The 144,179-nt window shown below is 34.4% G+C and overlaps 11 protein-coding genes, 1 long non-coding RNA gene and 1 pseudogene across 20 annotated transcripts; 4 read left to right on the plus strand and 9 right to left on the minus strand.

Annotated features, from left to right (window-relative positions):
- Positions 1–1,775: 1,775 nt before the first annotated feature.
- LOC107933998 (uncharacterized) lies at positions 1,776–9,605 on the minus strand. Of its 5 annotated transcripts, XR_005930365.1 has the most exons (6): positions 8,765–9,605; positions 6,698–7,962; positions 6,479–6,551; positions 5,758–5,944; positions 3,858–3,896; positions 1,776–2,005 (listed from the first exon to the last, which is right to left on the minus strand). XR_005930365.1 is itself a non-coding variant. In XM_016866323.2 (5 exons), the coding sequence occupies exons 1-4, from the start codon at positions 8,855–8,857 to the stop codon at positions 5,789–5,791; spliced, it is 1,587 nt and encodes a 528-aa protein (XP_016721812.1). In that variant the 5' UTR covers positions 8,858–9,605; the 3' UTR covers positions 5,416–5,587; positions 5,758–5,788. The 5 variants fall into 5 exon arrangements, 4 of the variants coding, with proteins under 4 accessions (XP_016721812.1, XP_040973557.1, XP_016721811.1 ...); XM_016866323.2 differs by lacking the exons at positions 1,776–2,005; positions 3,858–3,896 and adding an exon at positions 5,416–5,587; XM_041117623.1 differs by lacking the exons at positions 1,776–2,005; positions 3,858–3,896 and adding an exon at positions 5,416–5,587 and having other exon boundaries at positions 8,338–9,605.
- Positions 9,606–9,869: 264 nt separating this feature from the next.
- LOC107933996 (transmembrane 9 superfamily member 12) lies at positions 9,870–12,421 on the minus strand. Of its 3 annotated transcripts, none has more exons than XM_016866321.2 (2): positions 12,206–12,421; positions 9,870–11,921 (listed from the first exon to the last, which is right to left on the minus strand). In XM_016866321.2, the coding sequence occupies exon 2, from the start codon at positions 11,913–11,915 to the stop codon at positions 9,948–9,950; it is 1,968 nt and encodes a 655-aa protein (XP_016721810.1). In that variant the 5' UTR covers positions 11,916–11,921; positions 12,206–12,421; the 3' UTR covers positions 9,870–9,947. The 3 variants fall into 3 exon arrangements, with proteins under 3 accessions (XP_016721810.1, XP_016721809.1, XP_016721808.1); XM_016866320.2 differs by having other exon boundaries at positions 9,870–11,953; XM_016866319.2 differs by having other exon boundaries at positions 9,870–11,985; positions 12,206–12,420.
- Positions 12,422–12,520: 99 nt separating this feature from the next.
- Positions 12,521–15,247, minus strand: LOC107933999 (adenine DNA glycosylase). Its single transcript, XM_016866325.2, has 6 exons — positions 14,730–15,247; positions 14,552–14,611; positions 13,902–14,119; positions 13,260–13,801; positions 13,067–13,173; positions 12,521–12,747 (listed from the first exon to the last, which is right to left on the minus strand). Exons 1-6 carry the CDS (start codon positions 15,195–15,197, stop codon positions 12,664–12,666), a joined length of 1,479 nt encoding a protein of 492 aa, XP_016721814.1. The 5' UTR covers positions 15,198–15,247; the 3' UTR covers positions 12,521–12,663.
- Positions 15,248–19,294: 4,047 nt separating this feature from the next.
- On the plus strand, positions 19,295–22,354 carry LOC107934016 (glyoxylate/succinic semialdehyde reductase 1). The gene is made up of 8 exons (XM_016866348.2): positions 19,295–19,686; positions 19,880–19,990; positions 20,084–20,185; positions 20,382–20,483; positions 20,851–20,966; positions 21,197–21,275; positions 21,347–21,517; positions 22,115–22,354. Exons 1-8 carry the CDS (start codon positions 19,582–19,584, stop codon positions 22,202–22,204), a joined length of 876 nt encoding a protein of 291 aa, XP_016721837.1. The 5' UTR covers positions 19,295–19,581; the 3' UTR covers positions 22,205–22,354.
- Positions 22,355–28,188: 5,834 nt separating this feature from the next.
- Positions 28,189–30,320, plus strand: LOC107933976 (uncharacterized). Of its 2 annotated transcripts, none has more exons than XM_016866302.2 (3): positions 28,189–28,421; positions 28,529–28,609; positions 30,108–30,320. In XM_016866302.2, exons 1-3 carry the CDS (start codon positions 28,308–28,310, stop codon positions 30,117–30,119), a joined length of 207 nt encoding a protein of 68 aa, XP_016721791.1. In that variant the 5' UTR covers positions 28,189–28,307; the 3' UTR covers positions 30,120–30,320. The 2 variants fall into 2 exon arrangements, with proteins under 2 accessions (XP_016721791.1, XP_016721790.1); XM_016866301.2 differs by lacking the exon at positions 30,108–30,320 and adding an exon at positions 28,688–28,900 and having other exon boundaries at positions 28,225–28,421.
- Positions 30,321–40,599: 10,279 nt separating this feature from the next.
- LOC107933990 (receptor-like protein EIX2) lies at positions 40,600–43,077 on the minus strand (annotated as a pseudogene).
- Positions 43,078–48,963: 5,886 nt separating this feature from the next.
- On the minus strand, positions 48,964–49,308 carry LOC107933987 (receptor-like protein 37). Its single transcript, XM_016866310.1, has one exon. The coding sequence runs from the start codon at positions 49,306–49,308 to the stop codon at positions 48,964–48,966; it is 345 nt and encodes a 114-aa protein (XP_016721799.1).
- An 8,500-nt stretch (positions 49,309–57,808) lies between these two features.
- LOC107933986 (uncharacterized) lies at positions 57,809–58,600 on the minus strand. Its single transcript, XM_016866309.1, has one exon. The coding sequence runs from the start codon at positions 58,598–58,600 to the stop codon at positions 57,809–57,811; it is 792 nt and encodes a 263-aa protein (XP_016721798.1).
- A 6,091-nt stretch (positions 58,601–64,691) lies between these two features.
- Positions 64,692–65,987, minus strand: LOC107933984 (receptor-like protein EIX2). The gene has a single exon (XM_016866307.1). It carries the CDS (start codon positions 65,985–65,987, stop codon positions 64,692–64,694), a length of 1,296 nt encoding a protein of 431 aa, XP_016721796.1.
- A 499-nt stretch (positions 65,988–66,486) lies between these two features.
- On the minus strand, positions 66,487–67,576 carry LOC107933983 (receptor-like protein EIX2). Its single transcript, XM_041118177.1, has 2 exons — positions 67,216–67,576; positions 66,487–67,136 (listed from the first exon to the last, which is right to left on the minus strand). Exons 1-2 carry the CDS (start codon positions 67,574–67,576, stop codon positions 66,487–66,489), a joined length of 1,011 nt encoding a protein of 336 aa, XP_040974111.1.
- Positions 67,577–93,774: 26,198 nt separating this feature from the next.
- On the minus strand, positions 93,775–96,981 carry LOC107933974 (GPN-loop GTPase 3). 2 transcript variants are annotated; one of them, XM_016866295.2, is made up of 10 exons: positions 96,845–96,981; positions 96,156–96,389; positions 95,886–95,994; positions 95,705–95,786; positions 95,455–95,540; positions 95,150–95,253; positions 94,905–95,035; positions 94,701–94,794; positions 94,349–94,404; positions 93,775–94,059 (listed from the first exon to the last, which is right to left on the minus strand). In XM_016866295.2, the coding sequence occupies exons 2-10, from the start codon at positions 96,198–96,200 to the stop codon at positions 93,954–93,956; spliced, it is 813 nt and encodes a 270-aa protein (XP_016721784.1). In that variant the 5' UTR covers positions 96,201–96,389; positions 96,845–96,981; the 3' UTR covers positions 93,775–93,953. The 2 variants fall into 2 exon arrangements, with proteins under 2 accessions (XP_016721784.1, XP_016721785.1); XM_016866296.2 differs by having other exon boundaries at positions 96,156–96,259; positions 96,845–96,969.
- An 8,116-nt stretch (positions 96,982–105,097) lies between these two features.
- LOC121232147 (uncharacterized) lies at positions 105,098–106,316 on the plus strand. Its single transcript, XR_005930366.1, has 4 exons — positions 105,098–105,625; positions 105,727–105,927; positions 105,999–106,107; positions 106,235–106,316. It is a non-coding gene; the product is annotated as an uncharacterized lncRNA (long non-coding RNA).
- A 6,157-nt stretch (positions 106,317–112,473) lies between these two features.
- LOC107934017 (formin-like protein 1) lies at positions 112,474–116,263 on the plus strand. The gene is made up of 4 exons (XM_041117624.1): positions 112,474–114,482; positions 114,564–114,760; positions 114,837–115,081; positions 115,162–116,263. Exons 1-4 carry the CDS (start codon positions 112,660–112,662, stop codon positions 115,996–115,998), a joined length of 3,102 nt encoding a protein of 1,033 aa, XP_040973558.1. The 5' UTR covers positions 112,474–112,659; the 3' UTR covers positions 115,999–116,263.
- Positions 116,264–144,179: the final 27,916 nt, after the last annotated feature.

A 144,179-nucleotide genomic window follows, 5' to 3' on the forward strand; every position in this document is an offset into this window, starting at 1 on the left:
ACATTTAAAAATTAATTAATTACTAATGTAGTAATCCACATATATGCCACATCAACAAAATTAATCATGTTAACTATTCCATCTATTTTAGGGTGATTTAATAAACAACGCAAGTTTAAGGGCAAAAAGAGGTGAATAAATAGAAAGCTAAAATGACTTTTTTGTAAAGTTAGAGGGCCAAATAAGTCATTATGTTTTTTTATTCAAATTGCCGGTACAATAAGTACACACGTATTTACAATTTGATCCATGTGTTTTAAATAACTATATATCAAATTTATACCGACATTTAACACCCAAACTAATGACTGAACCGACGAAAAGACCCTATGGATGCAATTAATCCGAAAAAAAATTTACTAGAAAAGGGTAAAGAATTGAACCTTGGAAAGCTGGAAACTGAGGGATTCTTGCAGCTACCAGTGAGAGATAAAGGCACCAAAATGATAAAGAAACAAATAAGAAAACAAATATGCTGCAGTTGCTCCTTTTTCTCATCATTTTCTTTCGCTTTTTAATATGATCTTTTTACAGATTCTTTTTTCATTAACAATTTTAAAAACCATTTTATAGCAACAAAAACATTTTACTTTTCCTCTGTCAATGTGAACTTGAAATGGTAAGCCAATTCGAATTTTCAGCTTTTCTTTCTTTTTTTGAATATCCAAAAGTCTTAGCTTAGAACTCCAACTTGCAAGGCTTTATTTCCCAGGAACTTCTATTTTGAGTAGGTTAAATTTTGCTTTTAGTTCTTGTGTTTTGTGAAAGTTGTGAATCCCTATACTTTAATTTAATCAATTTTAGTTTTTATACTTTTTCAAAATGATTAATTTTTATATTAATCCAAATAATAATAGTTAAATTCGTTTGAGTAAATTTAATTTCTAATGATGCAACATGCACTATGCATACAATTAGGGGAGATATCAATTCGATTTAGTCGGGTTTTTTAGATTTTATGAATCGTACATCATAATTCTCAATTCAGTTGGGTCAATTCTCGATTTTCAATATTAATTTTTAGTTTTAGATTTTTAGAGTTATTTTGATCAAATGTGCTTTGTTTTATGCTTTTAAATATTATTTGACTAATTTTTTTAAAAAAATATAAATATTTCTGAATTTTCTTTTTAAGAAATTATAAATTATTTTCAATATTTTAAATATAAAATATTTATTTCTATATAATAAAAAATTTAAAAATAATTATATATTAAATAAAAAATAAAATTTGATTTGATTTGATTTCAGGTAACTTCGATTTTTAAACTTGTATTCCATAAATCATTTAAACACCTTAGTTCAGATCGATTTTAGATTTTTCTTGCTTAGGCCTACATACAATTGTAGATTTAGTCTATATTCTCCAATTTGATCATTTTAAGTCTTTATACTTTTCAAATTTAAAAATTTCAATTTGAATGCAATCGATTGTGCCAAAGCTTCATTTGCAACCGAGAACCGATTTCTAAATATTATTGTACATTAATTACCTAAAGTAAAATTATATTGTATGTTAAATATATTAAATTTTAATTGTTATTTGAAAATTTTCTATTATAGTATTTAATTTGATAAGTTAATATATTTTAATTATATTAAATAATTCAAATAAAAATAATATTTTACGGTAATTATTGTAATTAAAAATATAATATTTAAAAATTAAGTAATTATTAAAAAAGACAGATGGTAAATATTTGGTCTTACTACTCCATTAAACATATAAAACTGATAATTAATGACAAACAGAGGGAAGAAATAATAATGAAAAATGCTTGTAATGGGGAGATTTTATTTTGATGCATAAAGCAGCTCTTCATAATTTTTTTTTCTTTCAAAATTCAAGTTATATTTCCGCCGGCTACGGTGGTTTAGTTTGGTTTTGGAGGGGACCGACGCCTTATATGCACTGTTGTATTTGGTTGTGGCGGTGGTGTACCAGGTATCTGATCCTTCTTCTGCTGCAGCCTACGACAGACCGAGCTTTGAGCAACCAAATTTTCTGTCGTAAAGTAGCATTTGAAATCAAATTAGTATTATATGCAAATTTGGGTTAATTACATTAAACATCTTCAAACAAAAGTCCGGATTTTAATTTGTTATTTAAATTTCAAAATTATTTTGAGTATTAAATCTCATCTCAACCTAATAATTAAAACGTATGTGTATTTACTAAGCCGACAGTTTGGAATATGCTTATATTATAAAAAGACCCTCATAAATTTTATTAACACCGTATTTTTTTCTAACATGTCGAATTTAAATTGTTTTTGTCGTAAGTATTCATTTGATTATAAATTAGTCCCGTGTTTTAAACATTTAAGTTAAATTTAAATTAACATTTAATGTCTAGATTATTGATATTTATATTAACAAAGAAGAAGAAAAAAAACTCGATTGGTACAATACAAATTAGAGGTATAAATAAGATATAGGTGCTACAAGTTACTTGAGCTTAACTGTTTAAACTGAAAAAGCTCAAATTCGACTTGGAAAATATGAAGCCAAGTTCGAGCTGCTTGAGTCAAATTTGAGCTTAGTAATACTTAGTTCGAACTGTTACCAAGCCTTATTAAACTTTTCATCTTCAATATACATTTTGAAAATTTTATATTATTAAATTACGTTAGTCATTAATATATATTATTAACCTTAAGCTTAATTATCGAGTCAATCTCGAGTTTAAATTACGTATAAACTTAATCGAGCTTCCCAAAATTAATTATATCTTGACCTAAGTTCAAGCTTAAAAATAAATATTCGATTGAGTTTAAACCAAATTTCAAACTCTAAATTTTGAATCAAACTCAAACTTATTGGTATTCGAACTCAGCTCAAGTTGAGAACTAAAATTCAAAGTCTCAATCGCAGTTTAAGAAAGTTGAATACAGCCCTACAATTAATCCTAAAATTTAAAAAAAAAAAAACTAAAAATAAAGTAAAAAAGAATTTCAACCTTGAAAAGCCGAAAATTGGTAGATAAAAGCACCAAAACGTGAAATAAACTATCCTAAAATAGTAATTTTAATTTCTTTTGTCAATTCAGTCACTCTATTTAATAAATTTATTCGAATCAGTTACTGCTGTTAAAAATTCTGTTAATTCACTAATAAATTGTTGACAAGACCCATTTGCCTATTGTGTGACTGACACGTGACATTTTTTTACTTTTGACTAAAGCTAGGGATCTCTCTATAATTAGTTCAAAATATTTTTTTTTAGTTTATCTGTAACATGAAGATTTCAATGATGGCATCATCAACATTTGAATCCTCTTTAAAAGGAAAAAATCCAATGATAGTGATAACGAACCAAGACCATGACCTCACTCATTTCAATGAATCAACCAACCACCGATAAACTAATGACCTAAACGATTCGATGACTAATCCAATTTAAGAAAAACATTGATAAACAGCTCAAGTCATACTATCTATATGCTAAGTATAGGCGCATGGCCATATCTAAGGGATAGGGCCTTGGCCACCTTTTTAAAAGGACAATACAACTTTAGTCCTTCCAATTATAAAATATTCAATTTAAACCTTATGTATATAAAATTTTTACTTTCAACCCTCAAAACTTTTAAAATTTTATTTTAACCCTCAAGATTGAATTTTTAGTTCACCCTTGTATATGCATTTACAATTTAATTTATTTATTTTAAATGTACTCTGTGTCATATTTAAATTGACATTTAATGCCCAAACTATTAGTTAAGTTAATGAAAAGATCTAGATAAATACGATAGTGATACATTCAAAATTCAATATTAATATTTATAGATAAATTTAAATTTTAGACTGAGAAGAAAAAGAAAAACCAAAATTAGTAGAAAGGGAAAAGAATTGAACCTTGGAAAGCTGAAAACTGAGGGATTTCTTCATATAGAACTGATAGATAAAAGCACCAAGACATTAAAATAAGTAATAAGAAAGCAGATATGCAGCAGCCACTCCTCTTTCCCATAATTTCCTCTTTTTCATTTCTAACTTCAAAAAGAAACCATTTATAGAAAAGCAATATCATTTTACTTTTTCCCACTTTGTTTTATGTCAACTTCAAATGGTCAAACAACTTCACCTTTGAATATTATCAACTCAGCACCATTAATACCAAACTCGGTTTTCCTTCCATCTAACTTCTATTCTGAATACAATATAAATTCTTTTTTTTTCCGGTAAATGTACCTCAAAAAAATAATTTAATCAAGTGAACAACTAAAAACTGTCATTATTTTTCTGTCAATTTTACATAATTTCAATTAAAATAATAACAAAGTTAACTATCATATTTATACATTCTATTAATTTAATCATGATTTAACAAATACACAATATTTTTTTAAACATATAAATGTTGAAGTTAAAGTTGTTGAATTTTTAGAATCAAGATCAAGTTAACAATATATATAAACATCAAGGACTAAATTTGTTATTATTACTTATTTTTTTTGAGAAAGACTAATTTACTTAATTTCAAAATTAAGATCAAAAAGGGTTTTTTATTTTTATTTTAATTTTCCCAATAAATTATTAATATGAAACTAGGTTTTTTTTTTTTAAAAAAAATCCAGATGGGTGCAAGTACAATGACAAATATATTATATCTGAAACGTTACCAACAAAATTAATCATTACCCTACATCTAACACTAATTACTTATACCAAAATAACTCTAAATAAGACCCACACATTTAAGCCAAAACATAGTGCACAAAAGATTTACAAAATATGATAAATATTAAAAGTTTGTAACCTCAACTTTTGCCCAAATTAAGACCCATATATGCATTTCATGTAATTAACGTCTGGTCTTCGATCTTTTATTAGAACCTCGACTTGAATTAGTCAGTCAGGTTTGCTGACTTTTTGTTTTTGGTTGCTTTGGTGTGAAGGTTGTGACAATGGCAAAACTTGCACCATTTTACACATGTTTACGTCATCATGAGCTTAGCTCATCAGTATAATACAGCCTCGTACAAATACTTCAAACCCTACAAGGCTAAAATTCTCAAATAACTGATATCTGAACCGAACTGGCCCAGCTGATTCAACAGGGAACTGGTTGGTCTAATGGTTCAATGTGGTATATAAAACCGGACCACCAAACCAGTTGAAACTGAACCATGTTGTTGAAACCAGATCAGACTCGCCGGTTCAACTAGGAACCGATTGGTCTAATGGTTCAACCAGACTGCTTGAAACCAGTTCAACTGGGAACCAATTGGTCTAACGGTTCAACATGGTATATACCACATAAAGCTAGAAATCAGAAGAATTGGAAAGAAATGGATAAAAACTGGGAACCGAGAACCGGTTTCTGGATCCTAAAGTAGTTGAACTATCGCGGGCTTTGATTTTACTGCTGTAAAGTTACCAAATCCATATACAAGATGCTAACATGAAACACTTCATAAAACTGACCTTTAATATGAACAAAACTCTTACAAGGCAAAGGGCATGATAATTTTAGATGGTTCTGTATTACGATAGCTGATAACATTGAACAGATCCCAACTGCTAACCTATTCCAAAATACTGTTTATACTTTCAATTTCCTGTTGGGGAATCCAGAGATTTACCTGCATGTCAACGACACTGCATAACCTCGTAGAACTACTTAAGCACATCTAAATGTATCATAAAACATTTACCTTCTACTTGTTACACATATCAGACATTGAGCCACCTACCAGCTCTGTAAAAGATAATCGCAGCAAAGACAGACATATTCACAACAAAAAGACATTACCTTGCTTGTTCTGATGTAATTAGTACCCCTATTACCCTTTCGAGATCTCTTTGGCCACGATATTCTTCCATTTGTCCTTAAGGTCGACTGGAATACGGGTTGAGTGGAAAACAGGACGACCATGCTCCAAAATTTTCCTCCAGGGGATGTTTTTGTTTACTTGCGATGAGAACTTATGGACCAACTCCTGAAGTCAAGAAAATCAATTCTTGAAATCCTGTCAGAAACATGCATGCCTAAACACTAGTGTGAAGCCTGCAATCTAGCAAAAGTAACTATGAATCGGACCACTTCAGGAGGCAAGGCACCTTTTCCCGGGCATGTGCCAGTAAAGGCAAAAAGCACAAGAAAGGCATGCCTCACCTCTTCAAGATATATTGCACCAAGTCTGTTTCAATTGCTCAAATAAAGAAGAGGAGAGAGCAAGTAAAAATCTTTTTGTTAGCATAAAACCACTACTAAGAAAAATATACAGGTGTGCATGTGTATGTCTGAAGCTGAGAACTTAAATATTCTTAATTTAAGGGGATCTTTGTCAGATCAGGAACTGAGGAAAGGCATCCTTTTAATAAGTTGGCAAAGGATGCAGGGAAACTTTTAGAAAATAACATACACATCTATTGAAAGGAAACATGGATGCATGCTAACCAATTTAAGTTAATACCTGTTAGCAAATACAGAATTTGAGAAAGGGAGGAATGTAGTGTCCCTAAATTCATACCTTCAACATATCTTCCTCTTCAGCTGTCCAGTGTAGTCTCCTACGTTTCTCGGTACCCAGTACTGGGAGCAAGCTGCAATTTAGATGAAAAAGTAAGGTAATTTCAGAGCAAAAGAAGTTAACAAAGCCAAAACCCAAAGTATGATAGTAGCCACGTGCAAGATGAATCTTTTAGAATGTTTCTTTCCTTGAACGAAATATAAAACCAGAGCAACTTACGGTCGCTTGGTTGACTTTGCGCCTTCCTCAGATATTTTTACAGCTACAGTGTTTCTCTCTTGGTTCACATTCATATTCTTTGCACTGGTACTTGGTTGAAGTGATGACTTTTCTGATGAAACAACCTTCAGAGGTTGTGCCTTGTTTGCTCTTTGTTTGTCACGCTTTTGATGTGTGACGAGTGTCTCGGTATCTAAATTGGGTGATACAAATTCAAAGCTTTCAATTACAGGCACTTTTGAACTAGATGGTCGTAATTGCTGTCGGTCGTCACCAATTTCAGCATTTCCATTATCAGAAGAAATTTCTATATCTTCCTCCATCCTTTCTCTGTTCCCAACATTTTCAAACCCATTAGCCATAGGGAGGTTTTGTTCATCAGATTTTTCTTTCCTTATGGATGCAACACCCTGTGTTTCTTCTACAGTTCTTACACCGCTTGAACTGGATGGTCGCTTTTGCTGTTGGCCCTCACCAATGTCATCGCCTCCACTATCAGAAGAATCTTCTTCAACTTCCTCCATCATTTCTCCGTTCCGAACATTTTCAAACCCATGAGCTCTAGAGATGTTTTGCTCATTGGATTGTTCTTTCCTTATGACATCAACACCTCGTGTTTCATCCTGACTATGATGTCTAGTCTCTTTACCATCATCATTCAGTCCATTTCTACAATCACCACAACTCACTTCCGTTGCCATTGTTGAAACACTTGCTCCCTTCATGCTTAATGTTTCCCCTTCCCGCTCTTTGTTCCTACTATCCCTTCTCAAACATATAAAGTTGGACAATTCATTCCTTGCCAACATAGCTTCTGTCGTCAAGTCTTTGAACCTGGCCACTTCTTTCTTGTACAAACAATAAGGGCAATAGAATTTACCCATATCATCAAATATGGGTCTCCAAGTCATGCATGCCTCGTGTAAAGCAACTGGGCAACCCTTTTCACTGCAGACCAAAACCTGACCACTTCCGCTGTTGCATTCAAAACAATACTCTCCATTTAACCAATCAACAACAATGCAGTCTGCATGCTTTCCTCTAACACATCTAGCTACATCATCATCCCCCTTCTCTTCATCACGATCATTCACCTTGTCATCAACATCAACACGGGCATGACCATTTACATTGCCATTACCCATTCCATCAGCATCAGCATTAGCATCACCACTGCTATTATTATCCTTATCTTGACCAGAACCATTATCGTCATATGCTCCATGATTCTTACCATCTACATGGCGATCCCCATCAGCTTCATGCTATGCCAAAAGTTTATTATAACGAATCATCAAAAACAAGTCATATTAGCTTGACTAAAACATTAGTTTCACTTCTTACAGTATGACAAAACGTATAAATGCTTCAATCTCTTAATAAAGTCTCAAAGCATTTTCCATAAATTTTCAACTTTCTCTATAAACAACCGAAAGTTCTATTCCACTATGTTTATGATTATTTGAGGGTTTGAAATAGCAGTGACAGCACCATCCGCCACAACTAAAGACCTCAATAGCAAATGTTAACAAATTTCACATCAATGCCACAAAGAGCAGTGCAACTGTGTTAACAAAAAAAAAATCTTTCGACTCAAATAGAAATCTTCCAAGTTAAGTTTTAGGGTTTCAATATTTTACCTTATTTGATTTCATGGTATGTCGGGAACTCGAAGGCAAGAGAGCACTTGTATCACGCATTGGAAGAAGATGAGAGGGACCAAATACAAAGCAGAGAAAGACGAGGCGTGTTTGAGAAGAGAGACGAGAGTGGGTACTGGATTTTTTTTATTTTTTTTGTAAAAACAAAATTTAAAAGTACTTTTTTTGATGATTTTATATAAAATTTGGTATTTGTATATTTTTTATTACATTAACTTATTATTTTATATTTTTATTTTGAAATAAAAAAAGTTTTATATTATTAACTCTACGAATTATTTTACTTTGATTTTACCTTTAATGCGGGTTCTCGAGAAAGAAACAAAAAGTAGAAGAAATAAAAAGAATGATTTCCCGAGATACAAACAGAGAGCAAGAAAAAAAAAAAGGGTAAAGAGAAAGGTACCTGACAACGGAGGGGAAGGGAGACAGTCGAGGGGTTTGAAGAGGGTATTGAATTTCTAATTCCAGACTTAACAACTCCAACTTTTCTTCCCATTTTCTTTTCTTAGAGATTTTTTTTGAGATTTTCCTTCGAATTTTGTATGGTAATTTTATTTTCTCCCGATGTTTTAAGTCGTTATCGGAGGAATCGCCGCCGTAGGAAGCATTTTGGTAACGTGGCTTAGCTATTTTAGGTGGGCGTAGCCCCCGTTTCACTCTTTTTTTTTTTGCGTGCTCTCTCGTATCCCGCGCAATCTCTTGCCGAATCTATTTATACTATGTTAAATCCATAACTCGAGAACACACATTTGCGAATCCGGCCCTCTTTCGTTCGTCGTGATTGCTTTGATTGCTCTGAAAACACCCCCTCTCTCTCAGGGGTAGCGATCAGATCTTCCTGCTTCAGCGGTTACGAATGGCGTTGACATCAAATTCCTTACGGCAGAGCCCCGCTCTTGATGTAGAGGAATTGCTGGGCGGTTTCCTCAGCTAATTCAGAAGCCCAGGCGAGAGATGTAAGCACCGCGAGGTGTGAAGCGATCTCGTACTAAACGAAACGACTTTCACTTATTGATTTTCAATCCTCACGGTGGTTCGTGTTTTGAGAAGGAAGATGAAAGCCTGTGTAGGCCTAAGAGTAAATCGGGCATTGGGATTTGGTGGATTCGGCTTTAACCAAGCCTAGCCGGTAGTAGCCACATTCACTTGGGCCAATAACTAAATATTTAGTCATTTAGTCCCTGAACTTGGCAAATTTTTTCAACTTAATCCATGCTTTTTTCGGTCCACACTAATTGTGGAACTTGACAAAATTTCAATCTTTTTACATGCTAGATCTAAAATGCCCATAGGTACACGTGTTTATAAAAGGATTAATGTGTTTTAAATATACTCGAACGATTCAATTATTTAGAGACCAATTTAAAATTTGAACCATAATTAAAGAGTAGTGAATTGAGAAAGATAAAAAATACCAAAGGATTATTAAAGAAAATAACTTTTCTATCTGATATAAGAAAAAGAGAGAAAAATAACGAAGTTAAAACTTCAACAAAAAATCAAAACAATGAATCAAGATATCATCCTCCCATACATTGCCAAAAGTCTTTCAAAAAGATCAAACAAAGGGAAAATTTTTAAATCAATTAATCAATCTTAACGGACGAGAAAAGATAATGAACAAAATAGAATGATGTGATGAAACCAATGGTACCAGTAGCCAACATGATCGCAACCGCCATGATCATTGAGTAACCGAGGTAAAGAACAGCTGAAACCGGGCCACTCAAGCTCTGTAAGTCGAAGACAAGGTAGTTGATGGAGTAGAGGAAGACATAGAGCGAGACGGAACCGGATGCGAAGAATGCGTTCCACCACCATCGCCAATCCTCGACACAAAGATGCATGTAGGTGAGGACAACAGATACTTCAGCACAAACGATGATGAGGAGTAGAAGGACGATAAGCAAGAAACCGAAGACGTAGTAAAACCTGCCAAGCCAAATGCTTGAAAGGATGAAGAAGAGTTCGATGAAGAGGGTTCCGAATGGAAGGGTACCAGCACCGAGAACAAGTAGCCATGATGGATATTTGCGTGCTGGGATTTCTCGTGGGATTTGGTTGGTTCGTACGGGGTATTGGATAGGTTCAGCTCGGGTACCTAAGTATCCTCCTAAGAGAGTGAGCGGAACCGAAATGCAGAACCAGAGAGATAAGAGTATGAAGTAGAGAGAAATCGGGATTGCACCGGTACTTTTGCTGCCCCATAGAATGAAATTCAATGCTGTAAGGATAACAAAGACGATTCCTGGGAAGAAGCATGCGACTGACCAGGAAAGAGACCTCCATCCTTCTGCAGTTCCTTTGAGAGTTCTCCAAAGACAAACAGCGACGTATCCGGCAGCTATACCTAAGAAAAGATAGAGAATGATCATCCCGGTGAGTAGCATTCCTCGCGAAGCCGGTGACATGAAACCCAAAGCTGCAAAAACTATTGTGACTAAAGCCATTCCCATAATCTGAACTCCATCACCAATCATGATGCAGAGAAGCTTCGAGTGATTAGGTTCTCTGAAAACATCACCCACGACAAGCTTCCATCCGGAAAGCTCCTCATTCATTTGTGCTTGAGCTTCTTTGTCAAGTTCCTCATACCTTGTCAAATCCCTCCTTACGGTTCTCAATAAAATAACAAACACAATACCGGCTAAGAAAGTGATCACCATTAGAGAATTTAGAATGGAGAACCAGTGGACGCGTGAACCTTCCATCTTCAAATAAGCATCCCAACGAGACGGCCATCTGATATCACTTTTCACGAATTCAACCTCATAAGTAAAAGAGATCCTCTCTTGTTCCCGTATTATCTGTGATTTGTCTAGCTCCAATGGGCAGTTCACAGAGGAGATATTGTCATACATGTGAAGTTTAGTCATGACTTCTGGATCATATTTAACACTACACGGAATAACCTCGAAACCAACAATCTCAAAACCCGAAGCTTTTGTCTTATCAGCTTCGGAAATCACACCCATCCCTTCTTCCCCGGTTCCGATTATCTGCACACCACTCCCTTCATACTCATGAACCAAAACTTTAAACTTAAGGTGATTGATAATGTAATCGTCATTACTATTCGGCGGAGTATACCCAATCGGGAATCCCGTCCATTGAATGTTGACCCCATTTTGTTTCGTGATCCTCATAACTGGCAAATTATCGAGAATCATATTCACTTGATACAAATCTCGAGTCCTTTGTTTCAAAAGCTTAACCTTGCGCTCGTTCAAAGGACTGGTAGTGCATAGGTAAAGAGACTCATTCACATTCATTCGAAACCGATAAGGTGAGTTATCGATCTGATCTCCCATTAGAAGCTCACCGAGATTCTCGGCACTTTTCTTAATCCCACCCATCGGTTTACAGTAAGGAAGACCGTAATAACTAAATGGAAGCTCGGTTTCGATTGAAGTCAAGGAATTAACTTTAGCATATATAGCATCTTTAGTCGAATAAGTATGCATGTAACTCCCGGGCAAGTAAAATCCATAACAATGATGAACAAATAGAATCAATAATTGAAAACCCCAACAGATTCCAGGAATGTTCCCCATTGATAGCTGCAGATCTTGAAAAATTACAGAGCTATACCCTAAATTGAAGCATTCAATATAAAAATGGAATCTACACAATTCACAAACAATAGATTTTTCAACATTTAGTTTCAAACATTGATTAAACTAACAAAAAAATCCAAAACGAAGAAAACCCAGATTGAGAATTTGCATATTAGATCCAAATTCATAACAATAGATTGAGAATTGGAAGAATAAGATCTAAAAAGAAAAACCCATATTAGTAAAATGCTGAAAAAACAATAAAAAAAGAAGATTGGAGGAAGAACCTGAGAAAGATCTAGCAGATCAAAGTCTCCTTGCTTTTTTGCTTCTTAATAGTTTTAAGCTATTAGGAATTTTGCAAATAATCTGAAGAGAATTGAACAGGGAGATTGGGATTATATATATATAATGTAAGTGAGGAATGTAAGAACATATATGAACAAACCGAATAAAAAGAAATGGACGTTTGAGCTAGAGTGACAGTGACAGAGATGTCTGTTCCGGTTAGATGCTTATTGTCGGGTTTGGATCCAGTTTATGCGTGATATTATTAGCATAATTCATAATTGTTAGGGTAAATTACATCAATGGTATCTAAATTTTGGTTAAAATTAGATTTTGGTCATTCAACTTTCAAATCTTACAAAACTGTACTAACGTACAAAATGATCCCTCAATCGTTAAAGATTAAATATGTCATATATTTCCCACTTGTTTTGCCACCTAACGTGTTCAACTTGGTTCATGAACACTTCGGCCTTTTCCTCAATGGGACGGAATTGTTGGATGATCCGTCTTGTTTGAATTTTTGAACCATGGAGTATACCTGCATTGAGGAAACAATAAGATTGAAGTAGGATTAATGACAATAAGCGGAAAGTTTTTAAGCTATGTTGCTCCGGTTCTTCAATTTTCTTGACATAACTCTATTCGGATCCCGTGTTCCACATATATTCAAATATGGGCATATCGATATGACTTCAAGGACTCTCTAAATACATAGAAAACTATAAAAATCTGTACGTACCAATGTTGGATTAAAGATTCTAAAGCTTTTTCGAACTTTCTTCTGTTATATCATTCTAACCGGAGCTTATAAAGATGTTGAAATTTAGAAGCTACTTGGAATATCAACCATGAAATACCTTCCTTACAGCCGATGTCAATCCCATCCTCGAAATGGCTTCGCTGTCCAAAAGTTTCCAATCCGTGGTGTTTATGTCATCCTCTTCGAACAACACATGCTTTCCACCTACATACCAACAGAGGGAAAACAAAGGATACTTAATGCAGAGCAATATGTACGTATATATACATGTTTGAGAGAAGGCTCGGAACCTTTAAGATGTAACACCAACAACTCGACATAGATCTTACGGCGAATGTGACTGAAAACATGGACAAATTCCCCGACAAGTTCCCTAGAAATTACATTACAGTTCTTTGGAGGGTTAAGTTTAAATGATTTCTTCAATAGTTGATCAATTAGTTTTCTCCTCAGGGATAAGTCAGCTTCTTCATCCAATGTAACACATGGGAACTCCCAAAGACCGGCAAGTAAACCTTCATCTGGCCGTTTGACGAGAAGGACTCTGCTGTTGGATTTGGTTTGTTGCGATCTATCTTGGCTTCTGGATATCTCCACAACACTGACGGTGGAAAAATCAATTCTCTGTTTGGCTTTTACCACTTTCATAGGATAATCCGTCACCATAACCAACTCATCATTTCTGGAATTATGTAACGCACGACATTGGCTCGAAACAGGACACGAAGTGCAGTTTGGGTTCAATGGGGTGCATAAAGTTGCACCAAGTTCCATTAGTGACTGGTTGAAATCCCCAGGGCGTGAAGGATCGACGAGTTGAGCTGCTAGCTTCCTGTATGAAGACGGAATCATTTAACAATTCCTAGTCCCGGACAGAGAATAATTGTAAAAGAATTGAAACCTGAGGTGTTGCAGACACTAATAAAGCTCACCAGAAGCTCTTGACAGTAGTTTTGTCTTTTGGATTAGCGGAAATAGCCTTTAGTCTTGCAAGCACCCTAACTACATTTCCATCAACAACAGGCACCACCTGTTTGAATGCTATTGAAGCGATTGCTCCGGCCGTATAATCTCCTATTCCGGGAACCTTCCTCAAGGCAGAAACTGTATTCGGGAACTCAATTCCCTCAGCAACAATCATCTTGGCTCCCTAACATGAATATTTATGCATCAATAAACATTTTGGCCAGTTTTTATCCACAAATTGAAATCAAATGCAATACAATCATCATGGACATAGCCATACATGAAAGTACCGAACTGGGAAAGGTAAAAGTACCATGAAGGCTACTATATTAGAAGTCAGATTGTATTTTGTTTCTTTTACTCAATAAATAGACAAATAAATCTCTATATTAGTTCACAGAGCATATTAATCATTTCTCTTGAAAGTTTCATCCATTTGTAATTGACGGAATAACCAGATGATGATACATTGCTCCTTAATGCATAGAGACCAATTTACTTACTTTTTGAATAAATGAGCAAAATACAATCTGAATACCGGCCCTCCATCATACTTTTAGAATTCGAGTAACATAGCAGCTAACATCAATGGCCAAAAAGGAAAACTAGAGCTCACCTCTAGAAGAAAACGAGCTCTTCTGTAATACCCTAACCCAGCCCACATCTCATTCACTTCCTGCAAAAAAATACCATAAAAAACAAAAGAATTAAACTTCAATTTAAACCCCCAATCACCATAAACAAACAAATAGAACAAAGATAAAATCAAATCAGATCAAAAGCATTATAGAGACCTCAAGAGAAGCTTGGGAAAGGTGTTGAAGAGTAGGCCATTTTAACATCCAACGATTATAATAATCAATCACAGTCTGAACCCTTGTTTGTTGCAGCATCACTTCCGAAACCCATACTCCATATGCTCTCTTTTCTTCTTCTTCTTCTTGAACATTTTCGCCATTTTCTGATTTTTTTGTTGATGTTCTCCATGGGAGGTCTCTTTGGTTCTTTTCGTACCATTCTAACAACGATGCCCTTATTTTGTAGGTATCTTCTTCGCTAAACAAATCTTCTATGTCACCTATCTGTTCTTCTTGTTTGATCAACTGTGGTCTCTTCGTTTTGTTGGTCTTCGCCATTGATAGATGAGATAGCAAATTGGGGTTGGTTTTTTTGAAGTAAGACCAGCTGCTGCTGTTGATGAGTGCCGTTTGAAATTCGATCCCGCGCGTGGGGAAGGGCAAGTAAAAGGGAAAGGCAACCATACCAAATCCCAATCCGAACCGAACTCAAACCCGACTCACCGCTCCAACTCAACGAACTCAACGAAACGAAAGTTATAAATCTAATTCATGGTTAATTGCATTATACGTCCTTAAATTATAACTCAGATTTTAATTTAATCCTAAACTTTAAAAACATTTTAATTGAGATATCAAAATATCATTATTATAAGTTTTTCACTCTAGCCATTAGCTTAGATAATAATGTAAACTTAAATATGACATGGAGTATATTTAAAACAAGTAAATTAAATTATAAACATGCGTATACTTATTATATGGACTCACCTTGTGAACAAAGTAGGTTTAATTTGATTTTTTTAAATAGTGTTCTTAAATTTAATTTGGTAGTGTGGCACTAAATTTTTTTAAATGGGTTTTTTTTTCATGCTAGAAGTGGTCCTAAACTATTAATTTTATCTTATTTTACCAAAATGTGTACCACATTCAATAAAAATGTGCCATGTGCCATATCCTCATTGATTAATAGGTAAATAGGATGAAATTAATAGTTTAGGAACTCTTGAGGACCAATTTGAGAATTTGGGTATAATATAGAGTTTAATTTACTAATACACCAATATAATTACACTCGAGTTATAAATGTAATATGAGGCTAATTGCCCAACATCTTCAAACTATGATTCAAATTTTAAATTAGTCCCAATTTTCGAAATGTTTTCCTTGAGTCCTCAAATCCTATTAAGCATGTCCATTAACGTGAGTGTTAAATGTCAACTCAGATATTGTAACACCCTGAAAATTTCTACAGTAAGATATTTTCCTTAATATAGTAAAATAAGGAAATAAAGTGACAAGAAGAGGAAAATTGAGTTATGTCACTGTGGATTTATATTATGACATATTGATTCAAGAAAGGACTAAATTGTAAAAGTGAGAAAAGTTTTATGGCCCAAGAGTAAATACTTAAAATTTGAGGGATTAAAGTGTAAATATAAAAAATTGAAGGACTATTAGTGAAAATATTTTAAGGGTGGAATGATCTAGAAACTAAGAAAAATGGATGAATTAGGACCAAATGGAATAGGTGAAGAATTATGAGGGACTAAATAGCAATTTTACCAGATTAAGTGATGACTCAAAGATGAAATTTTAAAAGATCACAAAGGGTAAAATGGTCAATTGGAAGAGAGAGAAATCTAGAAAGTAATGATTATATTGATAATATTTTATAATTATTTAATTAGAAAAATATTATTTTAATATTTAATAAGATATTTATTATTATTTTACTATTTTATTTAGTATATATATATGTGTGTGTGTGGAAAGAAAAAAAGAGAAGAGAAGGAACAACACCATCCATTTCCATGCATCCCACGTTAGAAAGAAAAGAGAAGAAGAAACTTTCCTTTCTTTACAATTTAGTCATTCCACCAAAAATTCATTATTTTCATTTAGAAATCAAAAGAATTTCCATAGCTACCAAGAGAGAAAAATGTTTAGGAGACTAAGGGGAGCTAGAATATCAAGTTAAATTCAAGAAATAGAAGCTAGAGGAGAGAGAAAATCAAGTTAAAGATTGGAAAAAATAAGACAATGTGAGAACATCAAGATTTCCATGTATTTTTAAGTTTGATATTATTGAAAAAGCATGGAAATGAAACTCAAGTAGTGTTTTCTTATATATGGTTCTATGTTATTGATATATTAGTGAAGAGAGATAAGAGAAAGTGATGGGAAATATTGTAGAGAAAAGAAATAAGGGTGTTATAAACTTAATAATTAACATTTTGCACTAAAACAGTTTTGGGCAGCAGCAGTAGTCTAACTTTTAAAAATTACCAAAAATTGTAAAAATCGAATTAGAGAATGAATAAAATATTAAATTAAAGCTTATTAAGTCTAGTTTCTTATAGAAGAAACTGTGTAAGAATGGAATTGTGAATCATGAGATATAATAAATTTTGTGAGACAATGTTAGAATGATTTTGGGTTCCCCTGTTTTGACTTTGGAAAAATCATTCAAAATTGGAGAAAAATAATTAGGTTCTTAAAGTTATATGTTTAAAATCCTGAATGTGTCTATTTTCAATAGAAACAAACGAGAACATCATCTGAATCCTATACAATGAAATAATTAATTTTTAGTAAAGAAGGGTTAGAACTGTCAGATAACAGAATAAGGGTGACTTTAAAGAATAAAATGTACTTATTGGCTAAACCAAAAATTCTGAAAATTTTATGGTAAGAAGATACGTAAGTCTATTTTCATGAAAAATTAGCGGATCTTTTCGAGTTTTGTAGTCAAAATATAAATAATTTAGTGACTATGACGCAAATGGACAATTTTGAATATACAAATAAGTAAATAGTGAAATTATTGATAATGTTACTTGTAGCATGTTATATAAATTAAGGATGTGGAATGGAGAGGAGGAGGAGGAAAATATGTATGAATATTCAGCTAGCATGGCTAATTTGCATGTTTTAGGCTCAGGGACTAAATTAAATAAAAATAAAACTTTATGGGTAATTTTGTAAAAATGTTAGAAATGACCAATCTGCGTGGAATGGATTATTTTATTATTTAAAATTGCAAAATTGAATGAAATTATTAATTTAGCTCAAGATCGGGGAAAAACATGTTTTAAGGATTAAATTGAAAAATGTTGAAATTATGGAAAATTCTGATATTTTATAGAATTTATGGGTTGTTATCAATTTGTATGAGAATAACGGCTGGAAAAAAGGATTAAATTGCGAGAATTTTAATTTTGAGCCTAAGGATGAAATCGTTATTAATTAAAAGTTTAGGGGTAAAATGGTAATTTTGTTTAGAGCATTAATTGAATGTATTCGAACATGAAATAAATAAAAATGAAGATCAAATTTATTTATAAAGATCCGGATAACTCGAATACGAGACTTGAACGTGGAAAACAAAAGATATCGGATTAATGAAATTATAAACATGAACAAGCAACGAGGTAAGTTAGTGTAACTTGAATTGTATTTTTAAATGCATGAAATATCGATATAATGAATTATCTGATTTATATTTATGAAGAAATGGCAAAAGAATAATATTTATCATGACATGTAAATATGTGATTATCTTTGATACGTTGATACAAGGAAATTAAGTATATTAAGACGAGTAATAAATTCAAGTAAAACATGTCGAGAAAAATAAGTACGTTTAAGGGACAATATGTTTGATTTTAATTGGTTCCAAATATAAACGTTAGATGAAATAAAATATCTGATAAATAAAGTGGTAGCTCCGGTAATGCTCCGTAAGTCTATTCTAGTGATGGATTCGGATTAGGGGCGTTACAGACATTAAACTTATTTAAAAATTGCAGATCAGATTATAAACAAATATGTACATATCGCATTAATATTTTGAATATGACTGGTCAATTTGATTCACATGCTTTAAATATGCTTTGCATCAAATCCAAATAGGAAGTTAAACATTTAAACCAATTACTAGATTAATAAAAAGATTTAATTGATACAATTTAAAACTTCAAAAACTCAATTACAACATTTTAAACTGTAGGACCAATTTAAAATTTGAATGATAGTTTGAGGACATATGATGAAATTAACCTTATAGTACAAGATTTCATTTTGACGTTAAATGTATCATGGAGGCCTTTATACTAAGAGCCAATTGCATTTTGCCCCTCTACTAAAAAAATAAATAAACTAACCTTTGTACATTAGTTTAAAGAGTAAATTGGTCATTTTTATTAAAAATTTCATCTATTTGTACTATTACAAACTATTTGGATAATGACATGTCATATGCTATGTGTACCTCGTATTGATGTACGAGAACCAATTTTTAACAATAGAAATTGATGAAATTTTTAATAAAAAGGTTAGTTTGCCTTTTAATCTAATATAAATGGACTAATTTACTTATTTTTAGTAGAAATAACAAAATATAATTTGATTCTTAGTATAGTAGACATTATGGTACACTTACCCATTTTGACTGTCTTTGTATGACACTGAAGACTCAACAGACTACGTGGCAAATAGTGATTGGTTCGAGACTCCAGTTATCTCCATCATATACCACAGACTAACATATCCTCTGAGGATTCCGAGAATAGTGGAGCACGATCACCCTAGCTTTCAGAGGCTTACGTGGAACACATCCATCCATCCATTAACCCACAATCAAGATAATCACAAATTTACATGATAAATTTACTTGCTAAAACATTATAATACCTTAGTAATGGAATACCATATTTCAGTAAGCTATTAAATTACAATAAAAAAGTGATTTTTCATTTACACATTTTCCCCTTTTTGGTAGATGAACTTATAAAGAAGAGAAAAAAGAGAGAGAGAGAGAGAGAGAGAGCAAACGAAGAAGAAGATAATGGAGGTTGGGTTTTTAGGATTGGGAATAATGGGCAAAGCCATGTCAATGAATTTGCTGATGAATGGATTTAAAGTCACTGTTTGGAACAGAACCCTTTCTAAGGTACTTTCCATTACTCTCAACCTAAAAAAAGTGATTTTTTTTGCTTACTTTTTCTTTGGATTATTATCATCAATCTGTTGCAAACTGTTCCCATTTTGAGATCTGATTGATGGGTTTGCTTTTGTTTTTAGTTTTATGTATTGGGTTGAAAAAAATCAAAACTTTGATTGTGTTTTATTGTGTAAATTTGCAGTGTAATGAACTAGTGGCTCATGGTGCTTCAATTGGAAAAACCCCAGCTGAAGTGATTAACAAGTGTAAGATCACCATTGCTATGCTATCTGATCCTGCTGCTGCTCTTTCGGTAAATACTGATTCTTTTTTGTGTATGTGCATACAAATTGAATCTCAATGAACTGTCATAACAAGGAAAATTTGTGTTTTGATGATTGCTTAGGTTGTTCTCGACAAAGATGGTGTTCTCGAACAAATTTGTGGCGGTAAAGGTTACATCGACATGTCGACCGTCGATCCCGAAACTTCTTGCAGGATCAATGAGGTTATTAGATACTTGTTTGATGGTGTTTGATGGTGTTTCTTTAATGTTTCAAAGTAAACAATGGCATGTTGGTTGGATCAAATTTTTTTTTTGTGTTTAACACTCGTATTTGATGCATATTGTTGCATGATTGAACATACATATTGTGTTTATAGTTAAAAAAGAGTGTATTGAATGAATGAATTTACTCATGTAGGCGATTACATCAAAAGGTGGACAATTCCTCGAGGCCCCTGTTTCCGGTAGTAAACAGCCTGCAGAAACCGGTCAACTGGTGATTCTTGCCGCTGGAGATAAGGTAAGTTCGTGATTGACATGTATTTGACATGAGTATCGAGATATGACTCAGAAAAACTTGCTCTACTTTGTTAGACATGTATTTCTAGATAGTAGAATTATATGTTAAGGCCAATTAGAACAAACTAAATGTGCCATTTTATCAAAAACTTATGTGAACTACGCAGATTTCTGGATTTTTTTAGGATAACCAAAAGATCATAGTATAGTTTGATCATTTTCCTCGAAATACTCGTGTTCGATATGTTATAAGTTTATATTCATAGTGTGATGAAACTCACCCTTTTCTGTAAGATATCATGCTGGAGCTTCTATCAAATCACATTCTAAGCTTAAATGTTCGAGTTATTAACGGTTTGTAAATGTAGGCATTGTATGAAGCAGCAATGCCAGCTTTCGATATCTTGGGGAAGAAGTCTTTCTTCTTGGGACAAGTTGGAAATGGAGCTAAAATGAAACTTGTTGTCAACATGATCATGGGCAGGTAATGGTGGCTCATTTCGCTTTTTCTTTTCCTTTTTACTTTGCGGAACACGAGTATGAGGATATGACCTTTCAAAGACTCTAAGTGCATGAAAAAACTTACACCTGAATCAAATAACATAGTTTCGGTTCAATGAATAAGTTGGAATAATCAGTTTTCAATATTCTTACTATGAATTAAGAACTACATGAACTCAAAATCAAGGATCATAGTTCATTTTCCCTTTGTAGTATGATGAATGCATTTTCGGAGGGACTCACACTAGCTGATCGAAGCGGACTGAACCCACGTGACCTTCTTGATGTGCTGGTAAGATCACAACCGATCAAATATTCTGTCAAGTTGTGGCAAATCGGTATGACCGGCCTACTTTGTCACAGGACTTGGGTGCCATTGCTAATCCGATGTTCAAAGGGAAAGGACCAGCAATGCTCCAAAACAACTATTCCCCCGCATTTCCTTTAAAACATCAACAGAAAGACATGAGGTTGGCTCTTGCCCTGGGGGATGAAAATTCAGTACCGATGCCCGTAGCTGCTGCTTCCAATGAGGTTTTTCTGTTCTTTCAATCTTTGCTTGCTGTTTTGCTTGAACTCTATTGGATACGGATACCTGTCCACAACTGGAATGTTTAATTTTGTCTCTTTGAAGGGTTATGAAGAATCATATCTCCATACCCCATACTTAAAATATGCCTCAACTAGGTAAAAGTATTATGGAAGCCCCTATACTAGAAGTCACATTGCATTTTGGCCCATCTACTAAAAAATGGGCAAATTAGTTCCTGTATGTTAGATCAAAGAGTAAATTGGTCATTTATTTTAAAATTTTCATCCCTTTGTACTGATAAAAGCTGACGAGACTGACAAAATAACCAAACAATGGCATATGACATGTCACATGTATCTCATTCTGAATACAACAACCAGTTTTTAATAGTAAAAATGAGTGAATTTTTTAATAGAAGTATCGGTTTCCTTTTATATTTAAGGTACATGGACTAATTTATCTATTTTTTTAGTATAGGAGCCAAAATGCAATCCAACTTCTCGTATAGGGGTCTCTATGATACTTTTACTGCTCAAACACAGAGTATCAGAAATAAAAAAACTTGATTTGTTATTACTTTTTTTTGGGGGGGTTTGCAGGCTTTTAAGAAGGCTAGAAGCATGGGACTGGGAGACATGGATTTTTCAGCTGTGTTTGAGACCTTGAAGGTTCTTAAACATTCATCTTAATATATCATATGGATTTATAAATGTCATGAAAACACGAACAATGTAGGGGACTATATACTTATTTAGGGTTTTGATTCTTACTTTTGAACAACCATTCAGTACGAAACTGGAATTTTTAGTGCTACAATAAATAAATTCAATTATGAGAAATTAATGTGGTATGATAAGTTATTTAGATGCATAACTAATCAATCATTGAAGTTTTGGAAGTCTTGAGATTTTTTTCATGACAGAGTAGTTTTATCATTTATACCTTCTTTGTCACGTATTATATACGTTAATTTAAAGCTTTTATTTTGTAATTCGTTTCAAAAGACTTCAACTGGTACATGCAAAAAAATAGGCCAATTCAATAGTTTTTTGTTCAATTTTGCACGGAGTCAAATTCTCATTGGTACGAGTAAAGGGAATAGCCCCCTGGCCTCTGATTTGTATAAATACCCTCTATTAATTTCTATTATGATGGATTGAATGTATTTCATAAGGAATCATAGAAAGATGCAACGACTTTTTTTAGGAAAATCTGAACGAAAAATATATACTATTCGCTCATTTTTATCGAATCGATCATAATTTCTACTTACATTCCAAAAAAATCATGCATTGCAAATAGGAACCAATAAAGAGGCCTGCGATCCCATAGAATTAATAAAGTGGCCTGAGATCCCTTAGAACTAATAAAAACCTTAATAAACCAAAAAAAAGAAGATAAGGATGCAACAGAAATTGCTTGTTTTTTGAGATTCCACTGTAAATTCTATCTATATAGATTTTAATCGCCAACTCATATATTCTAGATCTAGTTGTATTTTATTTGAATTGAGAAAATAACCAAAAAAAAAAGACTTTACTTTTTTTGTTTTTCGAAGTAACTCTCATCAACTAGTACTATTTTGATATGAACTTTTAGAAGGAATTCATCTAATTGCTTCGATCTAAAATCATCCCTTTTATATGATCGCCTTCAGATCTACTAGATATGTAGACTTTAATTTCATACATCTGTTCGGTACCGATCCACTTGCTATAATCCATTTAACACTATACTATGTTTACGTATACATAAGAAGGACTTTTTCATTTATGTTCGGTTCAGGGAAGCTGGATGTTATACAATATTTTACCAAATAGGTATCTATGACATCTAAGTCTTGAAAAAAAATAGATAAGATTTGGTCCAGGCCCCATCAAATCTAAAAATCTTAGTTTTTAGAACATACAAAGATATAGAAGCCATTGCAATTGTCGAAAATACTAAGCCTACAAAAGTCTTCAAATGTGAATCTTATAAAATTAGTGAATAGCGAATCAGCCAATATTAAGTTATAAAGACATCAGAAACTCTAAAATAATCGTATTTGAGTTAAATGTTAAAAAATAGAAAGATAAAAGCTTTAGAGGAAATACCATATTGAGATAAAAAGCAAAACATTAAAAAGTGAAACAAAATTCAAGAGGAAGGAAAGCTCATACAGGTTCCTCTTTTCACAAATAGAGAAGGCAAGAGAGCAGCGACGAAGCCGGACAGGTTGAATTTGGTAGTGCCTTAACTTTTCAAAGTGGTAGAATTGTTTTAAAGTCCCTTTAGAAATTATAAAAATATAAATCAATAGTGGTAAATTTTTTTTATCCCCAAACATTTATAATTTATATCGTACCCATTCAAGAAAAGTTTTCGACTTCAACCCTGTAAAATAGCTTAAAGAAAATGCTCATTGAACTTACCTAAAAAATAATATAAATACAATATAAAAATATAACTATTCAAAATTCTATAAAAATAAAAATTTATTAATTTATGTAAAAATAAAATATAAGAACATAACTAGCAAAAGAAAATCAAAATTAGTTCACATTTGTTTAATCATCAATAGGCCATTGTTTAATACGAAAACCAAGACCAAATAGAGTCTTTTTCTCCTACCTTCTACACTCTGTCTCTTTCTCTTGGTGCGGTGTTTCCATATTTTTACGACTACTACCAACCCTATTTTTTTGTTTGTCTTTATTTTACCAAATTTCCAACCTTATATATTAAAGAATTAATACATTAGTTGAAGATGTTTTTGTTAGGACCGGTTTTAAATTAAATAAACATAAATATATATTTTTATAAAAATAATTAATTAGTTCATATATGCTCTTTTTAAGATAAAGCCTAGAATTAGTGAATTAGTTATTAAGCATTAAAATAGTTTGACTCAATACAATGTTAATTCACTTTACAAACCAACAATGGAGGAGGGAGAGGCGAAGTCAGGAGTTCAATACTGAGGATCAAAATAAAATTTTAAAAATTTGGGATCAAAGGTAAATATTTATTTTAAAAAAGTTTAAATTGAATACTTTATAATTGAAATGGATTAAAGTTAATATTATACCACTTACGTAAGGGATTAATATTATAACACTTGCGTAAGGGAGGTCAAAGTCACTGCTTACTCCTTCTTGCCCCTGGTTACAGCCACAAGTATTATCATTTGCAGGAGACCTCGTTCCCTGTATAAGGGCGAATTTGAGGGGTAGATAGGGCCTTAGCCACCACCAAATGAAAATATTTCCATATAAGTCCCTATTAAATGATTAGATTACAATTTAATTTATGGCAAAATTGCATTTTGATCCTCAAAATGAAGAAAATATGTTTAATCCCTTTAAATATGATGAAATGATAGATTAATACATTATAAAATCATGTTTTATTATTCAATCCCAACCTTTAAAATTTTTTTGGATTCGTCCTTGTCTTGGTATCTCTTTTTCATTTTATGCAATCTTACTTTTCTTGCTTTTCTCAGTTACAAAATTTTTATAGAACTATAAATTCCGATACCCTTCATGTCTTACCTTTATCTTGCAATTTACCTAAAATCATTCAAACTCTCTCCTTTCATATTCCTACGAAATCCATCTACAAATCTGACCCATCATCAAAAACATATATATTTTAATCCTTCACATGTTGAAATTTGATATTTGCGTCCCTAGATTTTAATAAGGGTAAATTACACCATTTAGTTACTAAATTATGGGTAAATTTTCATTATGGTCACTTAACTAAAAAAATTACAATTTGGTCACTGAACTATTCAAAAGTTTTCATTTAAGTCATTGGACAATTAAAATTGACTCTATATGACTCTTAGTTCGCATTGCCTGCACCAATCAAAAGCTTTCTTTCCCTTTCTCTTTTAAAATTTAGTTTCTTTCATGAAACAACTTTTAATGTCACAAATCTAAAAACCAAAATTCAAACAAAATTTTTCTCCGATCTTCGACACTGACCATTAGATTGACTTGGATCTAAGACATATTCTTCTACTCGTCGTTGGATATTGATCTACCATATCGATTGTTGAATTGTTGTTTGGAGCTCATTGGTGGAACTTATAAAAAAAATAGCCTAGTGACTTGAATAAAAACTTTTAAATAATTTAATGACTTAAATGAAACCTTTCAAATAATTTAGTGGCCAAATAATTTTTTTAAATTAAGTAATCAAAACATAAATTTACCCATAAATTTAATGAATAATGATGTTCAACTATCAAATAACCTGGTAGATCAAAGGAAAAGAAGGGTTTGAGTTGCTTGACTATTAATCAAACACTTTATCGGTAACTGAAATTAAATTATTTTAGAAATACTTAATATTCTAATATCATTTTCACTATGATGTAAGCAATTGGCACCCCTTTTCCTTCAACTCCAAAAAGATTCTTTCTTCCTTCCAAATTCATTAATCAAATTATTATTTTTTTTATGGCTTCACTCCCCCAGTTTTTAAATTTTGACTCAAACTTTTAAAACATTGGTAGAATATTAATATTATAATTATTAAAATTTTAATTCATATTTATTACATGAATAATTTAAATCTAATTTGTAAAAGAAATAAAAAAAATCTCATAAAAATTTAATAACATTAATTTGATAAATTGAAATTTATTAATATTTTTTAAAATTATTTTGAATGAAGGAATTAATTGAACTATTAAAGTTTTACATGCATTGACATGCTACCTTACGCAACAGTTCACTTATATTTTATAAAAATTTAAAATATGACCTATTGTATTAATGCTATTAAAATTTTAGCAGTTCAATTAATTTTTCTTTTAAGAACAATTTAATTAAAATTTAAAAATTGATAATGAAAGTGACAAAAGAATATTCGTTAAAAGTTAAATTATACCTATTTTATTACACATTAAGTTTAAGCTATACATAACGCGATTAATCGTTAGATTATTTCAACATATAAGGACATAGGATACTTCAATTATTTTTGAAATCTCAAAATATTGAAAATAGGTCAATATTAATACGTCTCTCAACCACCGAAATTATAAGCAAATCTCAATCAGTCCTTTTAATACAAACAATTATAATAAAAAAAAATATATCTTTTTAGAGGGTTCTTTTGCAGGAATAATCCAACTAACATGTCCATGGCTGGCGGGTTAAGTCCCTTTATAAAAACAAAAACCATCCACTGCCTTAATCTGCTATGAAATAGACTCTTCTTTTTCCTTCTTCTTGTCTCTGATAATTACTTATGTCAAGTCAATATCCCGACAACGGCTACCCGAACGGGTGGTCCACTCATAACAGCGACTATGGTGGCGGCAGCTCTTCGACGACCGGTGTTTGGATTGCAGCCGGAGTATTAATAGCTATTTTGGTGCTGCTAGTGATTTATTATTTCGCAAGGAAAGGCAAACTTTGGTGTTTCTCTTGCAAGATTGAATTTGGTTCTGGTCACACTCACCATGGTTCCTCCAAGTGTTGATATTTAAAATTCATACCAGATTCAGAGTTCCATTTCTGTGTGTAATCCGTTTCGGTAATGTAATCTGTAAGGGAAAATTATACTTTCGAGCTTTCTTTTGGGGGTTCAAAATTTGTTAGGAAAAAAATAATGATGTATTAATGTTTAATTGATGTTTCTTATACTGTTATATTTATATATCACTTCTCGTTATGTTTTTTTTTTTGGGTAAAGCCTTAACCATAACTCAACCTAAACCGCAATGAACACCCTAACCATTAGATTAACAAATGGGTTCATTTCTTTTTTTTTTTAGAAAGAATACATTGTTTTTGTTAAAATAATAAGAGTTAATTTTATTAGACATCTTAAATTATGATTTTGATCTAAATTAGTCCTTAAATGTTCTGATTGAGTTTTCGAATTATTAATATTATATAGAAATATTCAAGGGCTGAATTCTTACCCAAACTCAAAGGTTAGTTAGAAATTTGAAGGGTTTAAATCAAAATATTAAGCTCGAAGAATGAGCTTGAGTAAAAAGAAATAAGCCCATTTTAATATATAGGCAAGTTTGAACAAAATTTTATATCCATATTTTAGACTTTGTCAATTTGAGCAAGTACAAGATGTGTTAATACCTCTAATATCATATTCAATTGGTCCTTTCATCATCTTAACATTAATTTGAGAATTAAAGGCCAACTTAAATATGACATGGAACATACATAAAATACATTTATCAAATTTTAAATACATTTGCACCTATTATATTTTAAATTGATAAAAAATTGGAATTTTTGACAATCCTATATAATATTTTAGGCTCATAGTGGTAAGTTGTCACCAAATTTCTTAAGTTCTTAGAAAATTCTTTCATTAAAGAAACATGATGAGAGAGTTTATAGTCAAAATTTATAATCGGAAGTTGGATCCTACTCATAAAAATGAATCACGTTCGTGTCGAATCATATTTAAACCTCCACGCTTATCTCTTGAAAATTATCGTATTTAAATCTTTACACCAAGTCCAAAAAGTTTACGGTAACCTTAACACGTACTACGAGTATCGAAATCTAAATTAAAGACATATATTTTGAAAAATCCGAACACTACGGGGAAATAAGAAAAATACAACATTATAATAAAAGAGCCCACATAATGAGGGTTATTTTTTGGGGTAAATGGGAATTTAGGCCCAAGTTACCAAAGGATTTTGGGCTAAAATCGAGCCTAAAATTAGTTTCAGAAAACAAAACCTTCATCTTCTTCGTCTCGATTTCACGATTCTGTCTTTTTGGGTAAAAGGGAAAAAAAAAAAGATAAGGAAAAATGATGCGAAGTCGGTTGCTATGGTTCAGCTTAGGGTTTTCGGTGACAGCGGCTTCAATCTCTCAATTCATATATAGAGACCTTTGGACTGATCGTTACGCCCTTAAATCTGATGTACTAACATCTGTTGTGTTTTGGTTTCTGGAATTTGGAGAGGTTTTTGGTAATTGTATTGGTACAATTTGATTATAATTTATTTGTTTCTTTGAATATTTTTGCAGATGAAGGAGAAATTCGATGCTTTAGAAGCTAGGGTTTCGAATCTAGAATCCCTCCCTACGGAGAATCCAAATCCAGCTCAGGTACTTATATTTTTCTTTTTAATTAATAACTTTTAATTCTGTTTTATAATTGGTTAACTAGTTAAATTTGATGTCCAGCTTAACAATCCAGCTCAGGTTTATTTGCAAAAATAAGTTTTTAAATGTTGTGGAATGAATTTGAAATATAAACAAGAGAAAATTTGGCATAATTGCTGTAGAATTTCATCTTTTTATTTATTTGGATTTGAAATACTAATGACTTGTATAATTAACAGTGTTAATACTTTTTTTTTGGTCTTTGGGTATTATATACACAATGTACTTCCATTTCCTTTGGTCTTTGAAGTATCATCATGTTGATGCTTCAAATTTTTTATGATATATGGTGATTATATGCTTAATTTACTTCCTCATGTTGTATTGAACTCTATCATTTCAAAATTTTTATGGTATATGGCAATTATATAAATAATATACTTCCGTGTGTAGCTCAGTGTTGTTAAGGGCACAAGGGGCACTCTAGGTACTAGAACCCTTATAATGCCTCAGGCACAAAAAAAGTGCTAGCCTGAGTGATGTAAAGCGCAATATATTTATGTGCGAGTATTTGTAAGGCTGTTTGTATATATGTTTGTATGTGTGTATATCTACATATATATACATATAAAGCTTAAGATATATAACAAACTCTAAAGTATGGTCCAGTTTATCTTCAAAACATGCATTTTTTTATTGGTCAATATGCATAATTTCCTTATAGTCAATGTTGGTTGTCGAATGCTCAAAAATGCCTCACTTGAAAGGGTTTGAGGCATTTTTGTTTTATAACACTAAGGTGCAGGTGTGCACCTTGACAACACCGGAGTAGCTCAAAATTCAATGAGCTTCCTTATATACTAAAAAACGAAAAGGCTTTCATGGATTTTCCGAATTGGTAGCAGTAGTATTTTTGCTGTATCTACTCTTTTAGTTGAAATTTTTCATGATTTAGCATCACTGACATGGCAAGGATTTATCTTGCATTTTGCTCTAAGATGGGAATTTGAAGGCTTGAGAGTCTCATCAGTGTTTACATTTGAGATGCATGTTCACTCGACCTTTTTTCTTTTCTCTGGTCTCTTTTGTTCTTCTGTTATTTCTGGTCTTCTCGCTGGGCACGAAACAAGTTTTTAGCCATGAAAGGCTTTTAGAAATTAGGGTTGCCTGCAGCCAATAGGCATATTCTGGGAAAGAACTTTTTCTTTATGAATCGGGAAAGAATTTATATCTAAGCCATGAAAAGTTGCAAACAACTGCAAGGAAATGGAATTTGAGTTGGCTATGTGGGATGAGTACACTCCGATACACCTTCATACATTGCTTCTTTCAATAAGAAACTACCTGTTTCTCAATTTAATTTACATCATTTCACTAGTTCGGCATGATAGAGATTGAGCTTTCTTGGTTCATTTGGGAATTTTTTCCCCTTGAATTCACTTTTTGATTCATTGATGTCTCTAAGCTACTTAATCTCATCCTGCATTCTTCTTTCTGGCAGGTTGATGGCTAGATGTTTATTTGGGGTTCACATAACTTTTGTGCTTTGAATGTATTTGAATTTTTTTTGTTTCCTTTTTATTATATATTTGAGGTTATTGAAACTAAGAGTTCAAAGCTCTATCAACAGACGGGATCACCCGGTTGTTGGCGAATGTATTTGATTTCGAAACAAAAAGGAAAAAAGAAGATTTAAGTTACTTTTATTATGACATTTTGAAGAATGTTGTTGTAGAATGATCGTTGCCTTTTTGGAATAATGTGATTTAGATCTCCAAACCATCAAATTTTCTTAATAGAATACAACCTACTGTTATTTTCAGGGTATTAATCATTTTTGGTTTTTCATTTTTAAAGCTTGAGTTTTATGCGGATTAACAATCAAATTGCTTGATCTTGTTCGATTATGCTTGTGTACAGAGTAAAAATATATTTGATTAAGTTCCTTCTGTGTTTGAGACTCGTATTTCAACAGAATAACAAAAAAAGCTAAAAAAGAGTCTGGGTAATTAAATATATTCTCAAGGCTACACATCTAGGGTAAAATTGCAAGTAGAAACACAATATATTCATATTAGAAGGCAAACCCCAACAAGCATGTTAAGAAAAATGGAAAGCATTGTGTACTTTGTCTTCCAATCAAAGTCTGCGTTGCAAACTCAATCTGATCCAATTTCCTAACTTGTTCACCAATTGAAAATATCCATGTCTCAAAGACCTGTTAATCAGTAACGAAACAAAAGCTCCCCAAAATCCAACAAAGAATCCAGTGGCCATCCCAGTAAAAAACCACAAAGGCTCAAACAATCCTTCGTCACTTCCGCTCCTATTTTCAACATTGCTATTTTTAGGCGACTTTGGTAGCTCATCTCTAGGACATTTCTTCAACGAGGTTTCACACAGTCTTGGATTTCCTGAATATGAAGTAGCATCGAAACTCTACAGTTGAGTGCTTAAGGGAATTCTTCCAAACAAATTGTTATTTGACAAGTCCAAAACACTGAGAAAGGACAAATCGGACAAGCTCTTCTAGATTTCGCCAGACAAGTTGTTTGTTGACAAATAGTGACTCCATTGCCTTCAATTGGCCAATCTCCCTAATTATGCATCCACTCAATGTGTTTCTTGATAGATTCAGAGTAATCAACCCTTGCAGACTTGCTATTTCTTGAGGGATTTCTCCACTTAATTTGTTGGATGACAAGTCAATGCTTTTAAGTAATCCAAGAGTTCTTTGATATTCTTGTTCCACACCTTTCCATATAACTAACAGATGATCATCGAAAAAGCCACCATGTTTCACAATATTAGAATTAATATCATAAATATCAGGATAGACATACCCCAACACGATCGTTGCTATCAAGCTCCCAAGGTTAGCGATTGTGGTCAAATTGTTGAGGCATGATGGAATGCTTCTTGATATATTGTTGAGAGAAAGATCTAATACTTGAAGAAATTGTAGATGACATAAAGTTGAAGGTATGCCACCATGAAACTTATTTGATCGTAGACGAAGAACAATCAGACTCTCTAGTCTTTTCCCTATCCATGATGGAATGGTTCTAGTTAATTTGTTTTCCCCCAAATCCAAGAGTTTTAATTGGGTACAATATTCTAGGGATTGAGGTATTTCACCATATAAACTAGTGTTCCTTAGATGCAATGATCCCAACTGGTTAATTGATCCCAATGAATTAGGGATTACCCCTGACAAATTATTGTTCTCCAAATTGATAATAATAACGGCTGGTATGTAGTCCAACAATTTGGAATCTAACCCGATAACAAATTGTTAGAGAGATTAAGATAAGACAAAATAATTATCCTTCTCTATGCATAAGAAAGACAATGATCCATTGAACACGTTGTTGGATAGATCCAACATCGATAAATTAGACAAAAATTGAGGCATGTGACCATAAAAAAGATTAAAACTCAAATCCATTAAAGGGAAACTATCAAATTTTAGTGGCAGATTTGGAACTCTCCCACTAATTTGGTTGAAGCAAAGGTTCAAAAACAAGTCTTGAAGGCAAATTCTAGAATTAATCGGGAATGACATCTGAAATGTTGGAGTTGGAGATATCTAGAATTGGCTGCTTCACTCACCGTACTGCTTTCCTTCTTATTTCCTGGAAACAACTAAGCAATAAACATCCACCAGACACTTATATGAAGGTACCTTAAAAAATTAATTATATTGCTAGAATAGATATTATTAACAAAACTACTGTGAATATAACTTAAAATCAAACCTTTTTTATATATATATTTTTTGATATTTCAACAGAGTAACACACAAAAAATTTAAAAGGGAATTAGTATATATAGACTTATACCTAGGAATTAAATATATATTCAAAATTACACAATAATGGTAAATTTTATAAGTTGAAATACCATATATTAATAATAGAATAGGACTAGAAGGCAGACCTGAACAAGTAGGGTGGGAAAAATGAAGAGCATTTTATACTTTAGTCTTTCAATTAAAGTTTGCATTAAAGCTTTGCCATCTTTAATGCTATTATCAATTTGGTCGAATTTTTCAACTTGTTCACCAACTGAAAGTATTTATTTCTCCCAGACATATAAATTAATAATGAACCAAAAACTATCCAAAATCCAACAAGGAATCCAACGGCCATCCCAGTAAAAAAGCATAAAGGTTCAAAGAATTCATCATTTTTCCAGATAAGTTGTTTGATAAGTCCAAAACACTGAGAAAAGATAAAACTAGACATGCTCTTCGAGATTTCACTAGCAAGGTTGTTTGTGGACAAATTAAGTGATTCCAACACCTTCATTTGGCCAATCTTGTTAAAATTTTGACCTGCAATGCAATATCAGACCAGCATTGGAGCTGAACCAAATGAAGCAAAATCATTTTGTTTATTTGTAACTTGATTTGGTTGCTTTGTAATATGACTTCAAGTTAGTAGGAGTTGTTGTTGTTCATTTATGTTTGATGTAATAGCTGATATGTCAGCTTCTTTTAAGTGTAATTTTAACTAAGCTTAAGTCATGTATTAGTGGTAGCAGTTGGACATTAGGTAACTGTCTTATTCTATTGTATCACATATACTTTAGCCGGATGAAATGGAAAGTAAGAAAAAATCATTTCTTCCAAAAAAATTCTATTTTGTTGGTAGTTTCTTTCTGTAAGTCTCAAGTATTTAAAATTCAAACTTCTTTCATTCTTCATCTGGGTTTATTACTTTTTTGCTCTATTTTCAGATAGAGCTTCATACTTCATCCGGATTACTTGCTTCTATTTTTCTCCTCTGCTGTTAAAACCCAACAATTGGTATCAAGAGCCTGTCATCTTTGAGGGCTTCTGTTGTTGGTATTTTTCTTTGTGGAGAAAACTTAAAGAGGAAGAAGTTGAAGTTGTTTTGTTGCTGCAAGATGAGTTTTACACCACCACCACCTGTGTTTGCTGGAGAGAACTACCACATCTAGGTAGCGAAGATGAAGACATATCTTTAAGCACACGATTTGTGGAATATTGTAGAAAATGATGCTGAACCACCTCCATTGAGGGCTAATCCCACCATTGCACAGATAAGGCAACATAGTGAAGATTGTGCCAAGAAGCACAAGGCTATGGCTTGTCTGCAAAATGGAGTATTCGATGTGATTTTTACTCAGATAATGGCATGTGACTCACCAAAGCAAGCATGGGAAAAGCTAAAAGAAAAGTTTATGGGGTCAACCAAGAGAAGGTAGCAGCAACTGATCAACCTTAGGAGAGACTTTGAGAACTTGAAGATGAAAGAGTCAGAGACCATCAAGCAATACTCTGATAGGATAATGGCCATAGTCAACAACACTAGACTCATTGATGATGATTTCGGTGAGAGTAGAGTTGTTGAAAAGGTCATTACAACTCTCCCTGAGAAATTTGAGTAAAAAATCTCTTCATTGGAGGACTCGAGGGACTTATCATTCATCTCATTGTCTGAGTTGGTAAATTCCCTATATGCACTTGAGCAAAGGAGGAGCAATAGGCAGGAAGAGCACCCTAAAAAAACTTTTTAAGCAAATGCCAAAGAAAGCTCAAGTTCAAGGTATAAAAACAAGAAACCATTGCTTGACAAAATGGAGAAATCAAAAAGGGATATTGAAAAAAAGAGCTTTCCACCATGCATTCACTGCAAAAGACCACACATTTGGAGAAGAACTGTTGGCACAAACCAGATGTTCAGTGCTGGAGATGTAAACAGTTTGGTCATGTTGAGAAGGTGTGTAGAAGGTGCAAGGTCAGCAGCAAATGCAAGCTAAGGCTACTGAAGACCTTCAAGCTCAGGAAGAGCATGTTTTCTCTGCATCCTGTTATGCAACCTCAAACAAAATTAGTAAGAACTGGTTAGTTGACAGTGGTTGTTCTACATATGGCTTCAGATGAAAGGCTGTTTAAAAATCTTGACAGAAGGTTTACTTCCAAAGTCAGAGTTGAAAATTGAAAGCTTATTGAGGTCAAAGGTAAAGGAGATGCAGTGATCAGCACACATTCAGGTAACAAAGTTATTTCTAATGTACTTTATGTATCTGTCATAGAGCAAAACCTGCTTAGTGTTGGTCAGCTAATTGAGAAGGGTTATTCATTATTTTTCAAGAATAACTCCTGTTTTGTTGAGCATTCATTTGTTCAAGTACTAGTTACAGTAGCTATGACTAATAGGTGTTTTATGCTGGATGTAAATCAGCTAGAGAAGAAGGCCTATACTAGTGCTACTAACTTAGCTAGTTTATGGCATAAGAGGTTAGGCCATGTCAGTTACAAATCACTTGGTTTGCTGAATAGATTGAATTTGGTTGAAGACATGTCTAAAGTTGAGGCCAGTGATGATGTTTGTGAAGTTTGCAAGCTTGGTAAGCAGGCAAGACTACCTTTTCTAGTCAATAAGGCATGGAGAGCTCGAGGTAAGCTCAAATTAGTTCACACTAACATTTGTGGACCAATGAAGTCTTCCTCATTGAATGACAGTAAGTATTTTGTGCTGTTTATTGATGATTTCAGTAGATTCTGTTGGATCTATTTTTTGAAGCAAAAATCAAAGGTGTTTGAAGCATTCAGCAAGTTTAAAGCTCTAGTTGAGAACCAATCAGACTGCAAGATCAAAGCTTTGAGATCAGATAATGGTGCCGAGTATTTGTCCGATAAATTTCAGAAGCTGTATGAGCAAGTTGAAATTCATCATCAACTAACAACAGTTTATACTCCTCAGCAAAATAGAGTTTGTCAAAGAAAGAATCGAATAGTGCTCGATATGACCAGATGTCTGTTATTTGAAAGTAAATTGCTAAGCAAATTTTAGGCTGAAGCAGCAAACACTTTGTGTATCTGCTCAACAGGCTGTCTACTACTGCTGTCAAGGACAAAACTCCTTTTGAAGTTTGGCATGATCTCAAACCAACAGTGTTACACCTAAAGGTGTTTGGTTGTGTTTGTTGCACTCTTATACCAGCTGAGAAGAGAACCAAACTTGACAAAAGATCTATTTCTGGAATCTTTGTTGGTTACAACAGCATCAATAAGGGCTATAGGGTATTTGATCCCTCAACAAAAAAAATTTTGGTGAGTAGGGATGTGAGGTTTGATGAAGAAAAGGTTTGGAGCTGGAATGATGTAGATGCGAGGTTGATTGAAGAAGATCAGCTGGACACCAGCTTGGAACTAGCTGAAGAAGAACCAACTGATGAAGACTTTGATGAAGAACTTGTGAAAGGCACCAAAACTATTGCTGACATCTACCAAAAATGTAATATTACAATAGTTGAGCCTTCAAATTTTGAGGAATCTGCCAAGAACAAGAGTTGGAAGAAGGCCATGGAAGCTGAATTAGATATGATCTACAAGAATGACACTTGGGAATTGGTTGACAGACCGGATCAGAAGAAAGTCATATGTGTCAAGTGGGTGTTTAGAGCCAAGTACAATGCTGATGGCTCATTGAACAAGCACAAGGAAAGGCTTGTAGTGAAAGGCTATAGTCAACAATATGACATTGATTTCATGGAGACATTTGCTCCTGTAGCAAGGCTAGACACAATTAAACTTCTGTTTGCCTTGGCTGCACAGAAACAATGGAGAATTCACCAGCTCGATGTCAAGTCTGCTTTTTTGAATGGCTCTCTCAAGGAAGAAATTTTTATTGAACAACCAAAAGGGTTCAAGGTTCATGGTGAAGAGGACAAAGTCTACAAGCTGAAAAATGCCTTATATGGTCTGAAGCAGGTACCAAGGGCCTGGTGTGACAGAGTTGATGCATACCTGTTTAGCCACGGGTTTGAGAAAAATGTTAGTGAACCTACACTTTTTATAAAAAAGTCAGAGCATGAAACTTTTCTGATTGTCTCACTTTATGTGGATGGCTTACTTGTGACTGGAAGCAAAGAAGAGTTAATTAATGAGTTCAATGTGCAAATGCAAGAAGTATTTGAGATGACAGATTTAGGAGTCATGACATACTTCCTTGGCATGAAAGTGAACCAATCTAATCAAGGCATCTTCATTAGCCAACATGCCTTTGCTTTGAAGATTCTCAACAGATTTTGCATGTCCTATTGCAAAATAGTCAGCACACTAGTGGCTCGAGGGGAGAACCTAACTAGTTGTGGGAATCAAGAAAGGGTTGATGAGAAGGAATATCGAAGCTTGGTAGGTTGTTTACTTTACTTAACAACTACTAGGCCTGATATTATGTATGCTGTTAGTTTGTTGTCTAGATTTATGCATTATTGTGATGTTGTGCATTTTAAAGCAACAAAGAGAGTTCTCAGATATGTAAAGGGAACTTTGAATTATGGAGTGAATTTTGAGAAGGTAAAAGAGCTCAAATTGATAGGGTATTCAGATAGTGATTGGGCAAGGTCCATTGATGACATGAAAAGCACCTCTGGATACTTTTTTACTCTTGGCTCAGGAGTTTTCTGTTGGAGCTCAAAGAAGCAACGAACTATTGCTCAATCTATAGCTGAAGTAGAATACATTGCAGCTGCTGCAGCTGTTAATCAAGCCATTTAGCTTAGGAAACTTTTGTGTGATTTGAATGAAGAACAAGTTGAAGCAACTGAGATCAGGGTTGATAATCAATCAGCAGTTGCTATAGCTAAGAATCTAGTTTTTCATGGCAAAACTTAACATTTTAAGATTAAGTTTCATTTTGTTCGAGAGGCTGAATAATCGAGGGAGGTAAATCTGGTTCATTGCAGCTCAAAAAATCAGTTTGCTAATATTTTAACCAAGTCTCTCGGTGCTAGACGATTTGATGCTTTAAGAAGGAAGATTGGTGTTTGTTGCATATAGCCCAAGGAGGAGTGTTAAATTTTTGGCCTGCAATGCAACATCATACCAGCATTGGAGCTGAACCAAATGAAGCAGAATCATTTTGTTTATTTGTAACTTGATTTGGTTGCTTTGTAATGTGACTTCAAGTTATTAGAAGTTGTTGTTCATTTATGTTTGATGTAATAGCTGATATGTCAGCTTCTTTTGAGTGTAATTTTAGCTAAGCTTAAGTCATGTATTAGTGGTAGCAGTTAGACATTAGGTAATTGTCTTATTCTATTGTATCACATATACTTTAGCCGGATGAAATAAAAAGTAAGAAAAATTCAGTTCTTCCAAAAAATTTCTGTTTTGTTGGTAGTTTTTTTCTACAAGTCTCAAGTCTTTGAAATTCAAACTTCTTTCATCATTCATTTGGGTTTATTACTTTTTTGCTCTATGTTCAAACAAAGCTTCATACTTCATCCAGATTACTTGCTTCTGTTTTCCTCCTCTGCTATTAAAACCCAATAAATCTCACTAGTTATACTTTCTTTTAACATGTTTCTTGATATATTCAGTGCAATCTACCCTTTCAAACTTGCTATTTCTTGAGGGATTCCCCCACTTTTTGTTGCACGCCAAGTCAATGATCTTCAATAGTCCAGGGTTTTTCACATATTCTTGTTCCATAGCTTTCCATATAACTAATAGATGGTCATCGAAGGCGCCACCATATGCCCAAATTTTGGAATTATTGTCCTCTGTGTCATCGATGTCAACATAATAATACATCAACTAGATTGTTACTTCCGAACTTCCAAGGGGAGCCATAACAGTCAAATTTCTGAGGCATGAAGGAATGGTTCCTGAGATATTGTTGAGAGAAAGATCCAATACTTGAAGAAACTATTAGCAACATAAAGTTGAATGTATGTCTCCATTAAACTCATTCGATCATAGACAAAGAAAAATCAAATTCTCCAGTCTTTCTCCTATCCATGGTGGAATGATTCGACTAAAATTGTTATCCTTTTGTCTGTTGCAACAATAATATGCCATTGTCTTGTTCTTTTTTTTATCTGATTATTGTGCGTGGATTGTGGAAAACTAATAAATTAGAGAATTAAATTACATGCTCTCATTCAATTAAACTAGTTTATCAAATAAAAAATAAGTTTAACTCCTACATTCTTCGAGTTTGAAATTAAAATTAATTTGTGATTCTATTTTTTAATTTTGAAAAATTGATTAAGTTCCAAAAAAACTCAACCCAATCATTAAGATATTTGATTCCTAAATAATTAGTTCAGTACTTTATATGTTGTCACCATAGTTTAATATATATTTGAGGTTATTGGAATTTAAGAATCCAGAACTGTTACAAGTTGACCAACCATGCAACTGTTACAGCCTTGGTGCTTGCAAAATCTGCTCGAATGCATGCTGCTTAGGCTTAGTACTTTTGTTACGTCATTTCGTTGAAAATGATAGGTGCTGATTGACATAATCAGTTTGAGTACAAGTTAAGTTTTACTAGTTTCCAAGTCATTTAAGTGGATTGTTTTCTTGTTGAATTGATAAGCTGATAGTTTCATACTTTCTATGCTGCACGTTTGTGTTTCTTTGTTCTCTGTTCTTCTTTGACAAAACCACTGACAATTGGTATCTAGAGCTCCCATGGTTAGCCATTGTGGTCAAATTGTTGAGCCATGATGGAATGCTTTCTGATATATTGTTGAGAGAAAGATCCAATACTTGAAGAAATTGTAGATGATGTAAAGTTGAAAGTATGTCACCATGAAACTTATTTGGTCGTAAATAAAGAATAATCCGACTCTCTAGTCTCACCCCTATCCACGGTGGAATGATTCCAATTATTTTGTTCTCCCCCAAATCCAAGAGTTTTAATCTGGAACAATTTTTTAAGGATTCAGATATTTCACCATACAAACTAGTGTTCCTTAATCGCAATGATCCCAACTGCTCAATTGATCTCAAAGAATTGAGGAATGCTCCTAACAAATTATTGTTCTCTAAATTGATAGTAGATAATTACTGGTATAGTGGTATGTAGTCCAACAATCTAGAATTTGGCCCGATAACAAATTACTAGAGAGATCAAGATAAGACAAATAACTATTCTTCTCTGGGCATAAGAAAGACAACGATCTATTGAACATGTTATTGGACAGATTCAACACTGTCGAATTAGACACGAATTGAGGTATGAGACCATAAAAAAGATTCGAACTCAAATCCGTTAAAGGGTAAGTATCAAATTTTAGCGGCAGATTTGGAACTCTCTCACTGATTTAGTTGAAGGAAAGGTTTAAAAGCAGGAGTCTTGAAGGCAAATTCCAGAACCAATTAGGGATGACGTCTAAAATGTTGGAATTGGAGATATCTAAATGGAAGAAATTCTTTCAGTAAGAAGTTGCAGCCAATGGTCATATTCTGGGAAAGAATCTGTGTAAACCATGAAAAATTGTGAACAACTTTGACCTGAAAAAGTTGTTAGGAAATGGAATTTGATCTGTTTATGTGGGGCGAATGTACTTATACCAAAGTGTTAGTGTCAGATAATGGCATGTTCAAAACTAATTTTTGGCCGAGAATGGCTTTTGATAGTTAAAGTTGCAGGCAATGGTCATATTCTGGGAAAGAATCTATATGTAGGGCATGAAAAATAGTGAACAATTTTGACATGAAAACGTTGCAAGGAAATGGAATTTGATCTGTCTATGTGGGAAAGTTTCAGTAAGAGTGTACTTATACACTCTGATACACCTTCATTTATTGCTTCTTTCATTAAGAAACTTAAGAGTGTACTTATACACTTTGATACACCCTCATTTATTACTTTTTTCATTAAAAAAATTTGTTTTTTAACTTAATTTACTTTGTTGCGCTATGATAGAGAATGAACTTTGTTGGTTCATTTAGGAATTTTGTTTCCTTGAATTCACTTTTTGATTCATTGATGTCTCTAAGCTACTTATCTCATCCTGTATACTTTCTGGCAGGCTGATGGCTAGATTTTTATGTAGACTTCAGATATTATATATCGATACAGCAACAGTGAGTATCACTTGAAATTAAACATTTTTTTACAAATGTTTTGATATACCAAAATAATAACACACACAAAAAAAAGAGTCCATATATATTCATGGGAAATTAAATATATATTCAAGATTACACACAACTATGATAAAACACATAATATATTAAAATTAGCATAAGACTAGGAAGCAGACCCCAACGAGTAGGGAGAGAAAAATGGAGAGCATTTTATACCTTAGTCTTTCAATCGAAGTCTTTGTTGCAATTTGACCGTCTCCAATGCCATTGTCAATCTGATCCAATCTCCCAGTTTATTCACTAGCCGAAAGTATCTATCTCTCCAAGACCTGTTAATCAATAACGAACCGAAAACACCCCAAAATCCAACAAGAAATCCAACTGTCGTTCCAGTAAAAAACCACAAAGGCTCAAATAATTCTTCATCACTTTCAGTGATAATTTCAGTACCGCCATTGTTAGGTGATTTTGGTGACTCATCTCCAAAACATTTGTTCAACGGGTCTCCGCACAATCCTGGATTCCCTGCATAACAAGTAGCATTGAAGCTTTGCAATTGAGTGCTTAAGGGAATTTTTCCAGACAGATTGTTGTTTGATAAGTCCAAAACACTGAGAAAGAATAAATCAGACATGCTCTCTGAGATTACACCAGATAGATTGTTTGTTGACAAATCGAATGATTCTAATGCCTTCAATTGACCAATCTTCTTAATTATACTTCCCTTCAACATGTTTCTTGAAAGATTCAAACTAATCAACCCATGTAGACTTGCTATTTCTCTAGGGATTTCCCCACTTAATTTATTGCACGCCAAGTTAATGACTCTCAATAATCCAAGGGTTTTCCCATATTCTTGTTCCACACCTTTCCATATAACTAATATATGATCATCGAAGATGCCATCTATAGTGGTAGTGAAATGATTGTCCTGTTGGATCTAAGTGCTACAGCAGCAAGCTTCAACAGAATGCTTGTCGAGCAAGTCTCGTGACTTGCAGCAGAAACAAAGCAGAAAACTCAAATAGATTTTGAAGCAAAACTAAAAATGGAGAGCATATGGATGAAAACTTGTTGAATTCATTCTTAAAAACTGAATATGGCTCAAAGCCAATATATAAACAAGCTTACAACTTGACAAAACAGTAGGTTAACCTAAACTTCACCTACTACCACTAACAAACTTAGTAACTTGAGCTAATTAACTTGTACAAATCAACAAAGCTGATTAATCAGCTCAATCACCATCAATTTTACATCAAATATAAACCTAACATAGTTGAAATACAACTAAGTTACATTGCATTAACTTAAAAATACAAAATAAGTGAAAACACAGCTTGCTGGCTTGATGAACTTGCAGCTTCTGCATGTAGTGCCCTCGATAGTCTTGGTTGCTGCATGCTGACCATTGCTTCAACATGTCCCCTATGTCATAATCAACAAAATAATTATAGCCGAACTCGATTTTTGCTTCTGAGCTCTCAAGGTCAGCCATGGCGGTCAAATTGTTAAAGCATGATGGTATGATTCCTGATATATTGTTGAGAGAAAGATCCAATACTTGAAGAAACTGTTGTTGACATAGACTTGTAGGCATGTCACCGTGGAACTTATTTGATCGTAAACGTAGAACAACCAAGTTCTCAAGTCTTTCTCCTATCCATGGTGGAATGGTTCCAGTTAATTTATTTTCCCCTAGATCCAAAAGTCTTAATCGAGTACAACTTTTCAAAGATTGAGGGATTTCACCATGCAAACTCGTATTCCTTAAACGCAATGATTGCAGCTCCAAAAGCTAAGCCAATGAACTGGGTATTACCCCTGACAAATTATTATCCTCCAAATTGGTAATAATTATAGCCAACATTCTGAACCAACAATCAGGAATGCCTCCCGATCACTAATTGTTGGACAGGTCAAGCAAAGTCCAACCATCCGTTGTGCATAAGAAAGACAATGATCCATTGAATTTGTTGTTGGATAGATTCAACACTGATGAATTAGACGAAAATTGAGGTATGGGACCATAAAAAAGATTCGAATTCAAATCTATTACTAGGGAAAATTCAAATTCTAGTAGTATATTTGAAAGTTTACCGCCGATTTGGTTGAAGGAAAGGTTTAAAAACTTGAGGCTTGAAGGCAAATTCCAGAACCAATCGGGGATGGCATCTGAAATGTTTGAGTTGGAGATATCTAAATGGGAGAAATTAGCTTGCTTTTTAAGCCAATTGGGAAATTGGGGGCCAAACTCGCTGGAAGCCAATCCAATAAAATTAAGTTGAAGCGGAGGGATCCAATCAGAGCTGGGATGGAATGACAAAGAATTAAAAGATATGGACAGACGTTGCAATTTGGCAAGATTAGAAAGATGAGCTTCAGAAATGACACCATGCAAAGAGTTGTAGGAGACATCTAAGAGCACAAGTTGAGATATTTCCCCAATGCTCAAGGGAAGAGGCCCTTCGAATCGGTTTCCTTTAAGATATAATTTTCTCAAAGATGATAATCTTGAAAGATCAGGCAATGGCCCAGTGAATCGATTTTCCTCCAAAGTCAAAACACTGAGCTTTGAAAAGTCTCCAAAGTTGTCTTCGAAATGGCCGCTCAATTAGTTATATCCAACATCTAATTCTCTCAAAGATGAAAATCGTACGAAATTGGGCAATGATCCATTGAAATTGTTAGAAGTCAATAACAACTTCTCCAGAGAATCCTTGGCACATCCACTCAAGTTCTTCACAGCAACGGTGAGAGTTCCACTGAGAATGTTTCCCTGTAAGTTTAATTCTTCTAAAGTGCAGAGATTGCCCAAGGTTTGTGGTATTCCACCTTCTAAATTAGTTTGCTCGAAATTAATGCGTTCAAGAGATGGCATGTTGTCAAAAGTATCTGGAATCGAACTCAGAAAATAATTATAAGAGAGATCGAGTTCAACCAAGTTTTGACTTATATTCAACAATAGAGGAAAAGTCGAATGACGCGAAGGAATGGATGAACTCAGGTGAAGAATAGATAAAGAATTTGAAATATTAAAATGGGAAAGAGATGAACGATCTGTTGAAAAGTCAACAAAGGTAGGAAGCAACTTGTTAAAAAGGTTGAGCAAGTTGCACCGAATGTTGAAAAGTTGAATGGGATAATTGCAATTTTGGTCCCTAATTTTTTAGGCCATTTGCAAGTTAGTCCCTGAACTTCAACTATAAATAGGCCTTTTCATTTTTCATTTCAACCATCCCAACCAATCTTTCTCTCTTAGTTTTCTCTCTTCTCCCATTTGAGAATTCTTAAGGAATTCTATTTGTTTGTAATATTTTGGAGATAGTAAAGTTATCATCTGGTGTTAGTGCCCGAGGACGTAGGTATAATTTACCGAACCTCGTTAAAACTCTTGTGTTCTTTTTGTCCTATTTTTCTTTCAATATTTGAGGGTATAATAGTAGTATTTAATTGTGCTATTAAATTACTATAGAAGGGATATTCTGTCTAAGGAAAGACTTGGTATTTAAGAGATCCATGTGATCCACCTCTCTTCCCTGGGAATTGAACTTTGTGTGATTTTTTAGTACAATAATTTACACGCTTCCGACCCTATTGGAACAACAAGTGGTATCAAGAGCCGAAGGTTAATCGTAGTATGCTCTGTGGTTGCAGTTTAAACTGATCTTCCACATCAGAAAAGATTTCCTTAGGTATATTGAAAGATTATGGAGAAAACGGTCGGTGTAGGAGCTTCAACATCGTCCATGTGGACAAGACCGACAATTGCAAATGCAAGATTGGCCGTGGAGATCTTTGATGGCACGGGCCATTTTGGTATGTGGCAAAGTGAGGTTCTAGATGCCCTTTTTCAACAGGGTCTAGACATTGCCATTGATGAAGAGAAACCAGATGATGTACAGGAGAAAGATTGGAAGGCGATCAATCGGTTGGCATGTGGCACAATTCGATCATGCCTTTCTCGAGAGCAGAGGTATGCTTTTTCAAAGGAGACTTCTGCAAATAAGTTGTGGGTGGCACTTGAAGAAATTTTTTTGAAGAAAAACAGTCAAAATAAGCTCCACTTGAAGAAAAGACTGTTTCGCTTCACATACGTCCCAAGTACCACAATGAATGATCACATCACCAAATTTAATCAGTTAGTCACTGATTTGCTGAATATGGATGAGACATTCAAAGATGAAGATTTGGCTTTGATGCTGTTGGGGTCACTTCCTGAGGAGTTTGAGTTCCTAGAAACTACTCTACTTCATGGCAGGAGTGATATATCTCTGAGCGAAGTCTGTGCGGCCTTATACAGTTATGAACAGAGAAAGAATGACAAACAGAAAAACTCAATCAGAGATACAGAAGCTTTAGTAGTCCGAGGTCGTTCATACACTCGGAAGAAAACTCAAAAGGGGAGATCAAAGTCAAAGTCCAGACTCGGGAAAGATGAATGTGCTTCTTGTCATGAGAAAGGCCACTGGAAGAAAAATTGTCCAAAGCTGAAGAATAAGGGAAAAGCTGCTGTAGATGCTTGTGTTGCAAAGCATGATACTAGTGACTCTGAACTATCACTGGTTGCATCATCATCGTCGTTCTATTCAGATGAGTGGATATTGGATTCGGGTTGTACCTATCATATGTCCCCTAACCGGGAGTGGTTCTCTGATTTAGTAGAACTAAATGGAGGAGTTGTTTATATGGGCAATGACAATGCCTGTAAAACTGTTGGGATAGGTTCAATCCAATTAAAGAATCAAGATGGATCAACCAGAGTTCTGACTGATGTTCGGTACGTGCCCAGTTTGAAGAAAAATCTCATCTCATTGGGAGCCTTAGAATCCAATGGTTCAGTTGTTACTATGAGAGATGGGATTTTGAAAGTGACATCTGGCGCACTTGTGATATTGAAGGGCATCAAGAAAAATAACTTGTATTACTACCAAGGTGGTACAGTTATTGGAGCAGTCGCTGCAGCTTCCGGTAACAAAGACTTGGACTCAATGCAGTTGTGGCATATGAAGTTGGGACATGCCAGCGAAAAATCCTTGCAAATTCTGGCAAAGCAATGATTGCTGAAAGGTGCAAAGGCTTGCAAATTAAAATTTTGTGAGCATTGTGTTCTGGGAAAGCAAAAGAGAGTGAAATTCGGCACTGCTATCCATAATACAAAAGGTATTTTGGAATATATTCACTCAGATGTGTGGGGGCCTTCCAAAACACCTTCGTTGGGAGGAAAACACTACTTTGTTACTTTTGTTGATGACTTTTCCAGAAGAGTTTGGGTGTATACCATGAAAACTAAAGATGAAGTGCTTGGAGTTTTTCTTAAATGGAAAACTATGATCGAAAACCAGACTGGCAAGAAAATCAAGCGGCTTAGGACGGACAATGGAGGGGAATATAAAAGTGATCCGTTCTTCGATGTGTGCCAAGAGTATGGTATTGTTCGACACTTCACAGTTAGGGATACACCACAACAGAATGGAGTGGCAGAGCGTATGAATCGAACATTGCTGGAGAAAGTTCGATGTATGTTGTCCAATGCTGGGTTGGGCAAGCAATTTTGGGCTGAGGCTGTGACATACGCTGGCCATCTTGTTAATCGTTTGCCATCATCTGCATTAGAAAGAAAAACTCCTATGGAGGTATGGTCTGGAAAACCGGCTACAGATTATGATTCCTTACATGTGTTTGGATCCACTGCATATTACCATGTGAAGGAGTCAAAGTTAGATCCGAGGGCAAAGAAAGCTCTCTTTATGGGAATCACTTCTGGAGTGAAGGGATTTCGTCTTTGGTGCTTAAGCACAAAAAAAATGATCTGTAGCAGAGATGTTACCTTTGATGAATCTGCCACATTGAAAAATGTAGCAGATAAAGATATTCAGACGAGCAATACTCCACAGCAGGTGGAGTGTACTCCAAAACAGGTGGAGTTTGAGCAGATGGGGATTTGCCCAGTTAATAAGTCTAATTCTCCAGCCACAATGGAGGAATTAGAGGTTGAAGAGGTTCTGACCCAAGAACCACTAAGTACACCAGAACCAGTTGCAGTTGCAAGGCCACGGAGAGAAATTCGTAAACCTGCTCGATTTACTGATATGGTGGCCTACGCCCTTCCCGTTGTTGATGATATTCCTATCACTTATCAAGAAGCAATGCAATGCTTAGAAAGTGATAAATGGAAAAGCGCCATGGATGAAGAAATGCAGTCTCTCCGGAAGAACAATACTTGGGAGTTGGCGCAATTACCGAAAGGTAAAAGGGCAATCGGATGCAAGTGGGTATTCGCAAAGAAAGATGGATCTCCTAGCAAGAAGGATATTCGCTACAAGGCAAGATTGGTAGCTAAAGGCTACGCTCAGAAGGAGGGAATTGACTACAATGATGTATTTTCCCCTGTTGTGAAGCATTCCTCCATTAGAATTTTTTTGGCCTTGGTAGCACAGTTGAATTTGGAGCTAGCTCAACTTGATGTTAAGACGGCTTTCTTGCATGGTGAGTTAGAAGAGGAGATCTATATGACTCAGCCAGAAGGATACACAGATGCTGGTGGTAGAAATTGGGTTTGTAAGCTTAACAAATCGCTATATGGATTGAAGCAATCCCCGAGGCAGTGGTACAAGCGATTTGATAGCTTTATGAGAAGGCAGAAGTACACAAGAAGCAAATATGACAATTGTGTGTATTTGCAGAAGCTGCATGACGGATCTTTCATTTATCTACTTTTGTATGTTGATGATATGTTAATCGCTTCGAAGAGCCAAAATGAGATAGATAAGCTGAAGGCTCAGTTGAATCAAGAGTTCGAGATGAAAGATCTAGGTGAGGCCAAGAAGATTCTCGGCATGGAGATAAGTAGAGATAGACAGAGAGGCAAGCTTTGTTTGAATCAGATGCAATATCTGAAAAAGGTATTACAATGTTTTGGTGTAAATGAAAACACAAAACATGTAAGTACCCCACTTGCTTCTCATTTGAAACTTAGTGCTCAATTATCTCCGAAAACTGAAGAAGAAAGAGAATATATGGCAAAAGTCCCATATGCTAATGCAGTTGGGAGTTTGATGTATGCGATGGTGTGTACGAGGCCTGACATTTCACAAGCTGTTGGAGTTGTGAGCAGGTATATGCATGATCCTGGAAAAGGACATTGGCAAGCTGTGAAATGGATTCTACGGTATCTTCGAAAAACCGTAGATGTTGGTTTAATTTTTGAACAGGATGAAGCACTTGGTCAGTTTGTAGTTGGATATGTTGATTCTGACTTTGCTGGTGATTTAGATAAACGTCGTTCAACTACGGGGTATCTGTTTACTCTTGCCAAAGCCCCAGTGAGTTGGAAGTCTACCTTACAGTCTACAGTAGCTGTGTCTACTACAGAGGCAGAATATATGGCAGTTACAGAAGCTGTTAAGGAGGCTATTTGGCTTAATGGATTATTGAAAGACTTGGGAGTTGTTCAAAGTCACATTAGTCTATATTGTGACAGTCAGAGTGCTATTCATTTAGCGAAAAATCAAGTCTATCATTCAAGAACCAAGCATATCGACGTAAGATATCACTTTGTGCGGGAAGTCTTTGAAAAAGGAAAAATTCTACTTGAGAAGATTCCGACAACAGATAATCCCGCAGATATGATGACCAAGGTGATAACAACAATCAAGTTTAATCATTGTTTGAACTTGATTAACATCCTGAGAATTTGAGCACCTTTAGGTGTATGGCGCTTGAGAGCGCATTTGGAGGCACTACAAAAGATAGCTTTATCGAATTTGGGGAGTTGAAGGAAGTATGTGAAGATGTGATTATCCTAATCAAATCTTCAAGGTGGAGATTGTTGAAAAGTCAACAAAGGTAGGAAGCAACTTGTTAAAAAGGTTGAGCAAGTTGCACCGAATGTTGAAAAGTTGAATGGGATAATTGCAATTTTGGTCCCTAATTTTTTAGGCCATTTGCAAGTTAGTCCCTGAACTTCAACTATAAATAGGCCTTTTCAGTTTTCATTTCAACCATCCCAACCAATCTTTCTCTCTTAGTTTTCTCTCTTCTCCCATTTGAGAATTCTTAAGAAATTCTATTTGTTTGTAATATTTTGGAGATAGTAAAGTTATCATCTGGTGTTAGTGCCCGAGGACGTAGGTATAATTTACCGAACCTCGTTAAAACTCTTGTGTTCTTTTTGTCCTATTTTTCTTTCAATATTTGAGGGTATAATAGTAGTATTTAATTGTGCTATTAAATTACTATAGAAGGGATATTCTGTCTAAGGAAAGACTTGGTATTTAAGAGATCCATGTGATCCACCTCTCTTCCCTGGAAATTGAACTTTGTGTGATTTTTTAGTACAATAATTTACACGCTTCCGACCCTATTGGAACAACACGATCGACCTCTGGAAGGCTACAATGTTCAAAGTGTAAAACTGAGAGGGAAGTATGACATTGAATAACTTGGAGCCAGTTTGTAGCTTTTTCAAAACTAGCGTGACTGATTTTCAGCAATTTCAAAGAAGAAAGTAGGAAAGCCATTCAAGGTTGTCGGATGTCAATGATTGTTCAAAATCATCTCTACTGAGGTCAAGATAAAACAGCCTGGAAAGGTTCCCAAGCTGGTAAGGAATGAACCCAGTCAGAGGATTGTCTGAGAGATTGAGGTATGTAAGCTCAGCAAGTGAACCAATGAACTCTGGTATTTTTTCAAAGTAATTCAAAGAGAGGTCCAAGTGACTCAAGTGCTTTAACTCAAGCAAAGAAGTGCCAATCTCACCTGAAATTGACGTCCACCTGCCACCAAAGATACCGTAAATGATTCTGGGACGGAGGTTCAGCATGACAACATGGCCGGTCATGTTGTCGCAGCTGATACCTTTCCACTTGCAACACTTTTCTTCTTTGCTCTTTTCTCTGCTGCAATGCACCTCACACTCTGATTTTTGACACCCATGCCGAAACCAACAGCAAATAGCTCGAACAGAAGCGCAAGCAATAGGTGAAAATGGAAATGAGCTCCTCTACCTTTCATGAAGACACAAAATTAATGGCAACAATGCACTCTGAAACGATAGTTCCAAAGAGAGCCTGTAGCTGATAAGTAATCCGTTAATTTGTGGTATAGCTTTTTAAATCAATAAATCGCCCACTCATCTTGACCGTTGCTATCCCTAAAGCAAGTCAAGAAAATAGCCATTCTGGTAGTGTGAGGACAAGGTGCCGCCCCCCTTGGCCTATACTCCACACGTTAGATATAGGAATTGCATATATAAATTCCATTCGTTGAAACTTGGAACTTCCATTCTGTCGTTATCTACATTCATGGAATGTGTCCATCAAGAAACACCCTTCTTGTTTCCTGGAAACTACTAAGGAATAAAGACCCATCAACATTTAGTTGTTCCAAATTTGCTGTCAAATTTGGTTGCTTCACCCACATTTGTATCAACAGTCAGGCTTTCCATGTTGTTTCCAGGCAACCAAGGAATAAGGATGGCAAACAAGCTATTGTTCCTCAAATGCAGTGATCCAACCTGCTCTATCTTAAAAAAATTGTTGATTTTTGCATAATATGCTTCAAAATTATGGTATTTTGGGATTACGTACATAATATACTTCCCTCTGTGTATCACAAAACTCAAGTGGACTAATTACACCACACATTACAGTTCAAATTTCAAAATATTCTAATTGAAGCATTAAAATATTTAAACATAAAATTTTAAATAAAAAAATAAACGCCCCACTCATCACATCTGTTGCTATCCATAAAACAAGTCAATCAACGACCCGTAAATCGGACGAAAGTACCCCTTAAGCGTATCTTTCACATGTTCGGAATTGCAGATATATTTTTTAATTTTTTTAACTTATTAAAAATGTTTTTTGAAAAAAATATAATATTAAAATATTAAATAATAATAACTTAAATATTAATTTTTTAAAAAATAAAAAAACTTGTTAAAATATATTTAACAGTTTTAAAACATATTTAAAAGTTTATTGTTAATTAAAAATACTTTATTTTTACTTTATTTTTTGCCAATTTTTTTATTTGATTTTAATTAAAAATTATTTAAAATTTTAAGTATTAATACAAACACACATCATGTTTATTGTACAAATAGAAAAAGAATAAACAAATATATGGTTGGTTTTTTTAAAAGGAATTAATTTTATTAACTCTCTATGATTGTATTGAATACGGTAAATTTTCTGTTTTTAATATATTTAAAATTAATTTTAATTATTTTAATATCAAAATGAAAATTGGGCAATGATCCAACTAATAATTAATATGTTTATTGGCATAGTTTTGAAGATTTCCTTAAAAACAAAATTCGATGAAATTGAAACGAATGAAAAAAATTAGAGTTAATTGAGTTGACAAATTTTATTTTATCATTCTAGCTCAATTTGAAATTTTCTCGAATCGAATTGAATCAAATTAAATATATTTGTTTGAGTTAAATTAAAAAAAATAACTTTGGGTCCTAGTAGTTACTGCCACTTACCGTAATCAAATTTGTTATTAACTTTCATCCCCTCATAATTTAATTTATTACAGGTTAACTTCTTTGCTTGCTTAGTTGCTTTAATTATCTTTTAATTCTTGTCATCATATATTTTGAAATTAAAAAAATATATTAAATGCAAAAAAATGATTTTTTAATAAAAATTATTTTAAAGATAAAATATGAAATTGATACCAATAGAAAATTTTAATATGAATATTTTATGAAATCGTTAATAATTCAATTATAACAGAAATTGATAAAGATTCAACACGATTAAACAATTTAATAAAATAAATAATATAAATGTTCAATAATAAAAATAGTAGACAAAAATTCAAAAAAAAAGTTAGGGTTTAGGAGAAAATAAAAGTTTTGGCTAAAGCAAAAAAAAAAAAAAGGGTTTATAAGGAAAGTAAAAGGAAAAAGTTTTTGGGGTTTAAGAGAAGTACAAGTTTTAGATAGAGAATAAAAGGAAAAAAATTTTGAGGGTTTGAGGGGGAAGTAAAAGGGTTTGAGAGGAGGGGTAGGGGAAATGGAAGTAAAATAATTTGATATTTAATTTATTTGAATTATTCAAATTTGAAAATTTAACTTGATTCAAACTTAAAATTTTTAAAAAAATTGGGTTGATTCGATTAATTCAATTCAAATAATTCAAAATTCAAACTTTTTTTATGATTTTTTGAGTCGAATCAAATTTTGCTCATTCCTAAAGAAAAGTCGGTTGACTAGAGCTCACAAAAAATTTGAAGCTTCGAATCAACGAATATTATATATATATGAGCCCACACGAAAGATCCATCGATATTAATTGTTTCTATTTGAGATAATATAATTTTTTGGCCATTCAATTTGTAATTAAGTCTACTTTAGTACTTGTATTTCTTTTTAATTTTTTTGGTACCTGAACTTGATAATTAGATCTATTTTGGTCCTTGAATTTAAATTCTGTTAAGATTTGATAATGTGACTAATGTTCTTGAAACAAGACTGGATTGATATGTCGGGCTGATTAGATCGAGAATCGACTGGTATATTGGTCTGAACAAAGTGGTTGAATTAATTGAATCGAAAATTGCTCAAAATCTATAAAAATCACAAATGGAGATAAAACTAGTTGAACAATTTGAACCGATTTGATAAATTTTTTTTATCTTTCTTAAAGTTTTTATGAATTTTTAATTATTTATTTAATTATTGTTGGTCTAGCAAACTAGTAGTTGAACAATTTGAATTGATTTCATAAATTTTTTTATTTTTAAAGTTTTTATGAATTTTAATTATTTATTTAATTATTGTTGGTCTAGCAATTGAATCGATCAAATCGATTAAAAAAAGTATGAGTCAAATATGTGTAGATACTCTAGCAATTGAATTCTAATCAAATTATAATTAATGATGGACTAATTAGAATTTGATTAGAACTAATATACCAAGGTTATAAATATTAGGGTTATGGTCCCAAATTATACACAACACATCTTTTCTAGTATCCCATCATTAGGAAAGAGAGAGTAGATATTCTCTGAATTTCTTGTGTGCTAATTTGGAAGATCAAAATCCAAGATCCAGAAAATTTCAAGGAATTCATGGATTTAGGTACGCTTCCGCATATAGTTCTGTTATTTATTTATTCTTAATGATTTGACATGATAGATCCTGGTTTGCAGTTCTAATTTTATATTAGATACTATTTAAAATTCTATCAGTTCAACCATCGAATCGGTTATTAGAATATTGTATGCGACACTTTAAGATTGCATCACGACATCATTTGAAAATTTATATAATTTTTTTAATTTTCAAGTAATGATGTGGGATAATCTCAAAATTCCGTATCATTAAATATTTTATATTATTTTAAATTCATGAACAAAAAAATTCTAGTTATCAAGTTTAACTAGCAAAATAGATAATAAAAAAAAAAAAAGGTGCAGACACCTAAGCTTCACTGAACACCCAAACAATCTATTGTTCTTCAAACGCAACCATCCAACTTGCTCTAATCTTTAAAAAATGTTGATACTAGAAAAATTTTCTACCTGTGGAGATTATATGCGTAATATACTCCATAATTATGGTATATTGACGGGTTAATTGCACCATAAGTCTTCCAGATAAAGTTCAAAATATTAAAATGGAGTTCAAATTTCAAAAGATTCTAGTTGAGGTATCAATGTATATAATCCATTAATTGGCATAATCTTTTGAATCCAAAAAATTGTCTCACTCATCACGCCTGTTGCTATCTCTGTAAAACACGTCAAGCAACGAGCGTAGTCTGTAAGTCGGACAAGAAGGGTCCCCCTAAGCATAGAGTCCACACGTTGGAGATGGGAATTGCAGATATAATTTCCCCTCGTTGAAACTTGGAACTTCGATTCTATATGGCTAGTTACATTGTGGAAAGTGTGTTCACCACAAAATGTAACTTAATCCTTTCGTTAATTGCTGTTTACATATTAGCATGGACAAATATCACTCGCTAGTTTCATACATTTTCTTAATAGCATGCAACATTGAGATATTTTCAGGGTATTAATCATCTTTGGTTTTTTCATTTTTAAAGCTTGAGAATGCTTGATCTTGTTGAATTATGCTTGTGTACAGAGTAAAAATACTTTTGATTCCCATAATTTAATTCCAAATTTAGTCAATCTATGTTTGAGATTTGTATATCAACATAATAACAAACAAAAAAAAAAAAATTGTTGATACTTGCATAATGTTTCGTCTGTGGAGATTATATGCTTATTGTACTTCCATTTGCAATATCAAGTCGACCTCTACTGTGTAGATATTTCAAAATTATGATACATTGGGATTATATGAACAGTAGTCGCAATTTGGTAAGATTATGTAGGTAATTGATTTTAAGAGAACATTCAAAGAGTTCATATTGGTAGCTGTAAGGAGTATTTCTGCTGTACCTACTCTTTTTTTTTTTTTTTATGAATAAAAACTGGGTTGTATTAATCAGAAAGGAAACCATAACTTGTTCCTAAGAAAATAAAGCATGGCCCAAACATACACAGGCCTATTAAAATACTAATAAAGAACAAATGAAACGACAAAAGAAAGGAAAGGTAACCCAGCTTTAAGAGCTGTCATTTCTAAATCCTTTTGAAAAAATCTTCTTTCTCAATTGTAGCAGCTCCTGGAGAAGATCAATCGTCTGACAAAAATAAATGGTTCTCTTCTCAATCTTAAACCTTCGGTTCTTCTTCAACACCATCCGCGATCGACTTCAGCTATTGTAATATCCGGACCATTATTTCTCTGGGCAAGGTGAGTGGTATTCTTCATTTTTAAACCCCTTGTTGCCAGTATGTGCGCATGCTCATTAACTGTTCGTTTGACATGTTGAAACTTACACTCGTAGAAGGCCTTACTCAGTTCTTTAATGTTTTGGATGTGTGGCCCTATTACCGATTTATCTCTATTTCTGCTTTTGACTCGTTTTATAATTGCCAGGGAGTCTCGTTCAATTTCCACATATTTTAACCCCAGATTCTTCCCCATTTCAAGTCCCTGTAGACATGCAAGGGCTTCAGCTGCAAACCCTGAAGGTACATTTTCGTTTGTTGTGGTTGTTGAATTCATGACATCCCCATTACAGTCTCTGATGATGATTCCTGAGCATGATCTGTAGTTTTTAGTAACCACTGCAGCATCAAAATTGATTTTGCAGAACCCTTGCTCCGGAGGCTTCCACAGCTCTTGAGACATTCTTGATGTAGGATATATCTGCTTTGTGTTGTTCAGCTCTTGGAGATACTCTAATATAAATCTTGCTGTCTCTGCTCCAGATCTCCGTCGTCCTTCATAGATCCATTGATTTCTAGCATGCCAGATAGCCCAGATAGCGCAAATGAACATTCGGCAACTGTCGTTCTCTTTGTTTAGCATGAACCAGGTAAACCAATCCAAGAACTCCAAATGAGATAAATCCTGGGGCCAATCATATCGTAATGTATTCCATGTTTCTTTTGTAACAGTGCAGTCATGGAATATATGCTCCCTGTTTTCCAGGCCTTGCTTGCATCTTGGACATACTCCCTCGTTTGTTAACCTTTTGATTCTTAGATTCACTAGAGTAGGCAAATAGTGTAAGGTGGCTCTCCAAACTGTAATAAGTATTTTTGAAGGGAGGTCACTATTCCATAGCTTTTTGTAGCATTTACTGATTTCGATTGGGTTGTAACTATTATTAGTAAGCAAGTTACCATGTAATAACAATTTATACCCACTTCACACTGTGTATTCACCTGTTGACTCCCCCTCCAAGCCAAAAAGTCGTCGTGGGGAATTGTAGTTAGCGGAATTTGGAGAATTTTTTGGACATCATCTGTTGAGAAGGTATGTTCGAGCAGCTCTGTTTTTCATGACCTATTGTTACTGTTGATTAGATCTGCTACCCTCGTTATACTCTGATTTCTCACCACCTGTTGAATATGTAAATTTTCAGCATTCGGAACCCATATATCCTCTTCAATTTGAACATCTCGTCCGCTGCCAATTCGCCAACAAAGTCTCGATAACAAGAGACCCTTTGCAGCCCATATACTTTTCCAAGTGTATGAGGGTAACTTTCCTAGTTCTGAGTTTAGGAACTCTAAATTTGGATGATATTTAGCTTTTAAGGTTTTCGCTAGAAGAGAAGTAGGATTTTCAATTAGTCTCCAGCCTTGCTTCGCGAGAAGAGCCAGGTTAAATTTTGCAAAATTGCGATATCCAAGACCTCTATTCTCCTTCAATTCACATAAATTACTCCAAGAGCACCAATGTATCCTGCGTTTCCCATACCCTTTTTGCCACCAGAAATTTACTATTATTTTTTCCATGTCTTCACATACTGATTTCGGTAACAGAAAGAAGCCCATCGTATAAGTAGGAATTGCTTGCAAAATAGCCTCCCTGCGATAACAACCTTGTACTTCAGCTTATAACAACCTGTCTTTTAGTGGTGTCGAAAATGGTAGTTTTGAAATCCCATTCTCCGATGATCGAGTACGTAAATATTATTAATTAATATTTATAAGTATATTATAGTGTTATATTAATTTTTAACTCGATAATTGTATTAAATAATTAGTAATTAAGGTATAAAGACTAAATCCTAAAAACTATAAAAATTAATTTCTATTTATTTTTATTAATTAAAAAATTTTAAATAATAATTATTTAAGAATTTAAGTAAAAATTACCCATATTTTATTATAGTGGACGGTTGGTGCTTTGTTTTGAGTGAATATGTTATCAATTTTTATCTTGATGCGATCTTTCAAATGTTGAAAAGCTTGGCGTCTCCTTCTGCCCACCATGTTTGGTAGGCCTAGATATTTCTCAAATTTGTTGACACCTTGATCCCCAATCTGTTTGAAATATTAAATTTGACCGTATGTGTTTGAGCTGAAGAATACAGTTGATTTCCCATAATTTACACATTGCCCTGAGCAGCTTTTATATTCTTTTAAAACTTGTTCGAAAGAACCCATACCTTCTTCAGATGCCTTCCTAAAAAGAATACAATCATCAGCGAATAGTATAGTAAGTGAGTAATCTGGGGACTCCTTCTGCATGCTTTAATTCCTCTTAGAGACCCTTCCTCTCTTGCGAGTCTTAACAGAGTCAATAAACCCTCACTGCAGATGAGAAATAAAAAAGGACTCGGTGGATCTTCCTGACGTAATCCTCTCATTGGCCAAGACGTTTTCTCGACTACACCATTAGAACAACCGAGTATGAGACTGTGCTTATACAGTGCATAATAAGTCGAATCCATCTTCCATCGAATTCTATTTTGCCCATCATTTGCTCCAAAAATTCCCATTCCACCCGGTCGTACAAATTCCCATTCCACCCGGTCGTACGCCTTGCTCATATCGATCTTTATTGCCATAGAACCCTTCTTTCTCACCCTTTTGTTCCTCATAAAATGTAGAATCTCATAAGCAAGCAAAACATTACCAGTGATTAGTCTTCCTGGTATAAAGGCACTCTGAGCAAGATCAATACAATGAGCAAGATCAATACAATGTTCAAGGACTTTTTGGAATCTATTAGCAATAGTTTTGGAGATTATTTTGTAAAGAACCGAACAAAGGCTAATTGGTCTAAAATGTAATGGGTTTCTCGGATGAGAAATCTTCGGGATCAAAACGGTATTTTTGTGATTAAGGTTTTCCAAAGATTGTCCTTTATTGAGAACGTCTAAACAAAAATCACAAACCTCACCTCCCACTATGTGCCAGTATTTTTGAAAAAAGATAGATGGGAAGCCGTCAGGACTTGGGGCTTTTGTTGGACCAATGCTGTTTAGTGCCTCAATGATATCTTCCTCTTTGTATTTTGCAGTTAACATATGGTTTGTTTCCCCACTGATTTTCCTCTCAACACTTGAAAGAAGATGGCTAGTGTCGTCAATCCCATTGGAGTGGAAGAGCCTCGTAAAATAGTCTCGTAAAATCTCTTCAATTTCTTCCTCTTCTGTTCTAAGAATACCCTCATTGTCTTCCAGCCCTCGTATTTTGTTAATTTTGCGTCTCTGAGATGCCATATTGTGAAAGAAAGCCGTATTTCTGTCGCCGTGTCGTAACCAATTTGTTCGAGCTCTTTACTCCCAATACATCTCTTCCTTTTCCATATCCTAATTTAATTCTAATTTCATATCAATTATTTCTGCTAAAATATCATCCCTTTCCATGTTATCGAGCTCAGACAGTCGTTCACGGAGAATCATTGATCTTTTCCGGCGTTCTCCCTTAACGTTTTTCTCTCATATTTGGAGACCAACCTGGATATGTTCTAATTTTTCAAGGACATTTCCAGACGTCTTTGTCTAAACTTCCTTAATTAGTTCCTCGCATGACGACTCAGTTATCCACCAAGACTCAAATCTAAAGAAATGATTTCCAAAATGCTTCATCTTTGGCGTAATTTTGATGAGGATTGGACAATGGTCAGAAAAAGAGTGGGGTAGATTTTGTACGAAATAATCGTTAAATAAATTCAGCCATTCCAAGTTTGCAAGCCCCCTGTCAAGCCTCTCCCTTATATTTGTATCTGCGAAATTTCCCCTTTCCCATGTAAACTTTTGCCCATGAAAACCCATATCAACCAGATCACATTCTTCTAAAACTCTTCTAAATTCATCCATTTGTCGTTCATCCTTTACTCTCCCTCCAATTTTCTCGTATGCATACATAATCTCGTTAAAATCCCCACATACACACCATGGCAACGAATACATATTTTTTAATTGGCGGAGTAAATTCCATGATTCCTGTTTATTTGCTTGTCGTGGATTCCCATAGAAGCCGGTGAACCGCCATTTATTTTGGTTATCTTTGTCGTTAATTCCCACATCAATATGGTAAGTTGAATAACTGTAAACTTGGATTAGATTATTCCCGTTCCATGCAAGGCTTAATCCTCCACGAGAACCTTCAGCTGAGACATCCAAACCATTTTGAAAACCACATTGTTTCTGAACACGTTCCATTCTCTTATTATCTAATTTTGTCTCCATCAAGAAGACCAATTGGGGATTAAAAAGCTTCAATGCATTTTGAAGCCTTCGAATGGCCCGAGAATTCCCCAATCCTCGGACATTCCAGCTCAGAATTTTCATTGCTTCCAGTCAGCTGACCGTTTGGCAGTCGCCGATATGGTTTGTGGAGGAGCATCTTCATTCTTTAAAGGAGATAGAAGAGGCTGTATTGTTGAAATAACTCTGGAGTACCCATCATCGAATTTTGCTTTTTTATTCCGTCTTCGGGATATACTTCGGGATCAAGATCCAGTACCTGTTCAATTTTTCGCTTTCCAATTTGACTCACTCATGTTAGAATCATTGTTCTCCCTGCTTAACACACGTCGCCACCTCCTTATCTTATGTCCCAAAATATCTTCAACATCATTAGTGAGCCCGTCTAAGGCGGATTTATTTTTAAACTGGTCCCTTCAATACCTCTATTTGTGTTAGAATGTCTTTCCTCTTCTGTAGGCCCCACCATTGTACAGTTTCCTTTTAATCCGTCTTCTTCAGTGTACCAATTTTTATTTAATTTATCTTCCCCTTTTATAGGTGAAACTTGAGGCGAAAAATAAGCAGTATTATCCCTAAAATTTAGCTACGAAATTTCTATTCCCCTGTTTACAGAATTCTCTTCTAAGTAAACTTCCTTTGCCGTCCGATTGGCCGTTCTCCTAAGTTCCGGCGGGATCTCCTCTTCTTTGCGCTTATCTTCTTTGCACTCCTTTTCCCCTCCTGTATAGGAACATTGTTCCATTGTTTTTTTCATCAGTGAACCAAAAACCAAGCATTCTTTCCCTATGACGGATGATTCGGCCTTGAGTGCTATTGAGAATGGATATTCTTCTCCTTCTTTGTTATTATTCCCCACATGTTTTTCTGAACACTCCTTGACTCTATGCCCCATTCTACAGCATCCAAAACAAAAGATTGGAAGGTTTTCATATTTAAAGGATAGCCAGATCTTTCTTTTCCCATTTGGAACAACAAGAATACCTCTTCTCAATTGTTTTTGGACATTCAGATTGACTCTAATTCGACAGAACATACCTTTTATCTCAGCTCGGATTATCCCCCCAAAAGTAGATCCAACTGCATGTATAAGGTCCTTCTTATCACACTCCGGAGGACAGGGACCAACCTTTAACCAAAACAGAGAATGAACCAGTTTGATCTTGTGTCTTTCAATAGGTTGCGCCAGCCGATCAAAGATAATTAGTTGTTTCCGGAAGTGCCATGGTTGTCATTCTAAAATCTGTTTTAAATCTTCCTCATCTTCAAAAAAGATTGTAAATAAATTCTGACCTGTAATCTGAATCTCAAATTTCTTTTTTGTCTTCCAAATACTTTTCAATTGCGCTTGTAGGCTGTCTGGATTATATGTTTTCCTCGTCCATACTGAGCAGATCAACGTCGGATTCTCAGTTGGGACCACTGTTTTCACCGTTAACTAGATTAGTTCTTCTTCGAGAAGGGCAATCTCGTTTTGACCTTCCGTCGTTCCAAAGTCACCACTCATCTCCTTTCCCAACCACAGTATTCACTATTTCTTTGAGCGACCTAAGAGAGCACTCTTAACGGGATAGTCTCACACTTTTTTTTGATAAAAAAATCAAACCCAAACACTGCTGTACCTACTCTTTTAATTGAAAACAATCATGTTGTTTTGGATTCGTAACAGAGGGTCTCGACCATGGTGACCATTGCCTATCTTTAACCATATTGATAAACAAGAGTTTGCACAAGATAATTAGTTCATTACTTGATCATTATCCAAATCCCAGCCTTCAATAGGTTCCCGTCTCTGTTTCCATATTACAAAGAAAATGTAACTTAAATCCTTTTGTTAATAGCTGTTGACGTATTACTATGGACAAATATCAGTCTGATACACCTTCATACATTGCTTCTTTCATTAAGAAACTTAAATACCTAATGTACAAAGACACCAAATAGGTCAACAACAAAACCACAATGCTAACGTTTTTCAACACACCAACAAAATGATTCAAAGAAAAGAAAAACATCACACCTAGAGTGTAAAAAGACTTCAACTTGAGCATTGTAACAAGGATAAAGGAAACAAAATATCCAACAGCTTTGTCCAGATGAATTCTCCTCTTACTCTCCAGCAGCCAACGATCCTTTACTTTGATTGCACTGATATTCTGAGACAGAGACAATACATTCTTGTTGGTGTTTTTTTGCGATTGTAGTACATCTGGGGGCCATGAAAAAGGAAATATACATTTTGTAGTACACTGTACACAATAAATTTAATATTAGAAGGCAAAAAATGGAGAGCATTTTGTACCTTAGTCTTTCAACCAAAGTTCTCTATTTCATACTTCAGTCTTTCAATCGAAGTCTACGTTGCAAATCGCCATCTTCAATGCCACTGTCATATGATCCAATCTCCTATGCTCATCAATAGAAAGTATCTGTCTCCAAGACCTGTTAATCAATAACGAACCAAAAACTCCCCCAAATCTAATAAAAAATCCAACTATCATTCCACTAAAAAACCACAAAGGCTCGAGCAATTCTTCATCACTTTCCCTCATATTTTCAATACCGTTATTGTTAGGCAGCTTTGCTGGCTCATCTCCAGGACATTTCCTTAATGGGGCTCCGCACAGTCTTGGATTTTCTGAATATGAAGTAGCACCGAAACTCTGCAGTTGAGTGCTTAAGGGAATTCTTCCAAACAAATTATTGTTTGACAAGTCCAAAACACTAAGAAAGGATAAATCGGACATGCTCTGTAGGATTTTACCAGATAGGTTGTTTGTTGACAAATCGAGCGATTCCAACACCTTCAATTGGCCAATCTCACTAATTATGCATCTGCTCAACGTGTTTCTTGATAGATTCAGAGTAATCAACCCTTGCAGATTTGCTATTTCTCTAGGGATTTCCCCACTTAATTTGTTGATAGACAAGTCAATGATCTTTAGTAATCCAAGAATTTTCCCATATTCTTTTTCCGCATCTTTTCATATAACTAATAGATGATCATTGATTAATTCGGAATAAAGCCTTTTCTATTAAATTTAATATAGTTAAGTAATGTCTTAATACAACAAGGGATCGTGTTTTAAATTCTCTTCATATTTTTAATTTTCGACATTAAGGCATCAAGTAATCAACTAGGTACCAACTTTGGGCGTTATGAGGGTGCTAATCCTTCCTCGTGCGTAACCGGCTCCCGAACCCATTTCTTGGATTTTTATAAACTGAAAATCATTTTAATAAATCAAACCTTTTATTAAAATGATCAAATTACTAGGTGACCCGATCACACCTCATAAAAATGATTAGTGGCGACTCCCATTTTCGTTTTTAAATAAAAAGTCGATTTAAGAAAAGGTTTCGACTAAGATTACATGCATACTGGTCACAATTTAGTAAAGATTACATCTAAGATGTGAAAAATAGAACGTCGATAATGACAATGAATCATAAAGAAAGAGAGGAAATAAACATAGAAATATTTTATGTAGAAACCCTCTCGGAAAAAAATCAAAATTCACTATGTTGAATTTAAATACTACAAGAGGAAAGACAAGTACGTCTATTTATAGGTTTAAAAACTTTATTCTAATTAAAGTCTAATAGAAGTAATGCAGAAAAGTTAAAACACCTAATTCTAATCAAATATCAAATAGAGGAAGTAAGTTTCTATATAGATTCCACTTGTGCAGCCTGTACTGTGCCCCCGCACCTCTAGTTGCGACCCTAGTCCAATATTTTTGCTTATTGGGGATCTACAATGAGCTATGTCTTTGCCCTCATAAATCCCTCTATCTTGCCACTTGTATTTTATTTTAACAAGAATTTGGGTCATACAACTTTAACACAAGAGTACAAGTTGAAATATTTTCCAAATACTGACCGTAAAAGGCTCTTTAGATCGGTTCAGTCTATTGAATATATTCAACGTATAATTATCTCAAACAGAAAATGGTAGGAAACTAGGTAAGAATATAACGGATACTATCTTTAAATTAAGAAAAATCGCCTCAGTGCCATCGCTATGCCTAAAGCAAGTCAAGCAACGAGTCAACTCTTTTAAGTCTTTTGAGGACAACGGGTTCAAATGGGAATTGTGGATGTGATTTACATTGGTTGGAAAATTGGAGCTTTGAATCAATGGTTATATATCTACATGAGGCCTACCACAAAAGACCCACCAACGTTTAATTGTTTCAATTTTGCTGTCAAATTTGACTGCTTCACCCACAGTTCTATCAATATTATGGCTTTCCTTCTTGTTTCCACCAACGCAATGGTCGAACCTGTTGCGTCTTAAAAGAGTTGTTGCATTGAGTATATTTTACCATGTTTGATTAAGTTTATTTATCGAGTAATTCAATTCTCACATTCGATTTCAAATTCAATTATCTATGTTTGTGATTTGATTGGAATTCTTAAAAATAATAATAATAGTTAAGGAAATTCAAGTGTTGCTCAAGTCCAACATTAAGATTTTCCAGTTTGCTAAACAGATTGAAATGCTCGAACTTAAACTTAATTTATGATTGAATTGAATTTGAGTTCACTCAAATTTAATTAATAAAAATGATTGAGTTGAGTTTGAGTTCGATTTCTTATTTTACCCAAACTTTTTTTACAGTTGGATTGGAAATGAGATATGTGGAATGTCATATTTGACTATGATTGCTCAATGATTATCCCCTTTGCCACATGCTCTCAAACCTAATGAGATATGTAGAATGAGATATGTATCTATTTCTTGAATATTTATATATTCTTAATTTATTTTTAATTTACTTGTGTAAAATAATTTCTCATGCAACTTTTTATTAATTAAAATATGTTACTTGACAAATTTATTCAGAGTGTGACATAATTGTCACTAATTTACATACTAAGAACATGACATATTTATCACTAAGAATATAGTCCTCAATTATATTGATACACTATTAATATTTATCAATTTCCACAAAGTTATCAATTTCCACAAGGTTAATATTTGCAAATAAGGAACTAAAAAATTTATTTATTTAAATTTTAAAAAATACTCACTAATTAATTTTCATAATTAATGTTTTAATTATTTGTTAATAGTGTTTTATTTCAATAATTTTACCCAATAAAAACTAAAGTATTATAAACAAATAAATATTTAACAATAAAATGTGTCGTTCTCTTATTTGTCATTTTATACATATCAACTTTCAACCAGCCACTACAATCAGCAATCAACTATCAATCAATTACCAAACATGACCATTATATATTAATATATAAACGAGAGTATGACTTTAGTATACCAAATTAATAATACAAAAATAAAAATAAAAATTAAAAAGAAGTCCGAGGAAATTAAATATATATTCAAGATTACACAACTACGGTAAAAAAAGCAATATATTAAAACTAACAATATGACTAGGAAGCAGACCCCAACAAGCAGGGAGAGAAAAATGGAGAGCATTTTATACCTTAGTCTTTTAATCGAAGTCTGAGCTGCAGTTTGACCGTCTCCAATGCCATTGTCAATTTGATCCAATCTCCCAATTTATTCACCAACTGAAAGTATTTATGTCTCCAAAACCTGCTAATCAATAAGAAACAGAAAACTCCCCAAAATCCAACAAGAAATCTAGCTATCATTCCAGTAACGAACCACAAAGGCTCAAATAATTCTTCATCACTTTCAGCGATAATTTCAGTACCACGATTGTTAGGTAGTTTTGGTGACTCATCTCCAGGACATTTGTTCAACGGGTCTCTGCACAATCGTGAATTCCCTGCAAAACAAGTAGCATTGAAACTTTGCAATTGAGTGTCTAAGGGAATTTTTCCAGATAGATTGTCGTTTGATAAGTCCAAAACACTGAGAAAAGATAAATCAAACATGCTCTCCGGACAAATCGAGTGATTCCAATGCCTTCAATTGACCAATCTCTTTAATTATGCTTCCTTTCAACATATTTCTTGATAGATTCAAAGCAATTAACCCATGTAGACTTGCTATTTCTCGAGAGATTTCCCCACTTAATTTGTTGCACGACAAGTCAATGAGTCTCAATAATCCAAGGATTTTCCCATATTCTTGTTCCACACCTTTCCATATAACTAAAAGATTATCATCGAAGGTACGACCAAAGAAAGCAGTAGTACTGTCCTCTATGTCATAAACATCATGATAATAATACTAGAACTCGATCGTTGCTGCTGAGCTCCCAAGGTGAGCCATGGTGGTCAAATTGTTAAAGCATGATGGAATGGCTCCTGATATATTGTTGAGAGAGAGATCCAATACTTTAAGAAATTGTTGGTGACATAGAGTTGAAGGTATGTTCCCATGAAAATTATTTGATCTTAGACGTAGAACAATCAAGTTCTCAAGTCTTTCTCCTATCCATGGTGGAATGATTCCAGTTAATTTATTTTCCCCCAGATCCAAAAGTCTCAATTGAGTACAACTTTTCAAGGATTGAGGGATTTCACCATGCAAACTCGTGTTCCTTAAACGCAATGATTGCAGTGTCTCTACTGAGCCCAATGAAGTAGGGATTACCCCTGATAAATTATTGTTTTCCAAATTGATTATGGTTAATCTCCGGCTTTTGATCCAACAATCTGGAATGCCTCCCGACAACAAATTGTTAGAGAGGTCAAGATAAGACAAACCACTATCCTTATTTGTGCATAAATATGACAACGGTCCATTGAACATGTTATTAGATAGATCTAACGTTGTCGACTTAGACAAAAATTGAGGTATGGGACCATGAAAAAGATTTGAACTCAAATCTATCAAAGGGATACGATCAAATTTTAAAGGCAGGTTTGGAACTCTCCCGCTGATTTGGTTGAAGGAAAGGTCCAAAAACATTAGCCTCAAAGGCAGATTCCAAAACCAGTATGGGATGTTGTCTGAAATGTTGGAATAGGAGATATCTAGATGGAAGAAATTAGTTTTCTTTCTAAGCCAACTAGGAAATTGGGGTCCAATCTTGCAGGAACTCATTTTAATAAAATCAAGTTGAAATGGAGGGGTCCAATTAGAGCTAAGATTGAAAGACAAAGCATTAAAGGATATCAAAAGATACCGTAATTTGGTAAGATTAAATAGGTGGCCTTCGAAAATGACATCATGCAAAGAATTGTTGGAAACATCTAAGAGCACCAGATGAGACAATTTGCCGATGTTGACAGGAAGAAGACCGTCGAGTTGGTTCCCTCGAAGAGATAATTTTTTCAAAGATGATAATTTTGAAAGATCAAGCAATGGTCCAGTGATTCTATTTTCATCCAAATCCAAAACCGTGATCTTTGAAAAGTTGCCAAAATTGTCTTCGAAATGGCCGCTCAATCGATTATATGCGACATTTAATTCTCTCAAAGAAGAAAATCGTACGAAACTGGGCAAGGATCCATTGAAATTGTTTTCATCCAAAAACAAAATCTCCAGAATTCTTGGCACACTGTTGAAGTTGGCCAGCATGTGGCACCAAGACTAGCAAGCAGCAGACCATGCAGCTCGGGCCTAGCCGATACAGCTGAAGAAACTGTTCCATTTTGTCCATTTTGTTACTCCAAGTAGTTGTAATGTAACTTACTTTGATTTCAACTTCTTGCTGATGTATTTGATGTGTTTAGGTAGTGATTGAGCTGGAAATCAGCTTTGTTTGTTTGAACAAGTTAGTTTAACAAGTTTCAATGTATTTTAGTGAAGTTAGGTGACAGTTTAGGTAAAATTTGCTTGTAAGTGTTTGACTTATGTTTGATATATGTAAAGGTTTTATGCCAAAGTTGAAAAATGAATGAAATCATCAGATTTTCTTCCATATGCTCCAGTATATTTCTTGCTTACAATTCTGTTCTTTTTAAGCTCAAATCTCCTGACTTGATTTTTTTTAAGTTTTATTCATTCTTCATCTAGATTCATTACATTGTTGTTGAAGCTCCAGATTGAAGTGCATACTTCATCCGGATAAATTGTCTCAAATCCCCAACACACACCCACTTAAATTTGTCACAGCAAAGGTGAGAGGTCCACTGAGCTTGTTATCTCTTAAGTTTAATTCTTTTAAATGGCAGAGATTCCCCAGTGACTTTGGTATTCCACCTTTGAGACTATTATCCTCAAAATTAATTTTCTCCAGAGCTGGCATGTTGTCAAAAGAATCCGGAATCAAACTCGATAATTGATTATGATGGAGATCGAGTTCAACCAAGTTTCGACTTATATTCAGTAACAGAGGAAAAGTCGAAGGATGCAAACTAGAAGACCAGATCAGGTGAAGAACCGATAAAGAGTTTGAAGAATTAAAATGGACAAGAGATGAAGGATCAACCTCCGCAAAGTCACAATATTCAAAGTGTAAAACTGAGAGGGAAGGATGAGATTGAATAACTTGAGGCCAGTTTGTAGCTTTTGTAAAATTGGTGTGACTGATTTTCAGCAATTTCAAAGAAGAAAGATGGGAAAGCCATTCAAGGTTGTCGGATATCAATGATTGATCAAAATTATCGGTACTGAGATCAAGATAAACTAGCCTGGAAAGGCTCCCAAGCTGGTGAGGAATGAAGCCCGTAAGAGGATTTGATGAGAGATTGAGGTATGTGAGGTCATAAAGTGAACCAATGAAGTCTGGGATCTGGTAGAAGCGATTTAAAGAGAGGTCAAGTGACTAAGTGCTTTAACTCAAGCAAGGAAGTGCCAATCTCACCTGAAATTGACTCAAGCAAGGAAGTGCCAATCTCACCTGAAATTGACGTCCAACTGCCGCCAAAGATACCGTAAATGATTCTGGGACGGAGGTCCAACATGACAACATGGCCAGTCGTGTTGTCGTAGCCGACACCTTTCCATTTGCAACACTCTTCTTCTTTGCTTGTCCATGAAACTAGGAGGTTTAGGCTATTGTCGTAATCAATAAGACCTTTCTTGAAATCAAGGAGAGCTCGTCTCTCTGCTGCAATGCACCTCACACTCTGATTTTTTACACTGATGCCAAAACTAGCAGCAATCAGTGCAAACAGAAGTGCAAGCCATAGATGAAAACGAAAATGAAGTCCTCTCCCTCTCATGAAGACGGAAAATAATGGCTCTGAAAAATGGTTCCAAAGAAAATGTATAGCTAATAAGTAATACGTTTATCCGCATAGCTTCTTAAATAAAAATCAAATTGCCCCACTCATCACGACCGTTGCTATCCCAAACCAAGTCAAGAAAATAGCCATGTCGGTAAGTTCGAGGAGAAGGGGCCGCCCCCCTAGGCCTATAGTCCACATGTTAGAAACAGGAATTGCAAATATAAATTCCTGGAATGTGTCCACCAAAAACTACCCAACGACATTTATTGTTTCTAGTTCGCAGTTAAATCTAGACCTGTTTCAGTCACCTTATTAATAATCAACATTTTGACTTTCCTTCTTGTTTCTAGGAAACTACTAAGGAATAAGGAGAGCGAACGAGCTATTGTTCCTCAAACGCAATGATCCAACCTGCTTTAGCTTTAAAAAATGTTTATACTTGAATAATATACCTTAAAATTATGGTATATAGGCTAAATTTAATGAAGATGCCGAAAATAGAAGAAAAATTATGGAAATGAGCCACTTTCTGCCTTCTGGATATTTAAGGAAAAAGTTGATTTTGGAGAGAGAAATTAAAAATGCATTAATCTTTTTAGGATAGTTTTATTCTTGAGTTTCGGGTTTTATTTCTCTTCTACCTATGTTTGTATTTTTTATATCATATTATTTTAAGCTTCTTTTTTTTTACTTTTAATCATTATTTTCAACTAGAGGTGTTCATGGGCCGGGCCAGGTTCGGGTCGGGCTCAACTAAAGAATCATGCCCATTTATTGGGCTTGGGTCGGGTTGCGCCAAAAAAACGAGCCTAAAATTTTGCCCAAGCCAGTCCGGGATAAAAATACTAAAACTCGGGCCCTACCCGGCCAGATGAGATACAAGAAATCAATCATGATGATGGTAAAAGAAACCAATTGTATATTCTGCACTTAGCTGAATTACCAGCTCTCATATTTATACAGACTTTAGTAACTAACTATTAACAACTTCAGTAACTGTTAACTACTAACTGCTGCTCAACTAACAACTATAACCATCCATAACTATTCCATTCCTTAATATGCCTCTAGCTGCTTGATTACTGCTTTTTGTTCTCGTCTGGTGACAACGTTGAGACTTGAACGAAACTTTGTAAACAAGGATGCAGACAAGGGTTTGGTGAATATGTCCGCTACTTGATCTTGAGCAGGCACATGGCCAACATCCAACTTGCCAGTAGTAATCTTTTCTCTAACGAAAAAGAGATCCAACTCGACATGCTTAAACTTTGAATGAAGTACCGGATTTGCCGAGACAGCAACAGGCCCAGAATTATCACACCAAATTGTAGCTTTCTTAGACGGAGCAATATGCAACTCAGACAGAAGGGATTCCAACCAGACAACCTCGGTAGCCGTATGAGCCAAACTACGATACTCAGCTTCTGCAGTAGACTTGGATACAACATGTTGTTTCTTAGTTCCCCAGGCCACAGGATTGCCACCAAGAAAAACACAGAAACCTGTGGTGGATCGTCGATCATCAACATCCGTACCCCAGTTTGCATCAGAAAACCCTACTAAATCCAAGCTGATAGCAGTAGTAAAATGAAGGCCAAACTACATAGTACTTTGAAGGTATCGAAGGATCCGTTTGACAACCTTAAAGTGCTGATCAAGAGGCCTATGCATAAATTGGCATACTTTGTTAACAGCAAAGGTGATATCCGGCCTAGTGATAACAACATATTGGAGAGCTCCCACGATGCTCCTATAGTCAGACTCGTTTTCAATAGCACTACCAACATGCTGTGACAGATTTGTCGAAGTAGTCATTAGCGTAGGAGAACCCTTTGCTTGATCCATACAAGCTCGCTTTAAAAGATCCTGAATATATTTTCGTTGACTGAGAAAAAGACCATCAGTAGTATGTTCAACTTCAACACCAATAAAATAATTGAGAGGCCCAAGATCCTTTAAGGAGAACTGTGTATCTAAACTTGTGACAAAAGCATCGATGCTGCCCTGATGATTACCAGTGACAATGATGTAATATCCTGATTTTGGACCTAGTCGGAATAGTGGTTTCGAGACCACAAATCTGAGATGGAAAGAATTTTTTTTATAATTATTTTGAGGTCTATGATATGATTGCATGATTGTGTGAAAATTTCGTGAAGAAATTCTATGCATAAAGTGCTTAATTTGAAATTAGGGACTAAATTGAATAAATTGCAAAACTTGTGTTCTAGAAGCATTTTGCATAAAATTGAATTAGATTATTAATTAGAGGTCCTTACAGAGCAATTTGACCAATTTGTAAGTCTATGGACAAAAATTGGACATGGATGGAATTTTTGGAAAGTTTAGTAGTAAGGGCATTTTGGTCATTTAGATATTAAATGAAATTATGTAGTATAGGAAGTTGTAGATAAAACGGAATAAAAACGAGGTATCGAGACCTAGAATTCATAAACCGAGCCATAAATATTTTTAGAAATATTTATGGAGTGTAAATAAGTTAGTATTAAAGTTTCGTCAAGAAATTTTAAGGTTTCGGTAATTAATTAGGTGAAAAGGACTAAATTGAACTAAGTGCAAAATTTGTGAGATGTGATTAAATAGCTTAAGTATTTAAAAAGATGGATTTAAAGAGCAATTAGACCCAAAGGTTAATGGCTGGACGGTTTGGGTATGAAATAAGCAAGAAAACAATGTGAAGAAGGGGCAAATTTGGAAATAGCATAAAAGTTAGTAATTAAATAATGATGTAATTGAAAAATCTAGACATTTCTTCATCTTTCTCAGCCAGAAACGCCGTAGCAGGTCTCCTATGCTGGTTTTTCATATTTTTGCACCATGTAAGTTCAATTTTTACTTTTTCTTAGTAATTTTTATGTTTTTGTGACTTTTACAATTAGGTCCAATCATCTAATTCATTAGTTTTTGATTTGGTGGATGAAATTGGAAGTTCCCCTGGCTGAGTAAGGGTAGTTTATGATGAATTATTATGAAATTTAAGTTCTAATTTCATATTAAGTTTGTTTTATTAAGTCATTTTGATAGAAAACGGTATTTAGGACCTAATTGTGAAAACAATTGTGAATTAGATGTTGGTGTTGAAATTCAGAATATCAAAGGTTGTGAAATAGTTTATAATGATAAAATAAAGTGTTAATTGAGAAAAATTAGTTCAATTTATGGGTGAATTGAGTAGGGACTAAATTGTAAAAACTATAAATTTTGGGGTAAAAGTGCAATTTTGAAATTTGAACAGCATAAATTGTGAAGTGAAATAGAAATCAAATAAATGCTAGTGAGTAGAAATAATTTATATTATAGATCAAGAGAAACGAGATTCAAGTCGTGATCGAGGGAAAAATTAAGTTTACGAGGAATAAGCTCGATTGCTAATATTTTATATCGAGGTAAGTTCATATGATTTTTAATAATGCAATGTGTAATTTAATGTTTTGAAATGAAAATTTCATGAATGATATAGTATATTATTGCATATAAAATGTCATTAAACTGTGATAATTGTAAAATGATATTTGAATGAAAATGTAACTTATGACTATTGAAAGGTCTAAGATACAGATAGCACCTGCAACCAAAAACACGGAGGTACATGTAATCAGGCAGAGACTTGTATAATAGTTCATAGGGAGACTTTCCATCGAGAACAGATGTTGGAAGCCTGTTGATGAGATGAACAGCACTAATGAAAGCATGTGCCCACAGATGCATGGGAACCTTAGCTTGGGCGAGCAATGTCATGCCGATATCAACTATATGCCTGTGTTTGCGCTCGACCAAACCATTTTGTTCAGAGGTATGGGGACACGATAGACGATGGTGAATTCCCAGCTGAGAAAGAACACGTGGAAAAGACCGAAACTCACCTCCCCAGTCAGTTTGAAGAACTTTCACCTGACAACCAAACTGAACCTCAATGAATTTATAAAGATGCAGAAACTTTGCAAGAGCCTCAGATTTATTTTTAACGAGATACAACCAAGTATATCGAGAATAAGCATCGACGAACGAAATGTAATAGGAATGTCCCTCAGAGGTGACAGAGGCTGACCCCCAAACATCAACAACAATAAGCTCAAAAGGAGCTGAGTACACAGTAGAAGGAGAGAAAGGAAGTTTATGGAATTTTCCAAGTTGACACGCTGAACAAATGGAACTCAGCTTAGTATTGTTTGCAGCTATATTACATTTTCGAAGAACAGAAATGACAACTTTATTACAAGGATGCCCAAGCCTTCTGTGCCAGAGATCAAAGACAGCAGTACTAGAAGTAGGTGTCCTCAAATGAGTAGCATGACTAGTGGCTGGAGAAGATAAGGTAGTAGTATGAACAGTGGCTGGAGAAGACAAGACAGTGCTGACCCTTGGAGAGGCTGATAGATCAAATTTGTACAGACCATTATGAATGTGGCCCACCAGCAAAATGCTCCCTGTCTTTATATCCTTCACAAAGCAATGCACAGGATGAAATTCAAAAAAGACTTGGTTATCCTTGGCAAACTGAGCAACAGACAATAAATTTTTACAAATTCTAGGAACATGCAGGACATTTTTCAAATGAAAAACACGACGAGCAGCAGTAAAACGACCTGAGCCAACATGAGCTACAGGCACAGGCAGTCCATTCCCCATGTAAAGCTTGTGATTACCTGTGTATGGTGCTGCATCCTTCAAATTATCCAAATCATTAGTGACATGATTGGATGCTCCCGAATAAGGATACCAAGTGTTTGGATTCAGAGAACTCGAACAACAACGGTCTGGTTTGGAGCCATCATTGGGAACTGAGTCCACCTTATGAGAACAACATGCACAAGAAAAATTGGAAGAATCCTGAAACTGATGACAGTGAGCCTGCATAGACTGATCAGAAACTTCATCAAAATTTTCATCAAATCGATAATAACACTTATGAACAGTATGACCGATTCGGCCACACAGCTGACATTGAGGCTTAGAATAACCAAACTTCCTCCCTCGACCACGACCTCGAGAAAACCGGCCATTACCCCTGTAGGACGATCGTGATCTTCCATCAAACTGACTGTTACCATTTTCAGTGCTTTCATGTTTTTAGCAACATTTGCCTGAAAAGAAACACTAGAAACCAAGTCCTGTTGTCGAGTCTCACAATCAATAAGCATTTCAGCAAGAAGATCAAGAGGAACACACATCGCAGAGGCTACTACTCGAATTGATTCAAACTCCACCGGTAAACCAGCAAGAATAACACTAATCTGTTCTTGCTCAGAAATACCACTCCCTGCAGCCATCAGAGTGTCACAAAGACTCTTAATCTTGGTCAGATATTCTTTTACGGTTAACTGACCTTTTTTCTGAGAGTACAAAGAATGTCTCAAAGTAGAGACTGTCAAAGTAGACTTTGAAGCAAAACGACGTACTACAGTATTCCAGACATCAAAACTTGATTGAGCATTAGTGAGATGTACCAAGATCTCATCACAAATGGTAGACAACAGTCAAGAAGCCAAGAGTTTGTCTTGTTGCTTATGAAATAAGAATGCAGGATTAGAAACAAGATTACCATCCTTATCAACAATTGACTGTGAAGGAGTAGTGATTGTCCCAAGCACAAAATCTTGTAATCCATAACCTTCAAGAATCAATAGGACCTGCTGTTTCCACAATACAAAATTATTCTCACAAAGTTTCACGGTGTCATGCTTGGGAAACTGTTGTATCTTCCGCAAAGAAGCATCACCAGGATCGGGAGAAGAACCATCGACTGGAGTAGCTATGTTATCAGAAACACCTTTAGTGGCCATGAGCAAGACGCAAAGAAAGAAAAAAAAAACGATTATGGCTCAGATACCATAATGAGATACAAGAAATCAATCATGATGATGGTAAAAGAAACCAATTGTATATTCTGCACTTAGCTGAATTACTAGCTTTCATATTTATACAGACTTTAGTAACTAACTATTAACAACTTCAGTAACTGTTAACTACTAACTGCTGCTCAACTAAAACTATAACCATCCATAACTATTCCATTCCTTAATAAGCCCATATTAATTTTTTAGATTATTTTTATATTATTTTTAAATATATATAATACATCAGAAATACTAAAAACATCAAAATAAATATTTCTCAACAAATTAAAAATAAATTTTAAAAAATATGTAGACTTAAATAATACTAAGATAAATGCAACTTAACAAGTAATGCCTCTAAAATAATCAAAAATTTTAACAAATGCCTTTAAAATAATAAGAAAATTAACAATAAAATAAATTTTATACGATATCCAAATAATAACAACAAAATAGTAGCAACATAATAGTAAAATGGTGGCAAACAAGGGAGAAAATAACAAGAAAATAACATTCAAAAATAAAAAAATACGGATTTTTTTTATCCTTTAGTGAATCCGGGCCAAGCCTGGCCTAAAAATACATTACCCGAGGCCCGGTCCATTTTTTAAACGGACCTTTTTTTTGTCCAAACCCATTTTTCGGGCCTATATTTTTGGCCAAACCCTCCCACATTTCTGGCCGGGCTGGGTAGCCTGGCCCATGCACACCTCTATTTTCAACATGTCAGTTGCTTTGGTTAGATAGTTAAATAATAGTAATTTTATTTTTAAGTCCTAGGTTTTATTCCTCTTCTAAGTATATTTGTATTTTTTATTTCAAGTTTTTTAATTTTAAATTAATAACTCTTTTATTTATAAAATCAAATAATAAATATGTAATTATATAATATATATTTATATATATCATTATGTTAAAAATATTTAAAATTAATAACTTCTTTATATATAATATAAACATCAACTAATTTTTTTGATATTTTTCTTTATATGTAATATTTATATGTCAAATATTTATCTTCTCTACCTATATTGTGGGTATGGTGATTTCTAATATTATAAAATGAAATAATTATTTCAAATATAATTATTATTTTTATACGTAAAATATTTCAAATTTCATTGTTTTTCATTTACATTGTAGGTATGAGATTTCAAATATTTTTAGATGTGAAATATTTTAAATACACATACAAAAAATATATAATACTAAAATTCACTACACTCATAATATGAATTGAAAAATAAATATTACAAATATAAAAATTATATTTACTAAAATAATGATATTTGCGATAACTATCTGGTTTTATAAATAAAAGAGTTATTAATTAAAAAATGAATTAAAAATAAAAAACAACGTATATTTATTAATTAAAAACATTTTTAACATAAAAGTTATGAATTAAAAATAACAAAACTTGGAAAACAATATATTTGTTAATTAAAAACATTAATTAAAAATTTAAAAAAGAAAAGCTTGAAATAGCATAAAATAAAAAATACAAATATGCTTAGAAGAGGAATCATGAATGAAATCACTATTATTTAATCCTCTAATCAGAGGCGTTGATATGTTAAAAACATTAATTAAAAATTGAAATAATATGAAATAAAAAAATATAAATATGATTAGGAGAGGTATCGAATCCAAGACTTAAAAGACAAAACCACTAACATTTAACTCAAAAAGTTAATGTGTAAAAAAAGTCAAAAAAATGCATGTTGTAGAACGTGTTTTCAACATATAACGCGTCCAGACTTTCTTTCTCCAAAATCGATTTATTTTTCTAAATATCCCAAAAAATGTCCCATTTCCCTAATCTTTTTTCTTTTTATGTTAGCATATTCATCAAATTTAGCCGAGGGATTACATGCATAATTTAGCAAGGAAATGGAATTTGAGCCGGCTCTCAACTTGAAATTATTGCCCCTTATGTGATAAGATAATCATACATCAACTTGATCGTTGCTTTTGAGCTCTCAAGGTGAGCCATGGTGATCAAATTATTGAGGCATGATGGAATGGTTCTTGATATTGTAGCGACGTAAAATTTTTGCTTTCGGTCATTAATTGAGGCGATTTATTGGAAATGTGAAAATCGACTTTTGATTTTATTAAAAAAAAAGGGGAGTCGCCATCGATCCCTTTTCCTAGGTGTGATCGGACACCTAATAAATCCTGTTTTTTTGAAAGAAAATTTATTTTTTAAACAAAAAGAAAGCCGAGTTTTGGTCTACGTCAAAAGCCAGAGAAAAAATAGGGTTCGGGAGTCGGTTACACATGGGGAAGGTATTAGCACCCTCACGACGCCCAAAATTGGTATCTCGTTAAACATGTGTTGTCTTAATTTTCAAAAATGCGAGTTCAATGTAACATTTAGTCATGATCCGACCAAAACATGAGAATTTTTATAATTTCAGTTTCTTTTGAGAAGGGCGTTCCGTTTTTAACATGAGCCGATGATATTCACCCAACATAGCGATGAAATTAACGACTTAATGTTAAATCGGCACGTTACCTTATTTATTGAAATTAATTAAAAAATATGAGTAAAACATTATTATAATGAGAATTCGTAAATAATGCAAACAATGATAAAATTAACAAAAAAAAAATTAAAATCTAAAAATATAACAATAACAATATTTACAATAAAAGAAAATAATAATAAAAATAATGTACTATATGATAAGAAAAATAATGTATTTATAACAATAATAGAAAATAACAATATGTACATAAAATATATATATATGTGTGTATATATATGTTAATAATGATGAAAAGAAAATAATAATTATACTAATAATAGTGGTAATGGTAATGATCGAAGTAGTAATGAAATAAGTGTAAGTATGTACAAAAAATAAAAATAATATAAAGTGAAAAATAATGATAATGATATATTAATGAAGAAAAAAATATATATATACATACATATACCAAAAATATATTCATAATAATAGTATTGAGTATTAAAAGTATATATATAATATAGACAAAAAATATATGCATAATATAGTATTGAAAATATTTACTTGGGATAATATAAAAAATATATGAATAATGTGATATTAAAAATATATATGTAATATATATAAAAAATTATAATATTAAAAAAATATATACCTAATATATATAAAAAAATATATATACATAATATAGTATTAAAATATATATAATACATACATATTAGAAATAATAATAATAATGTTACAAAACAATTATTAATAATACTTCATAAATATATACATATATATGTTAAAAATAAATACATATTAATATTAAGATGATGATAATATTAAAATAACCATTGATAACTTTACATGTAAATATATATACATATAAGTGTAATAATAGTATTAAAATTAATAATAATAATAATAATAATAATATAATAATAGTAGCTATAGTAATAATATATTGATAATAGATAGTAAAAGGAGTAAAAATAATAGTAATAATAAGAAATTTAATAAATAAAGTTATAAGAATAATATAAATAATATTTAAAATAAAATAAAATAGCAAAGATAATATAAAAATCAACGTAAATCTAAAAAAAATTAAATTCGGAACAAAAACGAAATTTTGGGGAAATTTTAAAAAGAAACAAAGAGAAAAGGACTAAAAAGCGATATGCGCGTAACCTGGGGGGACCAAAAGCGCAATATTCCCTCATCCTAAAACGCAGCGCATGGCAAAGGACCAGATCACAAAACGCAACAAATTTCGGGGCCAAATTAAGAAATATTAAAAACTCAATTGTGAAAATATAAAAAGGCGGAAGGGCCATTTGCACAATTAAACCCTTAAGTGAAAACACGCGGATCCTTGGAGCGGGTCGAGTCAACACGCGGGTTAGCTCAAAACGACGTCGTTTTGGGGTTAAAAGGCAGCCCCCAAAACGACGTCGTTTTGGGGCCTATAAAAGGCCAATTTTTTTTAAAAAAAATCATTTGTAGCATTTGAAAGAAAAAAAAGAAGGGAGAGGGGTGAGAGTTCTCTCTGACTGAGCCCAGCTCCGGCCTTGGGGCACCATCGTGATCCGCCGTCCTCCGTCGCCGATCCGCCATCGCCGGCCACCGTGTAAAATCTGAAAAGGTATTATTTTTTTATTTTTTATTTTTTCTTATATATTTTTTTATATGTATTTATAATATATATGTATTCATGCAAGTCAATGTATTCGAAAAAATAAAAATGAAATAATAAAAAAAACAATCACCTTAGGTATTTACTTTTGATTTTGGGATTTTTGGTTCTCTGATTCGTGTTATACTCGTGCTTTAGTATCACTGGAATTGCTATTCTCTTTTTTTTCTTTTAAAAATCGAATATTTGTATTCTTGTCACAAAAAAAATTCTCTCCCTTTTCAAACTGATTTCTAGGCTTTTATATAGCCATTTTACAAGAAATTTTATTATTATTGTCACTTCTATCTTTATTTTTTGTAGGTGCAAAGGGATGGTGGCCACAATGGTGGTGGCAGAGGGTGGTTTTTGAAAATTTTGATTTTTCTTTTCTTTTTTATTTTGTGTTGTTTGGGCTAGGGTTAGGTGTTGGGTTTGCTGTTGGGTTTTAAAATCTAGGCTAGAGTTTGTTTAGTTTGGTTGGGTATTGGGTTTTAGGTTTAAGGGATAGTTGGGTTTTGATGTTGGGTCAAAATTGGGCTTCAACAGCTGCCCCTATTTGCTTATTGTCGTGTAACGGAAATAGAGCAAAGACACCAAGAAAGGCCAATTTTTCCCGGTCTTGACTTCTCTGGTGCTTTTCTCGTTTAGGTAGTCTCTTTCTAGTCCACCGCATCTTGTAGCTTTGGTTCAATCTACTGTAAATTCAGAGATATGCCTTATAGCTTTAATCTGCTCGCATCTTCAGGGATATAAGATCCATTATCTTCGATCTGCTTCGTTGTATCTTCAGGAAGATAAGATCCGCAACTTCTATGTGCTCCACTGCAACTTCGATCAATCCCACTATAACTTCAGGGCTCTGCTACAACTTCAGGGAGATAAGATTTGTAACTTCAACCTGCTTCACTGCAACTTGAAGGAGGCAAAATATGTGTCTTCGATTAACTCCAATCTTTATCCTCGGCATGTGACTCGAGGTTCAACTCACCTCTCGCAATATGAGATGACTTTTGATAAAAACAGAATTTGAAAAACAGAAACTGAAAATGCCTCAGCATGTCCCAAGGCTCAACTCACCTCTCACAATATGAGTTGATTTTTGAAACATAAATTGAAAAACGAAAATTGAAAATACCTCAGCATGTCCTGAGGCTCAACTCACCTCTTGCAATATGAGTTGATTTTGACAAACAATAATTGAAAAACAGAAATTGAAAATACCTCAGCATGTGAGCCGAGGCTCAACTCACCTCTCGCAATATGAGTTGATTTTTTTATGAACAGAAATTAAAATTACCTCAGCGTGTCCTGAGGCTCAACTCATCTCTCGCAATATGAGTTGATTTTTTTGAAAGACAGAAATTGAAAATACCTCAACGTGCATTGAGGCTCAACTCACCTCTCGCAATATGAGTTGATTTTTGAAATAGAAATAAAAACATCAGAATACTAAAACATGTCATTTTGTGGAACTCAGGTGTCTTTTCCTTTGATTCAGTACCGCTATCATCACATCCTCTTGCTCTACTGGAGTACTTGTATATGTCATGCATGATGTTATCATGATATGCAAATGTTTGTCTTAAATGCCTTTATGCCTACATGATTATGCTATGTGCCTTAGACATGTTTTTCGTATGTCCTTTTTCGTCACAATTTTTGTGATGATCTGAATTTATTACTTCGGCTCTTGACTTTCTCTTTAGGTCCTGTACCGGTCCTCAAGCTTCACGAGTAATCAACGTTTCTCAGATATCACTCTTTTGCCCCTGGTTGAACTTTGTCCTTACTTTAAGACTCTTGTACTTATCAAATTCTTATCCGGGTAATGCTTAACATTTCTTTTGTCTAGAGTATGTTATTTCACTATTTATCATTTAAATAAACCACATAATGAGATGCATGAAAATGGTCAGGTAGGTATAAAAAGGATACCTCCATTTATTTATTTCAAAGGTGACAAGCAAAGAAAGTTAACCAAGAATAGTAAAAAGTGTAATAAAAAGAAAGGGGATCGCATTCAGCGGATACAAATGTTTAGATTTTCAACGCATGAACTCTTCCACGTTTCTTAATCAAGAATCTTTTCAAGCAGGGCTTCTTACGTATAAGATTTCGCGCTGCTGAAAATGCTTCAAATACTGTAGTCTTGCTGTTTGACCCACCGTTCAACCGCCTTGCTCTTTAAGCCCTGTTTGGTTCATTAGAATGCCCTTTCGGGTTTTCATCCTAATCTTTTGTGTTAATCAAGACGCCCCTTCCAAGTTTTCATCTTGATCCTTTTTTTTATTTTTTTTAGGTATAATATTTCTTTATAGCATCTGAGTTCACTGGTTTAGGTAACTCTTTCTCATCCATCTCAGTGAGAATCAAAGCTCTACCCGAGAATGCCTTCTTTACGACGTATGGTCCTTCCCAATTTGGTGCCATTTTCCTCGCAGGTCTTTTTATATTGGGAGAATCTTTCTCATCACGAGTTCTCCTTCGTGAAATTCTCTTGGCCGTACTTTCTTGTCATGGGCCGCGATCATTCTCTTCTGGTACATCTGTCCGTGACAAATTGCCTTTAAACGTTTTTCTTCAATGAGGTTTAACTGGTCATATCGAGCTCGAACCCATTCTGCTTCCTCTAATTTCGACTCCATTAAGACTCGTAAAGAAGGGATCTCAGCTTCGATGGGTAACACAGCTTCCATTCCATAGACCAGAGAGAAAGAGTTGCTCCCATAGATGTCCGTACAGATGTACGATATGCATACAAAGCAAATGGTAGCTTCTTGTGCCAGTCTTTATATGTCTCGGTCATTTTCCTAATAATCTTCTTAATATTCTTGTTGATCACTTCAACAGCTCCGTTCATTTTCGGGCGATAGGGTGATGAGTTATGATGCTTTATTTGAAATTGCTCACACACTTCCTTTATCATCTTGTTGTTCAGATTCAAGGCGTTATCTGAAATGATTCTTTCAGGCAAACCATATCGACAAATGATTTCCTTTTTCAAAAACCTGCAAACTGCAGTCTTTGTCACATTGGCAAACGAAGTGGCTTCTATCCATTTTGTGAAGTAATCAATAACCACAAAAATGAGCCGGTGTCCATTAGAAGCTTTTGGGGAAATTGGCCCTATAACATCCATGTCCCACATAGAAAAAGGCTACAGAGAAGTCATGACATGAAGGGGCGAAGGGGCTGCATGAATTTTATCACCGTAAATTTGACATTTGTGGCACTTTCGTGCATAACTAATACAGTCGCTTTCCATTGTCAGTCAGTAGTAACCGAGTCTCATAATCTTCCTGGCCATAGTGAAACCATTGGCATGCGTCCCACAAATTCCTTCATGGACATCTTCCAGTATTTTTCTAGCTTCAATAGCATCCACACATCTTAGAAGCACTTGATCTTTTCCTCTTTTGTACAGGATATCCCCATTAAGAACAAATCCTACTGCCATTCTTTTGATTGTTCTTTTATCATTCTCATTCGCTTATTCGGGATACTTTTGATTCTAGACATTTTCTAAGATATCATGGAACCATGGCCGTCCATCTGGCTTTTTTTTAATGCTGAAACAATGTGCAGGGACTTCATATATGCTCATTCGAAAAGGCATTATTTATGTTTCTCTGTTCGCTTTGAACATTGAAGCCAAAGTGGCCAGGGCATCAGCCAATTGGTTTTCTTCTCGTGGGAAGTAATTAAAAGTTATTTCTTTGAAATCTTTAATTAGTCCTGCCACTAGATCACTGTATTTAACTAATTTCGAATCTCTCACTTCCCAATCTCCACGAATTTGGTATATCACCAATGCTGAGTCCCTATACACCTCTAAGATTTTGACGTTTCATTCAATAGCTGCACGAAGTCCCATAATACAGGCCTCATATTCCACTATGTTATTGGTACAGAAGAAATTCAGCCTGGTAGTGAACGGATAATGGTTCCCTTCTGGTGATACTAAGACTGCTCCAATTCCATGCCCCAATGTATTCGATGCACCATCAAATCTCATCTTCTATGACTTCTCTTTGGATGACTCACATTCTTTTCCCGTAATGCATATCAAGTCTTCATCTGGGAAGTCAAATCTCAATGGCTCGTATTCCTCCGTTGTTCGAGTTGCTAAGAAATCAGCTATTGCACTTCTTTTTATCAACTTTTGGCTCACATAGACGATGTCGTATTCTAATAGTAGGATCTGCCATCGTGCCATTCTTTCTGAGAGTGCAGGTGATTCCATCATATACTTTATTGGGTCCAGCTTTGAAATTAACCATGTCGTATGATACAACATATATTGCCTGAGCCTCCGAACTACCCAAACCAAAGCGCAATAGAATTTTTCAATTGGCGAGTACTTTGCCTCATACTCTGTGAACATTTTGCTGAGATAGTAAATCGTCTTTTCCCTTTTCCCTGACTCATCATGTTGCCCCAGTACACAACCCATTGAATTTTCGAACACAGTCAGATACAATATTAACGGTCTTTCTGCAGTTGACGGTACTAGCACCGGCGGACTAGAAAAATACTGTTTTATCTTGTCAAAAGCCACTTGGCACTCCTCATTTCATTCTTCCGGATTATGTTTTCGAAGGAGCCGAAAAATTAGGTCACACTAATTGGTAAGTTAAGTAATGAATCGAGCGATGTAGTTCAACCTCCCTAAAAATCCTCTGATTTTTTTTTGAACGCGCGGAGGTGGTAGTTCTTGTATGGCTTTTATCTTATCTGGATCAACTTCAATGCCTCTCTTGCTGACGATGAAGCCTAGCAATTTTCCTGAGGTTGCCCCAAATGTACACTTGGCTGGATTAAGCTTCAGTTGGAACTTTCTCAGTCTCTCAAACAACTTCCTGAGGTTTTCAACATGCTCTCTTTTCCCTTTGGATTTGGCGATCATATCATCGACGTAGACTTCTATTTCTTTGTGCATCATGTCATGAAACAACATCGCCATGACCTTCTGATATGTTGCCCCAGCATTCTTTAATCCGAACGGCATCACCTTATAACAGAATATTCCCCACATCGTTACGAAAGTAGTTTTCTCCATATCCTCAGGAGCTATCTTTATCTGATTATAACTCAAAAATCCATCCATGAATGAAAACAATAAATGTTTGGCTGTGTTATCCACCAATATATCGATGTGTGGCAAAGGAAAATTATCTTTAAGACTTGCTCGATTCAGATGGCGATAATCCACACACATTTGTACCTTGCCGTCTTTCTTCGGTACTAGGACTATGTTAGCTACCCATTGTGGGTACTTGGAGACTTGTAGGAAGCCAACATTGAATTGTTTCTTGACTTCTTCTTTTATCTTTAACAGCATTTCAGGTCTCATTCGTCTTAGCTTCTGTTGAATGGGTTTGCATACTGGTTTTAGTGGAAGTCTATGGACCACTACATCCTTATCCAATCCTATCATGTCTTGATACGACCATGCAAATACATCTTTGTACTCATGAAGCAAAGCGATCAAATCATGTTTGGTGTTATCTGAAATGGAGGTCCCAATCTTCACTTCTTGCCTCTTTTTTTCATTTCCCAAGTTTATTATCTCAACAGATTCTTGATGAGGTAGAATCTGTTTATCTTCTTGTTCTACCATTCTTAGTAAGTCAGGAGACGAGACATAGTCTTCAACATTTTCCTCAGCTTCAAACTCTCCTAAGCAAATAGCCTTTTCGAAATCGATTTCAAGATTTGTAACGAATTTGTTCATATCGTTGATATCTGAGCACTTGAAAGTTGAATGGAAAAGAAACTATAGAGGAGCATCAACGTATTGGGACCAACAAGCATAATATTATGGCATGATGTGAGATATATGCAATGACAGTCTGTGAGAAGAGGGAAAAAACTATGAACTTAATGAGAATGAAAAGACCATGACAAAATGCATCTTCATTAATGTTCATTTAAATGATAAAGAGCAAATCATAAGCTCTTACAAAAGAATCCCTACTATTACTTAGGGACACACAAAAAGAAGAGTGTTAACATTAAGCATTACTCTGGAGAATACTTAGAAACTACAAAGAGATCCACAGCGGTCAAATTGTTCAAAACGTATCCAGGAGGACAATGGCGTATCATTGAAACATCTTTAATTGCATCATCTCCTTTGTCAATGACATTTATACTGACATTCTGAAGACCCCTTTCAATTAATAACAGCATGCTTCATGAATTATCTTGCCCGGGGTATATCACTCCTGCAGAAGTAAATATTTTTGACAAAGGAGGGTACGTTATGGGCTCCCATTCTAATTCTCGGCCTAAGACTCTTGCAATCCGCCTTTCTCGATCTTTCAGCAACTATTTTCTTCTCTATCGTATATCCGGCTGGAACCCTAAAACATATCGAGCTTTATGGGGCACTGGTTTTAGATCTCTAACTATCCATTGCTGATATCTTCTCAGACCTTTCCTCGCTCAGGCTTCTTTTCCCACAATCAGCTTAATCCTCATCTTGGTATTCCTTGACAACTTAGGTATGGGAATTTCATTTCCTTCAGCAACGGACGTAGCATTGATGAATTCGAAGGAACGGAAGGAATATTCTATTACATCCTTGCTTACTTCGAGGTATGGTATATCGGCAGAGATAGATGCGACAATGTCTTCCTCACCCACAACAGTGACCAAAAGACCATCCATGATAAACTTCACTTTTTGATGGAGAGATGAAGGAACTGCCCCAGCAGAGTGGATTCAAGGCCTTCCTAAAAGGCAATTATACGAAGGCGTGATGTCCATGACCTGAAACTTGATGTCATATATATAGGGGCCCACTTCTAGAGGAATTTCAATTTTTCCCATGACTTCTCGTCTTGTCCTATCGAATGCTCTTACTGTAGAGTGACAAGGCCTTAGATAAGATATATCAATTGGAATTCTAGAAAGTGTGGCTAAAGGCATGACATTGAGTGCTAACCCGTTATCAATAAGCACATTCGGTATTATATAACCCTTGCAATGGGTTATGATATACAATGCTTTTAGGGAGCCCCTACCATTTGGCGGTATTTCGTCATCACTGAAAGAAATAAAATTATCCACGTTCAGGTTATTCACCCACCTATCAAGTTTTTGGACAGATATATTGCTTGCCACGTAAGCTTGATTTAACACTTTCAGCAAAGCATTCCGATATGGTTCTAAATTCAACAGTAGGGATAATACAGAGATCCGTGCCGGTTGTTTGCTTAACTGTTCCACGACGTTATATTCACTATGCTTGATGAACTTCAAGAATTCATGTGCTTCCTCTTCATTCACAGGCCTTTTAACTTCTTGTTCGGATAGAGTCTCAAGTTTGACCTCGGTCTCATGCATCGGTGCCTTTCCTTTCTGCTTCAAGTCATTAGTCTTCTTCATTGGTTCGACCTCTTTAGAATAACACCTCCCGCTGCGGGTGAAATGTCCTACTTTGCTAACATTTTCGGCCATGACTTTGGATTTTTCTCCTTCAGGTATGATAATGTTGACATTATATTTCCATGGTACTACCTTGTTGTCTTTGTAAGGGAAATGGGATGGTACTTCAATTATCATCTTTGGTTTCACTTGCTCCTTTTTTGCATCGTAATAAATCACCAATGGTCGATCGGCACTATAAGGGAAATTAGATGATTGATTATCAAAAGTGCATACTTCTCCTTCATCGGCCTCTTTTATTTTGTTAAAAATCTCGACTTCCTTGTTGTCTATCATGTTTCGAAGTAGTTTTCTGAATCCTTCACAAGACTTGATGTCATGCCCCTCGATCCCATGAAAATCACAAAAATATTGACTTTTTGTATTTCCTTCTTTGAAAATTCTGTTGGGATGACAAAACAACCCATTTTCAACCATTACCTCCCAAATTTTTTGCAGTGGTGTCTTTATTTCAGAAACACAACTTTTGGCACACCACCTGTCTTTTTTTGTCAACGCGCTCATGTTTCCTTTATGTTTCCAACAGTTTTGGGTACAGCTCTCCGTATGACACGGGAATTGGGGTGAATTGGGGTTTTTTAGGATTGGATCTTATCTATTTTTGTTCATTTTGGGGTTGGTTTTGAGCAGACATGGTATTTGGTAGGAACATGACAAATGGTCCTTGGTTATCTGTGGCGTAGACGGGGTAAGGAAGAGGTGCTTGATAGTAAGGGCTTTGGAGAGGATAATAAAAGTTTGGAGGTGGACGATATCGAGGTCGTAGCTAGACTGGGTAAGGATTAGAAGTGTAGTGGCTCTCAATTCCCACCATATGGGCTTTTGCCTCTTTTTTCTTTACAGGTGTTGCCCTTTTCGAGCTCTCGAAACCTTCCATCCTTCCACTTTTGATGGCATTTTCTATAAGTTCCTCGGATATTACAATATCGGCGAAGTCTTTCGTGGCACTTCTTACCAACTTATCATAAAACGGTACTCTCAAAGTATTGATGAAGAGGACCGTTATTTCAATTTTAGTTAACAGGGGTTCTACTTGGGCCAAGATGTCCCTCCATCTTTGCGCGTACTACCTAAAATTTTCCGTTGGCTTCTTTTCCATCATCTGCAGAGTTAGCCGATCAGGCACCATGTCGGATACATGCTTGTATTGTTCACAAAATGTTGACGCCAAGTCTTTCGATGACCGGATCCTTTCTCTACTGAGTTGATTATAACATCAAAGGGTTGATCCAACCAAGGTGTCTTGGAAACAGTGTATTAGCAATTTATCTTCATTCACGTAACCAGTCATCTTCTCGCAAAACATGACAAGATGCGCCTTTGGACATCTCGTGCCATCGTATTTTTCGAAATCTGGTACTTTGAATTTCGGAGGCAGAACCAGATCGAGCACCAAACTGAGCTCTTTGGCACTTAACGCAGAGAAGGCTTCAGTACCTTCTATCGCTTTGAGTCTTTCTTCCAAACTCCTATACTTATCCTGAACATCATGATTATCCATTTTCAACCTGGCTATTTCTACCAAATCATCCAAATCTGGAACATTGGAATTGGCAGGATTAGCTCCGGGGTTCGATACGAATATACCTTGCCCTAGATGAGCAGGGGGTATGGGTCGTTGCTCCAAGCTTGCAGGTTCTCCTCGAGGACATTCTCTTTACGTTACATGTGCATGAGGTGGAGTGAATCCTAGGGGATAGAGCGGATCCTGATCATGATTAGTTCTTGGCTGAGGCTCCATAGTGTTAGGGCTCTGCATAGGTCCCTTTCTTTTGACCAAAACTGTCATCATCTCCATCATTTTTTCCATCTGATCTCTTTGCTCGAGCGATTCCTCTCGAGATCTTAACATCAGATCTCTTGCTTCCTGTTGTGACTTGGTCAACTGCTCTTGCAATTCTCTTTAGGCCCTTTTCATCCTTTCAATTCTCTTATTGAACTCGGCTTCCATAATTCTAGCTTTTCGGCGTGTCCTATAAGAATGGCGTGATTCCAGACTTGTAATGTCGCAACTGCGGATTATACGATTTTAGCCTCAGTGAATGATTATGGTAATATGTACATGTAATGAATGAATGAATGAATGAATGACAAATATTGAATAAATGACGAATGAATGTTAGTCATGAACAAATATACAGGAATTTGGTGTTGATTTCAAGATAGCCCCATACTTAGGCATTTCATTTATCAAAAGAGTCTATTACAAAACGTTTCGCCATTTTTTTTATTCAACAGTTACACAAATTTCCTAGCCACATCGTCTTGTTTCTTTACTCACTCTAAGAACTCTGACATGCTTGATATTTGGCTCGGAGGGAATTGGCAACTAAAAGCTTCAGCTTCATCCGATAATTGCACAACTTACATAGCTGCCTTGCAAATTTCATTGATCAAAAAACCGAGTTGCATTTCTTTTTCTTGGAGAGCTCTTTCATAAGTGCGAGTGTCTCTGTCGTACTGATCATTCTTTTCTTCTAGAGCTTTTAGAAGAGTATCTAACTGTTGCTGACGAGATTGCAGCATATTTTCTAGATCTCGTATTTTCCTTCTTAGCCCTTGACGTTCGGACTGACTAGTCACAAATTCTGCAGTCACAGTTTCATACTCAACATTCTTCTTTCTTAACTCTATCATAGCACGCGCAGCTTTTTCCTCTTCTTTCTTTGCTTTCCCTTTCCAAAATTTCATCCCTCCTTTGATGTTGCTAATTTCTTCCTTCCATTCTGCTGACGACTTGCCCAAACCATTATTTTTTATAGTGTTTCTTAATTTCTTATTTTCCAAATGAAGGTCCCTTAAGTCGTTTCTCACGATCTCAGCTTCTTTTTGAACTTTCATGGCTTTGGATTCTTCAATTTGAACCTCGATCTTCAACTGGTAGTTTTCCTCTTGAAGAGAACTAATATCCCGTAATAGCTTGGCCTTTTCACGTTCGAATTCATGTCTCGCTACTTTCAGCTTGGATGACATTTCTTCTGAAAAAGGATTCCGGAAAGTGTAACTCGTCGATGAGACTTGTTGACTATTCACTTGTCGTTTTCTCCATATGTCATAATCTTGAGTGATAGTATCAGTATAGAGAGCTAACTCCATTAGGTGAATTTCTTTCCAAGTCTTTGCAGTATCTCGGACTCTTTTCATGTAACCTTCACCTGTAAAGGCAAACTCTGACTGTGCCAACCCTCCGGTGGTGGGTATGAACTGTCGTGAAGCAAACTGCCTTTGAACCATTAATGGAGCATATCCAACCTCTCTCCATAATACGAGTAAAGGGACCCAACCTTGGCTTCCATATTTATATATCAGAACTGAAGGATGAATCTATGGTGCTCTCCGGGTTATCTTTTCAACGCGAAGGTTTTGAAAAACTAAAACCCAGTGCTGCTCGGTGACATCTTTCGGCCAATCCTTCTCAAAGTAAGCTTTTAATGGGGAAAATATTTTTGAGAACATGTGGAAAGGTGTGCGCTCTACTTTCCAGAAATGGCTCAGAATCCAGACATTAAGCAATTGCGCGCATCCGATAAAACGTCCTTCCCATTTTCTCCTATAACTACTCAGAGATCTAAAAGTCTCGGCCAAGATAGTTGGGACCAGGTTGATCTTTTGACCCAACCTTTCGAAGGAATCCACTACCGAGACTTCTATATGCCCCAAAACCTTTGGAAAGACGACCAATCCGTAAATGGCCAAAGCAAACAGATCCATTCTCTTCACAATATATGGATGGTTTTGAACTAAGTCTCGCAGAGAAAACCACGGAACACAACTGACTTCATTCTTTTTCTTTATCTATTTTTCAGCCCATATATCGGTCATTCCGGTCAACCTCACTAGCTTTTTCTTAAAGGTCATTGGCTTAGGCTCTTTCGCATATATCTAGTTAAATTGTACATTGTCAACACGAAGTAAAGCAGCATATTCTTCTATGGTCGGAGGCATATCTTCCTGATTGAAAGTAAAGCACGGGTAAGCTGGGTTCCAGAATCGAATCATGGCTTGAATCAACTGTTTGTCTACGTTGATGGCGATCAAGTGAGCTATATCCCCGTATTTTTCAGTGAAGATGCCCCTAGTATCTGAGTCCCACTGTTTCCAAATCTGAGTCAAATCTTTGAGGTTATTCTGACGAGCATTCGAAGTTACATGCTCGGGAAGATTGAAGATACATCCTTCCGTTAGACTGTCCCCTTTTGCTTTCTGAATTTTCAAAGACCAGTCTCGAACCATGACATTTTTCTCGGTCACTTGTGTAATTGACTCCTCCATCAGAAACCCATTTTTGGCAACCAATCTCTAATCAACACCTTCCTAATCAAGATGCCTTATGATGCATGATGAAAAATAAAAATAAAGACAAACAACCTTGGTTAGTAATCACAACAAATATAAATTGAGAAAAACTATGGAAACTTCAACAAATTAAGCTACTCGGTTCAATTCTTTTGTATAAACAATGTAAATGTAAAGGAAATGAAAGACAAGAGGCGTTTCTCCCGTGTACTTATTTTGGTGACTATTAACGGACAGAGGTTCGACATAGCTCTAATTAGGTGGCTCGTATGGTTTACTATATGCGGTTTCGGTTCTAGACAGGTTCTTGAATTGTTCGTACTATCATCTACTAAGACTAGTACGAAGTCTCGGTCATAGCCCGTCACAGGCTCACGAGTTCAATTTGAGGGATTACATTCACTTATGCCTATGCAGAGGGACAAGTTAACTCACGAAAGCATAAGTCATATATAACCCAGAAGTATTCACTAGCCTGTGCGGAGGGACGAGTTAACTCACGAAGGCATAGCGTTTACTTCCACTTAAGCGGACAGAGCCGGAGTTGAGAGCTCATGTTATGTAAAAATGCAAGTGCTCGGTGTGTGGGGAGAAACTCACAAACCTTTATGTTTTATTTAAAAACTAAACTACAAAAAACTAAAACCATAAAAACTTAGAGCTGAAAATCAACAAGATAAAACAAGTTACATGATGCAAATGCATGGTTTTCAAAAACAAAATTTTTAGGATCACGAATAAATACAAATTTGAACAATGAATTTTGAAAATTTTGACAACAAGCGTTTAATTCTAGACTCGACTCTCAAAAAAAGGGTCCCCAGTGGAGTCGCCAACTGTAGCGACGTAAAATTTTTGCTTTCAGTCGCTAATTGAGGCGATTTATTGGAAATGTGAAAACCGACTTTTGATTTTATTAAAAAAAAGGGGAGTCGCTATCGATCCCTTTTCCTAGGTGTGACCGGACACCTAATAAATCCTGTTTTTTTGAAAGAAAATTTATTTTTTAAATAAAAAGAAAGTCGAGTTTTGGTCTACGTCAAAAGCCAGAGAAAAAATAGGGATTGGGAGTCGGTTACGCACGGGGAAGGTATTAGCACCCTCGCGACGCCCAAAATTGGTATCTCGTTAAACATGTGTTGTCTTAATTTTCAAAAATGCGAGTTCAATGTAACATTTAGTCATGATCCGGCCAAAACACGAGAATTTTTATAATTTCAGTTTCTTTTGAGAAGGGCGTTCCGTTTTTAACATGAACCGATGATATTCACCAAACATAGTGATGAAATCAACGACTTAATGTTAAATCGACACGTTACCTTATTTATTGAAATTAATTAAAAAATATGAGTAAAACATTATTATAATGAGAATACGTAAATAATGCAAACAATGATACAATTAACAAAAAAAATTAAAATCTAAAAATATAACAATAACAATATTTACAATAAAAGAAAATAATAATAAAAATAATGTACTATATGATAAGAAAAATAATGTATTTATAACAATAATAGAAAATAACAATATGTACATAAAATATATATATGTGTGTATATATATGTTAATAATGATGAAAAGAAAATAATAATTATACTAATAATAGTGGTAATGGTAATGATCGAAGTAGTAATGAAATAAGTGTAAGTATGTACAAAAAATAAAAATAATATAAAGTGAAAAATAATGATAATGATATATTAATGAAGAAAATATATATATATATATACATACATATACTAAAAATATATTCATAATAATAGTATTGAGTATTAAAAGTATATATAATATAGACAAAAAAAATATATGCATAATATAGTATTGAAAATATTTACATGGGATAATATAAAAAATATATGAATAATGTGATATTAAAAATATATATAATATATATATAAAATTATAATATTAAAAATATATATACCTAATATATATATATAAAATATATACATAATATAGTATTAAAATATATATAATACATACATATTAGAAATAATAATAATAATGTTACAAAACAATTATTAATAATACTTCATAAATATATACATATATATGTTAAAAATAAATACATATTAATATTAAGATGATGATAATATTAAAATAACCATTGATAACTTTACATATAAATATATATACATATAAGTGTAATAATAGTATTAAAATTAATAATAATAATAATAATAGTATTAAAATTAATAATAATAATAATAATGATAATAATATAATAATAGTAGCTATAGTAATAATATATTGATAATAGATAGTAAAAGGAGTAAAAATAATAGTAATAATAAGAAATTTAATAAATAAAGTTATAAGAATAATATAAATAATATTTAAAATAAAATAAAATAGCAAAGATAATATAAAAATCAACATAAATCTAAAAAAAATATTAAATTCGGAACAAAAACGAAGTTTTGGGGCAATTTTAAAAAGAAACAAAGAGAAAAGGACTAAAAAGCGATATGCGCGTAACCTGGGGGGACCAAAAGCGCAATATTCTCTCATCCTAAAACGCAGCGCATGGCATAGGACCAGATCACAAAATGCAACAAATGTCGGGGCCAAATTAAGAAATATTAAAAGCTCAATTGCGAAAATATAAAAAGGCGGAAGGGCCATTTTCGCAATTAGACCCTTAAGTAAAAACACGTGGATCCTTGGAGCGGGTCGGCCAATTTTTTTAAAAAAAAATCATTTGTAGCATTTGAAAGAAAAAAAAGAAGGGAGAGGGGTGAGAGTTCTCTCTGACTGAGCCCAGCTCCGGCCTTGGGGCGCCGTCGTGATCCGTCGTCCTTCGTCGTCGGTCCGCCACCGTCGGCCACTTTACACAGTGGCCGAAAATCCGAAAAGGTATTTTTTTTCTTATATATTTTTTTATGTATTTATAATATATATGTATTCATGCAAGTCAATGTATTCGAAAAATAAAAATGAAATAATAAATAAATAAAAAACAATCACCTTAGGTATTTGCTTTTGTTTTTGGGATTTTTGGTTCTCTGATTCGTGTTATACTCGTGCTTTAGTATCACTGGAATTGCTATTCTCTTTTTTTTCTTTTAAAAATCGAATGTTTGTATTCTTGCCACAAAAAATACTTTCTCTCCCTTTACAAACTAATTTCTAGGCTTTTATATAGCCATTTTACAAGAAATTTTATTATTATTTTCACTTATATCTTTATTTATTGCAGGTGCAAAGGGATGGTGGCCACAGTGGTGGTGGCAGAGGGTGGTTGGGGGCAGAAGGCCCTAGGTGCAGCGCACCTAGGGTTTGAAAATTCTGATTTTTCTTTTTTTTTTTTGTGTTGTTTGGGCTAGGGTTAGGGGTTGGGTTTGCTGTTGGGTTTTAAAATCTGGGCTGGAGTTTGTTTAGTTTGGTTGGGTATTGAGTTTTAGGTTTAAGGGATAGTTGGGTTTTGATGTTGGGTCAAAATTGAGCCTCAACAGATATATTGTTGAGAGAAAGATACAATACATGAAGGAATTGTTGGTAACATATAATTGAAGGTATGTTACCATAAAACTTATGTAATCGAAGACATAGAACAATCAACTTCTTAAAACTTTCTCCTATTCATGGAGGGATGATTCTAGTTAATTTATTTTTCTTCGGATTTAAAAGTGTCAATTGAGTACAACTTTTAGGGATTGAGAGGTTTTACCGTGTAAACTTATGCTAATTGAATTCGTTATATTTATGAACTTTATTATTAATCATGCGAAAGGATGTAAAATAAAATATGTACAAAAGTAATAATGCATTCACCTATTATATATATTTTAATTTTGTTGATTTGATTCCCACTTTCTTTTTACTTTTGAAACATGATTCTCACTTTCTTTATTTGATGTAAATTCACAATATAAATTCTATGGTAAGTTTACAACTATTATCTCTCCATAACAGCATATTGTTATAGAGAGGAATGACTTGACATTCATAGTTCAAAACTCAACGAATTCCCCTATATACTCTTTTTGTTGAAAAGGGTTAAATCACTAGACTTGAAGTTAGCAACTATTCTCACATTAGATCTATTTTTTTTTTAAATTAGTCTTTGAACTTTGTAATTATTCTTATACTGAGATGAACTTTTTTTGTTCAAGTTAGTCCCTAAACTTGTTAATTATTCCCATATTGAGGCTTGAAAATATCAAAGACCAACTTGAAAAAAAACTTAAACCCTAATTTGAAAATAGTTGTCTAAGTTTAAACCCAAAAAAGTGATTTAACTCAAGTAAAAATGGTAATGTTGTATGATTTAAAAGTCATTGACATGAGCAAGTGCATTGATCTTGCATTTTGCTCTGTTCAATTATTATTTTTTAGCCAAATATGAATTTATTTACTCATCTGATAAGGAGTTTCAAGGTTGAGAAACAGAGTTCCTTTTTCATTATTCGTCAACAAATAAAAGCAGTGTAAAATCAAGACTCAGCACAAGAAATCCGGATTGTGATGCATTCATTACACCAAAATAATATTATTCCAATACTTGTTCATCATCCAAATTCCAGTTTTCAATAGATTCTCATCTTAGTTTCTTTTTCGTAAAGTTATCTACATATGGAAATTCGGAACACAGGTAACGTTTTTCCACAGCATTAACAGGCCTACTCGTTGTCGCCATCGCCGTCAGGATCGAAATCTCTAATCTTCACATCAGCATCTTCGCCATATTGAATGCAGTTGTCAATTTGAGCCAATACATATTGTATGCTGTAAAAGTAGAACATTTCACCATTATCAATGATAAAAACAAAAAGAACATAATTTGTCAAGCATAAGCACTCCCAAGAACTTGGTGTTCTTTACGAAATCATTTCTAAGACAAGAAGCTTACAAAAAATATAGTTCTCGAAAGCAATGTCACCATCCTATTGTTTTAATCTTTTCATTTAAAACTTAAATTATTAAGCTAAGTTACTATGTTACTCATACTAAGGTGTGCGAGTGTCAGATAATGGCATGTGTTTGACACGGGTATGCATAGAGAGAAAGAATATACCTGCTTTCCTTCCTCAAGTCGAGGGGAATAAAGCTCACCATGCTATATTCATCCACCTAACATACAACAAAACAATGATGTGACAAGTTTTAACATGATATATAACAAACCCAAGCAAACAATTTTAAGACTTCGTATGTAAATGTGAAGAATTACATGCAAAAGAGTGCAAATGAAACCTTGCAACAAATAAAACAATGTTTGATGTATTCACTTAACTGGAACTAAATAATGCAACTTTATTGGCAACCACCAATGGAAAAAGCCACATTAATGGTATGATCATAGAATAATTGAAACGAGCTTGTAAGCATTCCAAGAGACTCCAAATAGCCAACCAAAGTTATCTTACCAGTTCAATCAAAGATTTGTTTAGCTTTTTAAACCGAGGAGCCATCCGTTCATTCAACTCTGACAGTAAATGATGAGGCTCTGGATCCAAGTAGCTATGAATAACATAGACATTGATTAAGAAAAGAAAATGAAATATATGAAAGGAAAAAAAAAACTGGACTGCAGGCTGGAGAAGAGTGGCGTAAAAGAAACCAATACTAACTTTTTGACATCCCTCTTGTTTGTTACAAGGTCCATTTTGGAGAGGATATTAATATGTGGTACTTCAAGCTGGACCATTGCAGAAAGTGATGCCATACATCCACTTACGTACTTAGTAACATCTGTGATAAACTGGTGCAAATTCAAATAGTTAGAGATGGTAAATGCCATAACCAATTATAGAGACATGCCACCTAAATTTGAATAGCAGACAGGCATGCTGACAGATGCAGAGCTGAGACAAACCTGGGAATCAAGCAAGTATACAGCACACACATTAAAGTTCTTGCGCTTCAAGTGCTCTACAAAGTTACGGAGCACTGGTACATGTGAAAAGAGTTCTATTTGGCCTATAAAGTAACTGAAGGTTAGCAAAATTTATTCCCATTTCTAGTACACTTCAACAAATTATATCACAGCAGAAAGCCTAATTCAGTAACGCAAGACCCCCAATGTAAACTGTTGCCAAGGTAAAAGCTAAAGAAGTTGAAAATACTTTTCCAGCTTTTGCTGACAAGATACTAACATACGCATCCAAGCAAAAGAGATACCTGGACAATCAAACACCAGATAGTCATCATCCAAGTAATTGTCCAATTCTTCATTCAGCCAATCATCGAGATTATCTTCAAGATGTCTGGTTGGAGATTAAGGTTTACATTTTCGCTCCCAAAATCTAACTAAGAAAGGAATAAAATGCAGCTCTTCATATGATAGAATACAAAGCTAAGGACATTGGCAAGATGAATAAAAATGAAAATCCCACTGATAAAGCAAGACAAAAATAAAAGGAAAGGATACTCCATGCAGTATATAAGGCCACCATTTGGACCCAAGCCAAGCTCCTCCATCACATCATCCAAACTAATGAGTTCTCGTATATCTACAAACCAACAAAACTCCATTGCAACAAAACCAGAGGAAAAAAAAAAAGAAAAGAAGTTAAAAGCAGTGAGAAACATTCAAGCAGCAGGTTGATTACCCATGGCTACAGGATAGTCGAAATTTTCTGCAGCAGGATCTAGGTTCACAATATGTATTGACCGTCCAAGGGTTTCGCAATGCTGGTACAGGCTAGAGCAGTAGGTTGACTGATTCCAAAAACACAAAGTCAGTTTAGCATAAATAAGCAATGCCAATAAAAACTAACTGGCTAAGCAGACCAAAGACTGCACAGACTAAACCAGGAAAACCCAAGGTAGATAATCCTCATTCCAAACCCTAGAATGGAATAGTTGATAGACTAACTCACCTTTCCACTGCCTGCAGGACCAATAACCAATTGTGCATAACCCATTATAGCTTTTCCCACTTATCAACCTTCTTCACTAACTCAGAACGAACACAAGGAATTGACTATCCGGAACGAAGCAAGAATAGCGACAGTAATATATGCAGTACACCACACACCAACAGCAAACAAAAAAATCAAGAAATCAGAATGGCCCATAAGCAGTGGTGATAGAGAAACACAACATCACGTAACCTGAATTATCAATACCAAAGAGAAAACTGGAATCACATTTTGATTACATTACCCAAATATGTAAGAAGAAAGAAACCCCATCATAAGATTTAAATATTAATAAACATGTAAATTAAACAATAAAAAAAACATGAATTTTGGATAGAGTTGACCGCTACAAATTCAGCAATTGGTATAATAACAAATGAAACCAGCTTCATCCAGTTCATTATATGTAGAAAATTTGTGTACTAACACTAACCCCAAAAAAACCCATAAAAGAAAGTGTAGAATATAATCATATTAAAACCAAATAAGAGAAAATTTTTGACTAACTGATTTTCCTCTCATAATAATCTTTTAATCATTGAAGAACAGCAACATAATTGAAATAAGCAAGACATGCAAATAATTCCCCAAAATGAATCGTAGCAAAAGGGAATATATATTATTAAGGTTAAAAACCAGAAGATTACCTGAAATCGTGAATGCTAATTTTCTACAATGGATATTGAAAGAAAGGAGAAGACTTTGAAGACCAGGCTTGGGACACAGGCACTCAGGTTTTTAGCCTTTTAGGGCTTTGCATTCGATTGTTTAGAAGCTAAACGACAACGTTTTTGGTGAAAATAACCAAAACTTTTTTTTATTAAAAAAGGTTAATAAACTAGATAAGCCCTTGAAATTTATCAATTTATTTAAATAAACCCTTATATTTTTATACATCCAGATATGCTTTAAACTTTAATTGGTATTCACTCAAATAACCTCTTCACCTTTAACTTGTATTTCTTATTTTGGTCTTTATACCTTTAGTTATAATTGTGTAAAATTTATATTATTTTTTATGTTGAAATCATGTATGTATATGAATTTTAACATGGTAATGTATTTGTATAACATTTACTCCTTAAACTTACTAATTTTTTCTCAACTTGATGTCTTAACTTTACCTAGTCCATATTAATCTTAAAACTTCACATTTTTTTTTCCTAATTTTAGTGCATGTGATATATATAACGTGGCCAATATCATAGTCCACATTAATTATGTTGTTTTGGTTTCCGGGACGAAACTAAAAATTTATTTTAGGAGCAAGATTAACATATTATTTTATGATTTTTAAAAATATTAAATTAAAATTTTATTATTTTAAGGGGTAAAATGTAATTTAATTATTATATATCTTTAAAAATTTTAAAATTTTAAAATGGCTATAGAAAAGTTTTACTATGATGCTAAGGTCCTTATCATCCTTGTTTGGTCCAATATCAAGAGTATCACATTATTATATGGACAAAAATTAAGAAAATTTAGAGACTAAATTAAAAATTTGTTGAGTTTAGATACTAAATATTAAGTTATCCTTTCTCAATGATTTCTTTTTTAAAACTACATGATATCCCTTTGATGGTTATGTTAAACTCAGTTTTATAGATGTTTTACTTCACTAATAGACCTTTTCATAAATAATTAAGTCAAGAAATTTGGAAGAGATAATATATGATTATAAATCTCGACATAATTTTTTTAAAAATTGAGAAATAAAATTTCAATTAAAGACTATATTATAGATGTTTTTGTATTAAGAGTCGGGTTGTATTTTGTTGTCTTTACTCAAAAAATGAGTAAATTAGTACTAGTCCTCTTGTTAAAAATTGGTCCTTATACGTTAGAATGAGGTACACGTGGCACGACATATGTAATTGTTTAGTTTTTCTGTCAAACAGTCAGTTTTTAACAGTATAAATAGATGAATTTTTAACAAAAAAAGACCAGTTTACTCTTTAATTTAATGTACAATGATTAATTTGCTTATTTTTTTAGTAAAATGGATAAAATGTCATCTGACTACTAATATAAGGACCTTCATGATACTTTTACCGATTGTCTTCTATATTATTTATAGCAATGACTCTCGTTTCTTTTCTCTTCAATCAAATTACATAATTAATTTTGTTGCATAGTAAAAGCTCAAAATTTAATCAAAACAGTGTAATCAAAGTAGCAAGCTCAAACGGTGGTGTGTTGTAGTTCAAGAATTGCCCTTGAGTATCTATACGGTATAAGTAAGAAGTTCGAGTTTTATCATGCATAAACTTTTCAGTCACTGTAAGGCATCTCATTTTATGAACATACCGTCTATATAAAAATTTAGACCTTTGATTGAATCAAAAGACAAAATTTCAAAACTAAAACAAAGCACGGAGAAAACATACTACCTAACAAACAACATTTTACAAAAGTGTCCGAGAAAAATGATATTACCTCCAAATCCACTCCCTATTTTTTATCAGACATTATTATGTTCTTCATTCTTCTCTCTCTCCTGTTCTGTGCTAAGTGTCTTGGGGAACTGACCAAATAACATATAGAAGGCAAATTCAGCCATTGATGGATGATTCAATGCATAGAATTGCTAGTATCATGCAAAACTTTGATCTTTCTTTTCACAAGTGTTATTTGTATCATGCTGGATGACTATGCATGTGCACATAGCTCTAGTCTGGTCATTTAGAGAAAAAAACCCCAGTTCTAAATAAGGTTTGCAGCATTTGTCTATAGAAAGAATAAGCATAGAATGTGGCTGTTATATTATCCACTATGTTCTTTTAAGAACTGATCTATTTGTTGAAGCTTTAACGCCTGTCAATGTTGGAAGATTTTGAATATTCAGGTATTTATGCATACTATTATTGTTCATGACTTGATTTCACTATTTATGGGCTTCATCCCACTATTTATATGACTGACATTCTGAGCAGACCTCAGGTATGCTAGACACGTGTATCGTTTTGGGTCACCTGTTGAATCTCGCAACTCACCACATGCGAACTCCTTGAGTATATGCGAATTGAAACTGCGAACTCCTCTCGACTCGTGCGAGCTGATACCGCGAGCTCCCCTAAATGTCCTCTCACTATATGTTTTGCACACATCCATTTGGCGGGGTGGATCCGGGTCACATGTAAGCGACCCGGACCTTATCTGAGTTTCAGATTGGTGGTCATTGGTGTATAACAAGCCAAAAATTTTATTTTATTTTTTGAAAGTATGAGTTAATTTTTTGTCTATAATATTTAAATTTTAAGTCAAGTTTGTTATCCAATTTTATAATATGTTATTTATATTTATTATTTAATTTATATTATATAAAAATTGAATGTAAAGAATTATAATCTAAATATTAAAAATATTTAAATTGTTTAGATCTATAAATTTAATAAAGAAAAAAAGGTATTAGTAAACATTAAATTAAAAAATAACATATATATTTTTTTAAAAATTAAAAGTATATATTGACATATCTAAATGGATTCAAGTTAGCTATTTATAAATATGTGTCGATTTGAACAAAATTTAAATTTATATTTTGGGTCAAGTTGAATTTGGATGATATTGTATATTTTTGGCCTCATATAAGGGTAGAACCAAAAAGTAAGCAAGAGCCTCATCCTCTAAACTCTATAAAATTATAAGTATATGAAAAATTATATTTGAACATCTAAAAATAATAATTTTATAATTTTATTTTCAAAAAAGGAACGAGCAACTCTTAACACTACAAGTTCGCAACTCTTTAATAGGAAGTTCCAAGCAGTGGTAGAGTTAAGGGGTTGGTAAGGCCCCGGTTCCTCTCAAAATAGAAATTTTTTTATTTAAATCTTTTATAATTTATAAAATTTTAAATTATTAATAGTAAAATTACACTTTAGCCTCTAAAAGTGATAAAAAAATTTATTTAATCCTTTAAAAATCATAAAAATATAGATTATTAAAATGATAAAATTATATTTTTACTATCATAAAAATATACAATTTAATTACAATCATATAAATTTTTTTTTTTTACTCCGACACAGATTCAAAGAGTATCAACTAAAACCAAATGAGAAAGGCCATTAGGTGACGAAGTAAAAACCGTAAAAACATCAGTACCATGAACACCCCGAACAACAAACTTGATTGAGCTCAATGAATCTAATTCCACCTCTAACTGATTGATCCCCTTACTCCAAGCTAGTTCTAGGCCATAATATAAGCCCAATAATTTAGCAAACTCTATGTTACAGTTACCATGATTGCTACCAAGCCCCACAATCCATTTACCATGACAGTCTCGTATTACTCCTCCAGAACCAGCACGGTGATGAACTTGATCCCAACTTCCATCAACATCAAGCTTATAACAACCCTCCCGAAGCTTCTCTTAACTCAACAGTAGCTCGTCTCTCTTCACTGCACCACTCACGAGAGAATTAGCAGCTACATGTTCCTGCAAGCAGTGCCCTAGGCCAGCAAGCTTGCAAGTAGTTGAAAAGGGTTCATTTCCCGTGAAAAAATAATCTGTAGATAAAATTATGATTTAGTCTTTATAAAATTATAAAATTGCATCTTAAATTTTGTGAAAAAAATATTCTAGTTTCATCCTTACAACCATTCATAAGTTCGGTTGGACTCATATATATTTCTAGTAGATGAATGAAAGACCCTAATAAATAGGACATCAAAGAAATTGATAGTTCTATTAGCTAACATCACGAAAAACCCAAAGCTGTGTTTTGTAGTTTACCCTAAACCTTTTATTTGTTGAAAAATATAGTGTGGAAAGAGAAGTTAATTGAAGTTGAAATTAGTCTTTGATACTGTTTAGCAAAATCATGTTGAGGACCCTACTTCATATTTGACCTTTGAATATTCCTTTGCTTTTATAATTGCTCTATATAGTTCCTTCATGTTCATGTCCCCATCAATCCCAAGAATAACCTTCAACTTTTACCCTTTTCTTCATTGCTTTTTCAATCCAAATAGTTTTTCATTTTACAGAAAATGATTGTGTCCTTAATATCCTCAATCATATTTCAAAAAGTAAAAAAAAAGCAATCATATTTCTTGCTTTATTGCATGGTTAAGAATTATGCAAGATACAACTTGATCATTCCACTTTCATTTTCCTTTTCTTTTTTCTTGTTATTAAGCATCCTATAAAGTTTGCCTACAAAATTTCTTGCCATGAATTGCCCTTAAAAGATGCTTTTTGTAGTGAAAGAAAAAATAAAAAAAATAGATGCATAAACACTAAAAGTAATAAAGAGATTTTTACATTAACATTCAGATTACATTTTGTACTTTTTACTTAAAAATAGATAAATTAATTTCTATATATTAGATTAAAGAATAAACGAATCCTCTCTTTTAAAAACATCATCCATACTATTAAAAATTGGCTTAGCTTATGGAATAATTAGATAATTACACATGGTGTGCCCTATATATCTCATGGTGACATAAATAGACCAATTTTTAATAGTAAAAATGAATGGAAGTTTTAACAGAATGGTCAGTTTGCTCTTTAATCTATCATACAAGGTCTAATTTGTCAATTTTTTGAGTAGAGAGGACAAAATGCAATCTAACTACTAGTATAAAGGCCTCCACGATACCTTTACCATGCATAAACCAACTAATTAAAACTAGTTTTAAGATATTTGTCTTAGGCTAAGTAGGCTAAATATGTCGATTTTTTTTAATTGGCCAAATAGGCTGCTTTTTTTTTTAAGATTTAGGGAAATAGGCCGATTTTGGAAAGAGACTGTAAAAGCACGTCAAATTGGAAGCGCTTTCTAAAAATTCCATAGAAAACACATCCAAGTGGACGAGCTTCCACACACTCTCTCCAAAATCGACTTATTTCTCTAAATCTTGAAAAAATAACCTATTTGTTCAATTTAAAAAAAACCAACATATATTGCCTATTTAACCTTTGTTTTAGCCTAAATTGTAGGGGAACTTAAAATAGAAATACTACTTTTGATCTTTTAAATTTTATAAAATATTAAGTTAGTACATGATAAAATTATACTTTGAATTCCAAAAAACAATAAAATTTTAATTTAATTCTTTAAAAATTATAAAAATATAAACTAATCAAATAATAAAATTATATTTTAATTCTCATAAAAATATATAACTTAATTCCATCATAATTTATAAATTCGGACTAATTTAAATTTATATATACTAACAAACCATCTTATCCGAACCCAAAATGAGTACAAGGAAAACAAAATAAAAATAACTCTATCCTAGCTCCTATTGAAATTTACTTTATTTGCTTTAGATGGGTCTATTATTCTATTTGATAGGTTGATTTAATTGTCAAATTTGACTGGTTATAAGCTCTAGGTTTTGCCACTAAGTATTTGATTAGTTGCCCAAAAGAAAAACATAGTGTCAATATCATATCATATCATATCATAATATATTTATGTGTGAAAATTTTTTAATGAAATAGTTTGATATGATATCCTAATTAAAGATAAGGGCTTGCATGCACTAATGACTTTTTCGACATCTAAATTTAACTTTTGTTAGGGGAGTAGAAGACACATTTTCAAATGCTTTTGGTGTTTTCTTATTTATAAATTATAAAATTGGAAAAAAAAAGTCCATAAAGAAAAAGGATAAAAGTCACTAAGATTTGAAAAATTGGTGAAAAAACTAAAAAAGACAATGTGGGGTGAAAAGGGTTTTTTGAAATCATTTATCTCAATTATTGATATTTGAAAATAAGTATATATTTTGTATGAATATAATTATTTAGATAAATTGTATTAGTAGTCACTTAATTAGTATTTTTTTGTCACTCAATTATGAAAAGTTACAAAATGGTCACTTAACTATTCAATTTTTTTGTCTTTTTTGTCACCTAACTATCTTGAATTTTTAGGTATTTCTATTTTTTACATTAACCCGCTGGTGACAAAAACAAACAAATTTAAATAATTGAGTGACTCTTTTGTAAATTTTTATAGTTAGATTATATATGGAAAAAAATTAATAATTAGATGACCATTTCGTTACTTTTCATATTTGAGCGACAACTAATATAATTTAATGTGATGTTAAATGGCGGATCTTAATTAGCTTTATTAATCATTATTAATCATTTAACTGGGGATTGAATTGACTACTTTTTTGAAAATTATACCCTTTTGCTGTGTTTTATTTACCTACATGTATGTATACCTAAAACATAAAGTATAGACTTAGATTATTGAAATTATAGCCTTCTTTTTGCTTCGCTTTGCATACATGATATGTACCCAAAACTTCGTCATATGTAGAGGTGTGCATGGGTCGGGTCGGGTCGAGTCGAGTTTGGGCTGGGCCCAGACAAAATTTTAGGCTCGTTTTTTAGGCCTGGTCTGAAATATGGGCCTAAAAATTTGTCCAAGTCCGACCCAAAATAAAATGGTTAAGCTCGAGCCCGGCCCGGCCCATATTAATTTTCTTTAGCTTATTTCATAAATAATTTTTTTAAAATATAATAAATCAAATACATTTAAAACAAATATTAAAACAAGAAACAAATAAAAAATGATACTAAAACAATTCTTAAAACAATACACAAATTGAAAATATAATAAAAAGTGATTATATTAAAATTGAAAATAAAATGTAAATATGATTAAAAATTAAAAAATATATATTTAGTATATAATTCGGGCCGGGCCGGGCCCGGGCCCGGGCCAAATAAGTTTTACCCGAGCCCAGCCCCTTTTCTAAACGGGCTTCGTTTTTTTACCCAAACCCATATTTCGGGCATATATTTTTACCCGAACTCTCCCATTTTTCGGGCGGGCCTTCGGGCCGAACCGAGTAGCCCGGCTCATGCACACCTCTAGTCATATGCATCTCATGGATTATTATTATTATTATTATTCTATCCTATATATAAACATATTCAAATTAATCCAAATTCAAACTTGAATAGAAATGTTATTAATATATTGTTATTTTATTTTTAAGAATGATACGTGTCAAATTAATATATTGAAATTAGTACAGGCAAAAATATAGATTCGGAAAATAAATTTGGACAAAAAAATAAGGCTAATTTAGAAAACGGGTCGAGTCTTGAAAGGTTTTTTGGCCGGGCTCGGTACAAATTTGCAAAAAAAAGACCTTGTTGTTATATTGTTGTTTCCTCACTGTTTTGCTGTAATTTCACTATTATATTACTACTATTTTGTTATTATTGTTAGGATAGTGTATAACCATTGTTCTATTGTTAATTTTGATATTATTTTAGAGGCAATTTACTTGTTAAATTATACCTATATTAGCGTTATTTAAGTAGAAATATTTTTTTAATTTATTTTCAATTTGATGAAAAATATTTATTTTAATATTTTTAATATTTTTGATGTACTATATTTTCTAAAATTTTTATAAAAAAATTTAATACTGATGAACTAAATTTGGATTTTTGCATTTTTACTTAACCGATTTTAGATAAAATTATAAAATTAGTTCTCAGACCAAACCCAAACCTATTAACTGGATGTAGAATTTTATTAGAGTCGGTCCTAACCCAACCCATAACAACTCTACTCGTCACTACCAACATGCCACCCCTACTAAGTAGGTCATATCACCGTAAGAGCTTCCATAACAAGTACCATCAACCGCCTTAAAAGTCAATAATATTAGTAAAGGTAAATGTAAAAATATATATATATGTACTTTAAAAAAAATTATAAAGCGTATTATAAAAAATTAAGTATTTTATGAGATACGATGAAATTTGGATAGATTCAATAAAAAGGGAGAAAAGCATTTCTAGGGAATTGCAAAAAATAAAATACAAAACAAAATGAAAACCTTCAAAAAGCATGTCTGAAAGCTCTTTTAGATTTACAACTGCACCGACACTTGCAGCGTGTTTGGTTCGCCGTATTACCCAATCCATTACGCCCCGATTACGCGCGTATTACATTACGCCCCTAATCCGGCGTTTGGTTCGCTGTATTAGCCATTACGCGCGTATTACATTACGCCCCTAATCCCCAAATTCCCGTGTTTTACAATCCGTTCCCAAATCGTTGTATTAGCCATTACGCCCGGCCTCCCTCCCCATCTCTCTGTTTTACCCTCCCTCCCTACCCGACCCTCTCCTCTTCCGTCCTAATCATTTTCTCCTCCCATTTCCCACTGATTCCGTTGATTAATCTGTCGTCATCGTTTCTTCTCGTCTCGGCCACCACCGTTTCATCATCATCTTCCCCTCTCTCCCTCTTTTTGCATACCTTTCAGAAGGACTCATACCTTCAAAACACAGTGAGGGACAATCTCAAAAGAAAATGGAAGATTTGATAACAAATTTGAGTAAAAGCCTCGGCTCATTCTGCAATCACCTCAAAGCAGCTGCGACGCTCTTAAGCAATCCATCGACCGCCGCCCCATCCCTCTTGGTTACCCACTTACCCCCTCTTTTTTTTTCTGAAGTACTTTTTCCCCCTTCTATTAACGAAATTGTTCTTTTTTTATTTTGATAATACTTTTCGGGACTCAGATTCGGCTTCATCGACATTCGTCCAATGCCTAAACCGCCGCGTTTCAACCGCCACTGCCGACCTCAACCTTCTCGAATCCATGTCCCTCGACACCGTTTCCTTCGAGGAACTCTTAGGTCACTGTTATCAAATCTTCAACAATAACCAAACGCATCTTCTCCATCTCAAAAATCACCTCAAGCCTCTGGGTTATCTCCCCTGTACGAACATTTTTGTTTACTTTCCTTTAAGAAAATAATGTGGAACTTTTTAACTTTTTTATTTTAATTAGAAGTTGAAATTGAAAATGACGAAGAGGAAGAAGAGGTTTTGGATTCAAATGACAGATGTTTCTCCGTCACAAATTCAGCAATTAAGAGCTTGGATGAGGATCCTTTACTGTATCCTTGAATTATTTCGTGTTATCTAAAACTGTTATTATTAGCTGCACACTGGTTAGCAAAATCTTTATTATTAAGAACTAATGAAAATGGAATCAATGTTTTCCCTTGATGTTATTTGTTGTAGTCTTGATGAATCAATGAGTCTAAAGAATTTCGGGCTCTCTGATGTTTGTCTTGCCACTTTAGCATCTCAAGGTTTGCAAAATTTACTTACTTTTCTCTTTCCTAGTTTTCCCCTTTCATTGCAGTGTTTGTACCATTACTTTTTATTATGTCTATGGAAGATGAACTGATTTTTCACACTCTTTTTACCATCGGCTGAAGTAGAGAATCTTTCTTTTTCACAGTTGTTGAATACTTTTCTGCATTTTTTTCTTGTTAGTGAATTGTCTAGGAATTAGAAAAATTCAAAATGACAATTTTAATCCATGCTAATTCTTTCATAACCTATCTGCATCTATCTATGTGCTGCAGTGCATATTATGTTCTTTCATGTTACATCACTGTGTTGTACCATAGGTTATTGTTTAACATAGTTGAAAGGCCATGTGTGGATTTACTGTTATGATTTTTTGACCCTGTTCTGGTTAGCTGTTATGATAATGTCAATTACCATTTAATTAAATTCCTTTTCCATTTGTGCATTTTAACTTTTTGACCATATGATTGTAGATTCGCATGGATTGAATTTTAGCCATTGATTTACTTATCTTTATTTTCTTATATTTGATAGAATGATTTCAGTTGCTTAGTGTTTTTTTTTCTCCTTTCAACCAGTGTTTACATTAAGATGAAAAAGCCCAATGCTGCTATTCGAGATGCCAATGCTACTTTGGAGGTTTGTGTGTATATGTATATATATATGTTTAGCTTAGTATTGATCTGGTTTGTGTGTATATGCCAGTACTACTATGGCCAGTGACTTTAATTTCTTTGATCACGAGTTACAGCATATGTCCACACCCCAGACTGTTTGATAGATTGTCGTAAAAATTCTGATTAAAAATCTAAAACATATGATTCTTAATCTTTGTTGTCACAGAGCAGCTACAGGGAGTACCTAAAACTGAAAGCTAGATATGAGGAACTGCAATGAACTCAGAAGTGTTTAGTCTTACAACCATACCATAGCTTTGGACTTCCATATTAGTTTGATAGGCTATTAGTCCTTTTAGAAGTGTATACTCAACTTACTCCATGATTGTAATTACTAAAAGTATTTGAATAAGAGCAATTTTATGTGCAATCTGGTTTGGTCCTTGGATTCAACAAGAATCTTCGCGTTTATTAGACTTGGGTCTATTGAACTCAAAGAAGCTTGAGCATCAACTAGAGTCATCCTTCGCTCTACCAAGGTAACATGTAATGAAGCTTATATACTTCTAGGTTTTTTCTTGTTTGGAGGGTAAGTTTTGATTACTACTTACATATATATATTTGATATGTTTGAGTTTATACAAGTGAGAATTCCATACAATTGTTCAGCATAGTATATTTTATTTTTTATCATTTGTTGCACATCTGTTATATTCTGAATTGTTCAACATTATTGTTTACTTTCCTTTAAGAAAATCATTTGCAGCTATTCCATTCTCTTTTAATAGTTTTTAATGATCTCTTCGTGCAGTGGCTGTGTTAAACTTCATGATTTCCTTCGGTTTATTTTTATGCATCAATTACATTCAAACAGGTAAGCTGCAGTTTTACCTCCCTAGAATTTTCGTGCTTCTGTTTATTTTTATCTTAATTTTAGCTTTACGTACAGTGTGTTGCTAACCGGCCATGACCATGGTAACATTGTCATTACTCATAATGCTGCTATTATATTACCTTCGGTTGATCACTACTAGCTTGCATAAGCATCCAAATTCTCTCTGTTATGATAATTCACCTTAATTTTGGTCCAAAAGACAACTCAAGCAATTTTTTCATTCGTAGATGGCTCATTGTACTATTTTGTGTTCTTCCTGGCAGTCTTTATTCGGGGTAGCTCATGTTATGAAGAAACCACTACTCATGCAAGCTTGTGAATTAGCATTTTCCGAATATGATGTTACAAATGGAATGCAAGCCCCGTGGTTGGTGGAGATAGGTATCTGCAAGGCTTAGCACTTCTTCAAGTGGAGTGTTATACAATTGGTTCAATTGTAACTATTTGCTATCCATTATAGTCTGCTAAGGAGTTAATAGTAGCTGTTAGTCGAAGCTGTTATACATATTCTTGTATGAATAGCTATAGAGACTTTATTGTAAAGAGATCATCTTTGCAGATTGATGGTATTTCAATATCAGATGTCTTCCTTCTTGTATATTTAGTGTGTATCTTGATATGCATTGATGTGATTTCCCAGTATTAGAGCAAAGTCATTGTTTAAATTGTAGGTTATTTAATTTGATATGGATTTTAGTATGGCAGCAAGTTTTATGTCGAAATGTACCTATAGGCTATAGCATATTTTGCTTCTTTTTTTTTTTCTTTTTGCTCGCATAATATGCTTATCTTTGTTCTTTTAGTTTGTGGTTGCAAGCAGTTCTGTGTTTGCTGCCTGTTGTTTAGAGGATCTTGGGAGTGTCATATTGGGCATCCTTTGTCATGTCATTTTTTATTTCTATTTTTTGTTTCTCCTATTTCTCCTTATGTCTGACCTTGTTTCCATTCTTGTTTATTGATGGATATTTTCTTCCATAATGGTTGTTTCCTTTTACTGTGGTTTTCCTTGTTTCAAAAAGACCAGTTCTATACTCTGGAATTAGTGATTCAGCCTGGAGGAATTTCAGACTTCCCCATCAGGTATTCTTTCATCCTTCACCTCTTCTTCTTCTCACGGTCCCCATTCCTTATGCATTTGACTTGCTTTTCCTCAGATGATGTCCCCAGCAAACAATACTGGGCCTTCATCTGGCTCACAGATGGATTTCTTAGCTGAGTTTCGTCGTGCAATTCGAAATGGCAATACCGGCAACTGACTACTGACAAAGTGTGATAATGGCAGATGTGGACTTATGAAGAAATTCATGAACTTTGCACTCGAAGTACCTGTTGTATGTGTTCATTAGTTACTGAAATCAAATGCTACTTATTTGGGCGATCGTGTTATTCAGTGTAAAGCATGGTCCAGGCATTTGTTTATGTCAGGGTCCTTGGACATGTAATTTAGATGAAAACGTTATGAAATATGTCAGCTATACAGTGTTATATTATTACTCTGGAACTCTAAGGTGGTGTTTTTATTCTCTTTCCTTTTATGAGACAGTAGTAGGGGAGGGGTATTTTGTTGCCAGACCTGTATGGATTTTGATGAATGCAAATCTCTATCTAGTAAAATTGAGCTGTTGTTCTTTTTAAGACTGATCATTCATATCTGTGTTTTTAGGGAGGAATGACTGCTAAAGTGAATCAGAGTTGTATTGTTAATTCAAATCTTAAAGCTGCAGTGCCCTTTTTACTCTTTTGTTCAACCTAAAGGTTTGACATGATGATGGGAATTGATATTTGCTTTTCTAACATTGCCCTGAATTAAGCATCTAAAAAGATTCATTTTTCAAATTGTAGAACAATTATGAATTGAAAAATTTTGTATGAGAGCATTATATTCAGACATGAATAATATATAAGAATATTAATTATTCTTATATAAGAATATCACAAGCAATAACAGTCATATATTATGATTTGAGTAAATTCATATAAGAATATTGATTATTAATAATATTATTAAATTATATATTTTAATTATAATATATTTAATAATAATTATATTAATTTATATTTTATAGTATCATATATTATGATTTGAGTAAATTCATATAAGAATATTGATTATTAAGAATTTTATTAAATTATATATTTTAATTATAATATATTTAATAATAATTATGTTTAAATATGATTAAATTATTTATTATTGATATTAATAATCTTATTAAAATTTAAATAACAATAACAATAATCATTTACCAAAACAAATTTATGGTAAGGGTATTCTAGTCATTTTAGTTTTTTCCATTATGCTATTACACCTCTATTCCATTCAACCAAACACAAGATTACTATTACGCCTCTATTCCATTACATTCAACCAAACAGTTGATTTGCTATTACACCTCTATTCCATTACACCTCTAATCCATTACACCTCTAATCCAATACAGCTCTAATCCAATACAGCGAACCAAACGTGCTCTTGGGGTTTAAAAGTTTATTATATCCGATCATTTTTAATTTTTTTAAAATTAAAATATTTATAAAAGGCATATAATCTCATATATAATTTTTTTTCTGGTTGTTTTTCCTTTATTTCTTTAAATATTTTTTTGTTTCTATTAAACATTTAAAATAAATAACTTTAATCCTTACATAAATAAATACAAATTAAGTAAATTTTTAATAAAATTACATTTATTGACCACCCATTAAATTTATCTTTTAATAAATGAAAATTTTAAACCAAGATATTTTGACCCATAAACAAAGTTAGATATTATTTCTCACATTTAAAAAAAACCAAATATTAAATTCCTAAGCTTTGTACGTACAAGAATCAAACCAAATCCCAAATCAAAGAAAATTTTAAGAAAATGACCATCCTTACGATTCCTTCTATTCTTCCCACTGGCAGTAGGCACATAGGTGTTCGAGACACCTTAAAGAGCTATTTTATTTATCTAAACATAAATTATTAAAAGGAGTTTTAACCATTATTATTAACTAAACAATAATTGAATTAATTGAGTTTGTCTTGCACCACCCTCCACCCCACATCTTTTATCTTCACATTTCATTTGCTTTTATTTCTCAATCTTATAATTTCATATTAGTTAAGTTTTTTTATTAATCTCACTATTAGTTTAGATGTTAATATTTGACTGAAATTATCGTTAAGTAGTTGAAAGAAATAAATGTGAAGTTCTTCTTCAAATATTTGAATCAAGTTTGAATTCTAAAGTTATCACTTTTAAAAGGATTTTACCTGAACACTATTTTTAGCTAGGATAAAATTATGCTCAGATCATAAAACGAATGAAGATTAAATTCAGACATGAAGCATATTTAAAATATGTGGACAAACTACAAATAAATGGACATTTTATCACATAAATCTTACGTTTTAATAAAATATCCTTTTAAATTTTGACCACATCAAGGGCAAAGTTAAGAATTTTGGTTAGAGACTTACATAAAATTATAAATTTTTGGAGTGAGCTAAAAAGGATTAAATTGCATCATTAATTTTTTAGAGGAAACAAAAATATAATTTTTTCCATCCAATTAAGAACTAGGAGACTTAAATGGAATGATTTAATATTTGGGAGGGACTCAAGGAAAAATTTTCCTTTTAATCAAAGGAGCCAAAGCCTTTGTTCAGTCTTCCATTTACAATTTAATTTCAGTTTAAAAAATGCTTTATGTTAAAATTTAAACTTGTATTTAACGCTTAAAATAATGACTAAATTGATAGAAATATGTAATTGATATCAAAGGTGAAGTCAAAATTCTTTTATGGGAGACTGAAATTAAATTGTAATTTTTACAATAATAAAAATATAATTTTATCATTTTAATAGTCTTGATCTTTATAAATTTTAAAGAATTAAATCAAATTTTTATTATTTTTATAAAAATTAAAGTGTAATTTTATCTTTATTAATTTAAAATTTAAAAATTTTAAAAGGTCAAAATAGAAAAATTTTTATTTTAAGGAGAGTTGGGGTGTCAGCCCCCACCTACCCATAATTGATACAAACAAGTACTTTAAGGAATTAAGTTAAATATTTTGAAGTTTAGGAGTAATGTGGAATATGAGCAATAGTTTCAGAACTATTGATGCAATTAATCTTTTTATATATTTTAATGTCATTAATATTTAAAATTAATTTTAAAAATTTATATATAATTGTATATTATTTCAATCAGGAATATTTTACTTCAATATTCTATTTATCTTGTTATTAAAATATTAAAATATTACATAACTGTTTTTTATAGGATATTAATTATTAAGCGTAGAATTCTTATAAGAAAAAAGCGTGGTGGTTGAGTGACAGGCGGTGAATTTATCAGAGCTCCCCAAGTGCCCAAAAAAGTTGCAGACTAGAGGAGAAAAGGTAGAAAGTCCGACCGTTTAAATTGACCTAAATTTGCGGGACGTAATTGTCGGAAAATTAACTGTCTTAAATTTCCATTTCCCGCCCTTTCTTTTTTACAATTTTTATCAATCAATCAAGCCACTCTTACTATTTTTCTTTGAGTGGACTAATTTATTAAATATATAAAAATGTAATAAAAAAATTAAAGGCAGTGATTATATAAATATTTATACAAATTTAAACTTTAAATATAAAAATTATTAAAAAAACAATCTTAGCTGGATTCATTTCTTTGTTCGTGGAAACAAAATCATTTCAATTTATAAGTTGCTCATTTATTTTTTAAGTTAAAATTTCTTCGTAACCCAACACAAATCTTCTACTTCAACTACTAACTGATACCATGAATCAATCTCTTTGTCTCTGCATTTCTCCTTTCTCTTAAACTTGCAAAAGACCACCATGCTTTCCTCCACCTCCTTTGTCGCCGGCGGCTGTTTCTTCTTCCTTTTATGGTGGTCATTTTCATCATGTGAAGCACTTCAAGTTCCTAAACGTAGGCTCCTCCATGAACCATACTCCACTCTTTCCTCTGAACCACCTTCTCTTCCACCTCCTCCATCTCCACCCAACCCCAAATACACTTTATCTTCCTCTGCCGCCACTTCTCCTCCAGGTTCCCCATTTTTCCCTTCCTTCCCTTCCGCTCCTCCGCCTCCTCCTCCTTCCACTTTCGCTTCGTTTCCCGCCAATATTTCCTCCCTTGTCATCCCTCACACTCCCACCCCCAAACATAATTCCCAGAAACTCGTTATCCTTACTATCGCCGCCGTCGTTTCCGCCTCCATTGTCGCCGCTATTATCGTTTTTGTCTATTGTAGACAACGTGGGCCGAGACGTGACTGCTTTGAAGATAACAAGACCGTAACGTCGGATAATAGCAGTAGGGCATGCCAGTACAACCACAATGATAATAACAATAACAATGCCGCCCGTGCTCGTAAGCTGAGAACAACGTCGACGACCAGTTCCGAGTTCCTTTATTTGGGAACTGTGGTGAACTCACAAGGCCGATTCGATGACGGTTCCGGTGACTCTCCGGGCAATGACGAGTTAGATCAGACAAAAATGTACTCTCCGGAGCTCCACCCATTGCCGCCTCTGTCCCGACAGAACACCGGTCGGAACTGTCGGGACGGTGAAGTAGAGTCCGGTACAGAAGATGATGATGATGATGAAGAGGTGTTTTATTCGCCGAGAGGGTTATTGGGCGGGCGTGATAGTTCGGCCGGAACCGGATCCGGGTCAAGAAGGGTATTCACGGCGGCGAAAACCATTGAATCTAGTAGTACTTGTTCGTGTTCATCTTCCAGTTCGGGTTCTCCGGCTAGGTCTCGTTCCCTTAGTATTTCCCCGCCGGCTAGTTTCAGTTCCCGATGGCTCGACCCGAAATCTCCACAACTCGTACAAACTCAAGCTTCACCGGAGAGGATTTTAATTGACTCACCACGAGTTTCAAATGCATCCATTAATGGGACCATACGGTCTCCATCGTTGTCATTGATCTCCACATCACCAGATAGAGTGTTCGTAAAAGAATCAAACGATCCAAACATGGAACCTCCTTCACCGTCGCCGGCGTTGGTTGAAAACCCTGATTCATCATCACCTTCACTATCTTCTCCAAACAGAGTATTGATCGAAAAGCTTGATGAATCGATTAAAAACTTCAAGGATTTTGTTCAAAACATGAAAGCTCCATTGATTTTAGCTTCACCAGGTACTAAAGACTCTCAAAGCAACGATCCTTCAGTTTGTTCGGCTTCTACATCCCCAGACAGAGCTTTAAATTCACCATTGTTAAACACAGCTTTCGAGGAAAGCCCAGAAATGTCACCATTGAAGCCTGATTTTTACAGTAAAGCCCCTTCTTTATCATCTTTAGCTTCTTCATCACCAGAAAGAGTTTTAGAAAAAAGCCCTGAATCATCTCCTTTAAGACTTAACAAAGCTTTACAGAAACCTATCTTATCTCCACCGCCTCCTCCGCCACCTCCGCCACCTCCAAAGCAACGACGGCTCTGGGAAAAACCAGTTCCATCAGTATCTTTTGCACAACAAACATCAAAGCCGCTGCCTCCATTAACACCCTCTTCAACACCGTTTATAATGGAAGAACAGGAGGAAGGTTTAAAACCCAAGTTAAAGGCATTACATTGGGATAAAGTACGAGCTAGCTCTGGTCGTGAAATGGTGTGGGATCACCTTAGATCAAGCTCATTCAAGTAACAATTCCACTTGTTTAGTTCTTTTATTTGAATTCAGTTAAGTCCTTCCACGTGGTTCTAACAATTTAGTTTCTGCAGGTTGAATGAAGAGATGATCGAAACACTATTCGTCGTAAATCCGAACTCGAAACCAAATCAAACGACACCGCGGACCGTTCTTCCATCACCAAACCAAGAGAATAGAGTATTGGATCCCAAAAAGGCACAGAACATTGCAATTTTATTGAAAGCACTCAATGTGACAGTGGAGGAAATTTCTGAAGCACTTTTAGAAGGTACAAAATGGCATTATAAGATGATATGTATTGTGAAATGTTTGGTTCTAAGTTTCATATCTATGGTGATTTACAGGTAATGCAGATACACTTGGGACTGAATTTCTTGAAAGTTTATTGAGAATGGCACCAACAATGGAAGAAGAATGTAAATTGAAGGAGTATAAAGATGATTCACCTGTTAAGCTCGGTCCGGCTGAGAGATTCTTGAAGATGGTTCTCGATATACCCTTTGCGTTTAAACGGGTCGATGCGATGTTGTACGTAGCTAATTTCGAGTCTGAAATTGAGTACCTTAAGAACTCTTTCGAAACTCTAGAGGTAATTCGACTCGATTCCATCGTTTCGATCTGTTTTGCAATGGACTAAAATGACATTGTGTGTTTTTTTCCTTTTCGTAGGCGGCTTGTGATGAACTGAGAAACAGTAGGATGTTTTTGAAGCTGCTAGAGGCAGTACTCAAGACTGGGAACCGGATGAATGTTGGGACGAATCGGGGCGATGCACTAGCCTTTAAACTCGATACACTCCTTAAACTTATTGATGTCAAGGGTGCTGATGGTAAGACAACACTCCTACATTTCGTCGTGCAAGAAATCATAAGAGCTGAGGGTGCTCGTCTTTTGAATACCAACCAAACACCAAACTCCACTTTAACCGAAGATGCTCGGTGTAGAAAACTCGGTTTACAAGTCGTTTCAGGTCTTAGTTCAGAGCTCACCAATGTTAGAAAAGCAGCTGCAATGGATTCAGAGGCACTCAGTAGTGATGTCTCCAAGCTTTCTAGAGGCCTCGAAAACATCGGTGACGTCCTACGATTAAACGAAACAATGGGGTTGGATGAGAGCAAAGAGAAATTTTTGGAATCAATGAACCAGTTTATGAAAATGGCTGAACAGGAAATCCCAAGGATTCAAGCACATGAAAGGCTAGCACTATCACTAGTCAAGGAGATTACTGAATACTTCCATGGGAATTCAGCAAAGGAAGAAGCTCATCCCTTTAGAATCTTCATGGTGGTGAGGGATTTCCTTACGGTTCTCGATCGAATCTGCAAGGAAGTCGGGACGATAAACGAACGAACCATTGTTAGTTCTGCACATAAATTTCCAGTCCCAGTGAACCCAATGATGCAACAAACATTTCCAGTTCCAGTAAATCCAATGATGCAACAAGCTTTTCCTGGATTTCAAGGGAACCCACACTATGATTCTGATGATGAAACTGCACCATCTTAGTCATTTGCAGCTTAAAATCAGGTCAAAAATCGAACTAGGACACGTGATTTTTCTATGTCAGACACGAATATTTCAAGAAAAAGGAAGAGGTGATTGGCATGTTAGGTGTTTGTAATTTATCATTTTTCTTATTTTTCCATATTTGTATATAGATTCATGTACAATATTTTGGGAACACTTTATGTTTTATAGATCTAATGTAGGAGAGGTTAAATTTAGAAAATTTATTATGATGATGATAAAAAAACAAACAAAATTATTACCATGGGAAAGCCGTCCTTTGCTCATTTCAGTATCTAAAAACATTGTTAGCCGCCCTCTTCTAATTAAAGTCTTTAGAAAAAAAAACATTAACCGCCTCTTCTCCCATTGATGACCTTGGCTGCAGCTCAATATCAGGCCCAATTACCAAAGGAAAAATGTTCAATTATATTCAAGTGTTAGATTTTTAAGTTTATTTTTTTCCAATATTTTTTAATACATACGAACATGACAGGTTAAATTTTCATATGGTATAAATTGTGGATTTAATCTTTAATTAATTTTAGTTTTTAAATTTTTCGAATTAATTAATTTTAATTTTAAACTAAATGGCAAGAGTTAAGTTTTATTATGATTTTTGTACTAGAAATAAATTTTATCAATGTCCTCTAATTGAATAATTTTTATCTCTATATTTTTTGAATTAGGATTTTTTAATATAATTTCTACTACTATTCATGCATCGCAAACTCTTGGAAGATTATATTTGCTTAAGTGTCTAATTGTTGCAACAATAATGTCAATTAAGATATGGTTCAGTATTCAAAATTTTAATCTTGACATAGAATGTAGGGCACTAAAGTTATTGACTTTTTTTAAACCTATGTACTCTTGTATTGATAATAATATCTATGTCAATCGAGTTAGAAATCAATCAGCTCCTCTTTAAAATTTTTAATTAGACTCATGTTTTTCAAAAAAATTCTCATTAATGCCATGTGTAGTAGGCCCAATTTGCCTGGCCCGAAACAGAAACCAAATAAAAATAATAAATCAAAAGTCCAATTACAAATTACAAAACTCAATAAATTAAAAAACCTAATGGCCCAAATGGCCGAAAAACTAAATTATTTTCAGCAAAAAAAAAAAGAGAAGAAATTCTAGCCGCATGCTTCCCTTGCGCCGCTTCTCCACGTCGGCAGGCCACCCTTCTGCCACCATCACATGCAAAGAAGAACAAACACGCAACAACAGAGCAGAGAAACAATAGCAGCAGAACATAAAAATATTGTATCTTTTCGACTATAAAAGCTATGACCAAATAAATGTAAATTTTCATTACGGAGAAATCAAATACAAAAAAGAAAGAAAAAATCATATTAAAAAAAAGGGAAGAAAAAATCATATTAAAAAAAGGGTGATTTCAGATGCAAAAAAATATAAAATAAATAAGAATAATAAAGTTTTATTTTTTACTTGTTGTTTCGTCGGGGTGTCGCCGCTTGGGCCACTGTCGGTTAGCAAGGAGGTCGAATCCTTTAGGATTCGGCCAAGGGCCGCGACGACGAACAGTGGAAGCCGAAAGGCTTTCTTCCTTTTAGAGTTTATTTTATTTTATTTTATTTTATTTTGAAGATTTTTGGCTCTAAATCGGTTTTTATACCAAAAAAGGGGGTCAAAATGGGTTCGTGGTGATTTTCGGCCACCGTGGACGATGGCGACGTCGCCGGTGACCTGTAGCCGGCGTGGCGGAGACTAGCCAGACCGACGACCGCAGCTCTGGGGGCTGAGAGAGAGTTGAGAGAGTTTTTTTTTTATTAGAATGAGGAATCAAATGATTTTGTTTAAGTTTTTTTGGATTATATAAGGTGTCAAAACGGCGCCGTTTTGGAGAGGTCAGAAAGGCCCCAAAACGACATCGTTTTAAGCAAGATCGAACCGACCCGACCCGCAAACAAGAAGGATGCGCTTGTTTTTAATAAATGGGTTATTTACCCTTTCAGTCCTTCCACTTTTCAGTGTTGTTTTAATTCGGTCCCATTTATTTTTTTTATTTTAATTTGGCCCTATAATTTCGGCTTTGCTTCATTTCAATCACCTTGGAGCTGTGTGTTTTGGAGGACATAAATTATTTTCCATTTGGTCCCCGATTTCTCCCCTAGAGTTTAATTTAAGCTTCAAATTAGCCCCTTTGTTATTTTATTTTATTCAATCTGTTCTTTTAATTTCACTTAAGTTACAATTAAGCCTTTTTATTTTAATTCTTTTATTTATTCACTTATTCATTTGTTTATTTACTCATTATTCCTTTTATTCTATTCATTTATTTGTTCATTTACTTATTTATATATTATTCATTCATTTATTTATTTATTATTTTAATCATTGTATTCGTTTATTTATTATTCCTTCATTTTTAACATTTTTATTTTCTTTCTTCTATTATTTATTTTATTTATGACTTTATTATTATTATCACTATTTTATTATTACCTATTCATCTATTTATTTATTACTTCTTTTTTATATACTTTCAAAAATTAGACTATTTATGTTTTTTACTTGTACATTTTATTGTTCTTATTATTGTTACTATCTATTTTATTATTTATTTTATTTTGGGTGTTCATGTTAGTATTAAAATAGTATATATCTTGTGTGATTATCGTCATTATATGTATCATGAGATGTTTTATTAGTAATTTATATTATTGTCATTTATTAACACGACATTTCATTCGTATATCATCGTTCCATTTTTTACATCACCATTTTATCTTATTTCGTTGAAATCACGCCAAAAATCACGTTTAAACTTATTTATCCATAAATTATTTTTATACTATACCCTCGAATAAGGCAAGTACCTATCGTTTTAAGTTTCACATTTGTTATTATTGCAAAAGGGAAAACCTTAAAAAATAGGCAATGTTCATATTTAGAGATTTAAGAGGTCGTGCCTAACTTACTGGGGGTCTCAATTTTCTCATTGAATCTAAACAACCGAATATCCTTTTAAAATTAAAATACATGAAATTCGATTAAATGATTCAAACAAAAGGAAAGCTTATTTTTAGGGATTCGAGATGTCGTATCCTAAATTAAGGGGTACGGCCTTTTTATTACTTATAAGATGTCCTTTTACATGTTTTCATTAATTCAAGAGATTTTATCAGAAAATGCATGATACAAAAAAAAAGATCGTATTTTAAATTTCTTTCCGAGTTTTCAACTTTCGACACTAAAACATTAATTAATCAACTAGGTACCAATTTTGGGCGTTACGAGGGTGCTAATCCTTCCTCGTACGTAACCGACTCCCGAACCTATTTTCTAGATTTTCGTAGACTAAAAAACATTGCTTTAATAAATCAAATCTCTTATTAAAATAATTAAATTACGAGGTGACCCAATCATACTTCATAAAAAAAAAGATCAGTGGGGACTCACATTTTCATTTTCGTTTTTTAAATAAAAAGCCGACCTCTCAAAAAATGATTTCGACACCATATATTCTTGACCTCTCCAAAAGCTTATAATTTTTCTCAACCTCCTAATGCAAAATTTCTAGTTTCATTATTGAAATTATGCCAAATTAAATATAAAAAATTTAAGCATAATAGAGTGACTAAAGCCATAATTAAGCTGTAAATATAATTATTTTATATAGAATGAAATGTATGAAACTGTGATTTCACGTCACTCCTATCCCTTTCTTATTGCAAAGGGATAAGGATGACGTAGAATCACAGTTTCATACAATCTTTTCCCATGCAGAGAATGTGTTAAGTATGACTCCTATTTCAGTCAAATTTGAGAAATAATCTTCTAGTTAAATTCAGTATTTGTTTCGATCAAACTCTGATTAGTCTAGAATTTGTATAAATCAAACTCTGCTTAGATTATTTTATTATTATTTCACCTATGAATTTAGCCTATAAATAGATTTTTTTATAACCTTATAAAATACATCCATTAGATATTAGAACTTTTGTGTTTACGTTTTAAAGGTTCTTTGTTTTCGAGTTTTTGGGGTTTAGTTTTTCTCTTCATCTTTTGTACTATTCGTTCTTTTGCCATTATAGTGAAATTATCTTTGCCTGTGATTCTTTATCCTCTTTGGAGGGGTTTTTCCATGTTAAATTTGTGTGTTCAAGTTCTCAATTTCTTTCGCTATTTTTACTTGTTCGTTGCTTAATCGGGTCGATTCCCAACAAAATGAATTGTATAAAACTATGATCCCACTTTATCTCTATCCCTTTGCAATAGGAGAATGACAAATTAGATTTTTTTCTCTTGATTTTCAACTTTTTCCTACTGAAAAAATTCAAATCCAGTTCTCTTGATTTTTTGGATTTTTAATTGGATTTGAATTTTTTTCAATAGGAAAAAGTTAAAAATCAGGAGGAAAAATTTTATTTGTCATTCTTCTATTACAAAGGGATAGAGATAGCGTGGAATTATAGTTTCATACAAACCATTCTCATATATTTGATGCATAAGATTTTGGAAATAATGAAACTTAATGAATTTAACAACTATTATTTAATGTTTTTTTAAATTGGGCCGACCCGGTTTGATCATCGATTCGCTGGTCTAACTAGTCCAATTAAAAATTTATTAAGAATTCAAATAATAATAATAATTAAAAAATCTGGTTCAATTGGTTTTTGCTTGGTTTAATCGGTCTGTATTGATTTCTAGGTCAATTGATTCAAAGCCCCTTTTCATATTGGTACCCAATTGATTCTCAATCCAATTGATAGACCCGATCCGATTCAAATAACATTGCTACCATTTAATAGGATTCAAATTTTAAAATTAAAAAAATTAAAAGAGTTAAATAATATATATTAATTGTAAAACTAAAATTATAGAGATTGAATCACAAATATATAAAAAAAACCATCATAATATAATTTATTCTAATAATTAATGAGAAATGATTGTCATATTATCGATTTCCAATAGTTTTATGCCGCATCAGTATTCTTATCCTGAATTTCAGGATTTTAATTTGGATTTAATTTTTTTTCATGATGAAAATGCTGAAATTCAGGATGAAAATGCTAACGTGACATAAAATTATTGAAAAAGGATATAAATGATGTGTTGTCATTGTTTCATACAATATTTTCCCAATAATTGATAGTTATTATCTACTATGTTATTTATGAGAAATGGAGAAGCCGTTGTTATGGGAGGGGAGTATATATATACACATGTACACCAGGGAAGAAGCAAAAGTGCAAAACTGAGATTAAAGAGAGACCACAATGGGAGAAGAAAATAAAACCAGAAATTTACCCCATGTTTTAATTTTCCCATTCCCAGTCCAAGGCCACATAACCCTCATGTCCCATTTCGCAAAATGCTTAGTCTCCAAAGGCATCAAAATCACCTTAGTCGCCACCGTCTTCATCTCTAAATCCTTCTTTCCCAACCCATGCTCCACCACCTCTATCGACCTTGAAACCATATTCGACGGCTTTGACGAAGGCGGCTCTAACCAAGCCATTAGCACCAAAGTTTACATTCAAATGCTTTGTTTTGTGGGTTCTAACAGCTCAGCAACTTTAATTAAGAAACTCGTCGATACTGGCGATCGTCCTGTTCTTGTCTACGATGGGTTCTTACGATGGGCGTTGGAAGTTGCAAAGCAATTTGGGATACTATCGGCTGTGTTTTTCACCCAATCTTGTGCTATCAACAATGTGTATTACCATGTAAGGGGATTCTTCAGCTACCTCTGCTTCCAGAGGTAAATGTTTCACTCCCTAGATTGCCTTTGCTTCAAGTTTCGGAGCTGCCGTCATTTATTTCTGGTTATGAACCGCAGTCGACTTGGTTTGATATTATCTAGTCAAGTAATTTACACTCTTAGGCTTGTGTTATCTAGTCAAGTAATTTTGGATTTAGATCATTTCAAGTTTCAGTCATTTTGAGTTTAGGTCAATTCAAGTTCAAGTTGGACCATTTTCAAATTGTTTCTTTTTGGCCAAATCAGATTGATAAGTTAAATTTCTGAGTCTAGGTCATATTGTTAGATATACGTTCATAATTATTAACTTCATATACACTTAGCAATTAGGTAAATTAGATTGGTTTTTGGGTTAGAACAATTTGGATTGGATCAATTTAAGTTTTGAAATTTTTTAATAATTTTGATTTTGTTTAGTTTTGGGTTTGAATCATTTTGGGTTTGAATAACCTTTGATTTGATTTGTCTCAAGTTTGGATTGTTTTGGTTCTAAATCATTTGAGTTTGAGACTTGAGGACTTTTTTTTTTCAAATTTAAATCGTTTAATGTTCAAATTATATTAGACTACTGGTTTAAGTCCTTTCGAGTTTAGATAAATTTTAGATTCAAATCATTTGATTAATTCAAAAGTATAGGTCGGATGAGCTTAGACTGTTGATTTTAATGATCAAATTAGATTGAATAAAATTTAAATTTGAATTGATTTCGGATTAAGGTATTTTCATTCATAATTATCAACTTAATTACTTACTGATTGTTGATTAGGTGGTGGATTGGATGTTAAGTTTTGGAACGTAATGTACTTAGACAAACGTCTTGACGATGACAAACACTACGGCATGAATCTCTTCAATCCAGAGACAGATGCTTGCCGGAGTTGGCTAAATGGCAAGCTAAACGGCTCAGTCGTGTACGCCTCATTCGAAAGCCTTGCATCACCGGAAGCCAACCAAATGCAAGAGCTAGCTTTGGCCTTGAAAGGCAGCGATTGTAACTTTTTATAGGTCGTAAAGGAAACAACCGAAATGGCCAAACTCCCAACCCATTTCATAGAGGAAACTAAGGAGAAAGGCTTGGTGGTGACTTGGTGTATCAACTCGAGGTGTTGTCTCGCGACTCGATATGTTATTTTCTCACCCATTGCGACTTGAATTCCGTTCTTGAAACGTTGAGTCTTGGTGTCCCAATGTTAGGGATGCTGTTTTGGACCGATCAAATCACAAATGCGAAGTTAGTGGTGGATGTATGGGGCATTGGGATTACGAGTTGGCGAAACTAGAATGATTTAGCGAAGAAAGAGATTAAGAAAGAGATTAAGAATGATTACAACCAAGTGGTGCTTAAATGAATTGGTAAATTGAGAAAAGGGTAAAGAGATTAAGATGAATACAATCAAATTGAAGAATTTGGTTAAAAAGATGGTCGAAGAAGGTGGAATTTTAGATAAAAACAATGATGAATTTATAGCTAAATTACTTGAAAATTAATATGTTACAACCTTTGTTATGGCCCAATTTATCCCGGAGACGAAACCGATACCAAAAGTAAAATAAAATCAGATTAAACGAAGTTTAAACTGTTCAAAATACAGCAGCCCAATTACAATAAGCCCAAAATTTAAGCCCAAACAAAACACCTAAACCCTAGCCCAAATTTTCAGCCCAAAACCTAAAGCATTTTCGGAAAACCCTAGCCCCAACCCCTTTTGTGCCGTCAGCAGGCAACATGCCCCCCGCCCACCGGATGCTACCACCCCGCAACGTGCACCGCTCCACCACGCCACGTCAGTGCCCACGTCCACCACACCACTTGCAATAGTTAAAAATTGGTTATAAAAAAGCTATAAAAGCTTCATGAAAACCCACTGTAAATGGACTTTTTTTTAACGAATACACACGAGAAATCAATACAAAAAAACTGAATACAAAGATATTCAGAGAATCGAATACAAAAATCCCAAAGGTGATTTTTTTATGGTTATTAGTACATGTATATAATAATAGGACAGGAGAAGAGAAGCTTACTCCTTGCTTCGAATTTTTCCACCGAGAGTGGTCGAAGTCGTCACCTCCGATGAAAGGTGACCCCCTTTTTAAAAAAAAAACCCTAGATCGAGGGGTTCTTTTGTGTTTTATCACTTTTTCTTTTCGATTTTTGACTAAAACTTTCCAAATCCAGGTTTTATTTGAAAAATAGGCTCAAAAGAGGGGTTTTCCTTTTTTTGGCCACCGTGGACGGCGGCGCTGTCGCCGGGGACCGACAGCCGCCACGGTGGTCCAACACCGGAGCCATGGTCGGGCTTAGAGGGGAGGGAGAGAGTTGAGAGAGTGTTTGAGTTTTTTTTTTTAAAAGAAAGTGAAATGATTTTTTTTGGAAAAAATTTAACTTATATAGAGGATCCAAAACGACGTCGTTTTGGCCTATGTTCCCCTACCCCAAAACGAAGTCGTTTTGAGGGTTACCCATCCAACCGACTCAACCCGCTAGGAGATCCGTGTGTTTTTAAATGATGGTCTATTTGCCAATTTGGTCCCTCCGCTTTTTTATGAATTTACAATTAAAATAATTTTTATTTCTAAATTTACCCCATGGATTTATTGCAATTATGAATTGGTCCCCCGGCAACGGCGCATTTAGGGCAAATGGATAATTACCTTTTTGGTCCCTCTCTGTTTTGCGCATGTTTTAATTAGATCCTTCCCCTATCTTTTATTTCTAATTTAGCCCCAAAACTTCTATTTTCAATTCAATTTGGTCTCTTTTCGATCCTTTTTGCTATTTTATTATTCAATTATTTAATTTGAGTTTTGTATTTATTATTATATTATTTTTTCATTAGCATTATTATTATTTTCATTATAACTGCCATCATTATTATTAATTTATTTATTATTATTTTCTACCATTGTTATCATTATATTATGACTACTATTTTTTTCCCTACTATCAGTATTATCATTATTAACTCTTATTTTTTATTAAGTTTATTAATATACTAGTATTATTATCTTCAATTTTATTATCGTTATTATTACTTTTATTACTTTTATTACCGTACTATTAAATTAATTAGCTAAATACGTAGTATTTATTCGCTTGTTTATTTACCTATCATTTTTATATATAAATTCATTTTATTTTTTTATTTTTTATTTTTTTACAAATTTCTATTTTATTTGTTTATTTCAAGTTTTTACATAATATTTATTTCCAACTCTTATACATATTATTTATTTTCAATGTGTTTATTGTTTGTTTTTGTGTGTTTTAATTTACATATTTGCATCACTGTAATATTGTTGATAAATGGTATAATATATTAACTATGTGCATGTTCTATATTAGTTACTTTGCTTTTGTATTTTCATGTATTGATTTATGACCGAGCTGGCTTACTTATTCACCTTAAATTGTTCATTTCATTTTTTATTTCGAATAAACCGAATAAATGTACCTCACCGCTTTTATAATCACCCTCATTTAAAAAACCCCTCAACATAAGGAAATATTTCGCGTTTAAAAATTCGAGAAATCGTGCCTTAACGTGCTGGGTTTCGATTTTTTTCGTTTGACCGAATAACTAAATATCCTTTTGAAATTTCATCCATATTTTCTTAAATTAAAAATGAGGCAATATTCTGTGTTTGGAAACTTGAGAAATCGTGCCCTAAAGTGCTGGGTTTCGATTTATCGTTTGACCAAATAACTGAATATCCTTTTAAAGTTTCGATGCATGAATTTTGGAAATTATAAGATGACCTTGGTATTAAGAGTTTGAAATGTCGTGTCCTAACGCGCTGGATATGATATTTTATTTTTCGAGACAAGAGAATCTCAGCATCGAATTCGAATTATCCAAACATTTTTTTGAAAGAGATTGAATTTTTAAAATCTTTTTTTAATTTTCGACATTAGGACATTAATTAATCAATTAGGTACCAATTTTGGGCACTGTGAGGGTGCCAATCCTTCCTCGCACGTAACCGAATCTTGAACCCATTTTTTTTTGAATTTCGTAGGCCAAAATTGATATTCTAATAAAATAAAATGTTTTGTTAGGTGACCCGATCACACCTAAACAAAAAGGATTGGTGGCGACTCCATACCTAGTTTTAAAGTCGATCCCTATTTTTCAAAATAAAAATGGTTTCGACAGCTTGGCGACTCCACTGAGGACCAATAAGAGAGTCAAGCCGTAAATTGATTATTTTTTGTCATTTTTTTAAAAATTGAAAATTTGATTTGAAAATCGTGATTTTTTTGTTGCATTTGTTTGCGATCCCTATGTTTGCTTGAATACTTTTGCATTGCATTGCATGTCCGTTGTGGTTACACCTTTTAAGTAGGAGTAAGAAACTATTTCCTTCGTGAGGTTTTCACCTTCGTGCAGACTAGTGGATCGCTTTCGGGATACATCCGTACCTACGTCTTCGTGAGGTTTTTCACCTTCATGCAGCTATAGGGAAATGTATTCCCCTGAACTGAACTCGGTCCATATGAGCCTATAATGGGTGAGGATCGAGGAATCTGCTGGTTCAAATACCCTTTCTTTAGAACCAAACCGCATGTAAAAAGCCCTAAAAACTTACCTAGGTAGGACTATGCCAAACCCTAGCAATCACCTAGATAGGTGCTTGATTATTTTTCATTTGCTTTGAATTTTTATTTTTGATATATGATACTGACTTGTTTGTGTTTTGTTGTGGTTATGATTGCATGTCATTTCATATAAAAGAGGTGTCGATTCCTGTTCGGTTCCTAAATTAGAAAGCTAGTTATGGAGAATGAATTCCTTGATAAAGTAGAGGATAATGCGGTTGTCCGTATGTGGTCAGAGAAGATGCAGTTAGAGAAAATGAAAGTCTAGCCGAGGGGTATACATCAGAATTATGTGATTACACCCACATTAGTGTAATGCAAAATAATCTTCAGGAATTGAAAGAGATATGAGACCAGTGGGATGAAGAGGCTAAACAGTTGTTTTATGGTAATTATGGGGATTTGCTTTACTTACTTAACATTAAGGTAGACGAGCATTTATTCCGGGCCCTCGCTCAGTATTGGAATTCTGCCTACAGTTGTTTTACCTTTGGTAAGTAGATTTGGTACCCACTGTAGAAGAATATACAGCTTTACTTTGTTGTCTGAAAATCCAAGTCGACAAGGCCTATTCGAGAGCCACTTGTGTCTCGACCTTTTGGAAGAAATTGATGAATATCACAGGGACGAGTAAACAGTGGATTACGGCAAATGTCAAACAAAAAGGTGAGTGTAAATGCATCCCATAGAGAAACTTGAGGGATATGATTCTGGTGCATCCTGATGAGAAAAAGAGAGTCGATGTTTTTGCTTTGAGCATCTATGGTTTAATGATTTTCCTTAGGGCATTAGGGTATGTAAATGATGCGATCTCAGATTTCTTCGACCGACTTGACAAAGGGGTCACGCCTATTCCCGCAATCTTGGCTGAGACATTTAGATATTTGAATGCATGTAGGAGAGCCGGCGATGGCAGATTTGTAGGATGTGCTCAGTTATTGTTAGCTTTGTTCCACAGTCGCGCTCCTTCGAAATCTCCAAAGAGAGGACATTGAGTAGAGAGCTCTTTGGTTGGTTTCCGATGAGATCCTCTATCGGTGTGAGGGTTTTGATTGGGTACCTCTACCTGGAATTTGGGGAGCCGTTGGATATGCCCCTTTACTTGTTTTAAGACAGTACGGGTCAAGGCAGTTTATACCGATGACGCATAGGCTAGCTCAGCGTGAGTTCTCGTATGGGGAGGGTAATTATAAGAAGAAAGTTTGAGAGATTTCTGATGCTTGGAAACAGACACGCCGGATGAAGAGATTAGCTGTAGGATCAGTTACGACTCCTGAATACAATGGATGGTTGAGTCAAAGGATCAATGATAATACCCCTGGGTTAAGTTTAGAGGGCATTCGATCAATGGAGAAATGCTTGCAAGTGATCCCCTCCGAGCTAGAAATCATAAAACGGGACTTCGGAGAGAGAAATACGGAGTTAGCAAAAAAGATAGAACGATTGGAGGAGAAAAAGATGAATTTAAGGTTAGATGCTGATGTTTAGAAACTCGAGGCCGAGAAGTTTAGAAAAGGGAAAAGAAAGGTTGAAGTAGACTTGGACAGCTTGAAGACTGATTACAAGAAGCTGCGTATGACGATGAGAACTGCTAAATTAGGAAAGACGTCAAAGCAGTGGCGACAAGAAATTAAAGAAGAAAATGCTAGAGTTGATCAGTGGGAGAAGAGGTTCCATGATGCTCGAGCACGTGAAAATGCCTTAAAAAAGAGCTTGGTTGAGGGTCAAGATGAGAAGGAGATGTTAGTAGCTCGGGTAACGGAATTAGAAAAGGCACTGCATCAGTATAGTGGTCGCAACTCTGACATTGAATTAAGGGTCAGCCTAAGCAAGATCGAGGATTTGAAAGCAAAGGTGGAAGAACTTGAGACTGCGCTACAGAACTGTGAACTTCGAATTGAATTCCTCGAGTCGATTAATGAGTAGTGGAAGGAACAACTCTGTCAGTCACAAGACCAGGTCAGGGATAGGGATTACGTCATGGACGAAGCTATAGCTCAGATACGAGAAGTGGCTGATTATTTATAGACTTTAGCGGTTCAGGCTGATGTGTTAAGTGTGAAGTATGAGTTAGAGTCAGATCGAGGTCGTGAGCTGGCTTGTCTTCTTAAGAGGGTTAAAACTTTGAGCATCAGGGCAACACCGTATTTATAATTTGTTTTATGTAAAGGATTTTATTTTCTAATAAAGTTATTCTAAATGAAATTGAATAAGAATCGACGCCTCTTTAGTTTTGCATTCATCTCATACATTTGCATTACATTGTATCATGTGCATTAAATTTCACGAAAGAACCCTAATTAATTAGAAATCGTGTTATAGTTACCCTGGAACATCACTACTACACACGGAGAAAAACCAAAGTTATGGATCAAAGGTTGGAAAAATTGGAACAAATGTAGAAGGAAATGCAGGATCGGCTGTAAGAACAGATGCAAGAGCAATTAACCAATATTCAGTAGGATATGAAGGATTAGATGCTAGAATCGCAAAAGAACATGATGAATCAGTTAACCAAGTTACTGCTTGGAGGGTCAGGAAAAGAAAAGAGCCCTATGATCAACCTCGGGGATGACAGTGAGGATCCTGTCTATCTACCGGGTTTCACTCCAAAAAATACCCCTTTGCAACCTAATGCATATCCAGCTAGGGTGTCCGTCAATATCAGTTCTCAACATCAAGCCGGCGTTTCGACATTAACATATTTCCCGTCAGGCTCAAGCTTCGGAGACAATCCGATAAATCCCGGTGTCCCTGATCTGGATGGCATAGCTGAGGTAGAAAAGGCAAAAGAGAAACTTCTAAAGCAACTGGAAGATCGATACAAATGGCTGGAGGAGAAATTCAAGGCGTTGGAAAGTGCTGATTGTTGTAGAGTAGATACTAAGGAGTTAAGTTTGATTCTAGATCTGATGCTCCCTCCGAAGTTTAAAATGCCGGAGTTTGAAAAATACAATGGAACCAGCTGTCCTGAGGCTCACATCACGATGTTTTGTCTGAGGATGACTGGTCATGTCAATAATAATCAGTTGTTAATTCACTGTTTCCAGGATAGTTTGACTAGGGCTGTGGCCAAATGGTACAATCAGCTGAGTCGTACCCAAGTTAAATCATGGAAGGATTTAGCATAGTCCTTTATGAAATAATATGGCCATGTGACGGATATAGCGCGTGATAGGATCACGTTACAAAATATGGAGAAAAAGATGAGTGAAAGTTTTAGGCAATACGCTCAGAGGTAGAGGGAGTTCGCTACACAAGTCCAACTGCCACTTTTGGAAAAAGAAACAACCATACTTTTCAACAATACCTTGAAGGCACCTTTTGTTAATCATATACTGGGAAGCGCAACTAATAGTTTCGCGAACATAGTGATATCCGGTGAAATGATAGAGAATGCGATAAGGTGTGGAAAGATAGAGGCTGATGAAGACACCAGGAGGTCAGCCCCAAAGAAAAGAGAAAATGAGGTTAGCAATGTGAGCATGGCTTATGCAAAACCAATCACGGTAAACCAACCGAGAACAATGGCCATGGGCCAGCAAGCTTCGCCAAGATAAGAGCCCAAGACAAAGCAAAACATGGAGAAGCTCAAGTTTACTCCCATTCCAATAACGTACTGAGAGCTGTACAAAATTCTATTTGATGCGCACGTTGTATCCCTTGTCTATTTAAAACCGTTGCAACCTCTATATCCCAAATGGTACGACGCAAACACTCAATGCAAATATCATGAGGGAATAGCGGGGCACTCGATAGAGGACTGCCTCTATTTTAAAAGGTTAGTTGAAAGGCTCATCAACATGGGCGTTGTGATGTTTGACGATGCACCTGGTATAGGAAATCCGTTACCCAATCATACTGACAATAGGGTGAACGCGATAGTTGAGGATATGGGAATGAAAATCAAGTTGAATATTACAGAAGTAAGAACCCTTTTGAGAGAGGTTTGGAGGAAAATGGTGGAAAGAGGTTTAATTTTACAAAACTTGGGGAGCAAATCCCGAGAAGCGAAGAACTATTGTGAGTTCCACGGAAAGGAGGATCACGAGATTCAAAGATGCAATAAATTCAAGGCCCTGGTGCAGGGTCTAATGGACAACAAGGAGCTAGAGTTCTTTGAGTTTACTGAAGGAAAGGACGTGTGCACCGCAAGAGAAGGGTCTGTAGAAAAGGCCTGTGAGACTAGTCACCCTGTGGTAATTATCTCACGGCCAAAGATTAACGGAGCTGGAGCAAAAGTTACACCAAGAGTTGTAATTCAGAAAACTGTGGCTTTTCCTTATAATGATAGCAAAAGGGTGCCTTAGAATTATAATTGCAATGTGACAGTCCTAGGAGAAGGAAGTCCGGACATCACACTGAACACAAAAGCCAAACCTGTAAAAAAGAAATCATTGATAGTCAAACAATGGGGAGAAAGGTTAGAATCACTAGTTAATGAACCGGTAACGGAGAATAAAGCCAATGAGTTTTTGAAGTTCTTAAAACACAGCGACTATAATGTCGTGGAACAATTACGTAAGTAGCTAGCACGTATATCAGTACTGGCTTTTCTTTTGAACTCGGAGGTACACCGTAACGCATTAATGAATGTGTTGAATGAAACCTATGTCGCTGATGACATTTCGGTAAACAAGCTAGACCACTTTGTCCGTAATATAAGTGCCGACAACTTTATTTCTTTCAGTGACGATGAAATAAGCACGTCACCACCCGCTGTAAAGGTATAACTTGCCGGGGGTACTAATTGACAATGGATCGGCACTGAATGTCTTACCCATGTCCACATTGAATAGAATACCTATAAATAGCTCTCATATGAATACTTACCAAGCATAGTGAGGGCATTTGACGGCACCAAAAGGAAAGTAATGGGAAGGATTGATATACCTCTTCAGATCGGACCAAATACATGTATGGTAGACTTCCTTGTGATGGACATCAGGCCTTCTTATAATTGTCTATTGAGAAGACCTTGGATCCACTCACCAAGGGCAGTACCATCATCATTGCACCAAAAGCTAAAGTTGGTGGCAGAGGGCCGGCTAATAATAATAAACGCAAAGGAAGATATTATCGCATCCATTACCAGTGATGCACCGTATATAGAAAATGATGGAGAGGTAATAGAGTGTTCCTTTCGGTCATTAGAATTCGTAAATGCAACTTTCATCGTCGAATGAGGCAAGGTCCCAATGCCCAAAATATCTAAGGCTACAATGATGAGCCTACAATTGACGGTAGGAAAAGGAGCATTGCCTGGAAGGGGACTCGGGAAATACCTCCATTGACGGGTTGAAGTGCCAATCTTGGTTGACAAGCGGGATCGTTTTGGTTTGGGGCATAAGCCAGACGCCAAAAAGTGGAAGGAAGAGCTAGAGAAGAGGCAGAAAAGACGAAGGGCACGATTGAGTGGCGTAAAGGTCAAGTAGGAGTCAATGACCTTCCCCCATATATCCAATATATTCGTGTTAGGAAGAATTATTCATCTTGAATCGAAGGTGACAAGAGAAGTGACAACTGAAGATTTGATGAAAAATTTGATCATCAGCGCCGTATCGAAAGAGGGAGAATTGGGAAAAGATTTATCGGGCATTCGCTCCTATGAGCTTGAAAGTGTTCTGAATAATTGGACAGCAGAAGAAATTTCTATAGTTTTTAGAGCTAATACAGGTGTCGAAACCATTTTCAAATTGAGCTTTGGAAAACGGGAGTCGCCACTAATCTTTTTAGGTGTGATTGGATCACCTTTAAAACATTTTGTTTTAAAATCATTAGTTTTGGTCCACGAAGTAAAAGAACAGGTTCGGGAGTCGGTTACGTACGAGGAAGGATTAGCACCCTCGTAACGCCCAAAAATTGGTACCTAATTGATTATCAAATGTCTTTAATGTCGAAAGAAAAAAAATTTAAGATGTAGTCCTCTTTAAAATATTTTAACTTTGAAAATTGGGATTCACTAGCGTCAAAGTATTAACATTAAGTTATCCCTTTTTTTTGAAATTCCTATCTCGAAGCAGTAAAACGCTATATCCAATAAGTTAGGACATATTGCTTTGAAATTCCAAGATACTGGCTTGCATTTAGAAAACCTTTAAAAAACTTAGGAGGGTGCTTAATTATTCGAATTCAACGAGAAAAGTCGCAACCCAATAAGTTAGGGCACTACTTTCTCGAATTTTCCAAACACCAAGCATCGCCTTATATGTAAAAAAAAATCTTATCTCGAGGTAATAAGATGTCATATCCAGTGAGTTAGGACACAACACATCAAATATCAGAGAGTAAGTATTTTATTTAACACTTGTATTATGATTTAAAAGAATATGCCGTTATTTAGGTTAAACGTGAGAAAAAAATAAAAATCGAAACGCAGTAAGTTAGGGCACGATTGTCTCGGATTACCAAATACGAAATATTTACTTTAGTGAAAGAATCACTATCGAGTTGGATAAAACCTAAATTCGTAATGAAACGAGATAATAAAGAATGCATAACAAATAAAAATTGATAACCATAACAGGATAAACATAAACACAAATATGAATACTAACGATAAATACGAAGGTAAGATAAATGAGTCGAATAAATAATAAGAAAGGGAAATAATGAATAAGCTAAATGTTTGAAATTATTAAAAAAAAACTATAAATAGAATAGATGATGAAATAATAATAAAAGTAATGATATGTAAATAAAATAAATATGCTAAAAAATATACAATTATCAAATTAGTTAATATAAAATAATAACGTATAAGTAAATACAAAAATAAAGGAAAATATAATAACAATAATAGAAAAATACTACAATAATAATAGTAAAAGATATAATAACATAATAATATAATAGTAATAGTAACAATATGACGATAATAGTAAAAATAATATATTAAATAATAGTAATAAAAGTAGTGCTAATAATAATAATAATAATAATAATAATAATAATCTATTAAGTTATAATGAAAATAATGATAATGATGATATATTAGATAATAATAGTAAAATAATAAGTAACAATAATAAATTATAATAATAGTGATGAGAATAACAAGTGATAATAATAACAGTAACAATAGTAGTAATAATATATCAGTAATACATAATAGAGGTAGTAAAAAAATATAGTAGTTTTAGTAATAATAATATAAACAATAGCATATATACGTATGAAAAACAATGATAGTAAAATATAATAATAGTAATAATAATAATGGAATGAAGGTAATAATAATATTAAAATAAAGTAAACAAAAATAATACTATATATCAATATATATACATATAATGCAAATACACACTACCATATAATAATAATAATAAGAATAATAATAATAATAATATAGAAATACAAAGAGCAAATAAAAATATTAAATTTAAAAAACAATACTATATATAAAAGTATATACATACATATATGTACATAAAAATATACACTAATATATAATAATAATAATAATAATAATATTAAAACGCAGAAAGTAAATATGATATAATAGTAATATTAAAATGACGTAATAAAAATAATACTTATATATAGAAATGTACATACATACATATATAATAAACATACATTAATTAATAGTAAAAACAATAGAAGTGCTAATAATACTAGCATTAGAATGAAATAAGAGATAAATGCAAACATAATAATATAAATAAGGTAAACAGAAACAATAAAAAAAATAATAGGAAGGACATAATCGAATCTGAGAGCAATATTTTGGGGCAAATCCGTAATAAATAAAAGAAGAGGGGATTAATTCGCACACGCAAATAACCGGGAAGGACTAAAACGAACAATAGCCCTTTGACCCAAAACGCGCAGCTTTGATTCTATCCCTTATTTCTTACTACGATTGGAGTGAATATAATGAAACCCTTTGAACATTTTTGATTGCTATTGATATACTGATTTTTTTGTTCATGAATCTAAAAAAAAGAAAAATTCCCTCTTGAATCTAAAAAAAAATCTCTTTTCTCCAAAATACAATCCCTCCCCCCTTACATTAGGATTGTGGCTTTTTATAAGCTTTTACCACTTGTTCTTCTTTTTTTTTAAATTTATTTGCCTTTTCTATTGTAGGCAAGTGGAGCAAAATGAGGGTGGGTGGCTAATTATGGTGGTGGAGTAGGTGGGATTAGGTTTTTTTTTTTGGGTTAGGTTAGTGTTTTGGGCTAAGTTTGGGTTTGTATTGGGTTTTAATTGGGTAGTTGAGTTATGTTTATTTGGGTTTGGTTTTATTGGGCCCCGGGCAAAATTTGGGCCATACAGCTGCCCCTCTTTGCTTGTTGTTGTGTAACAAGAACAGAGCAAAGACTATAAAAGGACCAATTTTGCCCGGGCTCGCCGAGTCTTGAGTTCTTGATCTGCTTTTTTGATCTGTTCCCCATAAACACAGGGATGCCAAATCTGCTGTCTTCAACTTGTTTCTTATAAACACAGGGATGCCATGCTGAAATCTTCGATCTGCTTCACTGTAAGCACAGGAATGTCAGATCTATTTCTTCGATTTGTTCCCTGACAATACAGAGATGCCAAATCATCTTAGATTTGCTTTAACGTAAGCACGTGAAAGCCAAATCAACTATGATTCGATTTGCTCCTTGTAAGCATAAGGATGCCAAACTATCTTGGATCCGCTTCAGCATAAACATCCGAAGGTGAGATCTGCTATGTGTCTGCTCTCCATCAAAGTGAAGATGCCAAACTTCGATTCGTTCTCTGACGATACAGAGACGACAAATCATCTTAGATTTGCTTTCTCGTAATCACGTGAAAGCCAAATCAACTATGTCTTCGATTTGTTCCTTGTAAACACAAGGATGCCAAACCATCTTGGATCTGCTTCAGTGAAATCGTCTGAAGGCGAGATCTGCGATGTGTCTGCTCTCTATCAAAGTGAAGATGCCAAACTTCGATTCGTTCTCTGACAATACAAAGATGACAAATTATCTTAGATTTGCTTCATCGTAATCACGTGAAAGCCAAATCAGCTATGTCTTCGATTTGTTCCTTGTAAACACAAGGATGCCAAACCATCTTGGATCTGCTTCAGCGAAATCATCTGAAGGTGAGATCTGTTATGTGTCTGCTCTCTATCAAAGTGAAGATGCCAAACTTCGATTCGTTTTCTGACGATACAGAGACGACAAATCATCTTAGATTTGCTTCATCGTAATCACGTGAAAGCCAAATCAGCTATGTCTTCGATTTGCTCCTTGTAAACACAAGGATGCCAAACCATCTTGGATCCGCTTCAGCATAAACATCTGAAGGCGAGATCTACTATGTGTGGCCTATTACCCTACTGCTTAAGGGATTAAGGCGTGTCATCCTGTAGAATGATTATGCCTGATAATTAGGATGCCATGATCGAAATGAGTCGGATGTTCCTAATTAAACATGTTATGATGCAAAATTTTACGAATATGACCCCAATCCTAGACGTCACCACTCATTCCTTCATTTATCTTTTCAAAGCATTATTCTTGCTCAACCTGTTGGCCTGTACCCTTCCTCCAATGCTACGATCCACTGAGGATGTCTGTAAAACAATCTTTTCTTAAAATTGAATCATTGATTTTGTTCATTTTCCTTTTAGACTGGATGAAAGAAATTCCTCGAGTTCCTTCATCCTTTACTTACGTGAATTTTTTGAACAATTGTCCTGTTTTAGTTTCTTGTATTGTCTAGAAATTTCAGAGTAATACGCAAAACTTTGTGTGTAAACATATTTAGTTCATCTATCATTATTTCAATGCAACATGGAAGATGAATAAATCTTTAAGAATAATTGGATTTGAATGAATTAAAAAGAAAGAATACAAATGAAATTAATCCGAAGGCCTATCTTTAGGAAGGAATAGAATCTAAAGATGGAAAACAAGATAGAAGTTAGATCCTCCAGATATCACCGCTTGAGTGCCTATACACCAGCTCCATGAAGTCTTTCTTGAGTTCAAAATGTGTTTAAAAGATCCCAAGTACTCTGTTGATGCCCCAGTTTGTAGCAAGATCACTGTGTACTCTTCAAAATTTGGGCTACCCTTACAGGTTTTCAACTCAAAAACCTTTTGGTCACAAGGTGCCTTTTGCGGGTTTTCACCTTGGCCTCTCCGTTTTTGATTTTTTTTTTCAAGGCGCCCTTTGCGGGTTTTCACCTTAGATTCTCTTTTTCTTTAGACAAAGTATTTTTTAACTGAGTCCGAGTTCACTGGACTAGGTAAACTTTTCCCATCCATTTCTGCTTAGATCAATGCACCATCGGAGAAAGCTTTCTTCATGACATACGGCCCTTCCCAATTCGGCATCCATTTTCCTCTAAAATCTTTTTGAATAGGAATGATCTTTTTCAGTACAAGGTCTCCCTCATGGAATTCTCTTGGTCAAACTTTCTTATCATAAGCTCGCATCATTCGCTTCTGATTTATCTGACCATGTCGAATGGCTTTTAGCCTCTTTTCTTCAATCAAGTTCAACTGGTCATACCGGGATTGAACCCACTCAACTTCATCTAATTTTACTTCTGTCAAAATTTGAAGAGAAGGTATTTCTACTTCAATAGGTAATACTGCTTCCATCCCGTAAACTAACGAGAATGGAGTTGCCCCAGTAGAGGTTCTGACAGATGTTCGATAGGCCAGGAGTGCAAACGGTAACTTCTCATGCCAATCTCTATAGGTCTCAGTCATCTTCCCCACTATTTTCTTAATATTCTTGTTGGCAGCTTTTACCGCCCCATTCATTTTTGGACGTAGGGGGAAGAATTGTGATGCTTAATCTTGAACTGGTCGCAAACTTCTGCTATCGTTTTGTTGTTTAGGTTCAATGCATTGTCAGATATGATCTTCTCAGGCATTCCATACCGACAAATGATCTCCTTCTTCAAGAATCGACTCACAGCTGACTTAGTAACATTCGCATAAGAAGCAGCCTCTACCCATTTTGTGAAGTAGTCAATTACTACAAAGATAAACCGATGTCCATTCGAAGCTCTCGGTGATATTGGTCCAATAACATCCATACCCCACATAGAAAAGGGCCATGGAGAAGTCATAACATGCAAAGGTGAAGGTGGTACATGAATTTTATCCCCATAAATCTGGCACTTATGGCATTTCTTGGTGTAACTGATGTAATCCCCTTCCATAGTGGCCCAATAATAGCCAAACCTCATGATTTGCCTTGCCATCGTGAACCCATTTGCATGCATCCCGCATACACCTTCGTGAACTTCTTCTAGAATTAACTTAGCTTCCACAGCATCGACACATCTCAAGAGTACTTGGTCTTTTCGTCTTTTGTACAAGATATCTCCGTCTAAAACATAGTCGCAAGCTAACCTCCTCAAGGTTCGTTTGTCATTTTCACTGGCCTGTTCAGGGTATTTACGATCTCTCACGTATCGCAATATATCTTGATACCAGGGGTTATTGTCATTTCCCTCCCTCTCAATGTTAAAACAATGAGCTGGAGCCTCGTAAACACTCATTTGAATTGGCTTCATTTCTTCTTCTTTATTTGCCTTGATCATTGAGGCCCAGGTTGCTAAAGCATCTGTCGTCTGATTTTTGTCTCGTGGGAGATAATTGAAGGTGATGCTATCAAATTCCTCAACTAACCCCAAAACTACCTTTCGATAACTAATCAATTTAGGGTCCCTTGTCTTCCATTCACCTCTAAGCTGATAAACAACCAACGCCGAATCCCCATATACTTCTAGAGTTTTTATACCTCGCTCTATAGCTGCTTGAAGTCCCATGATGCATGCTTCATATTCAGCCATATTGTTTGTGCAATCAAAGTCCAACTTGCACATAAAAGGATAATGATCGCCATTCGGAGATACCAAGGTTGCCCCAATTCCATTTCCGACTGCATTAGAAGCCCCATCAAAATTGAGCCTCCAAGAAGAATTTTCAGTCATTGCTATACACATCAACTCTTCATTTGGAAAATTGAAGTTTAGTGGCTCATAATCCTCTAGAGCCCTACTAGCTAAGAAGTCCGCTACCGCACTTCCTTTTATAGCCTTCTGACTTATGTAGATTATATCAAATTCTGAAAGCAAGATTTGCCATCTCGTCATTCTTCCATTCAGAGCCGTTGACTCCATCATGTATTTCAACGGATCAAGTTTTGAGATGAGCCAAGTGGTATGGTATAGCATGTACTGTCTTAATCTCCGAGTTGTCCAAATCAGCGCACAACACAACTTTTCGATTGGTGAATATCTCATCTCATAGTCAGTGAACTTCTTACTGAGATAATAAATTGCCTTCTCCTTTTTCCCTGACTCATCATGCTGGCCAAGCACACATCCCATAGAATTACTAAACACTGATAAGTACAGTATTAATGGTTTATCTAGGCTGGGTGGAGACAATACCGGAGTATTCAACAAATACTGCTTGACCTTTTCAAAAGCACTCTGGCATTCCCCATCCCAAATACCTTGATTGTGCTTTCTGAGGAGGCGAAAGATAGGATCACATTTCTCGGTTAGTTGTGAAATGAACCGAACAATGTAATTCAACCTTCCTAGGAATCCTCGAACTTCTTTCTGAGTATGTGGTGGGGGTAATTCTCGTATGGCTTTGACCTTGTCTGAGTCGACTTCAATTCCTTTTTCACTGACTACGAAGCCTAACAACTTTCTGGATTTGGCTCCAAAGGTACACTTTGCTGGATTGAGTTTCAGCTGAAATTTTCTCAACCTTACAAACAATCTTCTCAAGACCTCAATATGCTCTTTTTCCGTACGCGACTTGGCAATCATATCATCAACGTATACCTCGATATCCTTATGCATCATGTCGTGGAACAAGTTCACCATGGCCCTTTGGTACGTTGCCCCTGCGTTTTTTAGTCCAAATGGCATTACTTTGTAGCAAAAGGTGCCCCACAAGGTTATAAAGGTGGTTTTATTCATGTCCTCTGGATGCATCTTTATCTGGTTGTATCCTGAGAAACCATCCATAAAGGAGAACAATGAATATCCCGCTGTGTTATCTACTAAAGTGTCAATGTGGGGTAAAGGAAAATTATCTTTTGGGCTTGCTTTGTTCAAGTCTCTGTAATCAACACACATTCGTACTTTCCCATACTTCTTGGGGACAGGCACAATGTTAGCTACCCATTCAGAGTACTTCACTTCTTGCAAGAATCCTGCATCAAACTGCTTCTTGACTTCATCCTTTATCTTCAGAACGATATCTAGCCTTATTCTTCGCAACTTCTGTTGGACTGGCTTACAATCTTGTTTTATCGGAAGACGATGTACCACAATGTCAGTACTCAATCCAGACATATCTTGATATGACCAGGCGAAGATATCCTTGAACTCTCGAAGCAACTCAATCAGACCATGCCTTGTGTCCACGCCAATTAGGGTTCCGATTTTCAACTCCTTCCCTTCCTCTAGAACTATATTCTCTATTGCCTCTTTCTCATGTGGCATGATTTGTTTCTCCTCCTGCTTAACCATTCTTAACAGATCGAGAGATACGTCACAATCCTGAACATCTTCAAAATCCTGAGGTTCCTTTAAACACATGTCTTGCTCGCCAGAGAAATTAGGAGCTGTAGTATCAGCGCTCATATCATTGATATCTAGGGACCTGTGGGGGTATGAAAGGATATACAAAGAATGAATGAATCAAAGAATGATTGTTTATGTGCTATGAATAAAAGAATAAGAATTGCTAGAATTTGAAGGAATATTGGTCGATAAAAATAGAACGATAGTCGTTTAAATTGATAAAAAGTTATGTTTTATTTAAATAATTATAGATGAACATAAGCCTATTTCACGAATATAATCTTACTACTCCTAGGCCCTAGAGTAACAGACATGTTTTGAGAATTACTCTGAAAAACTCCTAAAGACTACAGGAAGGTCTTTCACAGTCCAATTATTCAGAGAGCTCTCGGTTCGTAAGGGCGAATACCCTCGAGGCTTCCTTGCTCCAATCCTTCATCGTGTACAGCATTAACTTGATGACTTTCCTTTATCAGCAATCCTCCTGATTTGAAGGATTTGGATATAGGTGGGAATGTTATCGATCCCCATTCCACTTCTCTTCCATTCAAACGCGCCTTTCTTCTCGCTTGGTGCTTCTCTATTTCCTGCCTCTTGTGCTTGTGGTTTGGTTTGAAGCCTAAGCCAAAACGGTCCTTCTTCTCAATCAGTTTTGGCATTTGGACCTCTCCTTGCAACTGTCTTCCTAGCCCTTTTCCCGGTAATGCTCCTTTCCCTATCATCATTTGTAGGGCCATCCTCGTGGCTCCAGACATTTTGGGTACCGGCACTTTGCTTCCCTCTAAAATAAAGGTGGCATTGATGACCTCTAAAGAGCGGAAAGAACATTCAATAGCCTCTTCATTTGCCTCAACATAAGGGGTCTTACTGGTAACTGCCGCTATGATGTCCTCTTTCGCATTGATGGTTATTAAGCGACCATCTGTCACTAACTTTAATTTTTGGTGCAATGAAGAGGGCACCGTTCCTGCCGAGTGTATCCATGGTCTCCCCAATAAACAATTGTAGGAGGGCTTGATATCTATTACTAGAAAATCAACTTCATACGTATTCGGCCCAATCTCCAGAGGGATGTCAATTCGTCACATTACTTTTCTTTCAGTTCCATCAAAGGCTCTTACCACATTATGACACGTTTTCATATGCGAACTGTCAATGGGCAATCTGTTCAGGGTAGATAGCGGCAGGACGTTCAAAGCGGACCCATTATCCACGAGTACACTTGGAAGTGTGTATCCTTTGCACCGAGTAGTGATGTGTAGGGCTTTGGTTGACCCTATGCCCCCAGGTGGAATTTCATCATCATTAAAATAAATGAAATTGTCAGCACTAATGTTGTTTACTAACCGTCTAGCTTGTTAACGGATATGTCATGGGTAACATATGTTTCGTTAAGCACCTTTAACAACGCATCTCGATGCACCTCAGAATTAAAGAGTAGGGCTAACACGGATATACGCGCCGGCTGCTTACGCAACTGCTCGACCACGCTATACTCGCTATGTTTCAGGAATTTTAGAAACTCCTTAGCCTTTTCCTCTTTTACCGGCTCATTAATGAGTACTTCAGTCTCCTTCTCCCTTTCAGTCTCGACATCTTTTGTCTTTGCAGGCTCTACTATGATATTCCCCCTGCCATAACGTTTCTCACTTCGTGTATGAGAACCTTCATTTTGCGTGCCCTTGGATGCGCTAGCTATACTCTCCCCCTCAGGTATTGTTATATTGCAGTCATAGCTCCATGACACCCTCCTATCATCCTTATAAGGGAAAGGATTGGGTTTACGGATGACTATTTTGGGCCTAGTTTGCGACCCCTCCTCATTATTCCCTGGAAAGGAAATAATAATTCTCGGTTGGCTGGTTCTTTGTCGTTCATTCTCCAGCACACATATTTGTCTTTCATAAGAACTACCTTCAGAAACCTGCAACTCTTTGTTAACTAGAAGGCCTTGTACCATGACCTTGAACTTTTCACAATTTTGGATCATATGACCCACTTCCCCATGGAACTCACAATGGTTCTCTATTCCTTCTCTTCCTTTTCTAGAGGTCAGTATACCTCTCTTCACCATCTCCTCCCATATTATCTTCATAGGTGTCTTCACCTCAGCAATGTCTCCCTTGATTTTTCCTTTCTTTATTTCATCAATGGCATTCACTCCTTGATTACCATGATCTGGTAACGGATTTTCGACATTAGGGGTACTGTCAAATTTCACAACCCCCATCTTGATAAGCCTCTCCACTGCCTTCTTGAATCCTGTGCAGTTTTCGATTGAATGCCCCGGTATTCCCGCATGATATTCGCATTTAGCATTTGCATCATACCATCTAGGGTACGGTAGCTGTAGTGGTTTCAAGTGAAATGGAGCAATGGCATGTGCATCATACAAGCTTTGATAAAGCTCACGATACGTCACAGGGATTGGCGTAAATTGCATTCTTTTCGAATTCTGTCTTATGCCCGATTCATGTCTTTGGGTATTTTGTTGTTCGACTATAGCTGCTTTGGGTTGACCAACTGTGATTGCCTTCGAGTTGAGACTATTCACCTCATTGTCCTTCCTTCTTGGAGCCGATCTTTTAGCCACTTCCCCCTCGATTTTACCACATCTCACGGCATTCTCAATCATCTCACCCGCCATAACTATATCCGCGAAACTTTTTGTGGTACTTCCAATCATATGTGTGATGAATGTCGCCTTCAAAGTATTAATAATAACATGGTGGTTTCCTTTTCCAACAATGGTGGTTGTACTTGCATTGCCACCTCCCTCCATTGTTGTGCATATTGCCTAAAACTTTCATTAGGTTTTTTCTCCATGTTTTGAAGTGTGATCCTATCTGGCGTCATATCAGTCACATGGTTATACTGTTGCATGAAAGCCTATGCAAGATCTCTCCATGAACTGATTCTTGCACGGCTTAACTGATTGTACCACCTAGCCGCCGCTCCCACTAAGCTGTCTTAAAAACAATGGATCAATAGTTGATCATTGTTCACATAACCAGTCATTCTTCTACAAAACATTATTATGTGTGCCTCTGGGCAAGTAGTCCCATTGTACTTTTCAAACTCTGGCATCTTAAATTTATGAGGAAGCACCAAATCTGGAACCAAACTTAAGTCTTTGGTATCAATCCCATGATGATTGCCAGTACCTTCTAAAACCCTAAACTTCTCCTCTAACCACCTGCAACGATCTTCCAACTATTTTGAGGATTTAGTGGCCATTCTTTCCTTCTCCATTAAATCCAGATCAGGAGTAATAGGGTTGATCGAGCTATCACCCAAATTATTTCCCAACCCAGATGGGAAATTTATGGGGATTCTAGCATCCACTGGCCCATATTGAGGCCTTACTGTGACAGATGGCCTTCTAAGAGGTGCTTCAGTTTGCAGGGGCACATGAGGTGGAGTAAAACCCGGAGGAGGACCTTCATTATCCTCTTCAGTGATCGCCATGGGAGCTTTTCCTTTATCAGTGGCTCTTAGCAGCTGAGCCATTTCAACCATCATGTTTCTCTGAGCCTCTAGCATCTACTCCTTCATTTCATTCTGTATTTTGGCCAACTGCTCTTGCATTTGATCTTGCATATCTTTTTGTAATTGCTCAAACCTTTGATCCATGTTCTTAGTTTTAGTACGAGTGTCGTAAGGATGTGTGATTTCCAGATTTTCTTTTCTACCTCTCTCTTTTCTACCTCTCTGGAAAGTAAACTTTAACTAATCAGGGTCTTTCTATAACTTTGAATGCAAATGATGTGATGAAATGTTATGAGATGCAAATGCATGAATGTAAAAAGAATATCGATTCTGGTTCAACTTCATTTAGAAAATTTTATTTAGAAAAAGAATATCTTTACATATAAGAGGATTACAAATACGATTTCGCCCTAAGGCCCAAAGCTTTAACTCTATCTAATAAAAGGGCTAACTTTCGTCCTACATCTGACGATGATGAATACATCAGACTCAATACGTCAGCTCGAATTGCCAAGTCTTACACATACTCAGCAACCTCTCGAATCTGAGCTATGGCTTCACTAATGACATGATCCCTTTTTCTGACCTGTTCTTTAGCCTGATATTGCTCTCCCCTTAGATAATCCTCTTGCGCCTTGAGCTGCTCAACCCGGAGTTCACCTCATGCAATGCCATCTCCAAATCTTCAACCTTGCTTCTTAGCTCCTTTAACTCGACCGTAGAATTATGGTTTTGGTGCCAATGCAGGGATTTTCCAAGTTCCATTACCTTGGTCCTCAATCCTTTATTCTCTTCCTCTA

The sequence above is a fragment of the Gossypium hirsutum genome, chromosome A07, assembly GCF_007990345.1.
Source record: "Gossypium hirsutum isolate 1008001.06 chromosome A07, Gossypium_hirsutum_v2.1, whole genome shotgun sequence".
In the NCBI taxonomy this organism is placed as follows: Eukaryota; Viridiplantae; Streptophyta; class Magnoliopsida; order Malvales; family Malvaceae; genus Gossypium; species Gossypium hirsutum.

Bases quoted from the DNA above. Each gene is read 5' to 3' on its own strand.
- LOC107933984 (XM_016866307.1), bottom strand. From the start codon at position 65,987: ATGCTGGCCAACTTCAACAGTGTGCCAAGAATTCTGGAGATTTTGTTT.
- LOC107933998 (XM_016866323.2), bottom strand. From the start codon at position 8,857: ATGGGAAGAAAAGTTGGAGTTGTTAAGTCTGGAATTAGAAATTCAATA. The intron at 6,552-6,697 runs GTAAGTTGCTCT...TCTAAATTGCAG, and splicing joins GCAAAGTCAACCAAGCGACC to CTTGCTCCCAGTACTGGGTA. The intron at 5,945-6,478 runs GTATGAATTTAG...TCTTGACTTCAG, and splicing joins AAGAGGAAGATATGTTGAAG to GAGTTGGTCCATAAGTTCTC.
- LOC107933983 (XM_041118177.1), bottom strand. From the start codon at position 67,576: ATGAGAGGGAGAGGACTTCATTTTCGTTTTCATCTATGGCTTGCACTT. The intron at 67,137-67,215 runs GTGAGATTGGCA...ACCAGATCCCAG, and splicing joins CTTGCTTGAGTCAATTTCAG to ACTTCATTGGTTCACTTTAT.
- LOC107933986 (XM_016866309.1), bottom strand. From the start codon at position 58,600: ATGAAAATTCTGAGCTGGAATGTCCGAGGATTGGGGAATTCTCGGGCC.
- LOC107934017 (XM_041117624.1), top strand. From the start codon at position 112,660: ATGCTTTCCTCCACCTCCTTTGTCGCCGGCGGCTGTTTCTTCTTCCTT. The intron at 114,761-114,836 runs GTACAAAATGGC...GGTGATTTACAG, and splicing joins TTCTGAAGCACTTTTAGAAG to GTAATGCAGATACACTTGGG. The intron at 115,082-115,161 runs GTAATTCGACTC...TCCTTTTCGTAG, and splicing joins ACTCTTTCGAAACTCTAGAG to GCGGCTTGTGATGAACTGAG.
- LOC107934016 (XM_016866348.2), top strand. From the start codon at position 19,582: ATGGAGGTTGGGTTTTTAGGATTGGGAATAATGGGCAAAGCCATGTCA. The intron at 20,967-21,196 runs GTAATGGTGGCT...TTCCCTTTGTAG, and splicing joins GTCAACATGATCATGGGCAG to TATGATGAATGCATTTTCGG. The intron at 21,276-21,346 runs GTAAGATCACAA...ACTTTGTCACAG, and splicing joins GTGACCTTCTTGATGTGCTG to GACTTGGGTGCCATTGCTAA.
- LOC107933976 (XM_016866301.2), top strand. From the start codon at position 28,308: ATGATGCGAAGTCGGTTGCTATGGTTCAGCTTAGGGTTTTCGGTGACA. The intron at 28,422-28,528 runs GTACTAACATCT...ATATTTTTGCAG, and splicing joins GTTACGCCCTTAAATCTGAT to ATGAAGGAGAAATTCGATGC. The intron at 28,610-28,687 runs GTACTTATATTT...TTTGATGTCCAG, and splicing joins AGAATCCAAATCCAGCTCAG to CTTAACAATCCAGCTCAGGT.
- LOC107933974 (XM_016866295.2), bottom strand. From the start codon at position 96,200: ATGGGTTATGCACAATTGGTTATTGGTCCTGCAGGCAGTGGAAAG. The intron at 94,795-94,904 runs GTTAGTATTGGT...TGTTATTCATAG, and splicing joins AACAAGAGGGATGTCAAAAA to CTACTTGGATCCAGAGCCTC. The intron at 94,060-94,348 runs GTATATTCTTTC...CTACTTTTACAG, and splicing joins GACTTGAGGAAGGAAAGCAG to CATACAATATGTATTGGCTC.
- LOC107933996 (XM_016866321.2), bottom strand. From the start codon at position 11,915: ATGGGGAACATTCCTGGAATCTGTTGGGGTTTTCAATTATTGATTCTA.
- LOC107933987 (XM_016866310.1), bottom strand. From the start codon at position 49,308: ATGACCGGCCATGTTGTCATGCTGAACCTCCGTCCCAGAATCATTTAC.
- LOC107933999 (XM_016866325.2), bottom strand. From the start codon at position 15,197: ATGGTTGCCTTTCCCTTTTACTTGCCCTTCCCCACGCGCGGGATCGAA. The intron at 14,612-14,729 runs GTCTCTATAATG...ATTTTTTTGCAG, and splicing joins TTTCCCAAGCTTCTCTTGAG to GAAGTGAATGAGATGTGGGC. The intron at 13,802-13,901 runs GTGAGCTTTATT...GTCTTCATACAG, and splicing joins ACTACTGTCAAGAGCTTCTG to GAAGCTAGCAGCTCAACTCG.